General features: G+C 36.2%; 1 long non-coding RNA gene across 4 annotated transcripts; it reads right to left on the bottom strand.

Moving 5' to 3' along the window:
• Positions 1-18303: 18303 nt before the first annotated feature.
• On the bottom strand, positions 18304-104859 carry LOC137209048 (uncharacterized). Of its 4 annotated transcripts, none has more exons than XR_010935878.1 (11): positions 104537-104859; positions 84172-84347; positions 71888-72056; positions 69611-71089; positions 62480-62561; positions 54714-54782; positions 26464-26530; positions 23517-23639; positions 21716-21780; positions 19533-19635; positions 18304-18654 (listed from the first exon to the last, which is right to left on the bottom strand). It is a non-coding gene; the product is annotated as an uncharacterized lncRNA (long non-coding RNA). The 4 variants fall into 4 exon arrangements; XR_010935877.1 differs by having other exon boundaries at positions 71888-73506; XR_010935879.1 differs by having other exon boundaries at positions 69611-69710; positions 71888-73513.
• Positions 104860-144179: the final 39320 nt, after the last annotated feature.

The raw sequence follows: 144179 nt of genomic DNA on the forward strand, positions 1-144179 counted from the left end.
GAGACTAAAAAAAGCTCAAGAAAGAAAAATGTGCTTTGTGTTTTTTCTTCTTATTTCACCCTTTTCCAGTTTTGATAGATCTTTAGTGTTAATGATTAGTTTTTTAAAGATGTTTCAAAATTGCTGTGCTTTTGAAGCCAGTTATTATGTTTTTCTTTTTTTATTTTCTTCCTTGCCCGGGAAATTTAGTACCAAAAGCAATGGAGTCTACTGCTTCCTTCCTTTTTTTCAGTTTATTTATAGCACAGTCTGTATTAATGAAATAATGCTATATTATTTTCCTGCTGATTGCTTACCGTTCATAGTTCAAAATTCCAGCCAAAGTCCTGAAGTGGTTTTGCCCTTATTTAAAATTTCCTGCTAAAGACATTCTATTACAGCTTTGCAAATAAGTACCTCTCTGCCTCAAGTCTCTATAAAGGTAATTTAGTAATTTAAATAAACACCCTTTGCCAATCTGTTTCCTCCCTTCAAGGAGACTGCGGAAGTAGTTTCCTTAATATTTCAGGTTTCTCTCCATTTTCCTTAAATGATCCTTTAGCCTTCAACCAAGATGTTAGTTTAGGTAGGTCATCTGTAACATGTCTCCAGGCAAACATGGAATGTTCTTGGTGGGACAAAATAAAAAAGGTTAAAAAATTTTGCTTAACAGCTAGTCAGTGAGCATTGTTTTGAAATTTGCTTACTGCTGGGGTAAGAAATTTAAATCAGTTCTTGAGACTATATGGTTATCATAATCAAAATCCAGAGCTATGGTTCCAGGTCTAGAGTCAAGAACTCCCCCCTCCCCCAATTCCACCTTCTCAGCCTGCCCCTCACAACAGTTAAAAAAACATTTCCCTTCAGCTCTTCCCATTTGCTTATCCTGCCTTCTCACCTAGCATTTTCGTAAGTCCCTCACATTTGTTACTGAGCTCATATTTAGAATTGGCTGACAGAAGCTAGCATTCAAATGTCAAATAAAGAGAAGGTACCCTTTATATTTATTTAAACAAACCTTCTAATTTGCCATGGTAATAACTAAGATGAACAGAATCACAGCTGAGTTCTGTTAACATGCAAACTGCCCCTTGTGCTAAGTGAGTTTTGTTGGTTTTAGTAATAGGTATCTGATTGGATTTTCATAAAGATTTTGAGTATTGTTTGCTCTTAGTTCCTTCTGAAATCCTGAAAACTACATTATACAGTTAATTTCTCTGATTTGATTTCAAGAAAGTTAAAAAAATTATATAAAAACAAATTTATAATTACTATATTGGCTGAATTTAGTGTGGTTCTCTGTATATATTGTGATTTTTTTAAAAAAAAGTGTGAAAATTAAAGCAATACAAGAGGTAGTCCATAGCTACAACTAGGAGATACAGAAATAATGATTTAAGTGAGAGTTAAATTTCTGAAGTGCTTCATTTTCCTCAATGTAAATAGTCTGTGTAAGCATGGTTTAAAGATGAAAATTCTTGATATAATCATTAGAATTCAAGAGAAAATTTTAAAAGTCAGGTGAACATAGTGCTTTTCATTTGAACTGCGATTAATTCTCAAAAACTTCATTTGATAAATTATGAAATAGAAATGAATGGCCCAGCTTAGGTTAGGTCCAGTCTGAACACTTTCCTAGGATTTTTGAACATAAACAATAGAAAGTATCTCTCAGCCTGTCTCTGAGGGAAAGGCTGTGACTGGGTTACTAGATCTTCCAGTTGTTTAGCAAAAGTCCAGAGTCAGAAAAGTCTGGAGACTATGGATTTTCTCTTGGGCAAGCTAACAGTCCCCCACACCCACCACTGGTTTTCTTGTAGTTTGGTTACAGGTACCAGTATATAACCCTCTTTACTAATCTAGTTTGACTTGGATTTGTCACTTCCAAGAAAAGGGTTCTAATAAAACAACCATAATGTGTATTTTTGTATACTTTGTAAAAAGAAAAAATATACATATGTATACATATATTGTTATTATTGTTATTCTTATTATATACTTCTGTATTTTCCTATTGAATTAGGTCCTCGGGGTACTCCGGTTATATGGTCACATAAATAAGAAACAAGTAAAGGAAACTATGGGTTTCGAAATAAAAAGATTTTTTCACATATATTAAAACTTGTGGAGAGCGTCTTTTTATATTCATCTTTTCTTTCCTGTGTACTTTTTCCTCTTTTGTAATTAAATGTTTCCAATGTCCTTCACACCAAGCCAAGCATAAGCACTCTAGTTACTATGGCCTGAAGACAACTCTTTTACAAAAAAGAGCCAAGAAAAGCAGAGTAGACAAAAGTTGAAAAAGATAGAAGTTATGAGAGGAAGCAGGTAAAAGACATATATCTTGTAAACAATTTTTTTCTTCTGAGTTGCCACAAGGTATAATCAGTCATATGCTGCTCATTTTGGGTTTCCTTTGCTACCTTCTCCAGCTCTGGCCAATCTGTGTATATATTTGTGTAAGTGAATCAAAGTACATTCAGTGGGTTTAGGGAAAAAGATGAAATATGATAGGAAATTGAGCTACCAACTGTACCAATTTAAAAGCCAGAGAAAATGCTCTGCAGTTATTTTGAGTCAACAGTGCTTCAACGCCTGATAACATTGACATTATTTTTATTGAGGACATCAGAGAAGGTAGGCACAGACTTGTCCTATGTTCTTAGATGATTTTAAGCCCTGTGATTTTGATCTTCTCCAGTCTCTGGCTACGCTTAACAGAATAACAGTGAAAGAAAATTACACCTTGAAATATTTTTGCTTTAATGATTTTATAATTAGACTGCAAGTTCTTTGAGATTAATGTGGATATAATTCCTCCTAATAAGAGTAGTTGTAGTACAAGTGGCAATAGTGGTCATAGCTATCATTGTGAATAATAGTAATAGCTAACATTTAATGAGCATTTGTTATATACCAAGTACCGTGCAAAGAGCTTTAGATAAGTTATTTCATTTAAACTCTATGAGATAAGGTATGTTTTATTCTCCTTATTTCACACATGAGGAAACTGAGACAGAGAGGTTGTTACTTACAGTCGTGATAGTTATACTTACAATGGCTGTAGTAGTTGTGGTGGCTTAAGATTTATTTAGTACTCTCTATTTGTCAAGAGCAGGTCATGTATTATCTTATTTAATCTTTAAAAAATACCATTAGTTAGGTATCATCATTTCATCTAATTCTACACGCTGGGGATTATGCTGCATTATTTATTTATTATTTATTTGTTAATTAGAAAACTAAAAATACTATATTAAATTCACTCAGTTATATTCAAAATTTAGAAATATTTAGAAATATTCAAGTGTAGTTTAAATATGTGTCTTTAAGCCAAGGAGTTGGGTACTACTATTGCCATTTTACATATAGAGAAACTGAGGCATAGTGATGATAAAAACATGCCCAAATTCATACATACTGCCTAGTAGCAAAGCTGGGATACAAACCCAGGTCTGCCTAGTATGGAATAAGCATACATCTGGATTGGTCTTGAGTAATCAAAGAGAATGTCTCATCTTTATGTTGGTTCTTTCTATTGCAAAACATCAGCCAAAAATATTTAAGAATAAAGGTCAAGGGCTCTCACTGTCTCCACAATTCCATATATCTGTAAACTTGTAAATCAAATGGATATCCAAAACCAAAATGAACAGTGGATGGCAGGCAGCCCCTGTGGCCAATCACTACGGAATCTTTAAACACAAATTCTCAGTAGCAAGATTATTGCCTGAATTATTGACTTGACTCTCCAGTTCCCCCTGTCTTGAAAAGTCGACAATTAACTAGATGTCTTGGCTCTTTGCCTAATTGGACAGTCATACTTCTAACACATGATATACATATTGTGACAGTTATTTCTTTACAAATATGTAATGCCACAAACAAAGACAGTTTGAGAATTTAAATAATAGTGTTTGGATGTAGTTTTAGTCATGCCTTACCACTTTGTTATACGACCCAATTGCCTGGCTAACATTTTCTCAGGCAGTTATTTCCTGTGCATTTCCTGAGGTTCCCACAACTAGCCATTTTGTAAGAGAATGGTAGTTAAAATAATAGAGCTTTTAAGGAATCTGAAGTTTAGTGATTAGGGTTGTGGCCAATGGGTGTACTTCCTGCTAACTGTGAGAATATAGAAGGTAGAATTCCTTCCTAATTATTGCAAAAACAAACATCCTTACAATTTTTTTCTTCTCTAGCAGATTGATAAGAAAAAGACTCAGCAGAACGTAGTGCCCCAGGAACAACTGAATGCCATTGTGCTTTAAGAGAAACAAAACAGGAAACCAACCAAGAAAACCAATCTTAATTTCCTCATACAAACTGAGAGACAGGAGAAACATGTTTAGATAGAAGTGATGCAATCAAAGGTTTACTATATCATAACAAAGAGGCCTGCATGTGATCAAACTTTTGAACATTCTCTTACAAGAGCTATTTGGAACCAGTATTATTTATTTTCCTGTAGATCTTGAATGGAAAAGCATAGATCTTTAGAAAAGAGCTGGTTCATAATGAAGAACAGTTTTGAGCACACCAAAGATAAAACAGCTCTCCATTTCAAATTAACAGAGCTTAAATTTGGGGCCTGGAAAGGGCAATGAGATTTTATCAAAATGAACACGGAAACTTTACAATGTTTTTATGTCTTTTGCCGTGCTTAGGACCACAACCTCTCCTTTCTCAGGGACCCCAACTTTCCTTACCTATAAAGAAATGCCATCTTTTTAAATGAAAATTGTATTCAATTCATTCAAGCTTATCATCATTATGGTGCCTTAATCGTTTCCCTGATTTATGTCTCCCTTTAGAATTAATTACTAATTACTTCCAATTAATTAGTAATTGATTTCTCCCTTTAGAAATAAATTGCTAATTACTTCTGCCACCCCTGTGCCAGATCCAGGGAACTTTGATGGTCTGTCCTTAAGTGTGCAGCAGGGACTGTGTAGCATTGCTGAGATAAGCCTCGGATATGCAAGATTTCTAAAGTTTAGATGATAATTTAAGAGGAATGAACATAAAGAAGATCAGCAACAAAATTAGTCTTATAAAATGTAAAAGCTTGCCCTTTAAGCACTTTAGGTAGAATTCTAGAGATGTGAAATCATACTGGTATAGTGGAGACTTTGCTTTCTGGCTGCCCAGCACCTGTGCATTTCTTTTTTCTGGTGACCGCTTATCCCCCCAGTTACCCCTTGAGGAGTAACCCTTTTTCTTCTCTCAGCACAGGTGGTTTGAGTAAGACTTACACTAGCTAAGAATCTGGGAGTGGAGCACATGATCCTGGCCTGTATCTTTCCAGTGATTGGCACAGTGCCTGGCAATGTTAGGAATTTGATATCATTCTGTTGATCTTAGGTAGAGTATAAGATGCATGTTCTGTTCTAGTAAAATTCTAGTAAAGAAAAAGAAAAATATATATATATACATATATATATAAAAGGAAAGCAATTCATAGCATAAGAATAGGTAAAGGAAGTGGACTCCTAGGCACTTTTATTTATGCCATCGTGAGTCCTGCTTATCTTACACTGAGGCTGTCAAGCAACTCGATATTTGGGTCTCCCTTCATATCAGTAAGGCTAATCTTTTCTCTGCTTACTTTGCTACCATAAGGCCATCCCCTAGCCCTGAAATATCTCTCACTTTTCCTATGCTAAGCAGCATTTGTGCCCGTCTTCTGTTAGCATCTGGTGTCAGAAGGCTCCATAATGCTTTCTTACAGGTCAGCGGTAGGGCACACGTTAGAAAATGCTCTCCAAATTATCAATTAATGAATGGAAATTTGGTCAAAGAAATGTTTCAGTGTTATTAGTCTTAACAAGCCAACAAAAGTCTTCAACTGTGAATCTTAAATTGACTTCTGGAAAGTAAGTTCACTGGATGTGGGAATCCTTTCTCTGTACAGTGTCTAGCTGGGAAAAATAATATGCAGATCAAGTTAATAATTTATCGAGTATTTTCTAGTACTACGCTATTGATTTTAGGACTTAAAAGTAATGTGGCTGCTGTTTTTACATTAATATTTTAATTGTTTAACACCAGAACAAATTAACCATAAAACAAGTCAACAAATAATAAAGTATATTGGTGGTATTTAATATTTATTCATGGGACTGATCACAGGAACTTAAAAAAATAATTGAACATTAGAGGAAAAATACCCTTCAATTTTTGTTTGTCTATTATAAACAACTTTTATAATAGATAAACAGCTTTTATCTATTATAAACAATCTTTAAATCTTTTATCTGTTATACATAGTTATTTATATATTATAGCCAATTAACTTATTGATTGTGACAGTTAAGAAATAATCCCAAAATGTGAATGTCATGTTTTTAAAGGAAATTGAATAAAGAAACAAGAGATACTCATATTTTATGTATTCTCACTGAAAGTAATACTTGCTCCAAGGTTAGAGCCACAGAGTGGCAGGAAATAGGTGATTAATTTTACCATTGCTGAAAATTCTCAAACTATTAAAGGTGAGTCAAAATGTCAGAAATCGAAATCACACTGTTAATATGGATGATCTAATTGTTCATACTCATTCAGTAGATAGCAACACAAATTACTTTGTTATTTGAGTTTCCATTTTACTCCAGTGAATTCAATTCTGATATTCTATCTGTCATAGAGGACTGGTCCCAAGTTCTCTTCTTTTCTTAAGTTTCCAGTACTTATGTTTCTTCTTCATTTCTATTTCATGTTGAATATTTCTCAGCAATTTCTTAACACTAAGTTATAAAAATAATTCTAGTTTTGATGTTTTTAGCACAAGGGCTCATCTATTCACAGGAACACCCCTCTTTACAGGAACAACCCTCTTTGCAGGAATATTCTGCCCAGGTTCTAGAAAAATCTACCTTGCTGATTAGAGAATAGCTTACTCCCTACTCTCACTAGATTAATACAGGTTAATAGAGAGAAGCTTCAGGTACAACAGTTAAACACATCAATAAAATTTACAGCCCATCAATTAATTTATAGTCCTTGAGCTTTAGGGAGTTTCTTTTCTATGGGTCTCCTACACTGTGGCTTCTGCATTCTCATGTTAAGTATTCATTTTTTTTGTTGTCATTCATTTTTACTGAATTATTCCAGGTCAGATCTGGCACACAACATTTTAAACCTTAGGACTAAAGAGTTCTCCTTTATCCTTCTGTTTTGTTGAGTAATCGAAAGTTGTACCTCTGAAGTTAAATGGAAATCAAAGCTTCCATTAAAGAAGCTCCTCTCTCCCATACTTGACAATCACAGACATTCAGAATTCCCTCCAATTATTTCAGTTCACAAGTGTAACTAGAAATACAGAATAGCCCTTCCCAATCCAAGGATGCCAGAGAGAAGACTGGCATTTTTTCTATAAGCTTACCTGGAGCTTTATAAGAACTAAATTCAAAACTCTGGCCAAGTATTTTTGTGGTTATTAGCACAAAATTAGCAGATAAATGAGTTATCAGTTGGCTTATGTCTTATATGTAGCAGACCTAGGAGGCACAGTTCGAGAGTCTGTTCAGGTGAAGCAAATAAAAAACCGGCCCTGCCTAAAATGTGAATAACCTAGTAAAATCGGTGACCTTGCAAATAATAATACATTAGGAAAACGTTTCTCCTCTCTAAAGGATGAAATAACTACGAGAATAAAACTCTTTCCTTAGGGTATGTGTGTGTGTGCACATGTGCATGATTACATGCACACACATAAGCACTCCCAAAAGCTATCTGCTTCACATTATTAGGATTAAAGAGGAGATTTCCAACAGAACCAAACTGGACTAGCCTTTTCCCAACTGCAGTGCTCTTTGACATTTGAAGTGCAAAAGGACATCTTGGGTGTCCTCCTGGAGGTCTACACTGTTCTGCCAAACTGAACAGCTTAGTCCTGGGGAAGTTTTCTATGGCAGGTAGTGAGCCTGAAGGAAGACCTGTTGTGGAGTTGGGTTTGCATTCCCTAAGGTGGTAACTCACAGAGAAGAGTTAGAGGAGGGATGGCTTTCCCAGAAACTCAAACCTGAGTTTGAGGGAACTCAGGGAGGCAAGTTCAAGAACATGGGATGCTCCTAAGAATACCTTTTATACCTTTATTAAAGAATATCTAACTTCATGTGTGTTTTTATAATAGACTTAGGGAAAAGTCATATTTACTTAGAGACTTTTCCTTAATTTTCTCCCTTCAACACTCTAAATCTCTTCAGTTTAAAAAAAAACCCATTAGGAAATGTTGATATATTTCAAAAATATTGTGAGTTAGGGCTGTGGGACTAAAGGAATGGAATCAGAAAGTGCAGGATGTCTTTGGGGGGAGAATCTATATTCTTATTTTAAAAATATAGATTTGCATTTCTCTGATGATCAGTGATGTTGAGGATCCTTTCCTGTGTTAGTTGGCAATCTGTATATCTTCTTTGGAAAAATGTCTATTTAGGTCTTCTGCCCATTTTTGGATTGGGTTGTTTGTTTTTTTGAAAATGAGCTGCATAAGCTGCTTGTATATTTTGGATATTAATCCTTTGTCAGTTGCTTCATTTGCAAATATTTTCTCCCATTCTGAGGGCTGTATTTTCATCTTGTTTATGGCTTCCTTTGCTGTGCAAAAGCTTTTAAGTTTCAATAGGTCCCATTTGTTTATTTTTTTCCCCCTTTCTCTAGGAGGTGGGTCAAAAAGGATCTTGCAGTGATTTATGTCATAGAGTGTTCTGCCTATGTTTTCCTCTAAGAGTTTTATAGTGTCTGCCCTTCAATTTAGGTCCATAATCCATTTTGAGTTTATTTCTGTGTATGGTGTTAAGGAGTGTTCTAATTTCATTCTTTTACATGTAGCTGTCCAGTTTTCCCAGCACTACTTATTGAAGTGCATGGGTTTATCTCTGGGCTTTCTATCTTGTTCAATTGATCTATATTTCTGTTTTTGTGACAATACCATACTGTTGATTACTGTAGCTTTGTAGTATAGTCTGAAGTCAGGGAGCCTGATTCCTCCAGCTCCGTTTTTCATTCTCAAGATTGCTTTGGCTATTCAGGGTCTTTTGTGTTTTCATACAAATTGTGAAATTTTTTGTTCTAGCTCTGTTAAAAATGCCATTGGTAGTTTGATAGGAATTGCATTGAATCTCTAGATTGCTTTGGGTAGTAGAGTCGTTTTCACAATGTTGATTTTTCCAGTCTAAGAACATGGTATATCTCTCCATCTGTTTGTATCATCTTTAATTTCTTTCATCAGTGTCTTATAATTTTCTGTATATAGGTCTTTTGTCTCCTTAGGTAGGTTTATTCCTAGGTATTTTATTATTTTTGTTGCAATGGTAAATGGGAGTGTTTCCTTAATTTCACTTTCAGATTTTTCATCATTAGTGTATAGGAATGCAAGAGATTTCTGTGCATTAATTTTGTATCCTGCTACTTTACCAGATTCATTGATTAGATCTAGTAGTTTCCTGGTAGCATCTTTAGGATTCTCTATGTATAGCATCATGTCATCTGCAAACAGTGACAGCTTTACTTCTTCTTTTCCTATTTGGTTTCCGTTTATTTCTTTTTCTTCTCTGATTGCTGTGGCTAAAACTTCCAAAACTATGTTGAATAATAGCAGCGAGAGTGGGCAACCTTGTCTTGTTCCTGATCTTAGTGGAAATGGTTTCAGAATTTCCCCATTGAGAATGATGTTCACTGTGGGTTTGTCATATATGGCCTTTATTATGTGGAGGTAAGTTCCCTCTATGCCTACTTTTTGGAGGGTTTTTATCATAAATCGATGTTGAATTTTGTCGAAAGCTTTTTAGGCATCTATTGAGATGATCATATGGTTGTTAATATGGTTTATCACATTGATTGATTTGCGTATATTGAAGAATCCTTGCATTCCTGGGATAAACCCCACTTGATCATGGTGTATGATCCTTTTAATGTGCTGTTGGATTCTGTTTGCTAGTATTTTGTTGAGGATTTCTGCATCTATGTTTATCAGTGATATTTGCCTGTAGTTTTCTTTTTTTGTGACCTCTTTTTCTGGTTTTGGTATCAGGGTGATGGTGGCCTCATAGAATGAGTTTGAGAGTCTTCCTCTCTCTGCTATATTTTAGAAGATTTTGAGAAGGATAGGTGTTAGCTCTTCTCTAAGTGTTTGATAGAATTCACCTGTTAAGCCATCTGGTCTGGGCTTCTGTTTGTTGGAAGATTTTTTTTTTTTTTTGCGGTATGTGGGCCTCTCACTGTTGTGGCCACTCCCGTTGTGGAGCACAGGCTCCAGATGCGCAGGCTCAATGGCCGTGGCTCACGGGCCCAGCTGCTCTGTGGCATGTGGGATCTACCCGGACCGGGGCACGAACCCGTGTCCCCTGCATTGGCAGGCGGACTGTCAACCACTGCGCCACCAGGGAAGCCCTGTTGGAAGATTTTTAATCACAGTTTCAATTTCAGTGCTTGTGATTGGTCTGTTTATATTTTCTATTTCTTCCTGGTTCAGTCTCAGAAGGTTGTGCTTTTCTAAGAATTTCTCCATTTCTTCCAGGTTGTCCATTTTATTGGCATATAGTTGCTTGTAGTAATCTCCCATGATCCTTTGTATTTCTGCAGTGTCAGTTGTTACTTCTCCTTTTTCATTTCTAATTCTATTGATTTGAGTCGTCTCCCTTTTTTTCTTGATGTGTCTGGCAAATGGTTTATCAATTTTGTTTATCTTCTCAGAGAACCAGCTTTTAGTTTTATTGATCTTTGCTATCATTTCCTTCATTTATTTTTCATTTTTTTCTGATCTGATCTCTATGATTTTTTTCCTTCTGCTAACTTTGGGGTTTTTTCTTCTTCTTTTTCTAATTGCTTTAGGTGTAAGGTTAGGATGCTTATTTGAGATGTTTCTTGAGGTAGGATTGTATTGCTCTAAACTTCCCTCTTAGAACTGCTTTTGCTGCATCCCATAGGTTTTGGGTCGTCGTGTTTTCATTGTCATTTGTTTCTAGGTATTTTTTGATTTCCTCTTTGATTTCTTCAGTGATCTCTTGGTTATTAAGTATTGTTTAGCCTCCATGTGTTTGTATTTTTTACAGATTTTTTCCTATAATTGATATCTAGTCTCATAGCATTGTGGTCGGAAAATATACTTGATACGATTTCAGTTTTCTTAAATTTACAAAGGCTTGTTTTGTGACCCAAGATATGATCTATCCTGGAGAATGTTCCATGAGCAGTTGAGAATAAAGTGTATTCTGTTGTTTTTGGATAGAATGTCCTATAAAAATTAAGTCCATCTTGTTTAATGTATCATTTAAAGCTTGTGTTTCCTTATTTATATTCATTTTGGATGATCTGTCCATTGGTAAAAGTGGGGTGTTAAAGTTCCCCACTATGATTGTGTTATTGTCGAGTTCCCCTTTTATGGCTGTTAACATTTGCTTTATGTGTTGAGGTGCTCCTATATTGAGTGCATAAATATTTACATTTGTTATATCTTCGTCTTGGATTGATCCCTTGATCATTATGTAGTGTCCTTCTTTGTCTTTTGTATATAGTCTTTATTTTAAAGTCTATTTTATCTGATATGAGAATTGCTACTATAGCTTTCTTTTGGTTTCCATTTTCATGGAATATCTTTTTCCATCCCCTCACTTTCAGTCTGTATGTGTCCCTAGGTTTGTAGACAGCATATAAACGTGTCTTGTTTTTGTATCCATTCAGCCAGTCTATGTCTTTTTGTTGGAGCACGTAATCTATTTACATTTAATGTAGTTATCGATATGTATGTTCCTATTACCATTTTCTTAATTGTTTTGGGTTTGTTATTTTAGGTCTTTTCCTTCTCTTGTGTTTCCTGCCTAGAGAAGTTCCTTTATCATGTGTTGTAAAGCTGGTTTGGTGGTGCTGAATTCTCTTTGCTTTTATTTGTCTGTAAAGGTTTTAATTTCTCCGTTGAATCTGAATGAGATCCTTGCTGGGTAGAGTAATCTTCGTTGTAGGTTTTTTCCCTTTCATCACTTTAAGTATGTCCTGCCACTCCCTTCTGGCTTGCAGAGTTTCTGCTGAAAGATCAGCTGTTAACCTTATATGGATTCCTTTGTACGTTATTTGTTGCTTTTCCCTTGCTGCTTTTAATATTTTTTCTTTGTATTTAATTTTGATAGTTTGATTAATATGTGTCTTGCTGTGTTTTTCCTTGGATTTATCCTGTATGGGACTCGCTGCGTTTCCTGGACTTGATTGACTGTTTCCTTTGCCGTATTAGGGAAGTTTTCAACTATAATTTCTTCAAATATTTACTGAGTCCCTTTCTTTTTCTCTTCTTCTTCTGGGACCCCTATAATTCGAACGTTGGTGCGTTTAATATTTAATGAGGTCTGTGAGAATGTCATCATTCTTTTCATTTTTTTTTCTTTATTCTGCTCTGCAGTAGTTATTTCCACTATTTTATCTTCCAGGTCACTTATCTGTTTTTCTGCCTCAGTTATTCTACTGTTGATTCCTTCTAGAGAACTTTTTATTTCATTTCTTGTGTTGTTCATCATTGTTTGTTTGCTCTTTAGTTCTTCTAGGTCCTTGTTAAATGTTTCTTGTATTTTCTCCATTCTATTTCCAAGATTTTAGATCATCTTTACTGTCATTACTCTGAATTCTTTTTCAGGTAGACTGCCTATATCCTCTTCATTTGTTTGGTCTGGTGGGTGTTTACCTTGCTCCTTCATCTGTTGCATATTTCTCTGTCTTCTCATTTTGCTTAACTTACCGTGTTTGGGCTCTCCTTTTCGCAGACTGCAGGTTCATAGTTCCCATTGTTTTTGGTGTCTGCCCCCAGTGGGTAAGATTGGTTCAGTGGGTTGTGTAGGCACCCTGATGCCTGTGTTCTTCTGGATGAGGCTGGTTCTTGTCTTTCTGGTGGGCAGGACCACGTCCTTTGGTGTGTTTTGGGGTGTCTGTGGCCTTATTATGATTTTAGGCAGCGTCTCTGCTAATGTGTGGTGTTGTGTTCCTGTCTTGCTAGTTGTTTGGCATCAGGTGTCTAGCACTGGAGCTTGCTGGTCTTTGAGTGGAGCTGGGTATTAGCGTTGAGATGAAGATCTGTGGGAGGGCTTTTGCCATTTGATATTACATGGGGCTGGGAGGTCTCTGGTGAACCAATTTCCTGAATTTGGCATTTCCACCTGAGAGGCTCAGGCCTGTCACTCGCTGGAGCACCAAGACCCTGTCAGCCACACAGCTCAGAAGAAAAGGGAGAAGAAAGAAAGAAAGAAAAAGAGTGAGAGAGAGATAGAGAGGGAGAGAGGGAGAAATGGAGGAAGGAAAGAAGGAAGAAAGAAATCAGAAAGAAAAAGTTATTAAAATAAAACAAATTATTAAAAATAAAATGGTAAAAAAAAAGAAAGAAAGAAAGAAGAGAGCACCGAAACCAAAAAACAAATCCACCAATGATAACAAGTGCTAAAAACTATACTAAAAAAATAAAATAAAAAAAACAGACAGAGGGGTAAGCGGGGGCAGGGGGAGGAGGGATAAACTGGGAGATTGGGATTGACAGATACACACTACTATATATAAAATAGATAACTATTAAGGACCTATTGTATAGCACAGGCAACTCTACTCCATACTCTGTAATGACCTATATGGGAAAAGAATCTAAAATGAGTGGATATATGTATGTGTATAACTGATTCACTTTGCTGTACACCTGAAACTAACACAATATTGTAAATCAACTATACTCCAATAAAATTTTTTTGAAAAAAAATAGAACCCTAGGATAGATGGCAAAAGCAAAGCTATACTGACAGAATCACACAAAGAAGTATACACATACACACAAGAAGAGAAAAAGGAAAAAAAAAAAATATATATATATAAAAGAGAATAACCAAATCAGTAAACAAATCTACCGATGATAATGAGCTCTAAGTACTAAAAACTAAGATAAACGTAAAACCAGAAACAAATTAATGCAGGAAGCAAACCCCAAGCCTACAGTTGCTCTCAAAGTCCACCACCTCAATTTTGGGATGATTCGTTGTCTATTCAGATATTCCACAGATGCAGGGTACATCAAGTTGATTGTGGCGATTTAATCCGCTTCTCCTGAGGCTGCTGGGAGAAATTTCCATTTCTCTTCTTTGTTCGCACAGCTCCTGGGGTTCACCTTTGGGTTTGGCCCTTCTTCTGCATGTAGGTCGCCTGAGGGTGTCTGTTCCCCACCCAGAAAACACAGGGATAAAGTAGTGGCTGATTAGGGGGCTCTGGCTCACCTCAGGCTGGAGGAAGGGGGAGGTACGGAGTGCGGGGAGAACCTGTGGCAGCAGAGGCCAGCGTGACATTGTAACTGCCTGAAGCGCACTGTGTGTTCTCCCGGGGAGGTTGTGCACAGGATCCTGGGAGGGGAGGTGTGGATAGTGACCTGTGCTTGCACACAGGCTTCTTGGTGGCTGCAGCAGCAGCCTTAGTGTTCCATGCCCATCTCTGGGGTCCGCGCTGATAGCTGCGGCTCGTGCCCATCTCTGGAGCTTGTTTAGGCGGTGCTCTGAATCCTTTCTCCTCGCACACCCTGAAACAGTGGTCTCTTGCCTCTTAGGCAGTTCCAGACTTTTTCCCGGACTCCCTCCCGGCTAGCTGTGGCGCACTAACCCCCTTCAGGCTGTGTTCACGCAGCCAAGCCCAGTCCTCTCCGTGGCATCTGACCTCTGAAGCCCGAGCCTCAGCTACCAGCCCCTGCCCGCCCCAGCAGGTGAGCAGTCAAGTCTCTCAGGCTGGTGAGTGCTGGTTGGCGCTGATCCTCTGTGTGGGAAGCTCTCCACTTTGCCCTCTGCACTCCTGTTGCTGGGCTCTCCTCCATGGCTCTGAAGCTTGCCCCGCCCCACCCCACCATCTCCACCTGTGAAGGGCCTTCCTGGTGTGGGGAAACTTTTCCTCCTTCACGGCTCCCTCCCACTGGTGCAGGTCCCGTCCTTATTCTTTCGTCTCTTTTTTTTTCTTTTTTCTTTTGCCCTACCCAGGTATATGGGGAGTTTCTTGCCTTTTGGGAAGTCTGAGGTCTTCTGCCAGCATTCAGTAGGTGTTCTGTAGGAGCTGTTCCACCTGTAGATGTATTTTTGATGTATGTGTGGGGAGGAAGATGATCTCCACATCTTGCTCCTCTGCCATTTTGTAGGTCCCTCTCTACTGGTAACTTTTTAAAGTGATATAAGTGCAATAAAACAAAGTTGACTCTGACTTCCTAACATACAACAAATTCTCAAAATAGAATTAATATTCAGTTTATTAAAAAGTGTATTTTATGAATTAGTGTACTGTTACCTCACTTCTGTGTCCCCATTGTTAAGTACTTCTTTGGAGTAAATTTTTGTTAATTTTTAAGAAAAAGCATATTTATATATGTCATAAAGTGTATTTTTTCTAGAATACAGTTAGCCAAACATTTTGTTTGTTAAATTTCAAAATTAACATTTGTCTTCTTTATACATGTGTGTATGTATATTTGCTTTCTAATTCTGTATAATGAATTTTAGACTCAAAGGATATTGAAATAAGAGTTCAAGTAAATGATATAGGCTCATAAAATATTTAGAGATAGTAATGATAACTTGAAAAGATATACCAAGTAAAAGGAAATAAACATACAATTATTAGAAAAGGGACATAAATAGTATCTGGCAATATGGATGAGACTGAAACTTTAGAACTTATCCAAATTAATAGCTTACTAGTCCTCCATATATTAGGGACACAGAGGAGACACCATAATGTAAGAAAGAACATGTATATCCCCTTAACCTAACTGACTTCTCAGTGGTGGTGGTACAGTGCCCAAGAACATTTTATAGTTTTATTCTGTGGTGTGTGTGTTAGTGGGAGGAAGAGGAAGGATAAAGATAAATGATGAATTCTTATTTGTTTTTCTTTCCTAATGCTAGTATAAGCTGAGAGTTGTGACATATATATGTCATTTACATGACTTATACAGACTTCTAGTGGAATGAATTAGGAGGTAAAAATTGATCACTTTGTGGGCAACTTGATGCCCCAGAAAATTTACCAAAGTTTTTTCTCCTGTAGCTTCCTAAGGTCACAATATAGGAATAATGTGTTTCTTTGTTCTGTTCTGAATATTCCTCAGAAATATCATGGAGGTATTCTATGAATGTAACCCTTTTTCAAGCTAACACAAACACACAGACAATAGTTGTATGATTTTTCCTTTATTGTGGTGCATTTCAACCTATAACTTGGAGATATTATAAGTGGGCAATGCATTCTTTACCTTTATAACTTTGTAAGCATTCTTTTTTAAATTTATTTTTAAATTTTTTGGCTGTGTTGGGTCTTTTTTGCTGTGCGTGGGCTTTCTCTAGTTGCAGGGAGTGGGGGCTACTCTTCGTTGCAGTTCACGGGCTTCTCATTGCAGTGGCTTCTCATTGCGGAGCACGGGCTCTAGACTCATGGGCTTCAGTAGTTGTGGCTCGCAGGCTCTAGAGTGCAGGCTCAGTAATTGTGGTGCACAGGCTTAGTTGCTCCGTGGCATGTGGGATCTTTCCAGACCAGGGCTCGAACCCGTGTCCCCTGCATTGGTAGATGGATTCTTAACCATTGAACCACCAGAGAAGTCCCTGGTGGTGCAATACAATACAAATTATAGACAGATGGTTTATTAACACGTGTAGATTTTGCTGTTGGCTGTGACCAACTAGTTTATAACAGAAAAATCCTCCTGTTGAGAACTAGACATCTGGGTAAAGTATTAAAATAAAAACAAAAACATGAGAGAACACTTACCAAAGCAATGTGGATTTGAGAGAACAAGGATGTAGAAAGAGAGCAAAGCAATAAATTATTTTATTCTTTTCCATTTTGCAAGCATTAATAATACAAAGTTATAGAAAGAGTACTTGTTTAGCTCCCAGGTATTAAATGATGAATGATGGGAATTTGTGGCAACTGTGACTTTCACCTGGCTTTTTCATTTTTTCTTAGAAAATTGTAATTCTCTAGTTACTTTCATGTGTGACATCCATTGGCTATTTTAGATTTTAGACACAAGTGGAGATTAGAATTCTTCACAGCAAATCATAATTAGTGTTATAACCAAATAACAAAGTGGAAAATACAAATATTTACTATGCATGATACAGGAATTATCTTTGCATGATTGTTAAAAGATTAGACTTGAGTCAGGTAAACAGGGATTTGAATCCTGGCTGGCCATCTACCTTCTAGCCATTTTACTTTTGGTAAATTAATTAATTATATAGTTTTTTGTGATGTTTAAAAGGTCCAATATGTATAAAATGCACAAATCAGTGATTGGCACACAGTAATGCTCAATTACTATTATCAATTATTATTATAAATAATATCAACTTAATTAGTAAAGTTGAATAAAAAATAATCATAATATACAATATTACACAAGACAGATTAGCAAAGACTTTCATAAATGATGATGCTGGCAAGGGTGTGATAAGATAGGTAGCCTTACATATGAAACATGGTTCTTCTAAAGAGCAACTTAGCAAAGAAAAATATTCTGTTCTTTGGTCTAATGATTATACTTGTAATCTATCCTAAAGGACTAAAACCAAAGGCAGCCAAGAATTTATAAAAAAAGAACACTCACAACATGATTTATACTAGAGAAAAACTGGAGGCAGATTAAATGTGTAACAAGAGAATGTTAAATAAAAGGTTGGGATTACACTAAAATGAGGTAGTACACAGACATTACAAGGACATTTGCGAAAATGCTTTCAGTGTGGCAGTACAAAGTTTATTCAATTGTACTCTCAGCCCGTGTGGCCTGGGTGGGTTTCAGCATGTACCCCAAATCTAAGTCTATCAGAGCAAAATGCTCACGTATCCTAGTAATAGTTTTGAAGATGTGCACCTGATTTAAGCAGGTCCAATTTGAGTTAAGTCTAGAGCTTTCGCTAGAAATGTTGAAACAAAAATTTTCTTTCACGAGTGCCTTAGAAAAAACGACTCTCTGGATACCGTGGTGAGAGGGTGTTAAATATGGAACTGATACTCGTGGATCTGGTACCATACATGAGGGGAGTTAGCATAAGGATAAAGCCAACTTCAGTAAACAAATCTGAGAGAAGTGCAGGTAAAGGAACCAGAGTCCAGATGAATCTCTGGTTTGTGCTAGAACCCACTTCTTCCTCTGGACTTTTCAGTTCTGTAGCCAACAATTTTCTGGATTTGCTTCAACCAGTTTAAGAGGGGTTTACTGACCCTTGAAACATAATAAATTCTGAATGATATATGTAAGCTATCATACTAAGTAGGGAACAAGCTTGAAACAATATTACAATATGCATTTCATTCTCAATTATGAAAAATGCATGTTCACAGAAAACACTGGAAAATGTGTAAAAATATCTCTACTTGTTGACCAACTATTATTTTTTATCTTTTTATGCATTTTTCAAGTTTTAATAATGAGCATGTATTACTTTCATTATTTAACATAAAATATTTATTTTTTTCCAAATTATATCTTGGGAGGCAAATTGAGCAAGTCATTTTGGATCAACTCAGTAAGAGGTGTTCTCCACACAAGGAGATGAAATGCTCTTCTTTTGAAATTGCATAAACTTACTCTTGTAATTTCTAGACATCTTGGGGAACACGTGAATTAATCTGGTGTCTCTTTCATGTACGCAGGGAAAACTGCAAGTACTCTCTCTTCAGCTGCTGTAGAATGAGATTGATAAATTATCTAGCATAATAAAGTGTTATTCAAGTTTTGTATCTTTTTGGAGAACAAGAGGATGAAGCTGTGTCCAGTTAAAAGTGAGACTTATTTCCTGTCCTTGGAAAAGATGGGGTTGTCCCTTGCTTGTGTAACTCAGCTTTAAAAATTAATTTTAGTTTAAATTTTCACATAGGTTTAGTAACAGGCACACATCAACTAACAATACTGATAATGCCACTATTCCCAACCGTTTTTACATTCAGTAATAGTTTCTTCATATAATAAAAAACAACAGGCTGAATTTCTAATTAATTCATGGTTATCAAACTCTGGCTGTTGTACTAAAAGTGAGCATGGGTAATAATGCTTCAAAATAAAATTATAATATAGTGTGTTGCCACAATCTCAAAACCCCACTGTCATAAATACACACTATTTACCTAGATGTTTCTGTGACCCTGGGAGTTACATTACTTCAATATTAGAAGACACTCGATAATTGCTCTCCCATAAAAACAATAAAGAGTTTTTTATAAAGAGTTTTTTATTGTACTTTGTAACTCATTGTTTTATAAAAACAATGAGTTACAAAGTACAATTATTCATTTTCCAACTCCATATTCTTAGGGATGTTACTTTTCAATTAGATTTTGAGGTGATACAATACAGCAATAATATTTAAAATATTTTTCTTCTGTAGCAGTATAATATATACATAGATAAGCAAATAATTCACCTCTGGTGACAATGAAAATGACTTTTGAAATGACTCTTCTGGGAGCTCATCTCTTTCCTTAAAGCTATCTGTTATATAGATGAAGAGTTCCGTCAGACAGACATCTTGTTTGATTAAAACTTGAATGGTATATGTACTTACATGGTATGAGTGAGACAGAAACGCCCTTTTTAATTGTGCACTCAGCCACAGCAGATGGAGCCGGTCAGCTTGCATGTACAAGTCCTTACTGTCAGCCCCATTCCTGGTCATGAACCAAAAGTTAATATTTGAAGTAGCTTTTCAATATTTGTATTCAAAGATGGTATTATGACTCATCAGCAACTAAACAAACATTCTGATATCCTTTAAGCCTTTTTCACACAGAGAAACTAAATCTAAAGGCAAAACCAAAAACCCTTTTTACAGGGTTAGATTTTCAGACAATACCAATGGTATTTTTTGTTAAATTCTTATTTATGTATGATAGGAATTCTTTTCATATTTATATATTTTCCCTTTGACCTTGAGATTTCATTTAAATATTGATAATTTTATGTTTTAAAATAAGCTTAAAGAAAGATCCTTAGTTGATTAGAAAAGCATATTGCCAGAGGGCAGTAAAGAAAAACTAAAAGCAGCCCACATAAGTAGTATAGCCCTTGTCTGCAGTGAGTGTGTGAAGAGTGATTTAAGTCCCCTTTCTCAGTGTGAGATAACAGGATGGAAAATGTGAAGGGCCTGGCAATATACTGCTTGGGCACACATCGAAGGGGGTCCTCGGCCTTCTAAAGTCTAGGTCAAGCTCCTAAACACGGAAACCACAGAGAGTTAATGATAATTGACATCATATGTTTCTTATCAAAGCTTCCTCAAGAAAAGCAGCTTAAGGGAAAATTCATAAATATGTGTCTTGACCACAGTCTACCAATCCCCTTCCGCATTGGAGCCTTCAGCTAATTTGTTGACTTAATTACCCAAGGCACAGGAAGGTTAAACAGAGTGATAATCTGATTTTCTCTGATTGCTGATCACTGCAGAAAGTGGCTCATAGGATGCAAAAATAAACCTAGAACCTTAGGCTATGTAAAATGGAGAGGTGAGGCAATTATCCAGATAATTCAGGCAAAGTTGACTGTTTACAGTAATCAAATTATCTAGATAAGTACTCAACTTACTCTCTGTCTACTGGAAGAGCAGCTTCACTCACTTCTTCTGGTCTGATTAACTGGGTTATTCCTTATATCTAAATTTAGTGTGAAGTATTTATGTATTTAGTGTGAAGTATTTATAGGCAAATTCACAAGGAAAAACCCATTTAATATCTTATAAAATTATCACCCCAATGATAGGGATAACAAAACATTTTCTCCAAATAAAGAATGAGTGCTTGTCTTCAAATAATTAGAAAACATGAGGTCACAGAAAGAAAATAACATGTGGGAAAAAATAGATTAACTGTGGTTGGGTCTAATATGAAGGCCTGTATGAAAAGTGAGGTAAGGAAAGTTGAAGCTATTATGGTAAATGGGAGGTAATCCCTCACCATGTCCGTTGGAAATCTATATTCTGATGATCTCTGATTGTCAAGAGACACCAAAAACTCTTTAAATAGAAGAAATATAATGAGTTAACTCTTTTTTTTCTTGCTTAAAAAGTAATACTTGCTCATTTTAGAAATTTAAGAAAAAACAGAAAATTATAAAGAAGAAAATCAAAATCACACTGCAGGGAACACCACTCAATGTTACTGTATATATTTTTCTGTACTCTGTAATAATATACGGTACTATTTGAGCCTCTGGATCAAACCAGGAATGATTTTTAATTACGAAAGTCAATAAAATATTGGAATTATACTAAATATTCTGTTTTGAAGCATGCATTTTTCATTGATATTTTGGGTGTCTTCCTTTGTCAATAAATATGTAGGTACAGCATCATTTTTAATCATTTTAGTCGTATAAGACTATTTTGCAAATAATTTTCCCAGTTTTTCATTGCCTTATAATATTTTAATTATATCTTTTCATCATAGAAACTTCCCAAATTTATGTAATCAAAGTTATGAACTTTTTCTCTATTGTATCTCCCTTTACTTTTTACTTAGGAAGTCTTTCATTACCAGAATCAGTTATGTATCTCCCTGTATTTCATTCCAGCCCATTTTATTGTTATTTTAGAATTTAAATCTTTAATCCATTTGGAAGGAAAATTTATCATCAAGAAAATAAAACTATAGTTAGTGTATTTTGATTATATCAGTTGTGATTTTTCTGTTCTGGTTCTTCAAAAGTGATGATTTGATACACATAAGATAGTCACCCCAAGGCACACAGGCCTACCTGAAGTGACAGTGAAACTTCTTTGGGATCTCAGAGAATAGCTCAAAGAATAAAGTCAGGAATGCCTAAAATAAAAATAGGATCATAAAAGAGTTCAGAAAGCAGACATCAAGTTCTGTGCAAATGAGTAAGAATCAAACAAGCATTCTTCGATTAATATGGTATGTTAGAAGATAATGGAGCAAGGCATCTTAAATTCTGAGATAAAATCATTTCAACCTAGATTCTTTACCCAGCCAAGCTAGCTTTCAATTGTGAGCTCAGAATAAAGACATTTTTTACATACAAGGAAGGACTCAACAATTTTACATTTCCTGGACATTTTCTTAGGAAGTTATATGAAATGTCTCAGCAAAGTGAGAGCAAAAAGTGGAATTCATTTGATGCAAAAGAATAACATTTCAACCCAGGAAAGCAAGATGGTAAGATCCAGTATAGCAACTGAGCAGCAGGGTGAGGGCAACCAGTTGAGTAGAGTCAAGAGAGGGAAAGTTTCAGAGGGAAAATTTTTAGGGAAAAAAAGTTATGTGAAAGGACTAATAGAGTAAATGATAGGACAGAGAATTGGAAGGAAAATATAGCTCATAAAAGAAAACACTGCAAGAAATTAAATAAAGAACATTAGAAATTTTAAGAACAAGAAATTGTTGTTTCAGCTGAGAAGTAAACTCAAATAAAGCATGAGTTTAAATAATTGATGAGTCATAAGAAAGTAAAGTTCATTTGACACTGATGTTGGGAACAATCTGCTTTAATTTGCTCAACAGTTGTGGCAATGGGCCTGTAAATATGAAAATGTAATTCTAGTACTTTACTTGACCCAATTTATATTATTTACATAGTCACAATAATGTAAATCCTACCATTGATCTCCAACTTTTGGAGCCAACTTATAGGAAAGACGTGTAGCAAGACTGTAATTTGTAATTGTCAGGCAGAATGAAACTATCCACAATTTGATAACGTATAAGTAAAAATGTAGTTGACAGAAAAATGGGAAATAAAGAGAGAAAAGGAGAGAAAATGGTGGGGGTGATAATATGTTCATTTTACAAAGTAGAAATAGAAGGATACTCTGAAAAATTAATGGAATAAGAATCAGAGATGTAAGTACATTAAAGATTATAAAGGTAACCAATAAAAGAACTAACAGTAAAATATTAAACACTGACATGAGTGAGTAGATGGGGGAATGGGATAGAGTAGGTGAATAAAATCTTCACCCTTCACATCGGAGAATTAATAAGTATGGTATAAATTAGATCAAATAGGAAATAGAAGTTCAAATATATATAGCTATGGAAGTAACAACCACAGGAACTAAAAACAGAAACAAATTGTGGGCTATGAACTGTAGAAGTGGCTACTGTTTTTCATTATAAACTTTTCTGCAGTGTTATCAAGGACTTGTAGTATTTGGATAAAATTCAGATCTAAAAATACGGAGCAAAAACGTTCTTGGAGAGTCTGAGAAACTTGTCTGTGCATTCTGAGAAGGTTTTTATTATCACAAGAAATGTATTATTAAAAACATGCAAAAATATTTCTGATTGAAAGATATAATCTGGTCATGCAAATAAAGGGTTAATGGGCCTTAATTACCAAGTTTGATAGAGGAGTCACAGTGCCATCTCATCTCTAGCAGGTAATTCTTCCGAATTTACCCAAGAATACAGTTGCCCAGAATTAAGACTATTTCCTAGCCTCTCTAACAGCTAGAGATGATCAGGTAACCGTATATGAATGTGAATGATGTGTGTAATATTCAGATTGAGCCTTTAGTTGGAAGGCATATGCTTACCACTTCCCCTTTCCTTCCTTCCAGCTGCCAGGAACATGGACTTATAATCAAACTACATAAAGGAGCAGCAAGATTGCAAAGGTAAAGTGACTCACTCGAGGTCATGAGCAGTAAACAGCAGAGCTGAAAGAAAAACAGAGGTATTCTAACACAAATTCTCCATGCAGTATATAAGTCTGAATATTCTATTGCATTCTCTATTCCCACAATAGTTTAGCATTCTAAAACATTAATTCACCAAATGTTAATTGGATTTCAGATGAATTAGGCCACTTATTAAAAACATTCCTTATTACTGGAGAGTAGTGTATAGACAGACATTCAGGTTATGTGGAACTATTTATTTATGAAAAGATCTTTAAAAAATACTTTCTAAAAGCAAATTATGTTTCCAGTTTTCTCAGATCAAACATTTCTGTTGTGATTTTTATTATAATTATGTTAAAACTAACACACACCCAAGACGATCTTGAAAGAAGAGCAAATTTGAAAGATTTACACCTCTGAATTTCAAAACTTACAACACTAAAGTAATCAAGATTGTGTGGAACTTGCAAAAGGACAGACAAATAAATCAATGAAATAGAGTTGAGAGAAATAAACCCAAACATGGTCAATTAATTTTCAAGTGTGTCACGACCATTCAGAGGGGAAAGAATAGTCTTTTCAACAAATGGTGCTAGAATAACTGGATATCCTCACACAAAAGAATTAAGTGGGATTCTTAGCTCATACCATATTAAAAAATTAACTCAAAATGGAATAAAGACCTAAATGTAAAAACTAAAACTATAAAACTCTTAGAAGAAAACATAGGAATAATCTTTAGAATACAGGATTAGGCAATGGTTTCTTGGCTGAGATAGCAAAAACACAAGCAACTAAAGGAAAAAAAATAAACTGGATAACACTCTCAAGAAAGTGAAAAGACAACCCACAGAATGGGAGAAAATATTTGCAAATCATATATCTGATAATGGTTTAGTATCTAGAATATATAAAGAACTTTTAACAACTCAACAGTAAAAAAAATAACCCAATTAAAACTGGGCAAAAATTTTGAATAGACATTTTTTCAAAGGAGATATACAAATGGTCAACTAGCACATAAAAAGATGCTTAATGTCATTAGTCATTAGAGAAATGCAGATCAAAACCTTAAGATACCATTTCATATCCACTAGGATGACTGTAATCAAAACAATAGACAAGTAAGCAAAGTTTTCGTGAGGATGTGGAAACATTGGAATCTTCATAGATTACTGGTTAAAATGTAAAATGGTACAGCCACTTTGGAAAACAGTCTAGCAGTTCCTCAAAAAGTAAAACAGAGAGTTACCATATGACCCATCAATTCCACTTTTAGGTATACACCTCTGAGAATTGACAACATATGTTTACACAAAAATTCATATATGAATGCTTATAAAAGCATTATTCAAAATAGCTAAAAAGTATCATCAACCCAAATGTCCATCAAGGGATGAGTCGATACACACAATGAAATCTAACCATACACTGGAATATTTTTTAGCCATAAAAAAAATGAGGTACTGACATATGCTACAACATGGATGAGCCATGAAAACATGCTAAGTGAGAGAAGCCAATCACAAAAGACCCCATATTGTATGATTCCATTTATATGAAATGTCCAGATTAGGCAAATTCATTGAGACAGAAAGTAGAAAAGAGGTCACCAGAAGCTGGTAGGGGAAGGGATAAATGGGGAGTGACAACTAATGGATATGGAGTTTTTTGTTGGGTGATGAAAATGTTATGGAATTAGATATTAGATAGTGGTAATAGCCATACAACTTTGTATATATATATATATGAAAAATCACTGACTTGTACACTTTGAAAAGGTGAATGTTATGGTATGTGAATTATATCTAAAAAACACAAACTAAATATGCACATATTAGGAAAGAATTGATATCTATTACTTTGGTGGTCATTTTATTCTTCTAATCATCTTGAAGAAATAATTACAGGGGATTCAGATAAATCAAAGATTTACACTTAACTTTATTCAATTTTATCTCATTTTATATTTTTCAGTGATTTTTTTTTCCTGTTACCATACACTTTACCCTTTTTTTCAAAACTATAGCGTTATTTTTTTCTTTTTAAACTGGAATATAATTTGAAAATAAAAGGTTCACGTTAGATTTAACTGCCAGTGATGTAGACCTCCTGGCACCATTAACAAAAGAGGAGGATTCTGACACCCAGGGAAGATGTTCTTATTTCCCCGGTTCACAAAAAGTCAAAAGCAAGCCCTATTATTAGAGCTAGTGAGACCAGATTCACCAATGATTAATCACCGAAGTAGAGGCAAAACTTCAGCCTGGACTGCACCTAGTGTGTGGGTCAGAGAGCTTTTCCAGAGCTTGTTAAGGGCTTCAGGCTTGTAATTTTCCCCTTCTACAATAAACTTTCCTCCAACATACAGTAAAAAAAAATGAAGTTTGGGTGATACTTCCTGTTGGAAGCAAGGTGGTTGCCAAATATCAGACCAGAGAAATGGCAAGAGGATTTGGTTTGATTCTTCAAGGACACACCGTTCTTCAAATTTCTCAAATGAGATAATGAAGGATACTATACTTATTATCCTTTTGATCTTTGCTCCCTTACAATTCTCTCCATCTTCCTTTCTCTTTGGAGGGAGGGAGGGACAGATTGAGAGAGAGAGAGAGAGAGAGAGAGAGAGAAGTAAAGTGGTATTGTAAGGTCATGGTTTAAAAATACCTTGCCTTTTCCCAAGGTCTTTAAAAATATCTGCAATCAACTAAGCAACCAATTACTGTACATCCCAAATGCATGTTTTCACAGCTATTTTTAGGGGCAAGATTCAGTCACTACACATCCTGTCCACTCAAAACAACAGACAGCCACGGAGGGCAGCTAATGAGTAGGTAGCCAAATGACAATGTCTCCTTACTTTGGACTTTGCTTCCAAGGCCCAAGTGGCTGCCTGGCCGTCTCCACTCTGGCGTCACACAGTCCCCCTGCAGTATGCAGACAATTTAAATTATTACAAGGCAATGTTACAAGTATGAACCCTGGCACAAAATAAAGTAATTACATTCAATTAGCATTCCCTAAAGTGATGGCCCAATCCTGAGGGCTTTAGATGTTGCCTTTTGTTGACTTACAGAAGCCAGGTAATGAGTGAAACTTCAAAGTGTAAGGGACTAAATTGCTGCTTAATTAGTGGAAACTAGATCAGAAAACATGGCAAAAGAGGAAAAAAAACATACTCACAATTTTCTTTTGTTGTGGGAACTCAGATAATATGCTCTACTTCCCAAATAACAAGTGAATACCTAAACGCAAAAATGTTCTTCTGAGTGAAAACCCACTGGAATGAAGTTGTTGTTAGAGGTGGGTTATTTTTTTTTGGGGGGGGGGGTGTTGGGGAAGAGGGAATTAATTTAATGTCACGTCTGCACCCTTAGTGATTTATCTTCTCTTCTTAATAAGAAAAAAACCTTTTTTTGTTTGAAGTTTAAAAAATAAATTTAAATAGAATTATATTACTTTAGGAAACAAATACTTCCTAAATCCCACTACCCCTCCCACTGATATCCTTTTGCAGAACAAACTAAGTTTGCTCCTCTGAAGAACAATCCTGGACTCAAACAGAGCCAGAAAAATTCTGAAAAATGAAGAAATATAGGGGAAACTAGGCCAGCTAATAACTAAAACATTATATGTTGTATTTATTTAAAGGTATCTTAATAGAAATTTTTAGATAAAATAAATTATATGAAACAAAATGGCATTGACTCTTTGTGGAGTAAAGATAGTTAGTCAATGAATGGATTGAGGAAAACAGTTAAATGGTATTTCACTCGTTATTCCAAAATACATCTCAGGTGGATTAAAGATTTAAACAAGAAAATAAAACTAGCAACTAGAAGAAAATATGGGTTTAAAAAAAATCTAGGAATCAGTCGTTCTAAGATTGACACCAAATCCAGACCATAGAAGAAAGTAGATGAATGTTTATCTATTACAATAGTAAAAATTACCTATCTTCAAATGTAAAAGTATGTATAATAAGAATTTTTAAAGATAAAGAAAAGACTAAGAGAACATATTTACCATAAATGTTACATACAGAGGGCTAATTTCTTTAATACTATAAACAACAACAACAAATTAATAAAAAATGACCAAAGCCTCAATAGAAAAAAAATGAGCAAAAGATGTAAACAGCAGGAAAAATAAAAGTTCTCAAACATTTGAAATGATTCTCAAACTCATTTATATTCAGACAAAGTGAAAGTTATATACCATTTTTTATTCATCATATTTGCAAATATCAAAAAGTTTAAAACATTTTGTGGGTGAGAGCAGAGGCATGCAGATAACTCACACACAATTAGTGGAACTGGTTGGATTGCTGTAGAAGGCAATTTTGCAATATTGTCAAAATGTAAAATGCATATACCTTTTGACTTCTAGGAATTTTCCCAAATATATATAGGACATGTGCAAAGATATTCATTGCAGTATTATTTATAACAACCATAGAAAAACAATGTAGATGTCTAACAATAGGAGAATGATTAAATAGACCATATGTAGTTGGTTAAAAAGAACTCTATGCTATATGTGTACTGAATTGGAACTACGTGGTATACAGTCACCCCTCCTATCCTCAGGGAATTGGTTCTAGGACGCCCCCCCACCCCTTTACAGATACCAAATCTGCAATGCTCAAGTCCCTTATATAAGATGGCGTATGGGAAACCCTGGGATCCGGAGAGCTGACTGCAATGTGAAGTAAGAAAAAGCATGATGCTTTTCATAGTATACTTAATAGGCTACGATTTATGTACACAGCAATAATATACACAAATACATATTCTTGTCTGTTTCTGGAAGAATATCTAGTAAAAGTAGTAGTCCTGGGAAAGAAGGGAGGACAGGAGAGGACCCTGCCACTATTTACATTTTTGATATTGTATTAAGTTTATGTATTTTATTTTCACATAGATACATTAATTATATGTACAAAGCAACATTTATTATTTAATATGCACAAATAATCTCATCATTAATTTCTCCTTTCCAATGTCTTGAGCCAGTTTTAATAATTGCAGTAATTTTATACAATACCTCCAAAATCTGTAGATATGAAATTCTGTGTAGTCTTTGAAAACTATAAGCAATGAATGAATTGCTGATTGGATGAGCCATTTATACCCTTTAATTAGAAGATAAGTGGGCTTCCCTGGTGGCGCAGTGGTTGAGAGTCTGCCTGCCCATGCAGGGGACGCGGGTTTGTGCCCCAGTCCGGGAAGATCCCACATGCCGCAGAGCGGCTGGGCCCGTGAGCCATGGCCGCTGAGCCTGTGCGTCTGGAGCCTGTGTTCTGCAACAGGAGAGGCCACACAGTGAGAGGCCCGTGTACCACAAAAAAAAAAAAAAAAAAAAAAAAAAAGAAAACTATTCAAAGAAATTGGTGAATTATTTATTGTAAGCATAACCTTTCTTCCAACCTGGCTTTCCAAACTTTATTCCATATTGAAGGGGCAAAAGAGAGCTAGAGAGAGACTTAAAGCCATTTCTTTTATAAAGTGGGCATTACTATAAAATCCAGAACACAATATATTTTACATGAATAATAGTTGAAAAACAATCTAAATATTCAGGTCATGACCTCCTTTTACTCATTTAAAAGTGGTTATGTTTCAACACCAGAGCCTTAAAAGAAATGATTAGTTTTGTGCCTTGAAAGAGGCACTATTAAACTCAATCTTCTCATGTGTATCATAAGTTAATATAAATAGTTTTCAGTAGTTTAATCTTCTACATGCTATCTTGATTTGTAAAATCACTTTTCTAGTTGATGATAAAATTATCCATTGTTATTTTAAATAAATATGATATGTATCTATTTAATTGAGCAGTTCATATTATATATAGCTACTTATTTCCTCAGCATGACAAGGGGGAGAAAAAACATTCCCCAGATGAGAGGGCTGTATCCCATTTTATTCTCCATCCACATTCTCTTCCTGAAACATTTGGGTAAATTGGGTAGTCAGGTGATGATAAAATATGTCAATTAAAGAGATTCCAAACCTCTCTCCTTCCCCAACTTTACCATTAGAAGAAGTACATTGAATTCAGATAATTGCTTCTTCTAGTATGTCTTATGATCTTTACTTGTTCCCTTACTCTTCTATCTAAAGTATTTTCTAATTACTTTTAAGAATTATAATACTCACATACCCTTTGATCAAGAAATCCCAGATTTAGGAATCTATCCTATCATAAGCAACAATGCAAGGAATTTGTGTATTAAAATCATTTGAACATTATTAATGAGTGGCAAAACTTGGAAACAACATATATGTCCAAGAATGGGGGGGAAATGGTGTTATATTTATATGATGAAATACTATGAAACTATTAAAAATATGTCAGATCTATATCTATAGACCCAGAGGTGTTTATAATGTATTGTTATAAAAATATGCATAGTAATTTCATTCTTATGAAAACAAACCTCAACCAAAGGCTATCCTGTGAAATATGTGTGAGGATACATTTATGTGACCAAGGGGAAAGGTGGAAGAGCCCACACCAAGACGCTGTCACCTGTCACTTGAGGTGGGGGAGCACTCAGTTAGGTTACCTTCAGCTTCAGGTCCTAGTGATGCCAATTCAAAATGATCTTGCGAGTGAGGAAAGAGATTGGAATAGAAATCTAGCCCTCAGGTGATTTCAGGGTCAGTGGCTTTCTGGCTCTGTTCTGTGATTTCCTTGGCTGCTTTCTCTTCGAAGCCTTTTTTTTTTTTTTTTTAACATCTTTATTGGAGTATAATTGCTTTACAATGGTGTGTTAGTTTCTGCTTTATAACAAACTGAATCAGCTATATATATACCTATATCCCCACATCTCCTCCCTCTTGCGTCTCCCTCCCACCCTCGCTATCCCACCCTCTAGGTGGTCACAAAGCACCGAGTTGATCTCCCTGTGCTGTACGGCTGCTTCTCACTAGCTATCTATTCTACATTTGGTAGTATATATAAGTCCTTTGAACACTACCTTTGTCCCCTTTCTGCGTCTTCGTACTGGCAAAATAGCTGTTGCAGTTCTTTGTTTCATATCCACATGCCTGGGGTGACTGTCTGATTTATCACCAAAACTGGGAAATTTTGGAGAGTGAAAGGAAATGCTATTAATACTCACTCCAGGACAACAGACATAAACCAGAGTGGTCCCAGGCCAACTGGGATCTATGGGCATACTTCACATGTCACAACACTCAGAAGAGAGAGATGGCATCTTCTGCTGGCTTTACCATGAAAGAGAATACCAATCTCCTAGAAGCCTTAAATAAAGTTCTCAAGATTTCCTGGCCTTGAATTGGGTAATGTTGCCATCTGTGTGACACAAATCCTGTGACTGTGGGGATGCCAAATGCTGATTGTGTTTTTGAACTTCTCAGTCATTGGATGGAGAGATAAATTACCTTAGACCAGTAGTTTTCAAATTGTGGGTGGGGGACCTCTTGGGGTCTCTAAGACCCATTTTTCATAAAATAAGTTATTTTTGTTAAAATATCATAGGTTTATTATTGCTATTTTTAAATGATCAATAAATATTTTTAAAATTTCTGCTTTAATTACTAATATAGTAAATATTGATGGATACAATCCAAGTAAACAAAAACTTTTTGGAAACCTCAATAGTTCTAAGAGTTGTCAAGGGGGTCCTGGGACCCAAAATTTGGAAACCCTACCTTAGGCCAGTTATGCAATTGGGCAGGTGGGCTGTATGATGGAACAATATATAACTAAATAAAATTGATTTTTCATCAGAAAGGCCTAAGAGAAAATGGAGACTGGATAAGCAGTCAACACCATTCACTGAAGGCACAAATGGAAGGTCCAGCTGGTTTATCACCATTTCTTTCTTACTAAATTGTCCCAAAGGAGCATGTGCTACTTTTGTAATTTCAGAAAATTGATTTAACTCAAATAATTGAAATTAATAATGCTGAGAGATTTTTAAACATCAGAGCAAGATTCATTTGAACTTAATCTTCAGCCATGACTGAGAGCTTTTCAGTAGCAATGGATGAAGCAAAAAAAAAATAAAATGTTAATTTGATGATTATATTGCCCCAAATAATCCTTATCCTAGATATTTTAATATAATCTGAGTAAAAACTACTATACCCTAATTCGTCCATAGTAAGGTAATATTTACTATAGGTTTAAAGTGAATTTTGTCTCCAAGTTTAAGTTTGGATACTCAGAAAATTTTATCTAGATTCTTTCATGAAAATAAAATAACAGTTTATTTCTAGAATTTTGTAATAGTGTTAGTTGAATATTTCTATTTACAATTAACAAAGATATTATTTTTATTACATTAAATCTCTGAGCCAGCCATATTATCCCGTTTACTGTTTCTAGAATATTCCATATATCTTGGCCCCCAGAAACCTTCCTATCTTATCCATTATCTTTGGACAAATCCCCAAAACAAAAGTTATTGGGACAAAGGATATTTGTATTTTTAAGGCTTCCAATATGAAATGAGAATGATTTTTGTCTTCAAAACCAGTGTCTCAGTCAATTTAACTAAATCTTAGCTTAAGAGGATGTACTTGATTTTTCACCATTAAGTTCTTATGAAAAAGTTTTTAATAGGTACATAACAGACTTGGAATTTCAAATTGTGAAATTTATTAGTATATTCAAGGGACAGTTCAGGGAGCCACTTTGCCTTATAGTCAAGAAATGTGAGGGACATTTCACAAATGTAAAAACCAGAGCTTTTCTACCCAGCTAGAAAGTAGTGGAGCTAGGATTCAAAAATCAAGTTCATCTGACACTAGAGTCTGACCTCCTAAAGTAAAATTCTATACTTCCTTGATCTTCTCCCCCAGCTAACAGTAGTATTAAGAGTAGTAGGAGTAGGGGTAGTAGTAGTAGTAGTATCATCATCATCATTCATTCAAAAGATTATTTAGTGTCTATTATGTGCCAGGTTCTCTGCAAGTTACTTGGAGGCTGCAGTGAATATAAAAAACAAATCCACTGACCTCACAGAGCTTGCAATCATTTAGAGAAGACAATTTTTCAGTTGGTGATTACACAGAGGGTACTGAGTGTTATATTGAGGGAATTACGGGGTGTTACATAACTGTGTGTTCTCTGCAACACCAGTACTTTATACTCACTTTATTGACCTCATTACATTGAAAAATGAATATTTGTGTATGTGCTAGTTTTCCTTCTTAGACTATAAACTCCTTGATATCTAGCAACTTACTTATTTTTGTGATCCTAGAACCTAACATATTCCAAGCACATAGTAGGTGCCCAATAAATGTTCTTTGGTTGATTTATTATAACTAGTCTCTAATTAAGTAAGCGGTTTTCAAATCCCTCTTCTATAACTCTCAATGATATTTTATTTTTCACATCTTTATTGGAGTATAAATGATTTACAATGTTGTGTTAGCTACTACTGTACAACAAAGTGAATCATCTATATATATACATATATCCCCATATCCCCTCCCTCTTGAGCCTCCCTCCTACCCTCCCTATCCCATCCCTATAGGTCGTTACAAAGCACTGAGCTGATCTCCCTGTGCTATGCAGCAGCTTCCCCACTAGCCATCCATTTTACATTTAGTAGTGTATATATGTCAGTGCTACTCTCTCACTTCATCCCAGCTTCCCCTACCCCGCACCGTGCCCTCAAGGCTGTTCTCTACGTCTTTATTCATGCCTTGCCACTAGGTTCATCAGTACTGCTTTTTAAAATTCCATATATATGCGTTAGCATACAGTATTTGTTTTTCTCTTTCTGACTTACTTCACTCCGTATGACAGATTCTAGGTCCATCCACCTCACTACAAATAATTCAATTTTGTTCCTTTTTAAGGGAATATTCCATTGTATATATGTGCCACTTCTTCTTTATCAACTTATCTGTTGATGGACATTTAGGTTGCTTCCATTTCCTAGCTATTGTAAATAGTGCTGCAATGAACATAGTGATACATGACTCTTTTTGAATTATGGTTTTCTCAGGGTATGTGCCCAGTATTGGGATTGCTGGGTCATATGGTAGTTCTATTTTTAGTTTTTTAAGGAACCTCCATACTGTTCTCCATGGTGGCTGAATCAATTTACATTCCCACCAATAGTGCAAGAGGGTTCCCTTTTCTCCACACCCTCTCCAGCATTTATTGTTTGTAGATTTTTGATGATGGCCATTCTGACCATGTGAGGTGATACCTCATTGTGGTTTTGATTTGCATTTCTCTAATGATTAGTGATGTTGAGCATCTTTTCATGTATTTGTTAGCCATCTGTATGTCTTCTTTGGAGAAATGTCTATTTAGGTCTTCTGCCTATTTTTTGATTGGGTTGCTTGTTTTTTTAATATTGAGCTACTTGAGCTGTTTATATATTTTGGAGATTAATTGTTTGTCCATTGATTCACTTGCAAATATTTTCTCCCATTCTGAGGGTTGTCTTTTCGTCTTGTTTGTAGTTTCCTTTGCTTTGCAAAAGCTTTTAAGTTTCATTAGGTCCCATTTGTTTATTTTTGTTTTTATTTCCATTACTCTAGGAGGTAGATCAAAAAAGATCTTGCTGTGATTTATGTCAAAGGGTGTTCTTCCTATATTTTCCTCTGAGAGTTTTATAGTGTCCTGTCTTATATTTAGGTCTGTAACCATTTTGAGACTATTTTTGTGTATGGTGTTAGAGAGTGTTCTAATTTCATTCTTTTACATGTAGCTGTCCAGTTTTCCCAGCACCACTTATGGAAGAGACTGTCTTTTATCCATTGTATATCCTTGCCTCCTTTGTCATAGATTAGTTGACCATAGGTGCGTGGGTTTATCTCTGGGCTTTCTATCCTGTTCCATTGATCTATATTTCTGTTTTTGTGCCAGTACCATATTGTCTTGATTACTGTAGCTTTGTAGTATAGTCTGAAGTCAGGGAGTCTGATTCCTCCAGCTCCGTTTTTCTTCCTCAAGACTGCTTTGGCTATTCATGGTCTTTTGTGTTTCCATACAAATTGTAAAATTTCTTGTTCTAGTTCTGTGAAAAATGCCATTGGTAACTTGATAGGGATTGAATTGAACCTGTAGATTGCTTTAGGTAGTATAGTCACTTACACAATATTGATTCTTCCAATCCAAGAACATGGTACATCTCTCCATCTGTTTATGTTATATTTTATTTCTTTCATCAGTGTTTTATAGTTTTCTGAGTACAGGTCTTTTACCTCCTTAGGTAGGTTTATTCCTAGGTATTTTAATCTTTTTGTAGTGATGGTAAATGGGATTGTTTCTTTAATTTCTCATTCTGATCTTTCGTTGTTAGTGTATAGGAATGCCAGAGATTTCTGTGCATTTATTTTGTATCCTGCAACCTTACCAAATTCACTGATTAGTTCTAGTAGTTTTCCGGTGGCATCTTTAGGATATTCTATGTATAGTATCATGTCATCTTCAAACAGTGACAGTTTTACTTCTTCTTTTCCAATTTGTATTCCTTTTATTTCTTTTTCTTCTCTGATTGCTGTGGCTAGGACTTCCAATATTATGTTGAATAATAGTGGTGAGAGTGGACATCCTTGTCTTGTTCCTGATCTTAGAGGAAATGCTTTCAGTTTGTCACCACTGAGAGTGATGTTTGCTGTGTGTTTGTCGTATATGGATTTTATTATGCTGAGGTAAGTTCCCTCTATTCCCACTTTCTGGAGAGTTTTGATCATAAATGGTGTTGAATTTTGTGAAAATCTTTTTCTGCATCTATTGAGATGATCATATAGTTTTTTTCCTTCAATTTGTTATTATGGTGTATCACATTGAATGATTTGCGTATATTGAAGAATCCCTGCATCCCTGGGATAAATCCCACTTGATCATGGTGTATGGTCCTTTCAATGTGCTGTTGAATTCTGTTTGCTTGTATTTTGTTGAGGATTTTTGCATTTATATTCATCAGTGATATGGGTCTATAATTTTCTTTTTTTGTGATGTCTTTGTCTGGTTTTGGTATCAGGGTGATGGTGGCCTTGTAGAATGAGTTGGGAGTGTTCCTTCCTCTGCAATTTTTTGGAAGAGTTTGAGAAGGATAGGTGTTAGCTCTTCTCTAAATGTTTGGTAGGATTTGCCTGTGAAGCCATCTGGTCCTGGACTTTTGTTTGTTGGAGGATTTTTAATTGCAGTTTCAATTACATTACCTGTGAATGCTCTGTTTATATTTTCTTAATCTTCTGGGTTCAATCTTGGAAGGTTGTACTTATCCAAGAATTTGTCCATTTCTTCCAGGTTGTCCATTTTATTGGCATATAGTTGCTTGTAGTAATCTATTATGATCTTTTGTATTTCTGTGGTGTCAGTTGTAATCTCTCCTTTTTCATTTCTAATTTTATTGATTTGAGTCCTCTCCCATTTTTTCTTCATGAGTCTGGCTAAAGGTTTATCAATTTTGTTCTCTCAAAGAACAAGCTTTTAGTTTTATTGATATTTGCTATTGTTTCCTTCATTTCTTTTTCATTTATTTCTAATATGATCTTTATGATTTCTTTCCTTCTACTAACTTTAGGTTTTCTTTGTTCTTCTTTCTCTAGTTGCTTTAGGTGTAAGGTTAGATTGTTTATTTGAGATTTTTTTCTTGTTTCTTGAGGTGAGCTTGAATTGCTCTATGAACTTCCCTCTTAGAACTGCTTTTGCTGCATCCCATAGGTTTTTGATTGTCCTGTTTTCATTGTCATTTGTTTCTAGGTATTTTTTTTATTTCCTCTTTGATTTCGTCAGTGATCTCTTGGTTATTTAGCAGTGCACTGTTTAGCCTCCATGTATTTGTGTTTTTTACTGTTTTTTTCCTGTATTTGATTTCTAATCTCATAACATTGTGGTTGGAAAAGATGCTTGATACAATTTCAATTTTCTTAAATTTTCCAAGGCTTGATTTGTGACCCAAGATGTGATCTATTCTGGACAACGTTCCATGCACTTGAGAAGAAAGTGTATTCTTCCTCTTTTGGGTGGAATGTCCTAAAAATATCAATTAAGTCTATCTGGTCTATTGTGTCATTTAAAGCTTGTGTTTCCTTACTTATTTTCTGTCTGGATGATCTGTCTATTGGTGTAAGTGGGGTTTAAAGTGCCCAACTGTTATTGTGTTATTGTCAGTTTCTCCTTTTATGGCTGTTAGCATTTGCCTTATGTACTGAGGTGCTCCTATGTTCGGTGCATAAATATTTATAATTGTTATGTTTTCTTCTTGGATTGATCCCTTGATCATTATGTAGTGTCCTTCCTTATATCTTGTAACTGTTTTTATTTTAAAGTCTATTTTATCTGATATGTATATTGCTACTCTAGCTTTCCTGTGATTTCCATTTGCATGGAATATCTTTTTCTGTCCTCTCACTTTCAGTCTGTATGTGTCTCTAGGTCTGACGTGGGTTTCTTGTAGACAGCATATATAAGTGTCCTGTTTTTGTTTCCATTCAGCCAGTCTCTGTCTTTTGGTTGGAGCATTTAATCCATTTACATTTAAGGTAGTTATCGGTGTGTATGTTCCTATTACCATTTTCTTAATTGCTTTGGGTTTGTTATTGTACGTCTTTTCCTTCTTTTGTGTTTCCTGCCTAGAGAAGTTCCTTTAGCATTTGTTGTAAAGCTGGTTTAGTGGTGTGAATTCTCATAGCTTTTGCTTGTCTGTAAAGCTTTTAATTTCTCCATTGAATCTGAATGAGATCCTTGCTGGGTAGAGTAGTCTTGGTTGTAAGGTTTTTCCCTTTCATCATTTTAAATATGTCCTGTCACTCTCTTCTGGCTTGCAAAGTTTCTGCTGAAAGATGAGCTGTTAACGTTATGGGGATTCCCTTGTATGTTATTTGTTGCTTTTCCCTTGCTGCTTTTAATAATTTTTGTTTGCATTTAATTTTTGATAGTTTTTTATATTTCTAGGTAAACTTTTTTGGGTTTTGTTTTTGAATTTTATTTATTTTTTTTATACAACAAGTTCTTACTACTTATCTATTTTATACGTATGAGCGTATATATGTCAATCCCAATCTCCCAATTCATCCCACCACTACCGCCGCCCCCTGCCACTTTGCCCCCTTGGTGTCCATACGTTTGTTCTTTACATCTGTGTCTATTTCTGCCCTGCAAACCGGTTCATCTGTACAAGTTTTGATAGTTTGATTAATACGTGTCTTGGCATGTTTGTCTTTGGGTTTATCCTGTATGGAACTCTCTGTGCTTCCTGGACTTAATTGACTATTTCCTTTTCCATGTTAGGGAAGTTTTCAACTATAATCTCTTCAAATATTTTCTCAGACCCTTTTTTTCTCTTCTTCTTCTGGGACCCCTATAATTGCACTGTGGTGAGTTTAATGTTGTCCAAGAGGTCTCTGATACTGTCCTCAATTCTTTTCATTCTTTTTTCTTTATTCTGTTCTGTGGTAGTTATTTCCACTATTTTATCTTCCATGTCACTTATCCGTTCTTCTGCCTCAGTTATTCTGCTATTGATTCCTTCTAGAATATTTTTAATTTCATTTATTGTGTTGTTCATCACTGTTTGTTTGCTCTTTAGTTCTTCCAGATCCTTGTTAAATGTTTCTTGTATTTTCTCCATTCTGTTTCTGAGATTTTGGATCATCTTTACTATCCTTACTCTGAATTCTTTTTCAGGTAGGTTGCCTATTTCATCTTCATTTATTTGGTCTTGTAGGTTTTTACCTTGCTCCTTTGTCTGTAACATATTTTTTTGTTGTTTCCTTTTTTTTTTTTTTTTCTTTTGATGGGTGGGGCTGTATTCCTGTCTTACTTGTTGCTTGGCTTGAGACATCCAGCACTGGAGTTTGCAGGCAGTTGAATAGAGCCTGGTCTTGGTGCCAAGATGAGGACTTCTGGGAGGCCTCACTCCGATTAATATACCCTGGGGTCTGAGGTTCTCTGTTAGTCCAGCAGTTTGGACTTGGAGCTCTCACCACAGGAGCTCCAACCCGACCTATGGCCTGGGAACCAAGATCCTGCAAGCCACGTGGTGAGGCAAAAAAAAAAAAAAAAAAAAAAAAGAAAAGAAAAAAGGAGCAGTACAGAAAATAAAGAATAAAAAACAAAATAAAATTAGAAAGATAAAAAATATATTAGAAAATATAAAAATATAATTGAAATAACCAGTTGCTGAGGGTTCCTCCTGTCCCCTTAGGTGTCCATGATCCCCCACCGGTGCTTAGTAGATGCCCTAGTTGTGCGGAGTTGCGAATTCCACATCCTCCTAGTCCACCATCTTGACTCCATCTTTCTGGTATATTATTTTAAAGTAAAAATGTTAATTACATGATTTATGCTAGTCAACCTAATTTCTTGGAATTAAAAATAATGCAGCTCATTTACTCCTTCATTCAACAAATATTTGTTCACTTATCATACACAAAAATATTGCACTTTGTGCTGCAGGAAGGACAGAAGTAAATTAGGCATTAAGCTCACATTCAGGGTTTTGATTCTAGTGAAAAAAGTAGGACAATGTCATAACAAAATATTGAAATGAACATTCAAGAACTGTGTGTGTGTGTGTTGCTACTGTTGCAAATTCTGCATTCATCCTTGGGTAAAATGACTTGGTTGGAAGGAATGGGAGAGTGACTCATTCTCTAAGAAGTGTGGCTATGCCTCCCTTTCAGTTCTTTCTAATGACCAGCAAGCTTTGCAGATGAATCACCAGAGTTTGGAAGGAACACTTTGTGTTAGATCTCTCAGGATGTGAAACATGTAAAGTTTGAAGATTTTATGTAGGTTGGTGTTTGAGCCCACTTGGATCCAAAAGTTCCGATGCAGAATGGCCTCAGACAAGGGTGGCTCTGTGGGTACCCATATGGACTAGGCATTAGAGCTCCGATCTTGGGAACCTGAGCAAGGATGATTCATATACAAGCTGGTAATCAGGGAATGAAATAACACTCAGAGCCACCCTCATTCAAAAGACCAGGCTAGCCTAGCCTGGGACCTGGCATGAAACAACAACAATAGGCAGAGGAAGGAAGCTCCCAGAAGCTCAGCAGTGGCCTTGTATACTAGCAAGTGACAGCAGGACAAACTGAGGGATGCCATTATTCTTCCAGGCAGGACCTCCAGAGGCTCAGAGCCCAGAAAATTTAATAAACTCTCACCCACTTACCCCATATGTACATCAAAGTCAGCTTAATATTAACCATAACTGTAAAACTTTCATGTTTGCCAACATTAAAATGCCTTTTTTCTGTATTTTCAGATGAACAAATAAAAAGTGAACTTATCTTGTTGATGCCTTTATTTTGCTGGTGATCTAAGCCTTTGCTTACTTACTCTATGTACAGGGTAAGCACTAGCTCTTCCCCTCTTGCAAAGGGAAGACTATGGACCTATTTTCTGTACTCATTTTGGATGATCTAGGTTGGCAAATAGGTAGCGTTAAGAATATGATTCTGGACTTCGTGTTAACCTAGACTGGTTTTGTATTTCTAGAACATAATTCTAATTTAATTTGAGAAATAAACAGTATGGTCTTATTCATACCCTGAGTGGTGTGAAACAATCCACATTTATTACAGCTAAAACGTAAGGGAGAAAGTGCCAAGAAGCATATGAGAGGTTTAAATAAATAATGGAAATTCAGAAAACAGAGGCAGTTTAACATTAGGAACCTAAAAGGATTTTTGGAGCAGTTTGTATACAGTCTCTAAGGGTGATGGAAGTGCAAGGATAACAGATGTAAAGAACAGCTTCTGACTCTAGGGTTGAGCGAGAGAACCCGAGGAAGGAACTAACTTGGAGGAGCTGTCCTCCACCCCAAGGCTGGGTCCAGGCTTCTCTGAAGAGAGTGTGGCTATGCCCACTGGACAGTGAAGTTCGTTAAGCGATGCAGGCAGGAGCTGTACTGAAGGAAACCACACACTGTGGGTACCAGAGAGACTTGTGGAGAAGCTGACAACTGGGATACTGATGAGGCTCATTGAGAAGGTGCTCATGGTTGTACTGGCAAAACTCTTTGGAAGGGTGTATGCTACTGAGCCCCCTCCTGCAATGGCATGGGAGCCCCCTGTCCACTAGCAAGGATGCTGCCTGCTGGCAAGGAAGCCATCTATTGGCAGCTGAGCTGCTGGAGTAAGAGATACAGCACTAAACAAAGAAGAGAAACCCTCTTCCCCTTGTAGTGTCTCCTCCCACCTCCACCCCAGCATCTTCTGACAAAGCATTGTACCATCTGGCAAAGGAGAAACATGTCACAGGGCAAAGAAGGGTGGATTTGGACCTACGAAGCAACAAATTGCTAACTGGCACAATGGCTGCATATGTATATATGTCTCAAAATGATTGAAGAATCACTTACGTTCTACTTATATTCAGGCTTTGAAGTATCAGAGTAAAAGTTATCTGAGGGGAACTGAAAATCTGTTTTTAATGATCTCATTAAGGCACTGGCTATTTATATCTATAGCTCCTTTTGTCCACTCAGGAGCACAATTTCAGATTTCTCCACAGAGGTTAGATAGTTATATTTTACTGGCTTGGGACAGTGGAGTGGGAACTGAACTTACTTCAGTTTTAATAATTATACACTTTTGGCCTAGACTGTGCCTTATAAGTTGCACCTACGAACCTGAATCTGCTGTCTACTTTCCCTGAATTCCTCATAGTATTTGGCCAAGGGTACTCTGGAATTTTTTTTTTAATTGAATTGGATCTAAAAAAAGAGTAAGTAATAAAATTACAGTCTTTGGAGTTAGACAGACCTGAGTTTAGATTCCAGATCTTTCACTTAAATTTTGCATGACCCTGAGTACATTATTTAATTTTTCTTAAGACACAATTTTTTCAGGTTTATAAAACCTATTTAATATGGTTGTTATGAGGATTGAATGACACTGCCTATAAAAAATTTAACATGGCACATAATAAGTCCTCAATAAATGGTAGCAATTATTAATAGAGTGCATTTCAAGTTTCATTGATTCTTAAAATGAATGAAAACATGACATATTTTTTGGTACAATCTCCAAGCTATGCTTCCATAAAATGAAAAAGCAAAAACACAAAAGGATGTCAAGAAGAGAACGGAATTCTTGACGAATGACTACTAAAACTAGGAAGTTCATTCCACAAAGGTAATAAAAACAAGGAATTTACAAAAGGAATAATCAAATCCCGTTTGCATTTCATCAGACTGTGTTATAGGCCAAATCTGTTTTACTGTCTCATTTATGTGACAGATGGTGTGACAACTTATTGAACTGATAAATTGTTTTCAGTTATTTAATCACAGCGCAATCATCGTACTGTATTTTTACTCTCCTAATTTGAAACAGATTCAACCCTTTGTCCAGATGGTTTCCTGTATATGCAGTGCCAGTCAGCAGGCTGGGCTGTACCCTTCAACTGTTTTCCATACCACACTCTTGGAGACGACAGCATGCTTATGTCACAAGCCACGTCTGTCATGGCAGGATTTGTGTTTCTCCTCAGGTTAATAGTATCTGATGGGGGCACCAGGTCTCCTTTCCTTAAAAGCAAGGATACCAGTTTAGGAAGAGGTGCTTCAAAGATCAAAACCAGGTCTGTGACAGTGACATGTGGGTTTGTGAATTGGGAATGGCAGTGTCAAATCTCTCCTAAAGCAAGGAAATAGCCCTTGCCCAGTAGAAAGGGAACATGGTGTATTGCTGGCTCCAATTAGAAGTTCTGCAAAGTAGCCATGTTCGCTGGAAGATTCTTATGAAGTACTGTAAAGAATGTTAGAAAAATAAACTAGGAAAGATGGGAAAGATATGAATTACAAGTAGATATGCAACTTCAAAGATGAGATCACAAAAGAATCGCCTTCTCTCAGCTTTCACTTTGAAGAGAGGTTTTTTTGCTCTGGAGAGGTTGGATATTTTTAATTTCTAACTGGGATAACAAGTAAGCAGGAACTAAGAACTGAAATTCAAACCTGGCAAGTTAATAATGATAATAATAATAGCTATGTTTACTTAAAGACCTTAATAATATTAATTATTATTTATAAATTTTAATAATAATAATAGTTACCAACATTTATTACTACTTACTATGTGCCAGATAGTTACATATATTAATCCCTTTAATCCTCACTAAAAACCATGCTAGAACTTTTCACTATTTAATTGTACATTAATATATTGAACAAACATTTACTTAGCACCTACCCTATTTCTGACACGTAGTATCGTTTCTTTCTCACAGCACTAAGAGGTAGGTACAATTGCCACCTTATGGATCTTCAGAGAGGTTAAGAAATTTATCAAGGCTACACAGCTAGCAGGTGGTAGAAGTTGTTTTCAAATTCATATCTGACTCATAATGGTCCCTTTATTCCTGGCTACCTCTAATCCTACATCCCCTAACCTTTTCTTTCTGCCACTTGTTAATAAGGAGGGCTTGGGAAAGCCCCTAACCTCTCTTAGCCTCAGTCTCCTTATTTGTGGCATCATCATCATCACCCATGTACCACATGGGGTTGTTGTGAAGTTACATGTGTGTAACTTCACAGCCACAGTGTGTTTCTGTTTATATTAGGAAACTTGATCCATTGACAGAATGTAATAATTTAAATAATAAAATTTAAATTATTATTTAATTTTAAACTTACATTCTCCATTTCCCTAATGCCTCTTTTTTTTTTTTTTTTCAAATAGCTCAAAACCTGACAGAAACATGCAGAGAAATATAAAGGATTACATTTAAAAAACCCAAAACTTAGTAGTTAAGAAACTGTTCTCTCTTATGTAAGCTTTCCATCCAACTCCAGGTCATCTGATTTTTCAGAGAATGCTTGTCCAGCTTGGGCCCTGACTTTTTTTCTTCTGTTGCCTTCCATCTAAGTAGTTTTCATAAAAGGAAAAGTTGAAATTAAAGACTAAACTGAAACATGTTCCTAATAGGAAGTTTTGCTTCCATGACAAAATGCATGGGAAATATAACCTCTACTAAAGAAATGCAGCAGAGCTTATGAATAGAAACGTTTTCAAATCAAATAGTTAAATATAAAAACAGCACCAAGAGTCCTGGCTTTGGATCTATTTGTTAGTTTTTCTCCTAAAGCACAAATTTTCCCTACCTGTGGTATTAGCAGACATTTTCCTATCTAAGAGCTGAGGAAAGGAAGGTACAGATAACCTAACAAGAACCACACTTAAGGAGTCTTGAACTGTATTAAAATCATTTCCTTTGTGACTGGGAAAATTCAAAATGGAAAGTTTTTTGTAATTTTAGATCTTCATCATGACTATGCTTACGGAAAAATCTATCTGGTAGACTAAAAGTAGAATGATGATAATCTTTCTGATAATTTCATGCCTGTCACTTGAACATATTTTACTGAAAGTCTGATGAAATCAGCTACAATTTTGGGGGGAAGCTGTAGTATCTCTAGTTTAGACTGTATAAGTTTAGACTTACATAACAGTGAAAGTGAATTTAAAAGTGGAGCAATAAACTATTGTTTTCTGCCATAACAATATTTACAAGAAAATGAAATTCAATGACCTCTTTTACTAAACTCTGCCAAATTATGTTGTTTTTGTGTTTACATCTATTCTTCATTTATTAAACAATGAATGTGCAATCACTACTTATGATTATACCCTATAATGCTTTCAGGAAAAAAAATAAGGCATGTATATACTCTACTGAAAGATTTAAAAAATAAAAATAAAGTGATAAAGTGATAAGTATAATGAAGAACAAAAAAAGTTAAAAAAATAACGTGAAACCAGCATTAAGATTAATACAGCATTTGCATGCCATGAGGTACTATGTGGTTGCTAAAGATGGGCTGCAGATTTAGTTCTGAGCTTTCTAGTGATCAAAGCAAGAAAGATACATAATCATTTATTCATTCAATAAAAAGCAATTAATCTTCTGGTATATGGTAGCTGCCCTTGAGGGCCCTAGGTATTATAATCTTCTAAAGAAAGGGGTACAAAATTAGGTATTCTTATATTAAAGCCCAACAATTTATTAAAGAGAAGCATATCTTGTCCTAATATTAAGAGCTGAAAGAAAGTCTTCTTGAGGATCCTTATAAAACAAGTCTAATTAATTTTGACAGTAATTTTTTACTATTCTGTGATGGCAAACAAGCAATTGTAATGACTCAATGAAGCAGTTGTTGTAAGGATGTTGTGTACAAAGTACAGAGAGAACCTGGGAGAAGGACACTTGAGTCAGCCTGAAGGAATCAAAGTCTTCATGGCTAGTTAGCACTTAGGTCATCTTGAAAACTGATGAATTGCATAGTAGAACTGCCTGGCATTCCAAGCAAAGAGAAAAAGTAAATGTGAATGCATATAGGCCAAGAGAGAAAGGAATATTCAGGAATTCTAAGTAGTTTTCATTTGCATTTGTACAAATTTTGAGCAACAGATAAAGATGAGTGGGTAAACAGGAAGTGAATTCATAAAGTGCCTTGAATATCATGCAAAATGAGTACTGCTTGATTTGTTACAAATGGAGAGCTATCGAAGAGTGACAAGTGATGATCAGATTTGTAAGTTAGAAAGGATAGAGGAAAACAAATACTGGAAAAGCTAGGAGAAGATTACAGGGTGGAGAGAAGGAAAGGGAGCTAATAACCAGGGTCAGTGGTGATTAGACAGAACTTTACCTTTGGCAGTTATAACAGGACAAGAAAGACAATAGATCTGGGAAATACTTAGAAGCTTGAATATTCATGCATTGATTTGATTGAGGTCAACTCATACTGGTGTAAACATGGAGCGGTTCTATCTTTCCAAAACTGCTTCTAACTATACACTCTCTTTTCCTCCTGTAAGACTCTTTTTACAATATCAGTATAATTTCATAATATTTTAGTCATTTTGGTCTCTTAAAATTTTTTCCTCTCATTCAACATTCTCCTCCTCCTTCAGCACTAGACTTGTAGGAAGGGGCTCTTGGTTGGTCCTTCTCATTTCCTCCCCCTCCACTCTTCCTCTGGTCATATCCTTCAAGCCTGGATCTATCAATGGCAGAGTGGGGGGAGGGGAGACATTGAATTGAGCAACACGTAGCTACTGGCAGGTACCCTGTCCCCTTTCTTGGCCATTCCTTCTGAGGGTAAAGCAGTCTGTAGATAGACTTCCAAGTATTGGCACATTTGGTTTTTCTGGAGGATGTTACAAGGCCGTCCCTCCTAGTTCTCTGACTTGGGAGATCTGGCTGTTGATTAGCCAGTTCCTTTCTTCCTCAGAGCTCCACTTTCCTCCTAGATTCCTACTAGGAGGTCTGTTTATCCCACAGCATTTTCCTGCTGAGGACCCCTTAACCACTGAATGCCCATGGCTCTTGGTGGGGTGGTGGTGGAGCCAGAAGTATGACTTAGGCCTCAATCTCCAGTCTAAACCAGGGAAATTTAGATTTGTGCATCCTTGTGTGAGAACAGACTGCCTCCTGGTGCGCTCCCTGTCTCAGCTGCCCTGTTCTCTCTTGACCCCTTCTTCACACCCCAGCAACAGCAGGTGCTCTACAGTTTGATGGCTCAGCTAAGCATTCTTCATCAGTTCCCAACTCAGTGTGATGTGGAGAGGGGAGATTTTGACAGACACCTCTGATCTTGTAAGAGAGGAACAGAAAGGTTGAATGTTACCTTTTATAGGGTGAAGTGAGAAGCAGATGTGAGGATTAAAATTCTCTAAACTCTGCCTCTCCCCAGAAAATGACATCTGCTTTTCTTCTTCCAGTTCCTACCTGTGCCTCTAGCTGATAAAGACCATCAAAGTAGTTACTCTCAAACCTGGGGGAAAACTGAGGGTCTCAACTAAGGAAAATAGATGATGTCCTCACTGAAATGCCTTGCTTTATTGATTACCTCCAGGCACAGAAAAAGATTTCAATCATTATCTCACATCATTTTTGTTACAGAACTTTCGGGAAAATTGAATGTGAATGGTAAAGAGCCATTTAAAATATCTCCAAAATTGTTGCCTTGGGAATCTGAAGTAATGGTAACATCATCTACCAGCATAAATTACACAAAAAGATGAGGATGAGGATAGATGACGCTGTCTTCCATTTTAGAGATTTTTAGTTTGAGGTACTTTGGGAGAACCAGGTGGAGATGTTCATTGAATATTTGGATCCATACATCTGTGTCTCCAAAGAGGGAAACTTGGACTTTAGCTATAGATTTGAGAGTCACTAACTGAGTTGAAGCCATGGATATCAATTTCAGAAATATTAATACAATATTTTCCTAAGCTAGAACAAAAATTCAGTTTTCTCCCAAATTTTAAAATTTGCATAGAATTGTAGAATTTCATTAGGGAGATACCTCAGATGACATTTATTTGGCCTTGCTGATTTTTTTTTTTTAAGTAGAGAGTACTTATTATACTACTATATTTAAGTATTAACATGAGATTTTAATTCTCTGAAGATGCTCTAAACAAGGCAATTGCATATTATGTGTAAAACACCTCATACAGGTGCATTTCTGTGGTCGTGAAGATCCTGTAATGTTTGTACTTTGTGATCAAGGGAGCAATTTTACCCTTTGATCCTAGTATTATTCTTTATGGTTTGGGAACTTGGCAATTAAGACCACAGATTATTTTCTTGGTATCCATCACTTTGATAAATCTTAAACAGCTACATGAGTCTTTTAAAGGAAATAATCTAATAAATATACCTTAGTAACCATTTCAGACTATATTTATGCCCTGAAATCTAAAGCCTTCATTAAGCTTTCTCAAAAGTTCTTGTAGAGAGTTAGAACATAGCTTCAAATGATACTTTCCAAATTTTATGAGATTGTTGCTGGGAAAGAGTCACAGATTTTTTTGGTCCTTTTGTTGAATGAGATTAAATTTCACCAGCTCTTAGAAACAGAATGCTGCATTCTTATTGAATTTAAATTTTTCCATATTATTTCTTTAAAACTCCCTGGGCAATTTAACTAGGTTGTTATAAGAAGCACGCCCAAGTTAAATGGAATCAAAATTTCCCCAATTCTATTATCTCAGTTTATATGAAGATATTTCTCACCTACTTAAAGCAATTGCTTCACTAATAAAAATTAATTTTCTATACCACTTTAAGACAAGAAGCTTTTGGTTCAAATTTATAATTTTTAACAAGTGATACATGCTTTATATAGTGCTGGATTTTAGAAAGTGTGAATGCCTCTACAATCAATTTTATATAACTGGTCAGACCAGCTGGTTATATACAAATTATTGAACAATCTACAGGTTTTAGAGAGGACCAAACTGAGCTGATGGTTCCCAGTGTAATTGTCAGCTACGTAGCTGTTGGAGTGCCGAGCCATCACTTTAGTTACAACGTGATTGAGTTTGTGGCACTATGTAGATAAAGGTTATATTTATAAAAATGGCCTGATAACCACCTATCAGTGCCAAAGGAAGAGATCACCACTATCCAGGAATTTAAAATTTGATAGATACTGTAGGACAAGGGATATTAGCACAGATCCCAGAACTTTATGGGAACCATTATGTTGAGGAGGACTTTAAAGTAAATCAAATTTGGGGCAAATTATTCAAGGTTATACAGTTCCATGCTTTTGGCTTTTGATCAAAGCATATAAAGAATTCAATCTTTATAACCCATATCCTACTTAGTATCTCACTGTAGTCTTAGGTTTCAACAAGAAGTTGCACTTCTGCTGTGTTCTTCTGTACAACGATATGTATTTTGTTCCTTAGACATGTTGGAAATGCACTGAGCGTTAGGTAGGCATGTATAGATTGGTTTTTACATGTATTCCCACAGATAGGGTCTCTACTACATTAAAAATAGCTAGACCATGTTTCCTTAGATATTATATTTCCTTTCTGAATGCTAAAACTTCCATTTGAACTTTTTTAGTTGCTAGGTTTTCTTCTGATTTTCATAAATTAACGACACTGTCCTCCAGAAGAAAAAAAAAATGCATCTAAGTGTCTTCAGAAACCACCAGTTAAAATAAAGAAATCTAGTTTTTCAAAATATCTCCCTGTTTTTCTTTCTTTTTATATTCTCTCTCTGTTCCCCTACCTAGGATTCTCTTCTAGAAAGTTTTCATCATGTGATCAACAATGACCCTGTGTATTTAGAGTCTAATTATTATTCTTATTTATTACTACTGACAAGTCATACTGTGGATAAACACAGAAATAATAAAAATAAACTGCATAAACCTAAAACCATAATTTTTCAAGATAGAGAATTATTGTGACATACATGTGTGTTTGTGAGTATATGATGTACAGATTTTTTTTTTTTTGCGGTACGTGGGCCTCTCACTGTTGTGGCCTCGCCCGTGTGGAGCACAGGCTCCGGACGCGCAGGCTCAGCGGCCATGGCTCACGGGCCTAGCTGCTCCACGGCATGTGGGATCTTCCCGGACTGGGGCACGAACCCGTGTCCTCTGCATCAGCAGGCGGACTCTCAACCACTGTGCCACCAGGGAAGCCTGATGTACAGACATTTTTATCATCTTTTGTTAGTCCCCATGAATCAAATGGAGAAAATTTTATACACATCAGAAAGCCTTTAATCCAATTAGGAAAATAGAATATATTCACTTTTGAAAGTTCTGATGTTTTGTGATACATTGAAAAAAGAGATGCTAGAATCATACTGTCCAGTACAGTAGTGACTATATATAGCACTTGGAATGTGGTTAGTGCAAATTGAGATGTAGTATAAGTAAAAAATACATGCTGGGTTTCTTAGCATGGAAACACTTAGCATGGAAAACCAGAATGTAACATGTTAATGCTTTGGTGTTGATTACATGTTGAAATGGTAATATTTTGGACATACTGAGTTAAATAAAATAATTATCAAATTAATTACACCTGTTTCTTCTTACTTTTGTAATCTAGGTACTAGAAAATTTTAAATTACATATATGGCTCAAATTATATTTGCATTGGATTGCACTCTGTAAGAGAACTCGTTTTGCACAAAAAAGCCTGAGCTAATTTAAGACACTTTGATATCAAAAATGATCATGTATTCTGAATTACAAAGTGTTTGCAGGAGGATGGTATTCTGGCAGAATTGTGTGTAAGTACATGTTAGTGTTTTTATAAATGTAGTGGATGTTGTGTTGATATGTAAAACAAAGGGGTTGGTATTCCTATATTCCCATTAAGTTGTCCTCCTTCATTAATTAAGGTAGCATCTGGGACTGACTATTCTTAACCTCAGGGAAGTGATGACCCAGTAGAATCCAGAGAACAAAAGTAAATATTTATTTCTAAGTTTTGAAAGCCTGGAGCTTGGGGCATAAACAGAAGATTTAGGGGGATACCCTAAGTACTCTGCGTGATTTTTTTCTTATCTCTAAAACTAAATAAATTTTTCCTAACTGGGGGAGGGTGGGGAGAAAGAGAGAGGGGAAGAAGATGCAAGAGTTTACGTAGCATCATATCCGTAAGAAAAGGCCTATGCCCTGCATTTCATATAGACCACCAACCTGGAAGTGGCCATGGGGAAATAAAAGAATTCACACACTGGGGCCCTGAGTCTTACGCAAACAAGGTAGCAAGATCCCAGAGTTCTGACTTTAACCCAGCACAGCACTGGGGCTGTAGGATAAAAATGATTAGATGGTTTCTTTGGGAACATGGCCTTATTTAGCTTCATTATATTTCCAGAAGCCCCAAAAAGTCAGGAGAGAGAGCACCTGCATGTTTCCCATGCCCTCAAGAGGAGCAGAGAAATAACCAAAAGTGAGTTGATTAAGGAAAAGTTTATGGACATGGGAGAGAGATGTCAAAGTATAATAGCAACTAGTGTAGACAGAGAACCAAGCACAGCCTGAGATCGTGTATATGGAGAAACTAAAGCCAGATTCTCTTCTGATTCTAAGAGCTGATTGCTATTTCAAGAGTTCCTGGAATATGCATGCAAACTGGGGAGAAAAAGAAAGAAGAAAAATTCTGAAATAAAAATTGGGTTGGTTGAGAAATACAAAGGAAGTTTAACTCTTGCATACTTGAATGTAATCTCATGAGCTTCATATCTTCTACATGATCATGAACCACTTTAAAATTCTGGATGATTAGAAAACATTTTTATTTAGTTTGTTTTATGAACAGGTATCTTACTAGTGAAAAAAAAAGAGTTATAAATATCACTTTGGTTTGTCTCCAGTGGCCAATCCTGTGTCTAAAGGCCAATCCTAGGAAGACTTTTTGTAGCCTCTCTCTCTTTCTTTTTAAACCACTGCTTCTCCATTTGTACCAGAATCTGCTTTCTTTGAGCATTTTCAATGTCCGAAGCTGTTTTTTTCTTCTATATCTTTAATTTTTTGTTATTCAAATAAACAGAAAAGTTGAAACACTAGTACAGTGAATACTGTGTTCATATCACATAGATTTAACAATTAACCATCTACTGTATTTGTTTTATATCTTTCTATTAATACACACATTTCTTCTGAAATGTTTAAAAATACATTTTAGACAATGTATACTTTCACCCTTAAATTCTTCAAAATGAGGAAATTGTGTTACATAAGTACAATACTAATAACACACCTATGAAAATTAACAAAAATCCCTTGTTATCATCTAATCTTTAGACCATATTCAAATTTCCCCACTTATGCCAAGGATGTGTTTTCTAGTTCTTTTTTTTTTCTAAAGAAGAATTCCTTCTAGGTTCATACATTGTATGTGCTGCTACATCTTTTTAGTTTCTTTTAGAAAGCAGTTCCTTCCACATACCCACTTTTTTTAATGGCATTTTTTTTGAAAAGCCCAGACCAGTTTCCTCATAAAATGTTCCACATTCTGAATTTGTTTAATTACTTCCTCATTGTGTAGTTTAATACGTTCCCCTATCTCTTGTATTTCCTCTAAATTGAAATTTATGTCTACAGGCCTTATTAGGTTCTGGGTAAACATTTTTGTCAAGACTACATTGCAGTGACATTGTGTATGTCACGTTGCATCACATCAGGACTGACATATGTCAGGTTCTACCACCATTTGATCTCTTGGTTAAGGTAGTTACTCTCCACTATGCAAACACATTTTCCCATCTGCAATAAGTCATTTGTGGTGTTACTTTAGACTTTTTCTAACTCCATCCATCCTTCCTTCCTTCCTTCACCGCTTTGGTTCTTAACCAATTGCTTGCCTCAAGGAAGTTATTGCATCTCCCTGAAGCTTCCTTTCTTCCCATCCATTAATTAAGAACAAACATGAGATTGTAATGATTCAGTGAAATAAAGTGTGTGAAACAGTTTGTAAATTGCAAAGTGCTTTGCAATTGTAAGATGTCTTTATTCCTATAAAAAAATAGTTTCAGATGATGCTCTGAGCAGCCTAAGGGGAAGCAGTGGTGATCTGCTACGTGCTCAAAAACCAGCTCTCCAAACAGAAAAGCCCTGCTTTTTAAATTTTGCCAATTTCTGCGGTGTTAATACTCTTACTCTGGCCAATTTCAAACTATCAGCTTGATGCCAACCAGACTGTAAAATTCCATAAAATTTAACAATCAACTCTTTTGAGCTTGAACAGGCCAGTTTCAGCACAAAACTGAGGGGATGACTGCAGAGGAGGGTTGCCAGTTTAGCAAATAAAAATACACCTGATATTTGAGACATACCTATACTAAACAATTATTTGTTGTGGATCTGAGTTCAAATTTAACCAAGTGTTCTGTATTCCCTCTGGTAACCCTATGTAGAGGGCATGTTTCCATGTGTGTGTATGTGTGTGTGTCAGAGTGTAAGTGAGGAACCTAAAAAGACAGATATTAACCTTCTTCCCCCAACAACTCAGCCACAGAGTCTCTGCAATTATTTGGTTAATTTACATTTTTTTCCTTTCCTTCTTCTCTTTATTTCCTTTGCTTTGTTCAGAGAAATGCTACACCAGAATTTTCCTAATTTATACTTTGTCTTTTTTTTTTATTAGGGTATAGTTGCTTTACAATGTTGTATTAGTTTCTGCTGCACAGCAAAGTGAATCAGCTATATGTATACATATATCCCCTCTTTTTTGGATTTCCTTTATACTCTTGTCTTAATGCTAAGGCTTCAGGATAAAAAGGAGATTTTGAGAAGAAGAATTGAGAAGTTTGAGTAATAAAATGAACAATTTTTTAAAATTCTGAGTTATTTAAAGAGGCTTTCTATCTTGACCAAACTCAATTCTAACACTTTTCAAAACATATGTAAGTAAACAAATATCAATCATTATTTAAAAGGCTAGAAATTAGAATTTTCTTTAGAGAGTATCTAAGAAAATAGTTAATAAAAACTTTGTTAGTTTATAATAACTCCCTTATGAATAGGCTTGATTGGCAGTATTTAGGTGAAGCAGTTCCTTTTAAAAGTATGTACGTGCAAAATAAGCTGAAGAACTGAGTTTGTCTCCAATTTTGCCATAATGAGGTAGGACACACTCTGCCCAGATAGTTATATTAAATATTATGTATCAAAGATATTTATCTTTCCAGTAAAAAGAATAGGAAGAGGACTTCCCTGGTGGCACAGTGGTTAAGAATCCGCCTGCCAATGAAGGAGACACGGGTTTGAGCCCTGGTCCAGGAAGATCCCACATGTGGTGGAGCAACTAAGCCAGTGCACCATAACTACTGAGCCTGCGCTCTAGAGCCCATGAGCCACAAATACTGAAGCCCACATGCCACAACTACTGGGCCTGCGCTCTAGAGCCCACGAGCCACAACTGAAGCCCACGTGCCTAGAGCCCGTGCTCCACAACAAGAGAAGCCACCACAATGAGAAGCCCACGCACCACAACAAAGAGTAGCCCCCACTCGCCACAATTAGAGAAAGCATGAGTGCGGCAGCAAAGACCCAACGCAGCCATAAAAAGAAAAGAAGAGGCAGAAACACACTTCGGTTGTCATTGTGGTATGCTCAGTGTCACATGAAAAAGTATGCTCTTTCCCCATCAGAAGAAAACCTGCATTTGACTATATGGTTTTGTAAGGCATACAAATTTGTTTGCTAAGGCTACCATTACAAAATACCACACACTGGGTAGTTTAAACAAGAGAAATTTATTTATTCATAGTTCCGGAAGGTAGAAATCCAAGATCAAAGTGTGGGCAGGTTTGGTTTCTTCTGAGGCCTCACTCCTTTGCTTGCAGATGGCTCCCTTCTGACTGTGTCCTCACATGGCCATTCCTCTGTGCACTCCCCTCTTGTGTTTGTGCCATAAACTCTTCTTATGAGGATACCAGTCAGACTGGATTAGGGCCCACGCTAATGGCCTCATTTTAACTTAATCCCTTCTTTAAAGGCCCCATCTCCGAATACAGTCACATTCTGAGGTACTGGGGCTTAGGACTTCAACATATGGATTTTGGGGGGCCACAATTCAGCCCATAACAGCATACCTCTCTATCGTTAGTTTAAGAACATTAGAGTTGTAATATATATTTCTAATTTTTTCTCACCAGGAAAATAGTCAACAATTCAACAATTCTAGTCAGCCTCCAAATCCAGATCATGCACTCTTTTGTCAAAGCCCTCCAAACTCTGCCTATCTTGCTCAAAATACAAAGTCTTTCCTACGTCCTACAAGACTGTACTCAGTCTGCTCTCCTCAACCTCCTGCCTCTCTCTGAATCTACTTCCCATACCCTATCACCTGGTCTCTCTACTTCAGTGCCCTCAGCCTCTGTGACAGACCTCTCAGCTAAGGGCTTACACACTTACCCTCCATGTGAAATGACCTTTCCCCTATCTCCTCCTTTCTTTCAATTATTCTTCCTTTAAATATTATCTTCTCATGAGAAGATCTCTGCCTGACCTTCTAATATATAGTCCCCCATTCTGACTTTCCTTGTTTAATTTTCTTCTGTCACATTTATCAACATACTTAATATTTTATTTACTGATCTTGTTTATTATCTGTCTTCCCACAAGTACACATACTATGTTTTTGTCTGCTTTATTGACCATTATATTCCCTTCATTTTAGAACACTGCCTGGCAAATTGCAAATGCTTAATAAGCACTATGAATAAAATGAATGAATGAATGTTGATGTTCAGTTTGCATTTATCTTCTTTCAAACTCTCTTGTTCTTACTATGGGGAGAGGAATACAAGCAGTATATTTCAGGCCTTGGAGGCAGAGAGAATTAGGCAGAAACTGAATAAACCACTTACCAATGCTTGGTTTTGGTCAAGAGTCTTATCCATCTGAGCCTCAGGCTACTCAGTGATGAAATAAATTACCTTTTTAAAGGAAAGGTGAGATTAAATCAGTAAAATGATTAGCAGAGTGATATTGTGATTCTAAATTCAAATCTGAACTCAGAGAATGTTACACTTGATTAATCAGGTCTGTTCTGGAAAGGATGGGGGTGGAGCTGTCATAAATGCTAGACGATGTCCAGAGCCAAATACAGGCATTCCTCATTTTATTGTGCTTCACTTTATTGTGCTTCACAGATATTGCGTTATTTACAAATTGAAGGTTTGTGGCAGTCCTACGTGGAGCAAGTCTATTGGCTCCATTTTTCCAACAGTATTTGTTCACTTCGTGTCTCTGTGTCACATTTTGGTAATTCTCGCAATATTTCAAACTTTTTCATTATTATTATATTTGTTATGGTGATCTGTTGTCAGTGATCTTTGATGTTACCATTGTAATTGTTTGGGGATAATTGTTTTATTGTGATATTCACTTTATTGCAGTAGTCTGAAACCAAACCTGTAATATCTCCAAGGGGTGCCTGTAATCTGTCTTTATGATCAGAAGGTCATACCATGTTTGTTTATTAGCTTGTTTCTCCTTTCATTGCATAGAGATCAGCTTTGAAACCAATTAAAGAAAATGATCACAACTTATGATCACAACTATGAGCTTTTTTTGGTTTCAAAGCTAAAAAACAAACTTAAAAATGAAGAAGGATTCTTTACTATCATTAATATCTTTTTTTGTCACATATATTTAATTTTATAATTTTATTTTCCATTTTTGCCCTGCCCTTTCAAATTTCTTAGAGAATTATATGAGTTGGAAGGGATCTTTAAATTATTTTGTCTATATCGTCAATTCTTACAAGTGAGGGAGGTAAAACCCATATTAAGACTTGCCCAAAGACACACATAGCTATTGAAGACCAGGAACAGATCTAAGATGCAGAAGAAAACTAACACTGCCTGCCACATGAGGTTGGGAACATAAGAGTTTTTCACTGAGGAAACTGAGGCCTGGCTGAAGTTATATGAAATGGTCACAAGGTCACTTAACTGGAAAGTATCTCCTACCTGCAAGTCCAGTTCTTTCCCTTATACTATATTCTGAGTCTTCTCTCTTTTTACTAATGAAGGATTACAATCCTGGACTTTGGTCTCCCACTGAGAGGTGCCTTCTTGCTTAATGGGGTCTCCTGGTCACAGTGAGTATGAACTAAATGGTGCTTTGTGAAGATTCCTCGTGATTTAAATTGACTTGCATTTGTGAGACCTCATTTGAATTTATAACCTAACGAAGTGCCACCATCTATTTTGAAAGAACACAACTCGTGCATGATCTGCCCTCTCCACTCACAGTGCCTACAAAATAATCATTCTTCTAAGGCTTTTATATTTCCTGAGACGAGTTTTCTTCCTCTTGCTTTTTCCTGAATGAGGAAGTGCTTATAATCTCACCTCTTAAATTACATTTTAAGGCCTCACAAACCATAGTAAAGGAAGGGACAGAGTCAGCACTAATTTCATAAACTATCTGTAAGGGAATTAATTACAACCTGACTTATTTTTCTTTCAGAAAGAAGTTGTAAAGGAATCCCATAAATTTTGAAAAAGGAATAAATTCTTTCTCAAAAGGGGTGAGAACTGTAGTAAAATGTTAAAATAGCACAAATTAAAGTTGACCGGCAAACCAAGCCAACCTGTAAAATCAAACCAAGCCAAAGGGTAGTAAATATCACTCTGAAGAAAAATCAGTGTCTTTCCAGCAATAAAACTGATTAAAATATTACATTTAAATGTATACTGTGAAAGACATTCTGAGCCAAAATACACAAAAATTGTACATGTTGATTTTAAGTTGAGTTTAATACGTTTTCTCACACTTAACTCTCAAAAGGGAAAAGATACTAATTTTTTTTTCTGAAAAGCTGATACGTGCTGGAAAAATAGTTAAATCAAGATGTTACCTCAAAAGTAGGGTCACCTTACTTGTCACCATATGAAATGGAAAATAGTTATTTCTTTATATGTGTAATTAAATATAGAAATAGTGTAGTATAAATGTATGTAAGTATATAAAGTGTCATTTCTAAACTTTCCACATAAGGCTTCTCTGTATCATAGTTTTCTCTCACCCTAATAAAATGTTATCTCTCATCTCTTTGCACATGATCACTGAGTAGTTAGGAAAACAAATTAAATTTCACTTTATCCAAAGCAAATTATCGTTTTTGTATGTCCATTGCCAACAACTGTACCATGCTTATAGCAGATTCACTCAAATATCAATTGACTATCTTTAGAAAATTGAATATCTTTAGAAAATTGAATCTGCAAAAGGGATATTTATAATGTGTTCCTAAGTCAAATGATTGATTTAAGATCAGTTGCTTGTCATTATTTAGGGCAATCTCCCCTCCATTTTTTAAATAGTTAAGATTCAATTAAAGCTTCATGAAACTTTACTGATCTAATCTTCACTATAATGTAGACCTAAGGAGCATTCTTTGGAATCGTAAACTGGAAGATGAGCCTTACATGCCGCTAATTACAACATTACTTGATTTCTTTGCATCTCAGTTTCCCCATCTGTAAACTGGGGACAATATATGTACTTATAAGGATGTTGAAAAATTATTATTAGTTAATGCATGTGAAGCATTTGGAACAGTAATGGAAAATAGAAAAAATGCTAATCAATGTTTATTGTAATAATGGTTATAAATGTTATTTTTATATACTAATGATTTGGATAAGTGTAATATCTTTGGTATTTAAAATTCTTATTTACTTATCTTTTTTACTGGAGTATAATTGCTTTACAATGTTGTGTTAGTTTCTGCTGTACAAAGAAGTGAATCAGCTATATGTATACATATATCCCCTCCCTCTTGGACCTCCCTCACACACCCACCATCCCACCCATCTCGGTCATCACAGAGCACTGAGCTGAGCTCCCGGTGCTGCACCACAGGTTCCCACTAGCTAGCTATTTTACACATGGTAGTGTATTTATGTCAAACCTAATCTACCAATTCATCCCGCCCTCCCCTTCCCACTCTGTGTCCACAGGTTCATTCTGTACATCTGCATCTCTAGTCCTGCCCTGCAAAAGTGTATCTTTGGACCTCAGTTATCTCATTAAAAAAACTGGTGGTTGGGCTAGGTTGTCATTAATGACCTTTCCAACTCTAAAAGCTAGTAATTCTATATCTCTAAAACAAGGTATATAAGGTCTGAAAGATCTATTACATAAATTCTATTCAAATATCTCACAGTGTTCTCCCCATTATTACAAATAATACATGATAGAAGTGATTTAAAATAGTGGAAAGTGCACGAGAGAATTTAAAGAAAGATGTACTTGGCTTCAACTCAACTCTGACAGTAGCTTGATTTGTCATTTTGTCAAGTTACGTATTTATGGCCTGTGATTCTGTATTACAGGTGCACTGTAAGAAGTGAAGTGCCAGTCTATTATTTTATGCCAAACAAAACATGAATGATATAATGATTTTAACAACTTTAACAGATTTTTTTTTTGTGTGTGTGTGTGTGGTACGCGGGCCTCTCATTGTTGTGGCCTCTCCCGTTGCGGAGCACAGGCTCAGCGGCCATGGCTCACGGGCCTAGCTGCTCCGCAGCATGTGGGATCCTCCTGGACCGGGGCACAAACCCGTATCCCCTGCATCAGCAGGCGGACTCTCAACCACTGCGCCACCAGGGAAGCCCTTCAACTTTCACAGAGTTTTCAAAAAGTTTCAAGAATCTTTGTATTCTACAAACTTGTAGATACTCTAGCACACTGGGGGCCATGGTCAGCACTTAAAATGTTACCAATCAAGCTTAAAATACAATATTTAATGCAGATTATCAACTTTACCACATTCCCTCCAGAAAAACCTCTAATTTCCTTCAAAGTTAATACAGGAAGGGAAAAAGAGATGTCCTAGAGAATCTTTCAACACTTGGTAGACAAAAATACAAGACACAAATTATGTAACCTTCAGCAAGTTCTTTGGCTAAGTTTATAACATTTGGAAACCTCTAATTTGCATGTGCTTTCTTTGGATTTTTAAGCCTGTCCAATTTTGTCTGGATTTAGAACATCATCACTGGAGGTCAAACAAATCTTTTGGAATTTTGGCAAGTTCCACCAATCCACTCTGATGAGTTGGAGCTACACTTTCACACCTATCTTCAGTTTTTAAACAAAATGCCTTAGTGAAAATTGTAGGGATTTATGATGAGTTAAAGGTCTTCTTTGCTTCATTTGATCCAAGATTTGAAAACACTAAGTGATGTGGTTAGCCGTGAGTGTGGTTTGGCATCCATAAAAGTATTTTATACCCTTAAGTAGGCAAAATCTCTGACTATGGCATGATAGAACTATCAGTGAAATATATTGTGGCAACATTATTACGTTTGAAGTGTTTATTAGTGTTATATTTAATTTACGTATTTGTGTCCTGCGATGGCTTAAATAAACATACATATTTTATTTCCTTTGAGAGTATAAGGAGTTGTGCACTAAACATTTACTGATAATTAGTTCATTAATAAAAAATAAAGTTTTTTTGTAAACTGTTGGACAAATTGATGAAAGTAAGAAACTGTTTTTCTCTGAAAATAAAACTACATTCACTTGTGTTTAGATATACAGAAAGACAATCTGGGTATTCCATTCCCTGTTAAACCTGTTTTCTTGTACTACTCATTTTATTGACAACAATTGAATACTTAGAGAAGTGAAGACCTATGCTCTTTATTGATTAATTAGTCCATCATAACTTTTTGTAACCTCAATCATATTAATTTATCCAGCTAAACATACCTTTTTTAATAGCTAAAAGTATTTCTAAAGTAGATGTTATAAGAATATTTTTTCCAGATCTGTGCATTGTTACTTTGAAATCTAAAAATACTTTAGATGTATTGTCAATAGTATTCATAGGAACTTATAGTACTTGGTGTCTATTTTAATGGACCAGTACAAAATAAGTCTAATTTATACAAAAGTACCTCTAGCTTGGAAGTGACAAAAGAATATTTTATAAATGTGTTCCACATATAACTTTAAAAATAAAACCAGATCATCTCAATAAGTCCTATCCATTTTTACTGTGACTTTTCTCATTCAAATGCTTTTGTGAGGCTTCCTATTTATCTGTGAGACTGCAGTGAACTGTGAGCGTATCCCAGAGCCCTTGGGTAGTTCATCGTACTCTTGATCCCCATGCTTCTATCTCTCTGAACAAAACTAACCTGTCCAGGTGACATTCCCTTAGGTACCCATTCTGCTGAACTAGTTAGAGGTGACATGTTACACTCATAAAGAATAAATGCATTTTTACAGATTTCTAAAGTTAATGCCTGCCTTTAGGAAGTGGGCATAAATTTCAGAATCTTTTCATATCGTTTAGAAAGAGTTTCAAGCAGATAAGCTAGTTTATTATTTTTAGAATCATACTCTATTATGCAGCTACTTGCCATCTAATGTGCATTGATCTACTTTGGAGAGAACTGAGATAAATACAGTGTAGAGGTTAGGATGGTTTTCCAGGACGACTTGGGCTACTCCACTCAACTAATGGATGTCTGAATAACAGGAGACACCCATCACATGAACTTTGGACTTGGCCCATGTTTATACAGGGGTTTCTCTGTTTCAGAGAGGGAAAGAATGATGTATATATGGCTGGTGCTTTAAAGAAACACTGGGCTGTCTAGCCAGTTGTTTAGTGAGGTGGGCTGTTGAATCAGTGGGGAAATTTCCAGGTATGGATTGGTCTATCCTTATGTAAGCAGTGAATCAACTTTCGGCCAGGCAGTGCTCAAATGACAAAGTTACTGGATGCCATCTCCTCCACAGAATTTGGTTTGTGCACGAAGTTAAAAAGATAGGTGCAGGAGTTACTAATTTCAATCTTTATGAGATTTTGAGAGAAGAAAGATACACTTTTTAAAAGAAAAGCTGAGGCTTCCCTGGTGGCGCAGTGGTTGGGAGTCTGCCTGCCGATGCAGGGGACATGGGTTTGTGCCCCGGTCCGGGAAGATCCCACATGCCGCAGAGCGGCTGGGCCCGTGAGCCATGGCCGCTGGGCCTGCACGTCCGGAGCCTGTGCTTCGCAACGGGAGAGGCCACAACAGTGAGGGGCCCGCATACCGCAAAAAAAAAAAAAAAAAAAAAAGAAAAGCTGAACTTGAAAAGAGTGGGACATTAGGAACCTAACAAGCCCTGCAAAATAGCACAGACTTAGTAAAGAACTCACATTCTGTTTTAGGTTCCACAGCTGTGATGATCCAAATTTACCTGTGAATATTCAGCATCCCACTTTCTGTTTAATTCTCTTCCTTCTACCTCAGAGCATCTTTTCCCTTTTCTTCCCTTTATTTTTAAGGCCACTGTTCTAAAACAGCTGTATGTTCTCTTAAAATAGTTCTGATCTTAGCAGATTGATTGTTGAGATAAGTTAACTGTTGTCCAGATACAGATAATCAAAATCTGTAGGAATGACCCTGGATCCTGGGACATGAGTCTCTGGTTTAAATACATTAGGTTCTCCTTAGAAAGGACAGGGATGGATTTCCCATTTCTAAAGAGTTTCTAACTTTATATTAAAGATTTATAAACTACACTGGCAAATACACAAAATTCAACGCTCTCCATTTTCCATCGTCATTTTATATAATCCCATATCACGTTACTTATCACATCAACCTTTCACCCTTGTCAAATGGATCTTTTCGTTTTCTCCTAATAAATCACCTCCTAAATTTCTCCTCACTCTCCTTTGTCCTAGCCCAGACTTTCTTCAATTAAAGCCTTGCCCAAAGACCATAAAGCCTTTCTTGACAATCTCTGCTCTCAAAAAGCCTTTCCATTTCAAAACGTCTCTGTTCCTGTGGTTCAGCCCTTGTAATTCAGTCTCGCCAATGGAATCATTTGTAATAATATAACAGTGCCTAATTGTGTACTTTTTATATTGAAGACACTGTTTGGGTGCTAAACAACACATTTTATTTAATCCTCCCAGAAATCAAATGAGGCAGACATTTTTTTAGAAAAGGAGGGGCAGAGACTGGGACCCTCCCCAGCAATCAAAGGCATGCTTATGATGTTGACCACCATATTCCCCTGTGAAGACCCCCATGCGCTATGAGTATTTTATCTTTCATAGTACCCAGTTGTGTATGTATGTTTATTAACACTAAATAGAGACTGACAATGTCAAAATTAAATAGCAATTATATTTGGATATACATAGTCTCATATTATCTCACAATGACCTTGAAATCTGGAAGGAAATAAGAAAGAGTGACCACGAGATTGTACAGAAATTCTGTACATCATCACATTTACGTGATATCTGAGAGTTCCAGAAGAGCCAAATCAGTTAATATTTGGAGGTCCAGGCATTCCTACTTTAGCTTATATTGCAGATACAACTTTTGCGTTCATTTTTAACTCTTCCTTTCACCTTTGACAAGAATCCAGAAAGGTGCAGGATGGGAGACAAAAACAGAAATGATGAGAAGATAATTATATGCTCAACCACACTGAACAATTGCTCCAAGACCTGATATAGTGAGAAGGATGCCATGAATCATGAGGTAAAAGACAGCTTCAGAGTTAAGTGGCTAACCACAGAAAACTGCATGTAAACCAATTAGCCCTTGAGAGACACAGAGAGTCCACAAATGCACAGCATGCATTTTTTTAAACTACTTACCTGGGAACAGGAGATAGTAATTGCAAAAATGAGATCATGAAAGTGCTTGCCCTGTGACCATATCAGGAGATGCTGGCGAAGGCTATGCCAAGAATAAAAAATAAAAATAAAAAAGTGAGTGATTACATACTCCAGATGAATCTCCAATTTACTGCCTAGCCTAAAAATAATTTTCTTGCCCAATTTAAGTCCAACGGTATTTTCAGTGCTACAATAGTATAAAAACAAAGCAAAACAAAACAGTATTTCTTGCTTTCTTTCATGCTTTCCTCTCTTCCTCCCAACTCATACTCACTCATACCAATAACAGGAGAGAACATGTATATAGCATAGGTGTGGGCTGTGTGTCTAAGAAGGCTTTCTGTGAATCTGTTCTATATAAACATTTTTCAGGTAGACGACCAAAGACTTTTGTGAAATGCAAGGGATCCAAACCTTTGACTTTTCTTTATATTTCATATGCAGCATCAAGTTTATTAGAAAACTAGTGAATAGTGAAGTACTGATTCATTAATAAGAAAAATAACACGACTTACTATAAGCCTAGCTGTCATAGGATTTCCGTCCCTGACTCCATCTTTACAAACGCAATATCATTTTAAAAATTACTTGATTTATATTTCCCTTTTCTTTAAAAAATATTTTTAAATACCCTTGAATCACATTTTCTAAAGCTTTTTACTTTTTTCTTTGACAAAAGTTTGCACTTGCAATAGGCATTTATATGTCATTACCAAATACTGTTCCAAAAGGAAATCCCAACATGGCAGAAAGCTATTAATACTAGCTATTAATAGTATTAAAATATTTAATACTATTTAATATTAATAGTATTAAAGCTATTAATATCTATACATTGTGAAGTTTAAAAATGAGGATTACTTTAGGCAAAGGAAGAATGTGTCTATGAATTCGCCCCAATACACACACTATTGTTGGGGCCTTTGTATGTTGATTGAAACTCAACAAAACTTGCCGTTTAGTATTTATCCATGATAATGAGTTTTCTTTAACACTCAATACCATTGAGCACAGCAAGTGCTTATTGATAGCTGGTTATTTTTGAGATTAAATATATATTCCAACTGGTTCATAAACTATATTTGTACTTTTAACTCCACTTTGACTTAGACACCATAGTCATATGATTTGCAAATAACGTTGCATGGGAAAATTCTTTAGATACAATTTGCCACAAGAGAAAATGGCAAAAACCTTTTAAAAATATTATACATACATTTTTGTGTAGAAAGATCAAATTATATTTTAGTTCACCTATGAAAGATTTAAAATATGTTTGGATATTCTTAGGTTTTGTTGTTTTGTTGCTAATTTTGGAACCATACCATTGGAGAGGTTTTTAAGGCAATTAATTTCTTTAGGGAAGAAGTAAAAATAACTAGGTTTTCAAAAAATGTCTAATACAGAAGTTCACCACCTTATAAGTAGATTATTTTGATAAAGTTCATTTATAAGTCAATAGTTTGAAAGTTGGTGCACATGCTTACGGAGATAGCAAAGCTGAAAAAGTTTACTCAGTTTGGCACATTAGAATGGAAAAATAGTGGAAAAGAACATTCTTAAAATACCATTTTAGTATTTATTTCCTAATTCTTGAACTCCTTCATTATTCCATGTAGTAGTGCCTCAATAACTATTTTAAATTTTATGACAAGAAGATTGTTAAATAAAAAATCTGAAAAATAATATCTGCACAGTGATGACATTTGTGGGAGGAAAGGTAAGTCTAAACAAAACCATATATTTATCTATATGCGTAAATACACGTGTGACAGAATAACATCTTGAAATATTAATCTCTTGGTTTCTCTATATTTCTCTTTCTCTTACTTGAACCCCAAGGGCATTCTCAGCCCATAAGGAAACAGAAGCATATGTTCAAAGAAACTGCTGCCTAAGACAGAAGGATTTGGGCTTGTGCTCCAAGAGACGATTTTTCTGCTCACACGTCTATTTAAAGTGCATCCAGAGAGAAAGGAATAGGAAGACCAGAGTCCTCCATTGAGAAGGAGGAAACCTCTCAATAGGACCAAGGAGTAGAGTAGAAGGGACTGGGGCTGCACTTCTGCTAGTGCCAGGATAGATCCCTTCCATCCATCCCTTGGAACTGTTTGTAATCCCCCAAGCACAGGGTCTGAGAATTGAACAACACGTGTGGAGATGACCAGAAAAGAAGTGTCCAGAGTCAGTTAGGAATTTCTAAAGATTTGCACAATAGGAAAATACAGGGAAAAGACCTAACATGAAATACACCAAAGGGGATAATCTTTATATCTAGGGCAGTTTGTAGAACTAGCGGAGGAGGGAATCAAGGAGAATATTTGCATCATCTCAGGTTTAAAGGTTTTACAACAAGAAACTATTCTTTTAGTGTTTTGTGTAATTCAGATAATTCTAAATCATTGAGAAATTGGAATAAAATATTTTAAAAAGTATTTTCTTGACAGCTGGTTATTTTTTAAAACAGGAAGTTTAGAAAGTTATGAACTAAATGTTTGTATTCCTCTCAACTCATATGTTGAAATTCTAACCCCCAAAGTGATGGTATAGGAGGTGGGCCTTTGGAAGGTGATTAAGTCATGAGGGTAGAACCCTCATGAATAGGATTAGTGCCCTTATAGAAGAGACACCAGAGAGCTCTATCTTTTCTGCTGCCACTGAGGACATTGTAAGAGGACAAGTATTCTATGAACTAGGAAACTAGCTCTCACCAGACACTGAATCTGCCAGCACCTTGATCTCCGACTGTGAGAAAAAAAAATTCGGTTGTTCAGAAGCCACCAGTATATGGTAGTTTGTTATAGCAGACTGTACAGACTAAAACAGGAAGCATATAAGATTTTTACTGAGATTCTAAATGGCTCCTCTGCGTATTGCCAAGAGAATTATAAGTTGTGTTAGTCACCTGTAATTCATGCCAAAATAAATTAATCTCCTTTCCTATGATACAGTCACATCTCTAATCATTTATGATAATATATTTATCAGACATAATTTAGGTTGATTTGAGAGAGATGGAAAAATGTCAAAATTGGAAGAGAAAGGGAAGCAAGAAGGTGACTAAAAAAGATATGTGCATATACCACTTGCTATTTATTTAGCATTTTCTGCATGCCAGCTACTAATGCTAGCCTTTTACATGAATTATATAATTAATTCTTCAAAATAACTTTATTAGATAGGTGTTATTATTAGTCCATTTTACAAATGACACAATTGAAGGACAAAAATCTAAGCAACTTGTCCAAGGTCACAGAGTTGGTAAGGAGGGAAGAAGAGAAGTAAACCTAGAAAGTCTAGCTCTAGAGCTATACTTATAGCCATGACATCATATTTCCTTCAGTTTATATAGTAAAAATTTTCATAGAAGAAATTAACTGAAGCCAGATATGGAAAAACAGAAGAAAGTGGAATGTATAAAAGAAAAGATACAGGAGAGAATCTATTTTAGATCAAACTATTCCTTAAATTACCACTAGGTGGCAGTCATGGCTCAGGACAACTTAATTATTGTCAGGAGCAAGAGGGTTAAATAATAGGGCTTGGGGTGGTTATAAACTAGAGAAACTGTATAACCTCATTCAAATGTATGAGATGTTTATAAGTCATCTATGACTCTTAAAGGGACCTCTCTTACTTTGGCTTAAGACAAGTGTGGAATATTATCTATGAACATTTTAATTCTTTCTGTGAACCTCAAAATTTGTTTCTGAAATTACTAATATTATCTTGATAAGGAAATAATCCTGTTCCCAGTATCATGCATGTGTATATATAAATATATAAGTTGATAAAAAGACTCCATCCTTCTACCCCAGGGTCATTATCAAAAAGATGATAATGCAACTCAAGATGAAAGTAAAATGGTAATTATTAGAAATAATTGTGGCATTGGACTATAATCAAGTGATATTTAGCTAGGGAATCTAGAATTACTGAGCCCCATAACCACTCTGACCCCATGAAGTTCCTGAGAAATACTCACAAGAGGGAAACACAAATGATAGACAAGTCCCACCCCTTTGTTACGGATTAAGTACCTGATAATTACCCCCAATTTGGAACTTGCTGGAAGACTGGACATTAACAAATGATTTGGGATCAAGAACTCAGTGGAGCTTCTGTCTTTTTTAGTTCCCTTACCACCAACTGATTTCCAAAATGAAATAAAAGGGTTTATTTAAAAGTCTAAATTCTTCCTGGCCTGTAGGAGCAGATGAGAGCTCCGGATAGCTGGCCTGCATTAAAGGGCCAGCTCTGGGGTCACTTTTTCCTGTGGAGGCAGGAAAACAGCAGACAATGTAGTAGCAAAGTCCAAGAGAGAGAGCCACACCCAAGTGTTGGAACTTTTAGCACAGAGTGATCTTGAAATGTGCAAATGTGATGAATCACTGTTCTAGAAGCTGTTGCCATCAAAATAACATCTCCACATTTTTGCAGGCAGTCAGTATCAAGTGAGGAGAGGACTAAGAATTATGTCCCTCTCCATCACCACACATACAAAGATAACAATATGCATTTTATTGTTTTTAGGCCTATGCTACTCAATACAAGAGCCATAGTCATCAGCAGATATTAAGAACTTGAAAATGTGAATGAGGAACTGGCAAGACTGAGACACTGAATTTTTTATTTAATTTTATTTTAGTTAATTTCCATTTCCATTTAAAACCTGGAGTAGTGTATATGTATAAAATAGATAACTAATGAGCACCTACTGTATAGCACAGGGAACTCTATTCATTGCTCTAAGGTGACCTAAATGGGAAGGAAATCCAAAAAGGAGGGGATATATATATATATGTACAGCTGATTCACTTTGCTGTACAGCAGGAACTAACACAACATTGTAAAGCAAGTAAACTCCAATAAAATTTAAAAAAATAAAAAAAAGTGAAACCTGGAGTAGTGTAAAATATTTTTCTGTAGGAAAATACTGTTTCACTTTAATAGTAGTATTGCATAAGATATTGCTATATTATAGTGAGTATGATAGCATATCCTTTCTAGTACTACAAATATATCATCAATCAAATCAATGTCAGTGGATTGATTCAATTCAGATGATTTTTGTAATGTACTTACATGAATTTTTTATTCAGGCAATGTGAGTTACAGTGCTACCTATGTAAGATGTAATTGATAATTAAATTGAAATATGATTTTAATAATAATGTACTTAAATTATTTTTTGCATTAAGTATGGGCAAATTTTCAGATTTAAACTAAATGCGTACATTTGATGCAGAGCCAGTTTAAAAAGAAAGTAGTATTTTGATGGGAAGAGTAAAGAAAGAAGCTAGAAGAATGTATGTCAAAATTTAATAATGACAGGCAATTATATTACATTGGACAGATGAAAACAAAAAAGCTGCTTGCTTGCTATGTAAAATTTTTTTAACAATAAAATGGACAATATTAAAAGATATTTTTAGCAAATGCATAGTAAATTTGATAATTGAATGAACAAATTTTAAATGATTTTTTAACAGGATCTAAGCTTTTAACCTTGACAAGCTATAAAATAGCTTGGATTCTTGCACACACACAAAAATCAGTTTTAGATCGATGGTAAAAAAAAAAAATCATCATTTCAGTGATGGTAATTTTGTTAGATAATTATGAAAAAAAGACTGAAAAGGTATTTTACAAAAAGTTAAAAATTTCAATTAAATCATCAAACAATTACCAGTAGAACACAAACTTTCTGAAAATATTAAAGATCAATTGATAAAAAAATTTGAAAAATCAAAATCTTTTGCTTAGGTTTAGAGATACTATATGAGATACTTCTCAATTAATATCATAGTTACAATATGTCTAAAAGGACTTTTAAATTTACAAAGAAATAAAATATAAAAATTTAAATTACCTACATGGCTCTCAGTATACTTCTACTGAGCAGCGCTCATCTAAGCTATATTCAGAATAACTTGGGGAGTTGGACTGAGCTCTTAAGAATTTTGGAGTCTCATTTTGATCTAACATCTTTACAATGTTTGATTCCAGAGTACAATCTCAGAATGAAAGACAATGTGGTATATATTCCCCTCTTAACAGAATATTTTCCTGGTTTATCACACCCATTAAGCATAATTTCTTTGACAATCACTTGGGCATACAGTATCCACATTAATTCCCCTCAGATCTGTGACTGCCCTTCCCTGTCCTTCCCCTCTGCACCCTCTACACTGTTTCCTTATGATCTTCTACATGAAACCTTAATCCCCACATCCCCCTTCTCTAGAGTTCTTATCTTTTTTCTGTCCAAGTCCCTAAAAAAACCACTACTGCCCTCTTTTCCTTCCCTTTCTCCATTGCACACACATCTGCTGATGCTAATTGGCTTCCTCTAAGGTCTCTTAGAAGGAATCAGACATTCTAATCAGCAGAGAGGTTATCATTTAGTCCATCTGGTTCTGAAAACTTTAAGAAGTTACTATCTACTTAATGAAAGACATGTCTCCTCACCTTTGTATAAACTTACAAAGAGGAAAGAAAACCCTGTGGGTTCATGCTTCCCTTGCTTCCAATTTGTGGCTCAGAAAAAAATCAGAATTACTATGGAACATGAGTCAAAAAGCTAAACCAAATGGACATATTTATCAGGCAAGGACTGATTTAGAAAGTGTTTTTGAAGATTACCATGCAGAGAAGGACAAAGTTTAAAGTTAAAAACATGATCTGCAAAACTGAAATGTTATAACAAATTAAGTTTGAAATTGTTTTAATTGGTGTGTACATGTGGAAACAATAGAAAACCACCAACTAGAAAATACATCTATTCAATTTTGAATGCACTCAGGCATTTTATGCATTATTTTATATTAGAATTCCAGGCAAGATAATATTATAGCTCTTTAGTAACAGCAAATTTATCCTATAATTAGTGTCTCTCTTTCTTTTCCATAGGCCTAGCAGAAATAAGAAATAACTTTGCAGTGGCTTTCATGTAAATATTCATGTTTATATTATGCTATTTAGGGTAATCACTCCATTTTCTGATTTTTTTAAAATCAGAAAATGCAGAATTCTAAGGTTACCAGTATGTTAAATGTATCTATTTTGCCTGTTCTTTAGGCTGATTACTTAATGCTGTAAGACACCTACCTCTCTGAATAGTGTGTCTCAGTTTTCTTTTCTTCACACAGGGATAATAGTAGTTGTCTACCTCATGGTGTTGTTTTGAGGATGAAATGAGATAATGTGCCTGACACAGAGACATGAAAATACTGTTATTAGTATCATCATCTTCATTGTACTTATCTAATCACTTTCAACATACTTGCATCCTGTTTCATCAAATATTTCTTAGAACATTTTCCTGCATATTGTTGCATTACATCATAAGTACATCTAACCTTTGCCACTTGAACGCTACATTCCCTGGTAAAAAGAAAAAGAAATAACTTTATTGATCCATTAGTACCATTTTTATAATGTGTTACTGAATATGATAGCAAAGTTTGAGGGTATATCTTTTTTATACAATATACCCCTATTTGAGGAGTAAAAATTGGTTACTGGGCTAACTGAAAGGTCGTTTTTTATTTGTTTTTACTTTTTCTTAGAGTGAGATATGCTTTACAGGCAACTTAAGGAATTTCCAAAGACAATTTTTATGAACGCAGTATTTGCTAATTTCAGAACCTAACTCTGACAATATAGGGGATTTGACTAGATTGGTAAAATCTGCCTCTTGGCAATTTCGCTTAATTAGCTGTGAGTCTCAGCTTAGAATCATTAAGTCTCTTCCTCTCTTGCACAGAAGTGAGAGAGAAGCCTGGGACTTGTGTATGCCTTTAGTGCCAAATAGCTCTGTACAGATTCAAAAAGCACTGGCAAGTACTGAGGATTTTTGAATAAGAAGTGTAATTGAAATAATATTTTTTAAGACACTAAACTAATTTTTAAAAACTGTCCCCCAAGTTTTGTTGCCTCATAACTCTCAATCCAGACAATCAGTTGCTTTCATTGCATCAGTGGGTACAATAGAGAATAAAGTCAATGTTCAATTTGGAATTTCAAGTTCAAATGGGTTTTTTTGGTTTGATTTTAAGGACTTTATTTTGTTTTTGGTTAAGAGCAAGGCAATATCGACCAAGTTAGGTTTTTGTGAAAAAAAAAAAAGATTTCTATATCCTAAATCTTCCTTTTTGTATCAAGGATGAAACTTGGGATTCAAGGCATAGAGCTTTGCCCTCCAATTCTATGAAGAAATATATAATAGAGGGTGCTTCCTTTAGGAGAGAAAATGGAAATAGAAAGCACTTCCACCTCCAAGATTAGTAAATGAGGGGCAGTGAAAACCAGGCAATTTAGGTGAGGATGAGCTTGCTGCCCAAGGATCCTTGGGTGGGGAATGGGGAGGGAAAAAGGCAGTATGATAGAAACGCTGATCTGGATTCCAGACTGAGTGAGGGGAAATCAAAAAAGATCCAAGCTTCTCTGCTTCTCTCTGCTTCGTGCAACGTGGTGCTAGAAAGCTGGGTCTGTACAGGCAGGTGGAGGGTCTAGATGTGCAGCCTCGGAGCAGCAAGCCTCTCTATAGGCTACGTGTGATATGAAACAGGTCCTGATCCAGCATTTCTGTGAGAAGGAAGAAGTAGGTGTCTGAGAATTAAAAGCATAACTAAATAAGCATAACAACCAAAGGGTCACCATGGTTCAGGGTAAAGATACCACTGCAAAGTCAACAGCCCCAAGGAAACGTTACTGACCCTTTTGAGTCGGGCCCCAACAAGGGTCCTCCTGCCCAGTGTGTTTTGTGCCAAAAGAACAAGACTGAGTTAGGCTCAGAAGCAAAGGAAAGTTTTATTCTTTGATCAAAGAATGGAGAGGCGGGAGCTTACTTTCTAGAGTGCAGCCTCTCCCCGATGCGCCCCTGGCTGGGCTGCTTTATAGGGTTCTTGTCAGCCGGAGGGGCAGCGTCCTTTGCCAACGAGGCACAGGTGTGTGGCTCACGGTGCTCGTGCAGCATCTCTGCGCACGGCCCGCCGCCGCCATCTTGCGGTGCCGTGCGGTGCCGTGCGTGGCGCTTCTCCACTCGCCAAAGTGGGGTGCAGCAGTTCTGTGACCGGCACTCTAACCTGACGTGTTAGGTTCAAGGCTTCTACGCGCACGCCGCTGCACACAGTCTAGTTTCACAGACAAGTGAAACTAGACGCAGCTAAAAAGAAGAGGTTAGACCTTATCTTATCACCTAGATTCCGTCTTATTTTTCCCGAGGACCCCAGTGGGCTTTGCAGCTGACAGAAATGCCGCTAAGTCTCAGAGAATCAACGCTGCCAGAAAAAAACGTCGAAGTTCAGCGCCCAACTAGCACAAGACAAAGAGTTTGTTAAGCTTCATGGGACCAGTCCCTCTGCCTATCCAGAGGGCACAGACCTTGAGGACCGTGGTCTGCAGGTACTTCAGCAGTGAATGCAGCAAGGACAGAGACCAATGCCGAGATCGTCTGTTATTTCCCAGTCAGTCAGCAGGGCTAGCAGAGGATGACGTGTGGATCAAAGTTCCCTTTCCCTTGTCCTCATGAGACTACGTGTCCTCAGATGCTCTCCGAAGAACATGAAAGAGGTAAGAAATCCAAAATGATTATTTACCTTTAAAAGATTAACCTGAGAAACTTTTAAACCACAAGAGACAAAGTTACCATTCATCATTTTGTTTAGGGTATTTTTAAAAAATGTTTATTTATTTATTTAGGCTGTGTTGGGTCTTTGTTTCTGTGCGAGGGCTTTCTCTAGTTGCAGGGGCCACTCTTCATCGCGGTGTGCGGGCCTCTCTTGTTGCGGAGCACAGGCTCCAGACGCGCAGGCTCAGTAGTTGTGGCTCACGGGCCTAGTTGCTCCGCGGCATGTGGGATTCTCCCAGACCAGGGCCCGAACCCGTGTCCCCTGCATTGGCAGGCGGATTCTCAACCACTGCGCCACCAGGGAAGCCCCAGGGTATTTTTTTTTTTTTTTTTTAATGAGAGAAATAGAGGATCAAGGGCAAGATGAGGTCAATCATAGAACATAAAGTATGATTTTTGCGTATCCAAGCTGTAGTGTGTGAATTTTAACCTGTCCTGTAGGAGCATCCAAGTGCTGTTCAATCCTCCCTTTTCCTACTTACTATGCAAACCCTACACTTTCTACACAGCGTAGAATGGAGTCTTTTCGCTAGCTAACTAACTCTGTTGTTAGTAAAGATTAGAATATGTTAGAAATTCAGCACATGAGTCAAATAGAATCAAAATGTTACTTTGAATGTAGAGTAGGAAATCTTTACATATGAATCAGATAAGAGTGAAAAAGAAAAGCTATTCTCAGGAAAACCACCATTTGGGGATGGTGGTTAGATGGCATGGTTATTTAGGCTACCATCCCACAGGTATCTAATGAATAAGGCTAACCCTTTGGCTTGTTACAATAACAGCTTGGCAGTTGGACATCCCCTGCCCCCCAGTGTTCCTGCTGGAGAAGATAATTGACAGTGCCACACACTGAGATCATTTATATCCCCCAGGATGTTCTCTTGAAATTTATTTTTAGTTATTTGATGGCACATTTCTCCTGATCCACAATATTTTGCTTTTTTGCCGCTACATCCACATCTAACCAAACCACAAGATGAAGTTTCAATAAATCATTTCATATTCTTGCCCCTTAACATCTTTTCTACTTTAAAAAAAAAATCCCCACTTGTTTGCTGTTCAGATGTGCCTTTTATTTTAAGAAGCTAAAGAGGCAAATCATTTTTAATTGCCCTACAAATATTTACATCCTATACATCCTGTGATTACAGCAATTACACTTATCAGTTTTCCACCACCTGCTAAAGTAACCACAACATTGTCATGAGGAAATCATGATGAAGAAGAAAAAAATGCTGCAGCACACTTTGAATATAGTGGAAGAAGAAATGCCGTACCTCACTAACTTGAACTGCAAAATTATTTTCCACCCTCAGGAGCAATTGGTCTTTTCCCACCACTGATGGGCCACCACTGTTGCAGGATTTAACTGTTACCTCGGAAATACCAAAAAGATTGTTCTATTACAATCCTGTGTCCTGTAAATACTTGAGTTATGCCTGTAATTGCCCTAAAATGCATGCCTGCTGTGCTTGCTTTTGTCCAAGAGCAGTTTAGAAGGTCAGACTGAGAGCTTTAATAGCCTTGATTACTGGCTGTTACTTGGTTATGGAGTGACTGGCAGAAGAAGCAAGAGTTAATATTTGTATCTTATTTACCAAAGAAATGCTTCTGGAACTCTTTCATGGGATGATGATGTAATTCATTTTGATTCAGATATATATTTAGAGCATTAAGTTGTTCTTGTTGTTCTTGTGTTTATGAAATTTGTAGCAAGTGCAGAACTTCTTGCTTGCAAATAGGCCTTTGTAGTAATTCTAGTAATTTGATGAATCTGTATAAATTCTGCGCCTCAGAGGCCTCTTGGCTCTTTCCCTGGACTCTTGCTCTTGGAATAGGTTCGATTTAGAATCTGAAAATAGCAACACCAGTGCCAGGCTGGTTGGGGAGTATTGTGTGGTTCTGCCAAAGTACATGATGAGCTTTTCCGGAAGGCTCTGGGCCATTTCTGAAATTCGCTGAGAAAGAAGCACACTTGTGTTACATCTGCATGGAACAACAGTGACATCCAGTGCTAATACGGTTGATGCGAAGAGCCCAAAATAGTAACATCACATCATTTCTTGGTAAATGAACAAATATGATGACAAGGGAAATGTGGTTAAGATGAGTGTCTTCACTAATAGCTGCTAACAACAGGGTCAAATGGTATTCAAGGTTAGAGAAAACATTTATGTAGCACGTACTAGCAGAAAGCAGTGTACAGTCTTATGTTTCATTTCCAGCCTCACTTCTGAGAAATACTGACAGGACATGGGGCCCTCAGCACCCTCTCAGCTTATCTCTTGGGACCCTGTCTTTAGTTTTGCCTCTGAGATAGTGGCAGTGCCCTTGAACTCTCAGCGCTCTCTTAGTTTATCTCTCAGGACTCATGTATTATGGAGATAGTGATGCCATTCTACCACTTGATCATCAGTGCCTGGGGATCAGCATTCATTGATTTGCAAGTAATCTTTCCTCAGATGTAAGATGGTTAGAGACACCACCAAAGATATAGAAAAGCCCAAAGAGTTTGTAAATTTATTGGGGTTATTTAAGATTTTATTGCAGGCTGTCTTCTCTCCAGATAAAGATTCACTTCTTGGTGCTCTTTCTGTCATGACCAGCAAGCAATGAGAAGGCCATATGCCAGTCTGTCTAGTGCTTCACGCCATGTAGGTGCTTATTGTATTGCCCTGTGTTGGAGAAGAACTACTTTCTGATGCTACAATAAAAAACTTTCTCTATTTATTTGACTTTAGTAATAAATATTCCCTCAATAACTATCCCCTAATCAATCTAGAATGTATTGAATACCTAATACAAGCAGGCGCAGTGCTAAGCCCTATTCACACATTATCTTTAATGTTCACATTATCCACATAAAGAAGCTTTTGTCTCCATTTTACAGATAAGGAAAATGAAGCTTAGAGGGGCTCAATAATTTACCCAAGTTCCTGAAACTTGTAAGTGGGAATTGCAGGATTTGAACCCAGGCTTTCTGATACCACTGCACCCTTTGTGCAAATGTAGAGTCCTCAGCCTCATGGGTAGCATTTCAAGAACCCTTAAAGGCCATATAGCTGGACCATCCTATTGGTAAGAGCCTGTGATGGTTAATTTTATGTGCCAACTTGACTGGGCTTTGAGATCTCCAGAAAGTTGGTTAAACAGTATTTCTAGGTGTGTCTGTGAGGATGTTCTGGGAAGAGATTAATGTTTGAATTAGTAGACTGAGTAAAGCAGATTGCCTTTCCCAATGTGGATGGACATCAATCAGTTGAGGGCCTAGCTAGAACAAAATGGCAGAGGAAGGTTGAATTCACTTTCTGCCTGATTTACCGTGTATATTCATATTTACACTTGAGTCTGCCCATTGAATTTTTTTTTTTTTTTTGGTGGTACGCGGGCCTCTCACTGCTGTGGCCTCTCCCGTTGCGGAGCACAGGCTCCAGACGCGCAGGCTCAGCAGCCATGGCTCATGGGCCCAGGCGCTCCGTGGCATGTGGGATCTTCCCGGACCGGGACATGAACTTGTGTCCCCTGCATCGGCAGGCGGACTCTCAACCACTGTGCCACCAGGGAAGCCCTGCCCATTGAATTTTTACTTAGAAGAATGCTCTCCTCACAAAACCATATATGCAGAAGTTGTAACTGACAGTTACTCTTGGAGTTCAGCTTGTGGAAGATGATAAAAGTTCATTTCAGTGGTTCAGATCTTAAAATCTTAGATAGTGAATAAATCATTGTGCCCCCAAAAATCTGTCTATGCTGGTGAAGACTCAAATAATGCTTCTTTAATTGACAGCTGCATGAGGCTGTAGAAAGTTTACAAAAAAATTTAGAGGAGAAAGTGTTACATTTTGTATTGCTGTCATTTTTGTTTCAGTGTATACTCAAGGTCAAATTTTGAAGGGTGGTAAAGATGGAGAGTTAAAAAATGGAATATATTTAATTTGATGTTGATATGTTGGGGGCAGATAAGGGCCAGGAATTTTGCAAACAGAAGTTTCTTGTTACCAACAATTGAAAAACTCTTCTCCGTCATCACCTCAGAACAGAAGCAGGGTATGCTCTTTATCCAGAATGATAGGTTTAGTCATCATTTTTGAGTGTGTGCCAGCTTTGTTACTCTTGAATTCCTGGAGCAAAATGGCATATGTGGAGAAAATATAGTGTTACAGCCTCTTATTCTTAAAGCCCCTTTCAGGTAAAGCACATCTCCAATTAATTTCCTAGGTTTATTTCATACTTTACCAGTAGGATTATATACGTTTGTTATCCCCGTAGTGGAAATATTCAAGCTGTCTTTACTGGGCCTTGGCCTACCTTTAACTCCAGTTGATGTACCTTCCTCAAAGACAATAACTGATTCGCAGATTGAACGTCCCTTTTTCCTAAATCCCCATTCTAGCAGTGCTTTGGCTCTGGTTTTCTTTTCTAGCACACATTTTAAACATGTATCAAAGAGAAGTTTCTTTGAAAATAAAATGAGTAAATGCACTGACTCTGGAGTATTTATCTGGCTTCAAATCTTGGCTCTGTTACTGGCAAGTTGTGTGACGTTGGGTACCTAACTTACTTGGCCTCTCCTTTTTTATCTGTAAAATTGGGATAAAAACAGTACCTTCCCTGTAGGATTATTAAGATTATATAAATTCATAATTGTGAAGTGCTTACAAAAATGCCTGGCCCTTAGTGAATATTATAAAGTGTTTGCTAAATAAATAAAATAAGGAAATCTTAAGGCGTTCCTTTCACCTCTCAATGTTTTTAGAGTGTGTTTGTGTCTTTTTCTGCCCAACCATTCAGATTGCATTGCTTTGGTTTCTTTGCAATTTATTTCAAATGACATTTTAAAATTTGTAATTTCCCCCTCTTATCTTGGTTCAGATATTTAAGATTATTTTGCTAGGACTGTCCTTCATTGAGACTGAATAATAAAATAAGTCATAATGTTAATAATTGCTAACACTATTTGAGTACTTAATTATAAACCGGAAATGATACTAAGAACTTTACCTAAAATCTCCTTTAATCCTCACAAAAATCCTATAAAGTAAGTATAGCTATTATCCTCATATTAAATAAGAGATGTGAGAGATTAAGCCCCTTTCCCAAGGTCATACAAGTAGTGGCAAAGCCAGGTTAGCAACTGGATTTATCTAAAGCTTTTTATCACCACCCTTTTCACTCTGTTTAATGCACAGGTAGATCAAAAACACTTAGTTTACCTTTTGACTAGTCATCCTCTAGAAAGATGCTACTGCTATTGATGATGACAATAATATTAACAAAACAACAGCAACAAAAATAGCAGCTCTTTACTGAGAGCCTAGAATTGTCAGGTACTTGTTCTCATTAGGCCTTTAAAACTAATTAAACAAGGAGACCGTTAGACTGAGGAGGCTCTAATACTATGACTGCCTACATAAGCAAACCAGACTCTAAGCCTGTAAATGCCTCGCGGTTACAAAAGCAAAACTCTAAGGATAACCAATCACGAAAAGCCAACTAGGCTTTAAACTCTAGCCAACCAAATAGTGTCCCTTCTTTGCTTCTACACTTTCTCTATATAGGTGTCTCTGCAGGCTTTTTGTACTCAGAGCACTCCTAGCCATTTCCTGTTTAGTGCTGCCTAATTCTAGTCAATAAATGCCCAAATGAACTCCTGAAATTTTTAATATGCCTCAGCTTATCTTTTAACAAGTGTTGAAATGACTTTCGAGGTCCAAGATGGAGCCACTTTTGTCTGGAATGCCACATCGGCAAACCAAAACTTATGTAACTTTCATGCTCCTGTAAATGTTCCACTTGACTTGAAACATAGTATATCATTGTTACCTAACTGGGTTCTTTTTGCCTGATGGGCAGCAAGCCACATTTGCAGTAGAGAGGGTTTATACTGTAAAGAGAGGGTTTATTTACAAGGCAGCCGGGCAAAGAGAAGGGGGAACAGGACTCGGAGTCCCACCTCCCAGGGAAGCACGGGGCTTGGGGTATTTATGGGATAAAGAATAAAGAAGCAGGGCAGTCAGGGGTATGGGGGGTGTGGGGAAAGGTGACTAGAAAAAGGTGCAATAATAATCATTCTGCACAGGTGTAACTAAGCTACAGGGCTCTGCACATTAAAAACTGGAGGCCTTTAGCAGGATCTGAGGGTGGGGTTTTTGACCTTCTGACATCAGGAGGCCACCAACTGCACGCTAGCACATGCCCAGTTGGAGGGTCAGTGGTCCTATCCAGTCTTAACCAGCTCAACTCAAACTAGACACAGCTGACGCCAAGTTCCTGGAAAACAACTCCGGCAAACATCTTATTGTTTAGGCTGCATGCTGCTAAAATGACCTTGATTAGTGAAGGCAGGTGCAATAGATCTGACTAATGATCACCCAGGGTTTTATCCAGTTAGCCAATCCCCAAAGCCAATCCACTCCTGGGCCTTTTCACCCCAAACAAGGTTGACTAGTTGTGCCAGCCAATCAGATATTTTCTGTTTGTCTTTTCATGGTCTTTATCCTATAAAAGTGTTTTGTTCTGCCCCCCACCCCATTTGCAGTTCTCTGGACTCTTGAGAATGGACAGTGCCCACTTCATGAAGTATTAAATAAAGTTTGCTTTTATCACCTAAATTGTCTTCTTTAATCATTCTTTTTTAACAGTTTTTGGCAATGAAGGATGAGATCCAGAGCTGACTGCTAGCAGCCTATGGGGCCATGACACATGGATGCGGCACCCACTGAACCCTTTGAATTCACCGTTCCTCTCAGCAGTACCGTGGGCTGTGGGTAAGTCACTTTCAGATTTGAGCTCTGCTCCCTTGCGTGCAGCTCTCTGATGCAAACAAACTTTATTTTAAAACAAAATTTTAAATAAATATATGTTATTCATGTATATTATTCCCAGAAAGATTCTGAGGTCCCAGAAAGGTTCTGGGATAGTTATATGGGAGTCTGCAGCAGGTGGCAGCCATTAAGGGACTCAAAAAGAAGGAATTCCAATATCCACAATGGGTGGCAGCCATTCGGGGTCTCACAAAGCCTCAGGGCAAGTCTAAAGCATAAACCTCTGGGGGACTTGGAGAAATAAATTAAGACAAGAAATTTGGACTGTTTTGATCATAAAAATCCAAACCTAAATCTAAGTAGGCACCAGTATGACTATTAAAAGCCATCAGGGCTTCCATTGCTGTAAAGAAATCTCATGAAAGCTATAATAAATCTATTGCTAATGGAAATCTTCAAAGCCAAAACCGCAAAAATGGTGGGCACAGATATTTAAAAGCTGTTAGAGTGCTCACCACCTAACTCTAAGACTCCTAGGCTATGATGAAGTGGTAACAGAACCGGTTAGATTGACACTAGGTCACCAGCCAACCTAAAAAACAATTTCCATGTAGTGAGGTACACTGTAAAACACCACACACTCCCCAGCCCAGCAACACTTCCTCTTATGTATTAATTTAGCTTTGAGAGAACCAATGCTTAGCTAAAGAAATGGAAACTTTAAGTTTCAAAGAATTAAGCACACTGTCCTCTGGCACATCTACCTATTTTATATCTAAGAACCGTGGTCATGGAAGCTGTGGATATCTACAAAAATGGCAAAATCTTATTAAAACAAACTAAAATTACAATTGCCATTATGGGGAATGTTCCAATTAGACAAGGTTGTTCATTTAAGAAGTGCACTTGAAAGCAAGGGTTCCCAAATCAACAGAACGGGATACCTCTTTTAACTGTCATGTGGAAGCCCCTATAAGTCTTCAAAATAGTTTCATTGAAAGATTCATTGCAAAACACTAATGAAAAATTAAAGACATAGTGGTACCTAAAATCAAAAGACTATGTAAGAGTGACTTGACTCCTACTTCTCCCCTTTATCCTTCTTTACCTGAGTATTCAGTGTCTGCTAACTTTCTATCTGAATTGCTTTTCTACACTGAAAAGACTACAAGACTGTAAACAAAAGTCTGGCGAGTTAGTGGCCTTACAGCTGCATCACCTCCAAAGCCAGAAACCTAAAATACCTAGGCCTCTTCTTTGCATCCTCCTAGGAGTTCGTCGTCAAAACACTGGCCCAGAAATTGGTGTCTCATTTGCAATCAACTATGACATTGGAAAAAAGATTATCCCCAAAGGTTTGGTTAAATCTTTTCACACCAGCTCAAACACCCTCAAATCTATCCTGGAAGGATGCCTGGGTCCCCTTCCCAGGTTGACAGGACTCTGAGGGATTCTCTGATAAGCTGCTACCAGTTATTCCTTTAAATAGCCAAGGCAAAACTAAAATTAAAATTAATGGGAAACATTGCCAAATTCTGGTAGATATAGAGGCTCCATTCTCTAGTTTAAACCCCACTCACTGGGGAGCCTGCAGATGGGATCCTGGGAAAATTGGCAAAAGCCAGCAAAGGGTGAGAAATCTTACCAGAGTTAGCTGTGCCAGATCTCTGTAGTGCCTGTTTGAGAGAGGAGGGTAAAATTTCATGCTGTCCCTTCCTTTCCAGATCCAGACTCTTGTGAATTTGCTTGTCAATCTTTTCTCTCCCCGGGACAGGGATAGAAAAGATTTCCATCTTGTTTGTCTTGTTTTGTGTCCTGAGAACCGCTTTCTCCCTGACTGGGCCATGCAGGTTGTCCGTTCTAGTATGTGCAGGCAGCTCATTCTTCAGGGTAGGGGCCCCAAAATATGGCCAAACAGAAATGGAGTTTGCTGTCCATTTGCAGCTAAGGTCTTACCAACTTTTGCCAGCTCTCAGAGGAATTGTCTTGTTGTTCTTTCTTTTGGCTATCTTTGGGAGTGGCTCTGGATCTTGGGAGGATAGCATCCTTTGTACCCTCTTTGGGAACATTTCTTTCATCCACAGGGTCACTCAATACCACCAGGAATGTATACGTTTTTTTTTCTGGCTTAAACCTGACAAGGTATTTGAAAGGATTTTTTTTTAAAGTATCTCTATGGCCAGAATTTGGCCAAATTGGAAGCCGATATTCAGAGTCTGATATAAATATTTTATAGGCCTTCTCCCCTAAGCTAACATGAAACAGTGTACACAGACGGAAAGAAAAATATCCCAAAGACAAACAGCTTTAAATCTAGAGCGTAGGAATCTTTTCATTTCTATCTTAGTTGAAGATATTCTCCCTGATATAAAGAAGCAAATTAAAGGTAATGTAGTTGGATGAGTGGATTAGCCCTTTCATATCATTCAGGTTGCAACCTAATTCTTTAAGGAATTAAAAACAACTGTTCTATAAATTGAGGCAGAGTTTGTTATATAGATCCATCTGTCTTCAAGCCATGTCATGTTACCTCATCTGGGATTCCTTGGTCCCATAACATTTTGAAAAAATAAATTTTTCTATTGAACATATGTTAATGTACATATGTTTATACGTCTGGATTGGAGGAATCTAGTGGATAATCTCCTAAGTGGAGTGGTATGTCAAAAGAATGGTAAGTCTCACTACAAGAGTTGTGACATTATTATGCTTTTTCCCCTTATGAGTATAAAAATCAAGAAGACAAAAAGTCCTAAATGTAAGACATGAAACCATAAAACTCCTAGAAGGAAACACAGACAGTACACTCTTTGACATCGGTCTTAGCAATATTTTTTGGGTTTGTCTCCTCAGGCAAAGGAAACAAAAGCAAAAATAAGCAAATGGGACTACATCACACTAAAAAGTTTTTGCACAGCAAAGGAAACTATCAAAAAACAAAAAAACAGCCTGCTGAATGGGAGAAGATATTTGCAAATGATATATCCAATAAGCCATTAATATCCAAAATATACAAAGAACTCACACAACTCAACATCAAAAAAACAAGCAACCCAACTAAAAAAAAATTAGGCAGAGGACCTGAATAGACATTTTTCCAAAGACATATAGATAGCCAATAGGCACATGAAAATATGCTCAACATAACTAATCATCAGGGAAATGTAAATCAAAACCACAATGAGATACCACTTCACACATGTCAGAATGGCCATCATCAAAAAGACAAGAAATAAGTGTTGGTGAGGATGTGGAAGAAAGGTAACCCTTGTGCACTGTTGGTGGTGTTGTATTGTTAAATTGGTACAACAATTATGGAAAACAGTACAGAGGTTCCTCAAAAAGTTAGAAATAGAACTACCATATGATCTAGCAATTTCACTTCCAGGTATTTACCCAAAGAAAACAAAAGCAATAATGTGGGAAGACGTATTCACCCATATGTTTATGCAGCATCATTTACAATAGCCAAGATATGGAAGCAACCTAAGTGTTCATCAATAGATGAATGGATGAAGAAGATGTGACATATACATACAATGGGATATTACTCAGCTGTACCAAAAAAAAAAAAAAAGGGAAGGCTTGCCATTTGCAACAACATGGATAGAGCTAGAGGGTATTATTCTAAGTGAAGTAAGTCAGACAGAGAAAGGCAAACACTGAATGACCTCACTTATATGAGAAAAAACAAAACAAAACAAAATTAAAATAGACTGATAGATACATAGAACAAATCAGTGTTTGCCAGAGGGGAGGGGGTTGGGGGGTGAAATAGGTGAAGGGAATTAAGAGGTACAGACCTCCAGTTTTACAAAAAATAAGTCACCAGAATGAACTATATAGCCAAAGGAGTATGGTCAATAATAGTGTAATAACTTTGTATGGAGACATGCTTACTAGACTTACTGTGGTGATCATTTCATAATGTATGCAAATGTCAAATCATTATGTAGTATACCTGAAACTAACATAATATTGTACATCAGCTATATTTCAATTTAAAAAATAATAAAAAAAGAAAAATCCATAATTTTGTTAAATCCAAAAAATAATAAATAAAACCCATTGAATCATTAAAAAAAAAAAAGACAAAAAGTCAAACTGCAGGAGGCCTCTTTGCTCTTACAGTAAGTGGTTTGGTGGGAGATGTAAAAGACTATAGATCTAGTTTATTGTTTTCTTAAAGCATTAATATTCATCCTTTACTGCCAGCAATGCTTGTGAAGCTCTGTCACTCTCATTTAAAAATGCTTTTGAGGAGGGCTCCACACTGTCTGCTCTGAAATGGGACCTTGCTATTCTTATTTGTAAACTGTCAGCATGAGGCAGGAACTAACCATCAGTAAGATTTGCTTTTACAAAAATATGAAGTGATTGGAAAACCCCAAACGTCTATACGTCCAGCTTTTTAAATTCTTTATAGTTCTATTTTTCTTGTGCCTTTTGAAAAGAGCATAGCATGGGGTTTTTCATTCATTGTTTTGTTGACTTTTAATTCTCAGTTGAGTTATTCAACTGCTGCATTTGCAGAATCATATCATGAATGTATAGGCTACAAGAGAATCAAATAGCATTACAAAAAGCACCCCTCACGCAAAAGTTTCCATGACATTCAAAATGAGTGCCTTCTGGATTTTTTCCCCATTTCAATACACAGGAGAGCCAGAAGATGGAATCAACATTATATTAAACAAGGACTGAATAAAAAAATCTGTCTTGCTAATTATTTGGTACCTCCATTTCATGTGTGGTCTCCTCAGTATTTACAAATGCAGGATAACTTTTCCAGTCACTTATGCTGCAATCTCCTAAAAGTGTTCATTTGGAGACTTTGTGCAGAGTGGGGAGGAAACACTGAGCAATGAGTTTTAGAAATGAAAAAACTGGACAGCTCAATCTTGGTAATCATAGGGCACCACTGAATCTCGGGTACACCAGGGCTTATCTTGACTAATTTCAAATGTCTATTAGGCCAGGTGTGTGTTGTTTGTGGGAAGGATGCATTTCAGGAAGTACAGCCTTTGAATTGGCTCTGTACAATCTGCTGAGACACTTTCTTTATCAGACAGTCTTCTGCAAAGTTTATTTAATTGAAACATTTCTCATGTACAGAGAGGGAAAAACTGGGGAGCACAGAGAAAGGCACTTACCATTCTTTCCAAATTGGAATCACATACCAACAACCCCCTGGTAAATGACCAACATTCAATGGAATTTTAGTCTGCCATGGGAATCACTATTTTCCAGAATAAAGGATGCACAATTACCTGTTGTCCATGAAGCCTTTACCATTTCCCATCATCCTCCATGTTCTTTTTTCTCACGATATGGTACATATTCTTCTTGCAGATCAGCTGTCAGATGGTCTAAAATTACTGGTTTCCTAGTGTATTTACCAGCGTGAGTTCTTAGAGAGCAGGAATTCTTTTCTCTAATGCAATACCTAGCAAATGTAGATATTCAAGAAGTATTTGTTTAATAAATAAATGAATAAATGAATACAAATAAATAGAAACAATGCTTCATTTACTTTTTCAATGCACCACTTGCATAGATAGGAGCTAAAAATCATAAAAAGTAATAATAAATAGACGTACTATTCTTTAGGAAGAAGTTAAAGTACTCAAATTGAGAAAGAAAGACTAGTCCCTTGCCAAATTTTTAAAAAGGAAACAGAAATGTCTTAGAAATCTTTGGAGGCTTTTGTTTATAGAGGCAGAGAAAGGGTATGGTATTTCATAGTCGAAAACAAAGTGATTAATATATTGTAACTTTGCAAAATTATCTACATTAAATTCATTTTATATATATTTTCTGGTTGATTTTGATAAACTGTTTGTAGTAGAGTTGGAGCTGGGAAGAAATATAAAACTCAGCTCCTTTCTTTAAGATTAAGATTTAGTGTATATAGACATTTATAATTTGTAGATATACTTTGATAAATCTTATAAGATCGATGAATTCTATAAATCATAGAAAGGTTTTCTTGGGTCAGTCTCCCAAGTAATAGAAATAAAAGAAAAAATAAACAAATGAGGCCTAATCAAACTTATTAAGCTTTTGCACAGCAAAGGAAACCATAAACAAAACAAAAAGACCACCTACGGACTAGAAGAAAATATTTGCAAATGATGCAACTGACAAGGGCTTAATTTCCACAATACACAAACAGCTCATACAACTCAATAACAAAAAAAACAAACAACACAATCAAAAAATAGGCAGAAGACCTAAATAGACATTTCTCCAAAGAAGACATAACAGATGACCAATAGGCACATGGAAAGATGCTGAACATCATTAATTATTAAAGAAATGCAAATCAAGACTACAATGAGCTATCACCTCACACTGGTCACAATGGCCATCATCAAAAAGTCTACAAGTAATAAATGCTGGAGAGGGTGTGGGGAAAAGGGAACCCTCCTACACTGTTGGAGGGAATGTAAATTGGTACAGCCACTATGGAGAATAGTATGGAGGTTTCTTAAAAAACTAAAAATAAAGTTGCCATATGATCCAGCAGTTCCACTCCTGGACACATATCCAGAGAAATCTCTAATTTGAAAATGTACATGCACCCCAATGTTCATAGCAGCATTAATTACAAAAGGCAAGAAATGGTAGTAACCTAAATGTCCATCAACAGATGAATGGATAAAGAAGATTTGGTACATATACACAATGGAATACTACTCAGTCATAAAAAGAATGAAATAACGCCATTTGCAGCAATACAGATAGACCGAGAAATTATCACATCGAGTGAATAAGTCAGAAAGAGAAAGACAAATACCATACATCATTTATATGTGGAATCCAAAATAAGATACAAATGAATTTATTTACAAAACAGAAACAGACTCACAGACATATAAAACAAACATAGTTACCAAAGGGAAAGGGGGGAAGAATAAATTAGGAGTTTGGGATTAACAGATACACATTACTATATATAAAATAGATAAAAAACGAGGTCCTACTGTATAGCACAGGGAACTATATTCAATATCCTGTAATAAGCCATAATGGAAAAGAAATGAAAAAGAATATATGTGCATGTGAATATATATATATATATATGAATATATGTATGAGAATCACTTTGCTGTACACCAGAAACTAATACAACATTGTAAATTAACTATACTTCAATAAAACATTTTTTTTTAAAAAGGTCGATGACTTCTGAGGGAACCATGAAGTCTTCACAAAGGGAGAGCATAGCATACCGGCTAAGAGCTTGGACTCTGTAAAAAGATTTCCTGCTAACTCTGCCCTTATAGCTTAGTGTCCTTGGGAAAGTTATGAATCTCTCTGTTCATAAATGTTCTCATCTTTAAAATGGGGATTTGGTAGTAATAGTGCCTACCTCAGAGGATTTTAGTGAGAATTAGGTAATTTGGTGTACTTAAAATGCTTAAAATGATATCTGGAGTATAGTAAGTAAGATTAATGACTCTTCTGAACAGAGTAGATAATGTTTGCCTGGAGCAGAGGAAAAGGAAAGGCAGACCAAGAGGCATAGCGTTTGCACGGTTTGGAAATTTAAAGCATGGGATGTGTGAGGAGTTGTACAATTTAAGGGAATTGGACCATGTGGTTCACATCCGGCTTGAGGCTGTGGCTGTAATAGAAAGGCAGGCAGCTCTCAGATCAAGTCTTAGCCTATGAGCCCATTACTATGGAATTTTTCTCATGAAGTAACCACACCCAGAACATTAGCAAACTTTTATTATAATAAATGCTCCTACTTGACTCAGTAATCTTTTTATTTTAAACTATAGCAGATTTTAAACTATTTCATCTACTTTGGCTCTTAGTGCCCTTATTCGGTTGTATTTCCTTTTATTAATTGTTTTAAAACTATATTTAAAATCTTTTAAATAAGGTAAGGTACAGGAAAGGTAAAAGAGAGGAGTTGGGATAGTCGCATTTCAGGGAGGTGATGTATCTTCTTCTGGTTAGTTCAGAAGGACACCTTTAACCCTTCTAGATTCTCGTGGTTCTTTTTGACCAAAAACCATATTTCTGAAAAATACCAATAGTCCCTGTGTAGAATCAGATGATATTTCTCTTGAAAAGCACAACTAACCCATTTCTTGATGGGACCTCAGGAATTTCTTTGGAACAATTGTGGTTTGGTGTTTCTCAGGCCTGCCTAGGAAGAAGCCTGTTTAAAACAAACAAAAAAACAAACAAACATGATCTCCAGCACCATCAGCCTCCCATTTAGTTAATAGCAGGAACTGTGACCATGCTGGATGGAAGCCCATTCATATGTTTAATTTCAAAGCAGTGTTTCCCCACCCTCAAACAGCAGATTATTTTCTCTGGTTGGGGGAAATGAGAAAGAATGACAATATGAGAAAATTTTCACAAAGCTATCTTTTTTTCAATTTAAAGGATAATAATTTACTCTGAAATTATATTTCCTTTTTCGTGGTTGAAATCTCATCTCTTTAAAGAATTTATGGTGATGAAAGACGACAGTAATTAAAAATGTTCTTATGTCCCCAAATAAGATGCTGATGTCCTTATAATGTCCCCTGTCATTTAAAATATTTTACTATTTGGTAAATTCCAAAAGTCTGGGAACTCCTAGAGAAGAACTAAACAGTCCTAAACCAATTATGAGATTTCTTTGAGGAAGGCCTAATAAAGGAGCAACTACCAGAATTCTTTCTTCTATGTGCTTTCTTCTAGAAGAAGTCAAATTAAACTGAGCCATTGATAATAATGTTCTTAGAATTCACTGTACATATCTAATACATAAAGCAAAGACACAACCTCTTTTTCTTTTAAAAATAATCTATATATCCCTGCTTTTGCACCTTTGCTTGAAGTATTTACTGTTAGAAATGCCATCCTCCCATCTTTGCCTGCTGAAACCCACATCCTATGCCTAGCTCAAATATCTTTTTTTCCCCATGAAAAAGTCCCTGATTATTTCCTCTTCCAAAATCTTGGTATGTTTAACATAAACCTTCTTTATATTTACTTCCTTCTTTTAAGGACATGCATGACACTCTTGTGAAGCAGTAGGTAGTTGTACTGGTTTCCTAGGGCTGTCATAACAAAGGACCAAAAACTGGGTGCATTAAGACAACAGAAAATTATTGTCTCACAGGTCTTGAGGCTAGAAGTCTGAAATTAAGGTGCCAAGAGGACCATGCTTTCTCTTAAAGTTCTAGGGAAGGAACTGTTCAAGCCTCTCTCCTAGCTTCTGGTAGCCTCAGGCATTGTTTATTTTGTAGGCATCACTCCAATACTCGATCATCACATGGCATCCTCCCTCTATGTCTTCATATACTCTTCCCTCTGCATGTCTCCCTATGTCGAAGTTTTCCCATTTTATAAAGACATAAGTCATATTGGATTAGATCCCACCCCAATGACATCACTTCAACTTGATTACCTCTGTACAGACCTGATTTCCAAATAAGGTCACGTTCTGATGTGCTAGGGGTTAGGACTTTAACATATCTTTTTTTTTGCGGGGGGATGCAATTCAACCCACAACAGTAGTCCAGAATGATTAGTTCATGAGGATCCTAGGAGATACTGAGAGATGAGGTTGAAGAGATAAACTATGAACACACCATATAGGCGCACTTTCTACCAAGCCAGGAGTTTAGATTTGATCTAATTTGAAAGGACTGGAAGATGTTTAGGAGAGGAATGGGTGATATCATATTTAGGTTCTAGGAAATATATCTATTATCTTCATGTCTTTGTATTACTAGCTCAAGATTTAAGAGTCCTACAGGATTTGAAGGTTTAAGTGCTATCTCCTTGCTACTTAAGGCAGGTAGAGGGAAGACCTAGCCCTTTGACAGCTGGAGGCAAATACTTTTACCAAGACTTCTCTTAATGGTGGGTTTTCCCAAAAGAAAAAGTGGGCTGCATTTAGAAAGAAAAGCTGGATACCAAAAAAAAAAAAAAAAAAAAATTCCTTAACTCAAAATGATTAAAATAGAATTTAATACTAATTCTCATAAAATTTAATCAATTTTGCAAGAATATAGGTGACAACACAACAAGATATGTGTGTTCCAGTTATTTACTGTTGCTAACAAAGTACTTGCAGCAAACCTTAGTGACTGTGACCTAATAAGAGGTCCTGACATAGAACTCTTAAAACCCATATAATTTCCAGAGTAATGGGAGAAATAGAAGTGTCTTACACAGAGATCCTGAATCCCTTGGAATTTCCTGGGTAATAGGAACATTTTTTGTTCTAATGAGGCAAATCTTGGGGGCTCCTGGATGAGGACTGGTCACCAGAAAGACCATGCTGATTAGAAGCTTGGCACTTTCAGCCCCACTCCCCATCTTCCAGGGAACGGTGAGGGCCTAGAGATTTAGTTAATAATCAAATATGCCTTCATAAAAACCCCTAAGTTACGGTGTTTGGAGACCTTCTGGGTTGGTAAACACATCCACCTGCCTGAAAGGTGGCACACCCCAATTCCAGGGGACAGAAGCTTCTGCGCTCAGTACCTTTTCAGACCTCACCCTGTGTACTTCTTCATGTGGCTATTCATGTATATCCTTTAATAACATCCTTTATAATAAACTGGTAAACATAAGTGTTTCCCTAAGTCCTGTGAGCCTTTATAGCAAATTATTGTCACCGAACCAAGTTCATTTTGCCCAATGCACAGTAAGCCAAAACACTGAGATTCTGAGGTTTGCAGCAAAGAGAGGGCTTATTTGCAAGGCAGCCAAGCAAGGAAACAGGAAAACAAAACTCAGACCCACCTCCCTGAAGGCAAGGAGCTCAGGGTATTTATGGGGTAAAACTGAGGCATGGGGAACATGGGGAAAGGTGATTAGAAAAAGGTACTGTAATCATCATTCTGTGCAGGTATAACTAAGCTACAGGCCTCTGTGCACTCAAAAATGAAGGAACTTAGCATGATCTGAGGGTGGAATTTTCAGCCCTCTGATGTCAAAAGGTCATCAAGCAGACATTGGCCCATTGCCAGTTGAAGTGTTGCTGGTCCTATCCCGTCTTAACCAGCTCAGCTCAAACTAGGCACAGCTGACCCCAAGTTTCTGGCCAACAACTCAGGTAAATATCTTATGGTTTAGGCTACAGGCAACTTGGAGGATATGAAAGTCTTTTGTAGCAACAATTAAAAAGACCTTGATTAGTGAAGCCAGGTGAAATGGATTTGACAATCATTACCCACTGTTTTATTATTGGATCTGAGGAGGGAATTGTGGAAACCCCTGATTTAAAGCTGGTGAGTCAGAAGCTCAGGAGGCCCAGAACTTGTCATTGGCATTTAAAGTGGGGGTTAGTCTTGTGCCCTTAACCTGTGGGACCCATATTAACTCCAGATAGCTAGTGTCAGAATTGAACTGAATTGTTGGACATCCAGCTGGTGTCCAGAGAGTTGGAGAACTGGTTGCTGTGGTAAAAAGGAAACACACACATTTGGTGTCAGAAACGTTGTGAGTAGAGGAACAGTTTTCCTTTAGCAGCTTAAGACAACCACCTTTTTATTTTATCTCACAATTTGGGGTCAGAAATTTGGACAGGGCTCAGTTGGGTGATTCTTCTGCTCCATATGCTATCAAGTAAGGTTACTTGGTGTTATTGATCTGGTAACCAGACTGGCCATATTTTAGTGACTTGACAGGAATGAATAAAAGGTTAGAATAAGCTGGGACTGTCAACTGGAGTGTGTACCAGTGGTCTCTGTCTCTCCAGCACAGTGGTTTCAAAGTAGTCAGATTTCTTATATAGCACCTCAGGGCTCCCAGAGAAAGAATTTCAAGAAGCTTGAGGAGGTTGCAAGACTTCTTGATATCTAGCCTCAGATGCCCAGGATGTAACATTCTATTGGTGTCAAGCAAGTTACTAAGGGCATCCTGGATTCAAGGGGAAGAGAATTAGACTCCACCTCTCAATGAAAGGCATAGTAAAGTACGTATAGACATCTTTAATCTATCACAGTGAAAGTTAATATTAGGATAGCTGCTACTAAAAGTCCTGCAATAGTTTGGCAGATGTTGATAAAGTTTGTAATTTTATTTCCTTTATTCCCAAGCAAGTAAACATTTAAAGGCTAATCAAGTACTTATACTACTTAATTATAGTATCATGCACTGATGATAGGTATAAATAAAGCTATACCTGTATACTGGAAAACATTAATCACAGCTCAAGATTTTAGCAATTTTGAGTTGGTAGCACTTACTTAGTTAAGCTGTCTTTTTAATGTTTCGAAAATATCTTATGTTAATATATTTCCCAATATAATATAAACTAATAGTATGAGAATCATCAATAGAATGCTATCCATTTAGACAAGTAATTAAAATGTTAGATGTGCACAGACATATTTCAATCAGTATTTCAATATGTTTCTATTTGGACATAAAGCACAGTTTGAAAAAAACAACTTTGGAGGTGTTGCCATAATTAGTTAGAGACCATTGGGAATATTTTAAAACCCAACCCTTGGATACTCTGCTATTTTCTTAGTTTAACATAGTTCCATAAAACACAAATAGCAGTTTTATTGTTGGTCTTCTGTTGTTTTACAAGCTTAATGTTGGCAGCCAGGGTCATGATGCAGTCAGCATTTTCAGACTGACATGCATGAAAACATTAGATCCAAGAAGAGAGACTCAGCTTCACTGATACACTGTAGTGTTTTGTTTCGGGAAATGCCATGCTGGTGGTTATAAAGGATGAAGTCATATATTTCTACCAACCACATCCTACCATTATGGTAATTCTAATTGTAGTGAGCTGTGGAATCAATGGAAGAGAAAAAAATAACTTCCTTCCAATAAAATAAGAAACAAACAAAATAAAACTTTAAATGTTTGTCAGCCTTTTGTTTAATAACACAACATTACACAAAAAGGTACATTATGGTTCTGCAAGAACAAAGGAATGGTAGAAATGTACCAGTTTTTAATTGAAGATATCTGAATATATACAAAGCTATTAGTAGTAGTATTATTAACATCATCACTTTGTATCGTTATTGTCGCAATGGCTCTCTAGTTGTGGCTAAGCAACCTCCACAATTAGTTAAGTCAGCAGTTCATCATGCTGCCTTTCACTAACTACCATTAACTATTTCTCTGCCAATATATACTCTTATGCTATGGACAGCCTATTCTGTTTTTTTTTTCTTACCATTAAATCCACAACATTAGAATTAAAAGGTAAAATTGGGACCACTCTGAAATTCATTCCCACCTGTGGAATCAAGATTTTTCCCAATTCTAGGTTCAATAAGAAAATAAGTACTTGCCTTATCATAGTATGAGTTTACATATTGGTCCATTTCACAATATCAAGTCCACAAACACAGAGAAGGGATCTTTTCCTTTCTCCTCAGGTCCATGATTTAAAAGTGTCAGATTTATTCATTTAGTACTTTGTTTCCAGTTACCCAGTATACGTAAGGCCTTATGCTATTATGGGGGTTCAAAAGATGAGCGAAGGGCTTCCCTGGTGGCACAGTGGTTGAGAATCCGCCTGCCGATGCAGGGGATATGGGTTCGTGCCCCGGTCCAGGAAGATCCCACATGCCGTGAAGCAGCTGGGCCCGTGAGCCATGGCCGCTGAGCCTGCGCGTCGGGAGCCTGTGCTCCTCAACGGGAGAGGCCACAACAGTGAGAGGCCAGCGTAAAAACATGAGTGAAAAATGTCTGTGACACATGGGTTTATAGTAAAGTCAAAAAGGAAAATATATACATACAAATATTGTAAGTGGTGATTTTATTCTTTGAATTTGCTCAAATGAGACCTTAATAGATTTTTCTTCATAAGGTTTAAGAAGAATCATTTGACCTATTCTTTCAAACGTTTATTATCTTGTAAAATAAATGTAAATTTTGGTTCATCATATTGGGATTACTGTACATTCTCAATTTCAGGTCACTAGATTTAGCCATAGACTCCAATAGATTAATGTTCTTTTTACTTTAACGTTATATTTTATCTCCATCAAGGATAAAGATAGTTGCAGTGCAAGTTATAATACACCTATAATAAGAAGGTATATTTTATCCATATTGAGTTTTTAACTTTGTATTGTGCTAGGATTAAATACATAAACTATTATAAATTAGGAGAACCTACATGATTGGGGCTTGCAGTGGTTAGATAGTGATATATGTGAAAAACTACTGTCCAGAGATGTTTAGCGGTATTATGAGTAAGTTATTAGTGCCACAATGGGAGGAATCTATTTTCGGCTCTGACTCCTTTCCACAAAAGAGAGCAAATGTAACCCTCCCCTTTGCTACAGCATATGACGGACTCCAAAACATGGCAAAGATTACAGTCACATAAAAGAGCCGGGATGTAAAGAGAGAGTCATAGGGCAGAACAGCAGACAGAAACCTTTCTTTTGGTACCAAGTAAAACAGCTACCAGCATTTTGTTCAAGATACTGGAGAAAAGCAAAACCTTACAGAATCATTTGCTAAAATGGAACATAAAGTAAATTTTGAGAAATGTTATTTACAGGGAGAGAATAATCTTCGCATGGTCATAGAGGTCCTGATACAGGGAAGCTACAGGTTAAACACAGATTCCCCTGGAATAGAACTACAATTAGAAACCATTTTCTTAGTCATACTTTTCATGATGTCTCTACTGTGGAGAAAAATAAAAGTTGTCTTCAGGCCCTAGGGTAAATACACACACACATACCTGTATTTTATGTAATAAAATTCAAGGGATAAATGGACTGCATATCCCAGGAAACTTTCCTTTGGCCCCAGGGTCACATGTTGGGAGGGTTTGGTGAGGTAGTGGAGCTTGACAGTCATGAAAATGGTGGAGATACTTTGATTTCTGTGATGTGACTCCTTTCAAGAGAACCCAGCAAACCTTTAGCAGAGTGAATTCTCAAGATCCTTCTGTCCAACTGATGTCTTTTATGGAAATCGGAACAGCAGAAATAAGGCAGCAGATGCAGAAGCAGAAATGGGAAATTATAATGGAGAAAAACATAAGAATTTAGAGAAAATTTGGGGAACGCTTTGAATTTAAGGGTAGGAGACCCAAACATGCATAAATGTCTCATTCCAGAGTTATAGTTCCATCATGCTCAACAAATCCCTAAGTGTCTATGTAATATCTGAATTAAAGCACCTCTACCAGACTAGCTGAGTTCGACCAATTAGAATAAACATTCTAGTACCCAGGGTAAGTCAAACCAGCTAAATAATAACCTTTCCAGTTTCCTCTTTTAAAAATACCTGATTCTGCTACATTTTACATTTCATTTTAAGTTGCGAGACACCTACATGCATGCCTAAATTGGCAAAAACCTTAATTATGTAGAGACTTAACATTTATTCAAAACATAGGGGTATTATATCTTGCAATATTTTGGTTGTATTTCCTTGCAGAGCTGACCTCAGTTTTTCAGTCTTTTCTTCTTACTTTTGCACCTTAACCTTTCTTACAGAACCTGTCCACCCAGCCTTCTTTTATTCTTCTGTGCAGGGGAACACAGCAAAAATAGCAAGACAGTGTATGGGTAAATTAAAGAATTATTTCAATAAACATGTGTTCATAGTCAACTAATGGCAGACACAAAGTGTGTCCAAATAAATCAGGGATATTCTTTAGAGTGCCAAGGAGATTGAACAATACCCATCTTCAACTGCTTTGAGTCTTCAACACCTACTGTTGCCTATTATATACAGAAGGTACTTAATACGTGTGCAGGCATTGATTTGTGTTGGATTATATGGGACACTCCCTAATTTTTTCTATAAAGATGATTCATTAGAGGTTTGAGTAAGTGTGATTTAACGTAAAGATAAACATATAAGACTTTTATGCCAATTTTTCTGAAAACTAAAGAGTACAAGCTCCATTCCTTCTGCCAGAGCCCATGTTCCTTCCCTTAAGGCAAACAAGATATGTGCTGAGGACTTGGTTTTGCAAGGGCCTGCTTCTCTGAACATAAGAAACATTCTTAAAAATAGAAAACATGGGAATTTTTTTTTCCCATTAGCTGAAACTAATGTGGTTTGTAGAAACTGCATGTTATATATATGTCCAGTTGTATATTGTTTATACGAAGTTTTGTTTGGGGAATATTTCATATGTAAAAAATATTGAAATAGTTGGTATCAGATATTTACCTCAAAGAATAAAAACTCTGGTGTTTCATGAAAAATGCAATAATTTCTACAAATTTACCTCTATCTGAATTGGTTAAAAGTGCCTCCATAACTGACAAAGGGACCAATCAGATGACAAGCATATTGAAGCAGACACAGCTGAGCCTCTAATCACATGGGACCCCCAAAGCGCTTAGTGTATGGTAACCAGTTAAGGCAATAGTTGTTGTGGTATTATACAAACAACAAAATGTGAATTACCTGTGGTTAGTAACTAATAATAAAATGATTTTCTACCCATGGCAGAGATGTTTTTGAGTGAAAAAATCCTGACAATGACAGAAAAGTTGAAACAGGTGATGTGAAAGACAAAAGAGAAATTTTAGAAAAATGTAACTGCCTTATGATTTTCACCTACTTCCAGAGATACTTGTGTCAATATATGCACTGAATTTTGGCTCAGCAAAATTGGTAAGAAATTGAGCGTGTGCATAGAGTTATATCTGGCATTGTGCTGCAGAGGCTGTGACCCATGCAGAATATAATGTGGTCTAGAATTCGTAGAATACTACTTGATGCTCCATAGTTGGGCAAGACAGTGGCCCTGTCTGGATGTTTCATGCCAGAGGCCTTGCTACTTACTAATACAGCAATGTTAGGTGCCATAATACCATTGTATTTTGTGCTTGCTTTCTGTGAGAATTGAAGGTATAAGACAGACCTGTGCTATCCAGTATAGTAGCCACTAGCCACGTGTGGCTATCGAGCACTTGAAATGTGCCTAATCCGAATTGAGATATGCTGTAAGTGTAACATACATACCAGATTTTGAAGATTTAGTATGAAACAAATAATGTAAAATATCTCATTGATAATTTTTATTACATGTTGAAATGATAATATTTTTATTATATTGAGTTAAATAAAATATACTATTAAGATTAATTTCATCTGTTTCTTTTTACCTTTAGAAAATCTAAAATTGGATATGTTGCTCACATTTGTGGCACATATATTTCAATTGGACAAAGCTACTGCAGACGGATGGTTGTGGTAGAATATTGAGAAAAATAAGATGTGAGGATAGCATTAATAGTTTTGGGTGTCACATTTTATATTTTTAAGGTTTAAGGATTTTGAAGACATTAGTAAGTATAGTTAACAAGAAAAGTATAATATAATTGAAAGAATGCCAGTAGAGTCTAAATTCTATGTTATTGATTTATTAATTATGGCTGGCAAAGTATTGAACTATTATGCAGGCTTTTCTGTTAGATCAAGGAGAATAAAAATTTTTAGGAAGAATAAATTACAAACTAAGTTAAGTGAATTAAAAAGTGTATAATTAGGTATACAATCAATTGATGTGATGGAAGAAGTCAAGATTTTCATCTGTTCCAATTTTGAGACATTTGAGCCTTTTAAAAACATGCAATCATGATATAAATGATACATATCAATTGTTAATTCATATAAAATTATGATATACTTCAAATAAGGCATCTTCTCATTGAAATTACTCCTATAATTTAAAGCTATATAGTGTATGTGGTAGGAAAAAAATACACGATATTCTTCTTCCCAAAGATGTTCTTGTACTAATCCCCAGATTCTGTGAATATTTTACTTTAAATGGCAAAGGAAACTTTGCAGATGTAATCAAATGAAAGATCTTGAGATGGCAAGATTATCCCAGATTATCCAGGTGGGCACAATGTGTTTTTACAGGAGGAAGGCTGAGGGGTCAAAGTCAGAGAGCACAGATATGGCAACAGATGCAAAAAGTGAACTAATGTACTTTGAAGATGGGAAAGGGACCCCAAGTCAAAGAATGCATGCAATCTCTAGAAGCTGGAAAAGGCAAGGAAATGGGTTCTTTTCTAGTCTCCAGAAAGAATGCAGCTCTGCTGATACCTTGATTTTGGCTTGTATGACTCATTTGGATGTCTCACCTCCATAACTGTAAGAATATTAATTTGTGTTGTTTTAAGCCACTACATTTGTGGTAATTTGTTACAGAAGCAACAGGGGACTAATATAGTAAATGACTGTTGCTACCCTTTTTGAAAATTCTAGTAGTTATTTGACATATTTTATATTTCTTTCTCAAATTGGGGATAAGATATACCCTGTCTGCTTCACAAGGTTCATGAGAATATTTTATGAGATGAAACACATGGAATGCTTTAAAAAATATAATACACTACATAAATACGTATTATTATTGTTTCAAACACAGTATTGATTTATCACTAATTTGGAAGGTGATCCCAGGAAATGTGCAGGGAGTAGGAAGTGAGACAGACAAGGAAAGGTAGCTAATACAGAGTCAGATTTGTTATATAACAATTTACTACTGTGAGCTTGATGCTTCTGGGTAAATCTGAGAGCCAGTGTAGAGCAGAGGTCTCCGAGAGATTACTTCTGTGTAGTGAGGAAACTGAGGTATTTGTATGTCAACACCATGGTTCAGGGTTGCTTCCTGTTACCATTAGTTCTCTGGAACTTCTGGCCTACTCTTGGGAGAGGTGACAAGGACTCTTTCCTTGACAAACTTTAGTCAGGTTCCTCTGGGCTTGTTCTTGGTCTGCTGAGCCCAGTTTTGGCAAGAACCCTACTAAGCCAGTCCAGTGAGATAGACTAGATATTCCAACCTTTGATATCTAATCAAGTTCATCTTCCCCCACCCTTGATACCTAAGTTCCTCTCAGTAACTTTCTATCCACTGACCCCTTTATCCTGCCCATTGGCTATAAATCTCCAGCTGTCCCTATCGTATCTGGAGTTGAGTTCAGTCTCTCTCCCCTAACTGCAGTAGTCTTGACTCCTATTACAATAGACTTGAATAAAGTTTTCTTTGTCTATATAACTCCATCAGGTGCATTTTTCTTTGACACAGGCATAACCATCTCAGGCTACCAGAAAAAGCCCTCAAACAAAGAAATGCAGGTGTTGGCAATTAGAAGTTGGGCCACAGTGCATTGAATTGCTAAGGGCAAGGGGATATGGGCAAGGAACTGACACACCATCCTCCTTCTCAGAGACTTAATGGTTTTAAAGATAATCATTATCCTTTTAATATTAACAATGTCTCTAAACTTCAGTTTTCTCTTCTGTTAAGCAAGGATAATAATGTCTACCTTGTAAGATTGGTGAGAAGATTAAATTAAACAAGCATATGAATTCCAAACATCTAAAAGTTTTCTAGAATGCTTTTTGGTCTTTAATATAGTTTGAACTTTGATTTCAATTTTGAGCTAAAACAGAGGATTGAAGAGTCAAATGAAGCTCACATCAGTCAGAGATTTTACCAGTATTAAGTTTTACTAATAATTTGAAGGAAACCTATAGCCCAAGGTGAATGGCCTTCTGCCTGCCTCCCTGAGCTCATCTCTAACCTGTCTCTTCTTTGCTCCAATCATTGAGCCAGTTCAGCCTTCTTTCGTTTCTTAGAACTGCCAGCAGGCCCTTCAGGGTCTTTACACTACCTTCTCTTCAGAAGACTCTGGGTTTTTTGCTTCTCTGCTTAGCTGCATCCTTCTTGTCACTCAGATCTTAGCTTCTTGTCACCACTTCAGAGAGGTCTCCTAACCACCTACTTTAAAGCAGCCACCAGTAATTCACTATCACAACATCTTAGCTTCTTTTCGTAGTACTTATTACTATCATATTTTTCTTGTTTAGTTTTTCGTTGAGTTGTGATTGTTTGTATCAGCTACCCCATCTCCACCAAAATATAAACTCCATTAGAGCGGGCATTCTGTCTGTTTCCACTAAACACCTCTGGCACCTAAAGTGTCTGGAACATAGTGAAAATGCAATAAATATCTGTCAGATGAATGAATAGTGTGATAACCTTTCTCCTAAAAGTTGTTAAAACATTGTAATCTGAATTTGCTATATTTATCTTACACGGGTTATATAATTTGAGCTATTAAAAATACTACAGCATATTTTAGCATATAAGATATCATTACATATTTTCATTTACTTAATCATACTTAATCCTGGCCATATTGCTCCCCGAGTAATGAGGAAACGATAACTTAGAGCTAGACCAGTAGTAATAAGAGGTCTAGAAATGAAAGACGAATAGATATCAGACATGTTGAAAAATCAATTTTAAAGGGCCTTTTACAGATTTGTTGTGGAAAGAATCTCCATATTCTCATTTAATCTATATGCAGTTCACAATGAATACTGTAAAATTTAGGTAACTAATGAGAAAAATATAGTTTAAATATTTGCTTCTAAGATTCTCCACAGTCCCTTGGGTTGAATGGGGATATGCAGCAAGTTACAAGCATACTTTGGGGAAATTTTTGAGAAGATAGGCATATATATAGACTCTAAATTATTGAGCACTTCATGCTGTTTCCTCATGATTACTTTTTAATATAGTAAGGTGGCATAGCATAATGGTTAAGAACCCAGGATGTAATTCCAAACTACCTGGATTTGAATTCAGGTTCTGCCACTCACTAGTTGTGTGGCCTTAAGTACGTTACACATCCTCTCTGTGCTTCAGTTTCTCCATCTGTAAGATGAACTAAAATAATATTTTCCTCATAGGTTGATGTGAGGATTAAAGGAGATAATGAAGGTGTTATGGACTAAATGTTTGCATGCCCCCAAAATTTGTATGTTGAAACCGTAACCCTCAACCTGATGGTGTTTGAAGATGGGGGCTTTAGGAAGTAACTAGAGTTAGATTAGGTCATGAGGATGGAGTCCTCACAATGGGATTAGTGGCTTCTAAGAAGAAGAGCTCTCTCTCTCTCCGCCTGTGTGCACCTAGGAAAGGCTATGTGAGAACATAGCATGAATTTGGCCATTTACAAGCTGGGAAGAGAGCTCTCATCAGGAACAGAATCTACTAGCACCTTAGTCTTGGACTTCCCAACTTCCAGAACTATGAGACATAAATTTCTGTTGTTTAAGCCACCCAGTCTGTAGTATTTTGTAATGGCAGCCCAAGCTAACTAAGACAACAAGTAAAGCTTAAGAACAGTGTCCAGTATATACTAAGCACTCGATAAATATCATTAATTATAATCATAGGTAAACATACCTATGAATGAAACATACTAAGATGAAACATGGTAAAGAAATAACTTTTTCAGTTAAACTGGTGAGAAAGGAGTTAAAACAGCTCGCCTGTGACCTATTCCTCTCCTGATAACCATGGTAATATTCCTGAAGTAAGAAAGAAGGCAGGTGACCAGTCTTATCTTCTTGGAAACATGGTACTTGGATCTCTGGGCAAATATACTGATGATACATGCTGAGAGGAATATCCTTATATTTGGAATGCTTTTAACAGTATGTTCCTGGTTTGGGATTGCTCATGCTATGAATCATGGCTCCTGAGAAAAAATCATGTAATCTTTATGCTCCCAATAAATGAGCAGTCCATGTACCACTCAGAAACCTCATATATTATTCTAAGCCAAAGAGCTTGTGTCTGATGCAAGATAAAAGACATGTGTAGCCACATGTGTGGACACACAGGTGTCCCAGACTTTTTCCCACTTCTGTGCCTCACAATTACATGTTTTATAAGTAATTGGATTTCTTTTTCAAGTGTGATGGTGAGCCATACCACAGTAGGACAATGATATGATCAGATGTGCATTTTAAAGATCACCCAGGCTGCTATGTGGAGAATGGATCACTGATGGTGTCAGTTGAAGCTGGGTTTGGCTGCATATAATAGAAAACCCCAAAATAGAAGCTTAAATGATAGTTTTTTGTTTTGTTTTGTTTTTTCTCACTAACACAATGTCCAGAGGTAGGCAGTTTGAATAGCTGTAGCTATCTTTGCAATTCCTTTCTTTGGTTTTTTTCTTCATGGTCAGTATTAGCCCCAGGTTATCAGGTCTTTGTTCAATCTAAGTGTTGAAAAACGATGAGTTGTGCCTTATTAAGCAGCTTTTTCAGAAATCTCACCTAAAAACGTCTACTTACAACTCACTGGCCAATACTTTGTAGGTGGCCAACACTACTTGCAAGGAGGACTGTTTTTGACTTTTGAGCTGGACACATTGCTGCTTCCATTGAAATTGTGGTTAGCTACTCATTTCTCTAAGTTCTATTTACTTACCTGTAAAATAATAATAATAAGAAGAACAATACTAATAATGATAAATAGTTACTTAATTATGGTGAGCCTAAAGGTTTAAATGAGATGATACAAGTACAGTGGGTAGCACAATGCATGGAATGTAGCTAAGTTCAATAAATGCTATTTATTAGAATGTAAGCTCCATGAAGGTAGGACTCAAGTCTGCTTCATGCAAGTGTTTAATAAATATTTGTTGGATGTTGAATAAATAAATGCAGGAGGTAAACTCTCATGGAGTTTAGAGGGTATGACTGTGGTTGCACCACAGTTGGTAGAGTGTATATGTTTGTGTTAAAAATAAATACATGAGGGGAAAAAAGCACCAACAGAGTGCTTTACAAACATGTAATTAACTGAGCCCAGATTAGGCTCTCATTGCATTCTCTGGATTTTTGGAAGAAAATTCATTGCTGGTAATGTTGTCCCTGGAGTATTGCCAAGATGCAAAAATATCAATTTGTTTCAAATGATGTTCTGTAATGCAAAAGAAGAAAGAATGTAACTTAAAATTCAAGGGTTCTCAGTTAGTGGAAAAAAAAAAAAAAAGCCAAACACCTCTGTACAATTTTAGATTTGTTTCACTTTGGGCAATAATTTACGATCAACTGAGAAAAAAAGCAAAACAAAATAAAAAACTGACCATTGTCTGTCTTATTAACCTGAATTACATTCCCAAGAGGTAGGTTGTTTTTCATAAGAAATATATCAATAGCTCCTTAATTATCAAACTATTTTTATGAGGTCTTAGTTAGTTTTTTTTTCTGCCTTGAGGGGACTGCTGACCAGTCCCTAGAGGGGACTGCTGACCAGTTACTAGCTTATTTTTATATAAGTCTAAATTTCAAGCTCTATTTGTTTCCAGTCTCCCTTTTTTTCTGTTTCATGCCATTACACATTCATCTTACAGAAGCAAAAATGATAGTCACTGACCAATTCTGAAAAAATTAACTTTCTAAAGCCCAATTAATAGATAAGGTTTTTTGAAGCAGAGGAACAAAGGTATAAGCATTCCTATCTTTGTGGTAGAAGTCATAAAGGAAGTCAAGGAACTTATGAGGAAGTTCTTGAAGGTCATGCAAATGCACTTAGATTCTATTTTTTGACCATGGGGAACTGTTGAAGGATTTTGAGCAGAGATAAAATGCATTCCAATTTTTAGGCTAGAAGTACAACTCTGCCTGTAGGAGGAGAAAGGATGATGGATTGAGGTAATCATGTGATAATAGAAACAGAGTTAACTAAGAAGGATATTGACATGGTCAAGAATGGTGCATTTCTGACTTAGGGCACCATTATTGGTAGATGCTTGTGAGTGAATCTGTTTAAATTATATTTTGATATATATTATATATAATTTAGTCAACCGTCCTGAACAGAAATTAGATAATGCAGAAGTGAGGAAGAGGAGGAAATTAGGGAGAGCTCTAATTTTCTACAGGGAAAAATTAGATGTGTCATTAACCTGAATAATGAAGATAGGAATAAATTTGAGGAGAAAGATACATAAATTCCGGATATAGGAAATATCCACTGGTGTCCAGTAAGAAGTTGAATACAGTGTTTTAAAATCCAGAGAGAGGCTTGAGCTGTAGGTATAACAGCCATGGGAGCAGAATATTATGTAAAGTAAGTTGAGAAGAGTACAGAAGAACCAACTTTGTGGAACAGTGGAGCATGAACAAGAGTTGCCAGTTTACAGGGGAAAGGGATTCCCTGGCAGAGCGAATGGCCTGTGTAAATATGTAGGTGCGTAGAACAGTAAGATAAACGTAGGAACTAGAAGCAGTTTCATACCAAAATATTGTGTGTGAGACTTAAAGAGGCAAGCTGTGTCCAGATTTTAAAAAGGGAAATCTGGTATGTTAGGTATTCCAAAGAGCTTGGACTTTATCTTGCAATTAATGGGAAACCACTGAAAGGTTTTTTAACAGGGAGTGATCTGGTACCATCAGGCAATTATGAAGGATGGAATGTGGGGAGTCTGGCTGGAAAGAGGGAGACTAATTAGGAAGCTCTTGCAATCACTTGGTGAGAGATAATAAGAGTGTTTACTAAGATAGCAGCAGTGGAAAAGGATGTGAGGACAAAGAGTGGAGATATATTTAGAATTAGTTGGATGTGAGGGCAGAAGGAAAGTGAGTGGTCAAGGATGATGCCCAGTGTTTTTATTTGGGGGAATTGGATGAATAAATAGTAACATTATCAACTGTGAAAGATAATGGAAAAAGAAAAGGAAAAATAGGCTGAGAAGATACAGCCAAATAATTAGGAAGAAATTTGAAAAGGAAGTAGTATGGGGAACATCAAGATGGTAGAGAGTTTCAAGAAGTGGTCAGTAGTGCTAAATGCTTTTAGTGGTCAAGTAATTTAAGAACTAAAAATTTTCCCTCTGATTTAATGACCAGGAGAAGAGTTTCTGGGTGAAAGCAGCTTCAGTGGGGTGGTACGGACAGAAACCAGACTGCTGTGGGGGGAGGACAAAGGGAGGAAGTGGTAATACTCTAGATACCTTCTTCAAGAAGCTTAGAAAATAATAAAAGAGAGACAGAGTCAAATAAGAAAGTGAGACTATAAAATAAATCCAGTTTTTAAAATTTTCTTGACTGGGTGATAGGTTCTATACATATGCTACATATATTATATATAGGTGCTATATATATATGTGCTAATATTTTTCTGAAGACTAAATTAAATCACTTAATGTACAATGGGAACAATTTAAGTAATAAAAAGTGGGACATAAGGTAATAATATTAAATAGCATCACTTATTACAGAGTGAATAATTTAAAATGATAAAATGTGGATCATAAAAACAATAATATTAAATATATCACTAGCAAACATTAATTATATTATTGTCTTACTTTTTAAAATGTTTCAAACAGGTAATATATTTCAAAAAATTTTTCAAAAATAAAATCCTGCTTAAGAAGAGGAAGTCCTCCCCAACTGCTTATATATTCCATATGTTATTTATTTTTTAGCAATAGGATAATTATTTCCAGACTCCTATTTAACCTCTGAAGCCCTCTGGAATGTTTACTTTACTTGGACTTTGTCTTATTGTTGTGGTGCTAAGTATTTCTTTTAGTGGGATTTTGGATACCTAGGATTAACAGTCATAAAATAGCAGAGTTCTCTCATCAAGCAAACCAAATCCCCAACAACTTCACGGCTTAATGAAGCAAAAATGTTTCCTTCTTGTTTAAAAACAGAATATCAGCTATGTTGGAATAATGTTCTTCAGGTTTATATTCTAAACCATCTCCCAGAAGCTTTACTTATTCATTAGTTCACCCATTACACAATTCTTATTTTGCATCTATGTATACTATGTGTTCAGATGCTAAAGGATACACCAAAACAACATATATAAAAACTCCTTACCTTTACAGCTTCCAGAATTTCTTAATCACAAATTGGACCTCTAACTTTAGGTCCTGCATAGATGCCCTCTATACCCCTGGGCAGGTGCCCTACACATGCTGCTCGTTGTGAACACACTCCTCTCAGACTTTGACATCTCACACTCAGCATGATTCCCTCTCTTATGTGAATACTGTCAAGAAAAAAAAATCGTTTACATGACTCAAATAGAGGTTAAAGGCTTGATTCAGCTGGTGCACATCCAAAAGCACCTGAGGAGCATCAAAGTAACTCCCCTAACTGCTGCAGGACTGGAGTTTTATAGGGTGAGGAGAGGAGAGGTGTACGTGTACTTGTGATCCGGCTGAAGTAGAAGTTTTCTTCATCTTTAACTGCTGCAAAACCTTTAGTGGAAAAGATTGGAGATTGTTCTGATTTTCATGCTTCTTGCTGGAGATCATGGATTCAATTACTTCCTGGCAACTGTCAGAACAGTTCTTTCAAAAGATAGTTTTGCAATTTCTGCAGTTTTTTTTTTTTTTTTAAGGTTTAGAAGTGGGGGAAGTAGTAAAAATAATGTGGGAGGGGTGGAGAAAGAGAGGAGGAAAACAGCTAGTGAGGCAAGGGCTGAAACAAGAGAATCTGGGGTCTGTTGTGATCCTTTTACCGTAACAAGAGGATCACCTTGGTCAGCTCTAACTCCTCATGCAGGGCAGCTTCTGTATGGATATTCCCTACCCTCTGACTGAGCTCCAGTAACCCTGTCCTGAGCCAGCTTTCTTCATCCTCGCAGTCACAGATGCCTAACTTGCTCTGCCCAAGTTCAGCATAGGCATTAGGAGAAAACTGTTCCAGAAGGGAAGGGGAGGGGAGGGGAGGGGAGGGGGAGGGCAGCGAAAAAAGGAAGAAGGTAGGAAGAGGAAGCTTAATTACTTTTATTAAACTCTCACATCACTGTTATGTCACTCCCCTTTATAAAACTTCAACAGTGCCCTTGAACTTTCAGAATATAATTTAAGGTCAATAATTTATATAGTCAGAAAAATCCAGATTTCTAGTTCACTCTTTGCCACTTAGTACATTTATGCCCTTGAGGAAGATACTTTATATACTTCATCTCTCCAACCTCATCATCAGTTACATATATATCTTGTAATAGTAAAACATTTTTGGCTGAAAATTAGTAGAAATATAAATCTAATTGGTTTACAAAGAAAAGGCAAAATTAGTGGCTCATAGAACTTGAACACGGGAAAAGAAAGCTAGTGTCAGGAAGATAGGATCCAAGGACTGGATCCTTCTCAGAGCTTTGTCTTATTTCTTCTCCTTTTGTGTGGTGGTTTCCTTCTCTCTGACTGTAGTTAGGCTTTTTTCCCCTGTGAAAGAGATTAGGGCATGGACATCCCTGAACTTGCAACCGACCTATCTACCAACATCAGAGAGAAAATGTTCTTTCACCTGTCAGATGCAGCCAGGAAAACAACTAACGATGAATGTAGATTTTGGGCTAGTTTGGACCACTTACCCATTTCCAAGTCAATCTCTGTGGCCAGGAGTATGGGGCATATGTCTATATTATTTACTTACTCTTGTGGCCAGGATAAGTTGTCAGGTACAGAACCTTGCTGGGAAAACCAAGACAAAGGTATCTACCCACCTTGTATAATTTCTATAAGGATTAAATGTGATAATAAAAATGCAGCCATTGTATTTAAAAATGGGACTTAATAGAGAGCAATCATAAAGCAACTCTATTCCTTTTCCCATTGCCCCTAAAGTTCCTCTTGGACTAGTTTTTCTGTTTTCTCTGTACTTGGATTAAATTTAGGTACGTTGTACAATTTTTCTCACTGATTTTAATCATAAGAAAAATCTCACTTTAGTTAAAATGCGCATTATAGTATAATGTAGTACGTAACTTCAAACTTAATCAAGCCTAAAATTCTATTCACCATAGATAGATGGACGGTTTGTTTTCTCTTTCTCAGATTTATTCTTCTCACCCACTAGCTGTCGGTCTTAGACTATTCAGGCTTTTATAACAAAAATACCATAGGTTGGGTGGCTTAAAGCAGAAATATTTATTTCTCACAGTTCTAAAGGCTGAGAGGTTCAAGATCAAGGCTCTGGCAAATTCAGTGTTTGGTGAGATCCAGCTCCCTGGTTCATAGATGGATGTCTTCTTGCTGTGTCCTTGTGTAGCAGAAGGGATGAGAGAGTATTTTGGGGTCTTTTTTATAAGTCCCCTTTCATGGGGACTCGAACCTCATGATCTAATCACCTGCAAAGGCCCCACCTGCTAATACCATCACATTGGGGGTTAGGATTTCAACATACAAATTTGGGGTGGGCACAAACATTCAGTGTCCATGATTTCTAATCTCTGAATTTTACCCAAACGAAAAGGGGACCAGGGTAAAATAGGGCAGAGTGGCTGGCACTGCTGTAATATGGTTGGTCCCATTACTGAGCATAGTGCAATAGAATCTTACAGGCTCACAAGATTTCAAAACTTTATCATAAGTGATTTTGCACATTCCTCAGACATTTCTCTGCAAGGAACTTCCAACTGCAATTCTATTGATTCTGAGAATGCCTTTTGGGGTAGTTATTTTTAAGTTCCCTCTCATTCTTCAGGCTTTCCTAGCCAAACTTCTAATGAATCGCTTGACCCTTCCCAAAGGTCCTGTGGCCTTCTTGAATGCGTTCCCTTTTAAGATAGTCTAGGTTACCTCTTTCTCATTTGGCCTCAATTTATTCTATAGCAAGATCAAGCGGTAGAACTTAACTTTAAGAACATCATACACATGACTTTCAATACAAGTATAAAGTGAACATATGTGGAAAAATGTACTTAATAAATTAGTAGGAACCAGTAGAATGATAAAGCCGCTTCAGAATATTTGAGAAACTGAATATTTATAGATACTGAAGAAAAATGTCAGACAAGATTTGGTAGGTTAGATACAAAACTAGTTAATGACACTGCAATCTCTGGGGTTGTTTCTTCTAGTAGACAGAAATGATATGTATATACTGAACAAAACTCTGCAGGTAAATATATAATTTCACAGATTCTGGATCTTAATGACAAAAGAACACTCTCGAAATTACTAAATAATCCCGAGGTGAGCCCTTTGTACAATGTGTCAGCACAGCATGGAAAGGACTTGCAGTCCTTCTTTTGCATTGTTTCCAAGTTTTGTATAATTTGTCCAAAATGTGTGTTCATCCTGTTGTCATTAATGGAAATGCAGTTTCCCCCACTGCAGCCCCTACATTTCTCTTTGTTCTGTTTTTTCCAGAAATCTAGTCAATCTTTGTGCACTAACCTCCAGGGGGCACATATTCTAAATGATATTGGGTTGGCCAAAAAATTCATTCGGGTTTTTCCACATCTTACTGAAAAACCCAAGCCAACTTTTGGGCCAACCCAATATTTTAGGTCCTTCTCAAATGGCCTAAGGTGGAAAAAAGCACTGCTTTATCTCCCAAGGGAGAATGGAATGCCTAAGGAGACTGTTATAGCACAGGCTTCAAAAGGATGCTCCCAGGCTTCCGTGGTGGCACAGTGGTTGAGAGTCCGCCTGCTGATGCAGGGGACATGGGTTCATGCCCCGGTCCGGGAAGATCCCACATGCTGCGGAGCAGCTGGGCCCGTGAGCCATGGCCACTGAGCCTGCGCGTCCTGAGCCTGTGCTCTGCAACGGGAGAGGCCACAACAGTGAGAGGCCCACATACCGCAAAGATAAAGAAAGAGAGGAAGAGAGGAAGAGAGAGAGAGAGAGAGAAGTTCCCATAGCCTCAGTCTATGGAACAGGCTGGGTTGGGTATCATGACTGGGAGCAGAAGAGCTTTCACCCTCGCTTACTTTGCCCTGAAAACACTTCGCTCTAGGTTGTGGGAGTACTTGCTATCTATTCTATTGGTCTTATCCCTTAGTACTCTGGCTAAACTTCTAGCATTTAACGTTCTCTTATGTGTGAAGTGCTCAGTACAGAGACCCAGTGACCCTGAGGGTGAGTGCCTCCTTAAATTCTGTACCCTGACAGCCTCTTTGGTCTCACCCTAGTCCCAGACCTTCTCAGTAAAGTACCTGGTATTTAATAAGTGCTACATAAATTATCATAGTCTGAATTTTATTACTGTTACTATTGTTGTTACTGCCAAGAGAATAAAAAGTTTACATTTTTTTTAACTGGGCACACATGACCATTTACAATATTTTCTGAGATTTCCTTTTCAGACTCACCTTCAGTGATTTTTTTTTTCTACCAGTCCTCTTTCCCATGCGCCAGCCACACCAGAGTACTTATTAACATAGACATAATTGTTAAGAGCATGCAGTTTGTGGTCAGACAGAATTGAATCTGAATCCAACTACACAAATTACCCTTGGGACCATGGACAAATTACTTAACCCCTGGACGTTTCAGTTTTCTTATATCTAAAATGAGGATAGTAGAAAATGTCCTCAAAGGCTGTTAGAAGATTGAAAGAGATAATGTACATGAAAGGCTTGGTGTATAGTACATGCTTCATAAAGGATGGCTATACTTTCTATGACTAAATTCTTGGCGTTTTTGGTATCTTTCTTGATCTTATATATGTTACTACTTCTGATTCAAATGATTTACTCACCTTCTCCATTCTTAAGAGTTTTACTTGTCTTATAAACACATCTCAGATATGGCCTCATTTGACTTTCCTTTGTTCTAAAAGAACTTTTTACCTACACTATTATGGACATTGTTTCATATATCATAAGTTATTCTTAAATTGGAAACCTTATTAAGAGAGGAAATGATTTCCTTATTTTTTGCATTGTCAGAAGGCAATACACAGGCATTTTATAAAGTTTACAGAAGAAAAAAGGCAGAATATGTATAAAATATAAATTATATAAAAGCTATTTATTTCTAAATCTCTAAATCTTAAGCTATTCATATCTATCTATTTATCTACCTATCTATCTATAGTGCCCCCATCCCACCCCCACTCACTTTTAACTCTCATAGAACTTTGTTCTTATGTGTCTTCTGGAACTACATAGTCTGTCTTTTATTAATACATTTTATATACTTATCTGCCTTTATGTTGTTATAAAACAATTAGCATACTAAGGAACCCAACTGACTAATATGTTTTCCTTCTCAATTGATAAATGAACCTAATATAAAGTGTAGGGATGAGATTTAAGGCCCCTGTAAATAAGCCACATATTCTTTGTTATGCCTTTCACAACTTATATCTTTCATCATTTTAATTTCTTTCATTTTCATTGATCATTTGTAGCTTATGACACAATTATTGAGGAATCAAGATTCAATTTCTAGTCCGTGTTCTGGTTGTATGATTTTGGGCAATTTGCTCTCTGTGTCTCAGGTTCTCGTCTATACAAATAAGAGAACTTTAGTCCGGTTAACCCAGTGCTTCCCAGACTTATTTGACCATGCTACCAGTTATCTTCAAAAATGCATATTAACACTCCATAGAACTTGCTTCTGGAGAATACACTTTGCCAAAGAGTAGTCTAAAACATCAAACTAATGATTTAAGTCACAAGAAGCAAAAGTAAGAAATAAAACTGTTGAAATGACACACAAGTGGCTGTTTCTAGACAATACGTTTGTACTCTAAAATTATCTGAAGAGAACTCATTAAAAATCTTATAAGAATTAAATGAAGTTGCTATCTGAAAGATAAATATATAAAACTCCATAATTTAACTTTTGCTTTTTTTTTTGCGGTATGCGGACCTCTCACTGTTGTGGCCTCTCCTGTTGCGGAGCACAGGCTCCAGACACGCAGGCTCAGCGGCCTAGCCGCTCCGCGGCATGTGGGATCTTCCCGGACCGGGGCACGAACCCGTGTCCCCTGCATCGACAGGCGGACTCTCAACCACTGCACCACCAGGGAAGCCCTAACTTTTGCTTTTAACTATTTAGAAAGTATGATTGAAATATGCCATTTATAATAGTACCACAGATATAAATATTTGGAAATAGCCATAAGAAAAAAATGTGTGGGAAGGTCAATGTGAGGAAATTGTGCTGAGAGTCACTTTAGAAGATATGATTAGATAGAGAGAAAATATGATCCTGATGGAAAGATTGATATTATATCAAGTCATTACAAATTTATGGATTTAATGTCATTTCCATTAGGCTTCAAATGGTTTTCTTAGGAGAAACATTGATGAAAAATGTCATTATTACCACTTAGTAAATCCTTTTTATATGCCAGGTACCTAAATTTAAACATTTTACATAAATTAACATACTTAACCATAATTATAACCCCTTGAGGTAGTACTATTATTATGACCGTCTTAAAATTAAGAAAGCTGAGGCATAGAAATTATGCAATTTGTTCCAGATTACATAATTAATAAATGGGGCTGCCAATATTCAAACCCAAGCAGACTGATTTTACTTGTTGAACTTCACCTACAGAAACAAACTGGGAAAAAAAAAATCTACAATTTTCTTAAAAGAGTACAAGGAGATACTTGCTTTATCAGTCAGATATATAAATATACCAGAAAGCATCAATAAATAGATTTATATCACATACCACACATATGAAATCCAGGTGGAATGAGAATTAAATGGAAAAAAATAAAACAAACATACAAAAGTACAATTATTGCCACCCCTAGTTCAGGTAAGTCTCTCTACTTCTAAATGCAATTAATAGATTAATACAACAGATATTAACAGAGTGTCTCTTATTTGCCAGGCAACTGCTAAGGCATTATGTGTCTGAAAATGAGCAACAGAGAACCATTCTCTTCTGAAAAGACATAAACCTTAACCCAAATGGATGTTAATTCAATATTAATTTTAATGACTATATAATTATAATTCAGTTACTCTGGCAGGTGTTGACCAAAATACCTGACAGACTGTATCCTCAAGGAAGTGATATTGGAACTGAGTTGTAAAAGTGTGAAGGGCATGCATACCTTTGGAGGGGTTGATAGGAAGATGTGAAGGGAGAAAATGTAAGAATAGGGGACAGCATCTGTAAAGACCGTGGATGGACTGAACCAGGCCTGTTGAAAGCTATGCGGCAAGACTAATAGGCCACAGCATATAATGAGGAGGGTGAGGTAAATTGTGTCTGGAGTGAATTTCTGAGTTTATAAAAATATAAGATTTCAAGTATATAAAAATGTAAAAAATTCTGCATGTTAAAATCACTTATACTAAAGTACAAATAACAAATATTTGTCAAAAAAGTCTTATTTATAAAAAGTATGTGTAAATTATCTAAGATATGTACCCAACTCTACATATAAATGGACAAATAAAAGGAAATGAGCAGACACCTGGACAAAGAGAAAATATGCAAATCTAATGAGCATGGAAGATATTTAATCTCACTTTTATTGAATGGATTAATATAACAAATTTACAAAGATTTAGTAAGGAAAACATTAATGGTGCAGGTAAAAGTGAGCTGGAATAAGTACTCTGCTAGTGAGATGGAACCTCTTTTTAGAAAGTATTTTGGTAGTATATATCAAAGTCCTTAAATATTGTGAATATTATTTGACCCTGTGATTCTATTTCATTTATCAATCGATCCATCTATCCACCCAAATCTAACTGGGCAGCTACTCTGTGTAGACACTAAGGAGAAAAACTCCATTACAGGAAGGAATGGAATAATAGGTAGGATAATGAGAAGAGGCATTTCAACAAATACATTATTTATCACAAGTTGACACCCAAGTGTTCTCATGCAATTTACATAGAGCTATTGTAAATAAAGTAGAACTAATGAATACACACACACACACTCAAGGTGGAATTGGGAAAATTTTCTAGTTTATCATTCAACTGACTTTTAGGCAGTATCTACTGGTTAAAAAAATACTAGAAAAACAAATCAATGTTCAGTTTCATCTTATCATGGGCTCTTTTGAGAACAGAATTAAACGCTTTACTTTTTATTTTCTTTGAAAAGTAATTTGTATGTGAAGGCAGAGTTTAAACTTGTTACTGACAAAAGAAGCTTCCCATTGTCTGGAATCAATTATATACTTAAATAGATGGAATGACATTCATGGTAGGCAATTTGTTTCACATTCCTTCTCAGTAAAGAATAAGTTTTAGTCATCTGGATTTACAGGGTAAGACAATAGAGAAAGGATCAATCTCTTTCTAAAATACTTCTATGTAGAACTGTACAGATTTAAAAAGAATATATGTTCTCTTTTGAGAGCTCTGAGGGACTATTTGACTTCTCGTAATTTATCTAAATCAACAGCACTTCACTTGACAATTTGGAATTAGGGTAAGTCTATGAAATGATTTCAGTATAAGAAAAAGTATGTACATGGTTTGTCTGTTAAAATGTGTCTCATGCCTGAGCTTCCATTTCAACTGGAGCTGCCACCATAGTCCAGATGCATATCATTCACATTTAAGATTATTGTAAAAACTTAACTGCTCTTTCTCTAGTCAATCCGCCTTACGTACTGCCACCAGATTAATTTTGCTGAAACGTATCACTTTTATTATGTCACTCTCCTGCTCAAATGTTCTCTATCATCTGCAGGATAAAATTCAAATTATTTTGAAAGACATTCATAATTTCCTCCCATCCAGCCTCAACCTACCTTCCTTAACTTGTCTCCCACTATTCATCAGCATAAATCTCTAATCTTTATGCTATCTCATGTCCCACATGAATTCTGATTTTGTGCCTTTATTGTAGTTCCATTTTTTGTGGTGTATTATCTCCCATTGCTGCTGTAACAAATTACCACAAAATTAATGGTTCAATACAATACAGATTCATTATTTTATAATTCTAGAAATTAGAAGTTGACATGGGTCTCACTGGGCTAAAATTAAAGTATTGGCAGGATTACCTTATAGATGCTCTAGAGGAAAATCTGTTTTCAGTTTCTAAAGACTGGTCTCATTTTTTACCCACTGATCCCTTCCATCTTCAAAGCCAATGATGTCTGGTTGAATCTTACTCCCATCACATCACTCTGACTGACTCTTCTGATTCCTTCTTCCTCATTTTGGGACCCTTGTGATTACAATGGGCCTGCCCAGATAATCCAAGATAATCTCCCTATTTTTAAGATCAGTCGATTAGCAAACTTAATTTTATCTGTTACATTAATTCCCCTTTGCCATGTAAGGTAATATATTCACAGATTCTGGGGGTTAGGGAGTGAATATCTGTGTGGAGCCATTTCTGCCTGCCACAGATGGTCTGGTCATTTTTCTCTTCCTCTGTAAACTATAGTTATTCAGTTATTCTTCAATGCCCAGTTCATCTCTTCCATGAAGCTTTCTCAGATTACAGTTAACCACAGCAATTTCTCCCTCCTCTCAACTCTTATAAAGAGTACCACACTTATACACTGACAAGACAAGTTCCTGTTTGGGTCTTGTGTTTAAAGGGTCCACCCTGGTCCTCATTTGACCTTGGCCTTCCTCAAAAGCCAGGAGTACACAGGGCAGAGGATCCTCCATTTTTCTTCCTATCCTGGACCATGACCAATGACATGGGTGAACCAGCCCATAACATTCTTTATACTAAAACAGTTAATTCTGGTGTACACGCTGTGTAAACTTTTTTTTTTTTTTTTTTTTTGGTGGGGGCCACATAGCTTGTGAGATCTTAGTTCCTCAACCAGGGATTGAACCTGGGCCCATGGCAGTGAAAGCATCGAGTCCTAACCACTTGTCTGCCAGGGAAGTCCGCATGCTGTGTAAACTTAATGACTGTATTTTTCAGTTGGCTTTTGTTTTCTAACATCTTGAGATCTCAGTTTTCTCATCTCTATAGAAAAGTAGTTATCCTGGGTTTGACATATAGGGATTCAGTACGTTCTGTGGATAAAAAAGTTTTTATAGAAGTGTTGGATAACTGACCTTCCTAGAGTGAACCTTCCATATTATTAAAGTTGCTGGATGTGCATGTGTCCAATCCTAAAGGTGTTTATCATAAGTAGATAATAGAGATGTGAGTAAAGATTTTCATACGAAGAAGCTCATTGTAGCATCATCTCCCAAATCAGAAACAATCTAAATAGGAGATAAATTTTAGTAGATCGATATGATAGAATAATATGCAGCTATTAAAAGGCATATTGTTAAAGATTATTTAATAATCCAGGAAATGTTTATATATATATTATTCAAAGAAAAATGATACAAAAAGAATATTAAAAAAGAATTACATATATATGTATAAATTTCAAATAAAAAAGTTTATGTTAGTATGTTAAAACAGTAAAAAGGGTCATGCCCAAGTGTGGGATTATAAGTAGTTTTTAAATATTTCTTCTTTACATCTTTTCTTGTTTTCCAAATTTCTTCTAATTTAAAAATATTTTTTAGCATCTGATAAATTATTTTAATTTATAACATATATAAGTAAACTACAGAATATTTACTCTTTTTCCTTCATAACAAAATTGTTTCCTTCATAACAAAATTGTTCTAGAATAAGTAATTGTTCTACAATTGTTCTAGAATAAGTAAGTTTAATTAACATTTACTGGACATTTACTAGGCCCCAGACACCATGCTGGGGACCAAAGGTAAGACATAGTTCATGCCGTGAAGGATCTCATCCTCAGTAAGACAATTAGACAAATGTATTAGTTTGCTAGGGCTGCCATAACAAAATACCACAGACTGGATGGCTTAAACAAGAGAAATTAATTTTCTCACAGTTATAGAGGCTAGAAGTCCAAGATCAAGGTGTTTGGCAGGGATAATTTCATTCTGAGGTCTTGCTTCTTGGCTTGCTCATGGCTGCCTTTCTGCTGTGTCCTCACATGGTCTTTGGTCTTTTCTCTATGTGTGCACATGCCTGTCAGTATATCTCTTGTATGTCCAAATCTCCACTTCTTATAAGGACACAGGTCAGATCAGATTAGGGTCCACCCTAACAACCTCATTTTAACTTAAATACTTCTTCAAAGGCCCTATTTCCAAATATAATCACATTCCGAGGTACTGGGTCTTAGGGCTGCAACATGCAAATTTGGGGGAAGGGATGAAATTCAGCCCACAACAAGTTAACAGCTAACCTCAATATTTACTTATTATGGCAACATTGATGCTATGTACAGGTATACTACTCTTTCAGAGGAGGGAGAAATAATTCTTTTTTAGGAGGTGGTCAGTGGAGGTTTCATAGAGAAGGTGACATCTGAGAAGAATTTTGAAAGATGAATGAGATTTTGCCAGTTCCATATTGATAGAAACAGGTACTGTAACTGTAATTGATTCATATAGCATAATGCATGTGAAAAATTTAATTCTTACAAAAGATCAGAAAGCATAATTCTACTTTATGTCCTGTGGATTTCATTTCTTTTGGTCAGGAACCCACTGTCCTTGGGTAAAAATGAGTGAAAGAATCCATCTATCTTGACAATGCTGATAATGTCTTTGTGTTTTCTGGATAAAGACTAATATCTGAGTGATTAAGCTGAAACAAGAAAATAAAAACTTCTTGGGTGAAGTAGCTCCTTCTACAACTTGTGCAGCCAGGTATGGGGTAGTTTTTGAGGTTCACAAAACTCATAAAGCAGGGATGTGGTGGAGTCAAGGAACCTGTATTTCTAAAAAGCTTCCAACAGCATTCTGATGGTATCCAAGTTTAGAACAAAAGTCAAAGTATTGCTGGACCTCTCATCAGGCAGTAGCATGATTGAGGGCCAAACCTCCCCATGATGATTACCCTGGCCCTGAAAAATATTCGTTATCTGCATGTCTCTTGAACCTCAAATACAGTTTAGTATCTTGCTTTGTTTAAATATTGTTACTTCACGTGTAGATGATTTCTTGACTAGACTGTAAGCCTCTCAAAGGTGAGAACCAAACCTTTAAGTTTTTCCACATTCTCTAGAGTTCCTTCCCCTGTGCTGTACACAGTAGGTCTCAGCGGGTACGTAGAGAAGGAACACATGCACGAGTAAGATTGCCTTCTTGCCCTCACATGCAGATCTGCACCTTGCACTAGAGAACTGTCTCAGACAAAGGCAGTATTCTTTACAAAGACATAAGACATCCTCAGTGTCCATCAAAGCATCTGGAATTATCCTATTTCCTTAGATGTTTTTCAGAGCTTTATCGCTGATTGATAACATCTTTTACTGCCCTGACTAGACTGTCTTATACACTTAACAGGCCAAGTTCTCACATGTTTCTGTGCTTCATGTTCAGAGTTATACTACTCCTTTTATCTATTACAGTAAGTTATACCTGTCCATTATCACACTCAAGGGAGTATTGTTCCTGACAGACGTTGTCTTAACACCATATATCTTTATTATGAGAAAAAAAATTTGAACATTGATCAAAGTTAGGCCGCACATGTATGAAGGGTTCCTGGAACACAAGTGTTTTCCTCACAGAATAGTTGAAAACAGATGAACAAGAGGTCTGATTGGTCATCCCATAAAATTTCTGTCTAATGAATACTTTTTCACCTCAACTGAGAAACAGTTACACTTTTGAAATTTTAAAAGACAGCAAAGATATCTATCTATCTATATATCTGTGTCTATCTATAGATATATATGTATTAGTTTATTCATCATATATTTATATTAAATCTCACAAAGCAGGAATTCACTAGCATATTTTATCCCAATTTATCCTGAAACCTGGCTTAATGCACTTCTGTATGAGTAGGTTCATTGACAGGTCAAACAAATGACCTTCACTTTTTTGTATAATTTCTAATAAGGGAGATCTTGGGAAGGTACACATTACTCTGATTAGTAGCTCTACAGATATCTGGAAAAAACACCCAAGAGATTTTAAATGAAATAGTAATTTCAAAATATCAAATTGATTATATTAGCACTGCTTGCAATCTTACCACATTTCTCCAATCTCAGTCTCTCATTCTCTTTCTCTTCTCTTTCCTCTCTTTATCTTTCCCTTTCTCTCTTTCAACTAGAGAATATTTAAATATTTTCATCTTCCTTCAAATGTCCAACAACCCTTCATTATGCTCTTTCTCAGTTGGTGACTTTACTTCTTCCACTGAAACACCCTGTTAACCTGCATCTGTACCCACATACTCTGCCTTTCTTCCTGTTACTATGGATCAACTATCCATGTTTTGATATAAGGTTGGACCTTCTACCTGGGCAGAAAATCCCAGCCCTTCCCTCCTTCTCAAGTATATTAGTATTAGCCCCTATTTCTTTGCATCACCAGTTTTCCTGCCTCTACTGGATCATAACCATCAATCCACAGATCTTGAATACTTTCTCCCATCTTAGAAAAGCAAAAACTCTTCCCTCGATCTAACCTTCTACTCCAATTACTGCCCACATCTCTCCTTTCTCTAACAGCAAACCTCCTCAAGTTAGTTGCCCGTACTCACTCTCTCTCTCTAATAGCTCTCCCACCATTCTCACAAGAAAATACTCCAGTCAAGCTTTTAATCTCCACCACCCCACTGAAACAACTCTTGTCAGCACCACTATTGAACTCCATGTTGCCTATGTGAAGAGTCAGTTTTCATTACTCATCTGACTTCATCTATTAGCAGCTGATGAATTCCTTCCTGGTGATTAAATTTCTTCACTTGGCTTCCAGAATGCCAGTCTTTGCTGGTTTCTATCCTATTTCACAGATGTTCCTTCTCTGTCTCTTTTCTAGGCTCTTATTTTTATTTCTCTGACCTCTAAAGTTGAATTTCCCCAGGGCTAGTTCCTGGACTACTCTTCTTCTCTAGATACACTCCTGTCTGTAGTAAACTCATGAGTTTCACAGCTTTAAACACCACCAATAGATTGGAAACGCCCAAATTTATATATTCAGCCTACACCTATTTCTTGAACTCCAGACTCTAATTTTCAACCTAGTAGCCCCAGTAATCCCTTTAAAATGCAAATCAGCTAATGACATTTTTTTTCTCGTTTTATCCATGGCCTTTCCTGTCACTAAGAATAAAAGCCAAAGACCCCTCAATGGCTTATAAGGCCTTACCTGAGCTGATCTTCCCATTGCCCCTGCTCCTTGTTTCTTCATGCTCTCCCTATGGTAGCTCACTCAACTCCAGCCATGCTGGTCTTCCTCACGTTCTTTAACTTGGCCAGTGCATTTAAGCCTTAGGGCATTTGAATTTAGGGCTCCTCCAGATATCTCTGACTCACTCTCCAGCTCTTTAAGGTCTTTAGTCAAATGTTGCCTTCTGAGAAAGTCCTCCCTAATGACCCTCTTCATCATATGCCTCACTTCACGTTTAGTTTTTCTTTACAGCACTTATCGCTATCTAACATGCTATATATTTTAATCCTGTATTTATTGTATATCTCCCTTCACTAGAAAATAAGGTCCGTGAAGCGGGGAGGGATAAATTGGGAGATTGGGATTGACATATACACACCACTATAAATAAAATAGATAACTAATAAGGACCTACTGTATAGTATAGGGAACTCTACTCAATACTCTAATAACCAATATGGGAAAAGACTTTAAAAAAGAGTGGATATATGTACATGTATAACTGATTCACTTTGCTGTACACCTGAAAGTAACACAACACTGTAAATCAACTATACTCCAATAAAAATTAAAAGAAAAAAAGAAAAGAAGGTCCATGAGGGCAGGAATTTTTGTCTATTTTGTTGTCTGCTGCTGTATCCCCAGCACAGGGCACTTGGCAAATACTATGTGTTCAATATACTGGTGTTTCCCAAAGTGTAGTGCCCAGACCAGCAGTCTCAGATTAACCTGGGAACCTTTTAAAAGCATGTTAGAAATGCCAATTCTTGGGTCCTACCATATTCCAACTGAATCTGAAAGTTTGGGGACATGGTCCAACAATCTGTATTTTTATAAGCCCTCCAGGTAATTCTTATTTCTGCTAATGTTTGAGAGTGACTATGATGAATATTTATTGAATGAGAAAAGAAATAAGGAAAACTTCTATTCCTATTACCCTTTTAACAAATACAGCAATGAAAACTTTGGGGTTAAAATGTCATATAAATAAATGAGTAAAATCACTTTGTAGAATTTGTTTTTCTGATATGAGTCATAATAAACCTAATAAGAAAAAGTTCTAGTTTATCATTTAGAAAATGAAAAACCCATACATTATCCTGAGCCATGAATCCAAATCTATTGAAAAGTGGTAAACTTAGGTAGTCATAACTAAATCTGTAAAGTTAATTTATGGTTTTAATTCAGTTTTAGTTGAAACTTTGTTAAAAATTAGTTCCAAGAGCTTTGTCCAATGATTTAAAAATTTAACAAAGCTGTATCAATCAACTTACTTCCCCTGGTCTTTCTTTATTCTTGGACTTTCAACTCTAATTTTCTTAGGTTAAACAACTCTGTATATCTATGTCTGCTACGTCCAATCACATCACATGTAAACATCTATTCCACATTAGAAGCCTGGGATACACTCTCTGCCTTTAATGAGATGAAGCAGAGAATATATTTCAGTTTGTCAAATCCCACATACTCTGTGATTATGAACCAAGCTGATAACTTTCTCCTTTGCTGCCTGGACATGAAGTTGCTATGACCCTTCTTAGGGGAACAAGTGTCCCTGTTAGCCCAGGACAATCCCAGTTTATACTTGATATCCTGATTTAATTATTAATAGTATCCTTTATTGCCAAAGTGTCCTGGTTTGATGATAAATTATATGTTCACCCTACTTATTTTATATATAATTATATATTATGTATATATACATATACATATACATTGGCAGGCGGATTCTTAACCACTGTGCCACCAGATAAGTCCCATGACATATTTTTTTAATGGGAAAATACATGTTAGTTGAGAGGAATGTTCTATTTGTAAAACAATATATCGGATACTTCAACAGTTGTTGATATTTCAACAGTTATTTCAATTTTATGATCAATTGAGTAGTTCATCCAGAATCACTCTATGTAACATAGATGTTTGTTTACTTGATTCATTATCATAATTTGCTCAACTCTAAATCGCCTATATAATCAGCCTGTTTCTGGCAGTCTCTTTGTTATAGTTGTGCCGGCATCCCCTCCGACTGCTATACCCAGAACAACTGCATGGAGTTCTGCGTGTATAACAAAAATGGCTGGTGTAAACACATTGACCTTGGCATGACACTCCACGTAGGTGGTTTGTATACATAATCATGGCCACAGCCTGCTTGGCTTGTTCAAGGTCATATAATGAGTGTATGTTTAGTTACCACTTAGAGTCCTTCAGTTTCTAGTCTGGATTTGACCTTAAAATAGGCAATCCGAACACTTATTTTGCTTTCAATAAATGCTGTAAAAGTAGTCTCAGTTTTATAGAGCACATTATTTTGTAGGATGGGGGGGAGCAGTTGCATTAGCCAGTCTCTTTAATAAGTTGCTTTACAACAAGGGATGCACATATTTCTAAGAGCTGTTTTATTCTGGGCTGGAACATACGTCAGGTCCAACATGATAACACATCTTCACCATCTTCACGAAGTGTCAGTTTTACACTATCATTTGTTGGAGGATATATTAAGACAAAAGAAATACATTATAGAATGGCATACAAAATCCATATAAGGTTTTAAAAATATGAGCCTTCAAAAAATTAAGTCTTGAAAGTCTGGTTTCAGGATAAACAGTCAGATACTTCAGGAACAGAAGTTTCTTCTATTCTGGGTTCTAATTATGGGTATTTTGGTGAAAAAATTTGAGACTGGCAAATCTCAATGTCAGAGATTTTTCCATCTTTTTTAGCAAGTTAGATATTTTTGAATGCTACATTTGCTCTATGAGAAAAAAAGGGAGCCCTAACTAAAAACTGCTCCATGTCTGCATTGGAACAAATCTCAATGATCTCTAATCTATTAAAAATAGATATATTCAGTAATTTACAAAAATATGTAACTTTATTACCAGCTATACTGTTTGGCTGTTTACTATTTAAAAAGGAAAAACCAAGCAAACAGAAAACTCTTGTCGCACAATTCCTTTTTTGAATTTCCACCAAACTCTGAAATATCTTTATGGTACTTCTTTTCTAACTAGTGCTGTATATTTATTTAGTTTTTCTTAGGGAGGGACTGTGTCAGATATGTATATAAAAAATTTTGAACAGTTAATGCTCAGTAAGCTTTTAAGAATGGCTATATTGTGAAATAGAAACTTGAGTCCTGATTGTGTTACAGATTTAATTATTTAAAGGCCCCTGATTGCTTCACTGTGGCATAGATTCAGTGTTCAGAGGGTAAACAATATATTTCACCGTCATTTTTCAAAACGCAGAGGTGATTTTTTTCCCTGAGTCTATAATCCCAACAGATATAGGTTTTTGAAGGATTAAATACACCTCTTCTCTAGTATATATTTTTAATAAGGTGAACTTAAGACATGCTCATTTTTGTTTCCAGAGTATAACAACTGGAACATAATATTCCTCTCTCCAGTCTTCTCCCCCTCCCCAAATTCACCAAAGCATTAGATAAAATTGGTAGCACTAAAACTGAGGATATCTAAAAACAGCAACCTGTAACCTTGGGGATTTTGAGTGATATAAATACAATGGCTGAGAACATTTTTAGCCACAGCATTTTTGCCTTTTATACTTAGACACTTGCAAGTCTGTTAAGTTGTTGTCCTTGTGGCCCATATTAAAATGCTTATGTTTGGGAACTACACAATTCATATCCCATGACTTTTTTTTTCCTAAATGAATCCATATTTGTAACCAACTTGTAGTGTCTGGTTCAATTCCCAGCCAAACAAGCAAACACACTTTCTAAGGAGTGATAGCAATTCTATACCTATTTGTTTACAAATTGTCTGACAATGAGTCAGAAGCCTACAATTTTTTTTTTTTTTTTGGTATACAAACCTTCTTAGATCAATTTAGCAATCTGGAATAATTTCCTGTCTCTCCATCTTTACAATCTAAGAAAAATATCTCCAATGCTTTCAGTATTTCTGTCTGATACAGAAGTGATAGCGTGTATTTCACAGAGAAAATAATGCCTTCTCTATTCCATTAAATTGTACTGACTTATCACAAAAACCTGGTTTCTGGTTACATCATCACTCAATATTGCCTGTGCCTGAGGAAACATGGCTACTCTAATTAGCAGTAAATCAAAGTTCTTTCTCTGATGAAACAGGACTGTGAAATAAATTGTGATGGGTGAGCTGCATCGCAGCGTCAGTAATTGGGAGGATTGGCTGACAAGTCTATTATGACTGCCCCAGAGGAAACCACACCCACTTAAGGAGAGGCTGGGGGATTGACATTTTCTGTGGTTTTACTGTTGATCTCTGTTTCCTCATACAAAGTTCACTATAATTGACAATCAGACTGTTACTACACAGGATGCTTTAATCTAAATATTTGAAGGTGCTTTCTTTTTTGTAATCTAATGAAGTAGGATTTTTAAAATCGAATCAACAGAAACATAATATCATAGTTACAAACAACAACCAAAAACATTAAAATAAATAGGAAAAGACTATGCTCCAGTGGAGAAAATGAGATGCTGATGCACATTAGTCTATTAAACACGCACATACAGCCAGCAAAAAATGTACAATAATTAGTATGAGTTACCAGTCCTGTCTAGCTATAGTTACCAAATTCATGAGTTAGACAGTTCTCCAATGAATTTTGCTTGTGTAGATAGCCCCCAAATTACAAAACATGTTTAAAAATGCTCTTTTGCATAGCTCAGTTTAAACTGGTTAATTATAAATCTAAAATTTTAAATTATAAATAAAAGTAATAATGCTCCAAGAGTAGTATCAATATAGGAATGAACAATCTTTAGTAATTAAGAAGTGACTTGCAAGAAATTAGAGAGCACATGTTTTTTGTCTCATTGAGCTAAGTGACCACATTGAGAATGAATTTATACACATCTGAGGAATAAATCTTTACTTCTTTCCCTTTAACCTCATTATCAAACTCTAAGCACTTCCTACTATGGCCTAAAACCACTCATCAATGGTTTTCAAGGTACATGTAAATGTAACTTGAAGTAATTAACAATAGTTTTTGTTGAGGGCCCTAAAACAACTGAATCACTATTGCAGGAGTTGGGGAGGCATCAGTATTCTTTTCCTGCTTTATTGAGATATAATTAACATTGATATACATCACTACACAATAATGTAATATATCATTATACAATGATATAACTGTACATTTAAGGTACACCACGTGATGACTTGAGATATATCTATCTATATGTGTGTGTGTATATATATATATATGTATATAAATGATTACCACAATAAGGTTAGTTAACACATCTATCACCTCACATAATTACCATATTTGTATGGGTGGTAAGAACATTTAAGATCTACTCTCTTAGCAAATTTCAAGTCTGTGATACAGTATTGTTAACTATAGCAAGCATGCTATACGTTGCATCCCCAGAACTTATTCATCTTACAATTGCAAGTTTGTACCCTTTGACCAACATCTCTCCATTTCCCCACCCCTCAACTCTGACATAAAGGAAACAAAATCGCTATCTTGAAGAGATATCTGCACCTTATATTCATTGCAGCACTATTTATAATAGCCAAGACAGGGAAACAACCTAAGTGTCTGGATGAATGAATAAAGAAAATGAGATAGATATATAAATAAATAATATATATATGTAATGGAATATTATTCAGACATAAAAAAGAAGAAAATCCTGCCATCTGCAACACCATGGTTGGATCTTGAGGGCACTATGCTAAGTGAAATAAGACGGAGAAAGGCAAATACTGTATGATCTCACTTATATGTAGAATCTAAAAAAGGCATCAGTATTTTTAAAGTGCCCCAGAGACCACCGGCCTCCATTGCTCTGCCTACACCTTTTCTCTCCCATCCTACTACTCTCCCATGCATTCTCTAAGCTCATGCCACACTCTCTCTTCCTCAAAATCAGTTATTCTTGCCTTAGAGAATTTGCACTTGCTGTCTTCTCTACCTGGAATTCTTTTCCCCCAGATCTTTATATGGCTGTGTTCTTGATATTCAGGGTTCAGCTCAAATGTTAGCACTTCAAAAAGAACTCTCCCAACCTCCCCCGTCCATATCACACTCTATCACATTGTCCTGTTTTATTTTCTTCATAGCCTTGTTTTAAAAATTATTTTATGTATTTGTATGCTTGCTTGATATCTCTCTCAACCATATTGCAAGAACTTGTATTTCTTCACTATTATCCTAGCCCCTCAAGCAACGTCTAGCAGCACATTGTAGACACATAATAAAGTCACTCATTTTAACAACTATTTATTAAGCATTTGCTATGTTCCAGGCACTGTTCTAGGCAATGAGGCTAAATAAGCCAATGAAAAAAAACCCACATAAAATATATGAACAAAAAATAAGTACATTACTATAGCACCCAGTGGACAGATGTTAGATGAACTCAGTTCTTACAAGAGATTTTCCTTTTTAGTATCATTGAATTTTAATAACTACAAGCAAACAATCCACAGAGATGAATTCAGAATTTATAGGATTGCAGCCTAGCCTACTGGATGGAATACAAGGCCTGATACCAGAGAACCTGAGTCGTAATACTGGCTCTACCAATACTCAGTAGCTATGAGTTATTAGACAAGGCATGTACTGTGTAGTTATTAGGAGCACTTCAGAGGTAGCTGCTTCCAAAGATGGGCACTTAGAATTTACTCATCCTGTTACTTAGTTTTCTCATGTATAAGATGTGAGTAATGGTAAGTCACTGCTTCATTAAATTGGACTGAGGGTCAAATAAGGCAAAGAATGGAAATTAAATAAAACTAAAAATGTACAGAATGTATTTTAATTAATAATAGCTGTGGTTGCATTAATTCTCCTTCGGTTCCTCCTCAGCTTTGAAGTTTTTCATCTGTAAAACAATGAAGGTAAACTAGCATTTCTGCCATCTTTTCCAGAGCTCATATTTTCAAAATATTCTAGGCTTATCAGCCTTGCTGATTACACAAGGATCCCTAACAATGAACACTTTCTGCATTTTTTAACAAATATATATTCCATAAAAATGTAATGACTTACAAGTTTTCTTAGCTTTTCTATTTTCAGATCCTAGAAAGGATTAAAATGAATAATGGTGTGATAATACTCTGTGATATGCTACCCACAGTTTTGAGGTTTGTTTTTGCCTTGTTTTACCTTATCAAACTGCTGCTTTCCTAGATACCATGGATTTTTGTTTTGTTTTGTTATAGTTTTGCTCTAAGCATATGCAGCTTTCAAGTCTATTTTTCAGAAACCGTATTTTTTTTTTTTTTTTGACAGGATAAGTTCAGCTCAATGGAATTTGTTAGCCCACCCTTCATTACACTGCTTCTGACTTTGAATAATGGAGGAAATAGCTTTGGGTGGGTAGCCAGCCAGTCTGACTAGTCCATTGGGCACAGGCGCCCTGGTCACGGGGATCACTAATGCCTAATGCCTCTCTAATTATAGACATGTCTCATTGCTGGCTACTTAACGGCCTCACCGCAGGGAGTGACTCCACTTCCTAACTGGAAGCCTACCTTCATTAGCGTAAACTGTACATCATAACCTTCTAGTTTTACAATAACCCAAGGGCCCCTTCCTCCCAGAAATGTGGCAACGTGACAGTCTTAGTATTTGAACATGGAGACAGATGATAAGAATTTATGACTTCTAACTTTAAGATTCAAAAGGTAAAACTCAATATGATATGGGTTTAAAAGAAGCTGTCTGTGCCAATATTGGGGAATATATAGGGATTTTGTTCTACTCAGTTTGTTCTTCAGTGTCCCTTCCTTCCTAAGTGAAGCAAGGTCTATAGTAAGACTCTCAGTGATTAAATCTGAATAAGAATGGAGACTTTGAGAAACAAATGGGCCTGTAAAGCAATTGAATACTGAGTCAGGATTTAATACACCTAGAAGTAAATGAATTATCACTTAACTTGCATTAGACTTTGGAGTCCTCATTTATGCCTTACCTACTTTCATCATCATCATCATTATTATCATCAGCATCAGATTTGCTGCCTTTTATAGAAAACTCGTCATATGTTGGGCCCTATACTAAGCACTTTAGATAGTATCTTTGCATATATTCTCCTAAACACTTCAAGGTAGGTTGTCTCCATTTATACAGGAAAAAACCTAAGACTCTGAAAAGTTTAGTAAGTTGCCAGGGTCACAGAAACTATGGCCAGGGTGAGATCTGAACACTTCGCTTTACCTGATTCTAAACTTTCAATCCACTCTGCCTCCTTCAGGCTTTGTTGCCTGATGAGGATGTAGTGTCTAGACATTCAAGAGGGCAATGATCCTGCCTCTGTACTTTCAAAGACAGTCGGTCTTAAACTTCTATTAAAATAATAATATAACAATAATAACAATAACCAATTTTACTGAACACTTATTATGGGCCATGCACGTAGTACTCTCATTCAATCTTGAAAGAACCCTTATATCTTTATTTCTAGGTGAAGATACTGAGGCCTGGAGAAGTTGCATGCATGGCACAGTCACATCTAAGTGCTGGGGCTCACTTTCATTGTACTGCCTCTTAGAGTAGCACTTAATCACATACATTATATTTAGATGTATATTAAATTGTCTTCCTGATCACACAGTGAGATTCTTAAGAGGAGGGATTGCAGCTCAGCATAGCTTCCCTACTGATTAGGACTGTGCTTGCTACATGATAAGGATTCAATAGATATTTGCTGAGTGATGAACAGTTTTAGTTACACTTAGCTTGTTCAGTTAAATAGCTCTCACATAATGGGGAAAACCATGAGAATGTCTGGAGGAGAACATGACAAAATTAATGCTTTGTACATTTTTCTAGTTACACTAAAACATTACTTAGCGTTAAATCTTCCACTTCTGATCCATGTTGACCATAACGTTTTGAGAAACATAATACTGGAAACAGAGGTAGCAAACGAGGAATAAATCATAATTTTATGACAGAGCAACAAAGAAGTTGAAAGACCATTGCCTATTCAAAACAGGACAATCCTAATGTCTAGTACTATGAAAAGAAGGCCAATATTTTCTGTATATTTTCCTCACTTTTCCAAGAGGTTCATAGTCTGCTATAAATGAGTACTAAAAGAATGAAAAATTACAGAGTTGCCTGACAGCATCTATTCTGACTAAAGTTAATTTTGGCTCACTCAGAATAATAACCTATTTTGTAAATCTCAAAGCTGAAAGGGAATTTAGAAACCCCTTAGGAAACATTCTCATTTAACTGATTATGCAAATAAAGTGTAGAGACATTACATTTGCACAGATAACTAGACCTAGAATTCAGAATCAGTTTTGGAAGCCTACCTGCATCTTGCCCACTGCAAAAGTAAAACTATCAATTTTTTTTGTAGAATTCATAATTTCATTATATTTTCAAACATATTAGTTTTATACAAGGTAGTATACTTATACTACCTCAGTGTCCTCACACTGGTCCAGGCCACCGTCATCCCTGGGAAGGGATTAACTGCAGGAGCTCCTGACACGTTCCCTTGCTTCTAATCTTACCAGAGTGTCTTTTCAAATGTAATTTAGATTATGTTAGTCCTCTGCCTCAGAACTTTGTAATGGCTTCTCTTTGACCTCAGAGTAAAAGCCAAGTAAAAGTCTTTTCAAAGGCTAACAAGGCCTAAAACATCTCACTGCCTATGGCTTCCTGACCTCCTCATCTCCTCTTCCTCTGACCCATTTCAATCCATCTATTCTGCCCCGTGCTACCTACTTGTCTGGATGCTTGTCTGGATGCCAAGCCCCTGACTGGAGTACTCACCCCACATAAACTGCTTGCTAATTATCTACGCCTCCGTCAAGTTTTTGCTCAGATTTTACCACCTCAAGGAAGCCTGCCATGACCACTTTTATTTTAATATTGTAATCTGTTTCCCTGCTTCTATCCCCTGCTCTCAGTCTCAGTTATTCTGCCCTATTTTTAAATTTTTCCATATTGCTATCACCATCTATCTTACCATTTTATTAATTAATGAATCAGTTAATTAATGAATTTGATAGTCACGTTATCTCCACTGGAATACAAGCCCCTCAATAGCAAGGATTTCCTTTTTTTATATTCCCCACTGCGGTATCCTATGCATCTTAAGCAGTACTTAACACATTGTACTACAGTACTCCTTGTATATTACTTAGATGACTTTGATAAAATATAGTTGTATATATTTTAATAGCCATAGATATAAAGTAACAAATTTACTACTTAATGTAATGATATGAACACATAAATTTATCATATAGGAATAAATGCACTAATTTTCAAAATTAAATGACATTTCTGGGACTTGCTAAACATAACAGAAAACAGTAACAGATATGAACATATTCACCAAGCTTTTAATATTTGTTTTGCCCAAGCGTTGAGAGATTTTCCCATTATTCTTTTCTTTAAGATTTTTTTGGATGTGGACCATTTTTCAAGTGTTTATTGAGTTTGTTACAATATTGCTTCTGTTTTATGTTTTTGGGTGTTTATTTTTACCCCGAGGGATGTGGGATCTTAGCTCCCTGACCAGGGATTGAACCTACACCCCCTGCATTGGAAGGTGAAGTCTTAACCACTGGGCCACTAGGGAAGTCCCTCCCGTTACTCTTTAGCTATTGATTTCCAATTTGTTCATTGTGGTTGAATAACATGCTTTGTATGATTTCAGTTTTTTTAAAAATGTTAAGGTTTGTTTTATGACCCAGGATACAGCCTATCTTCATATATATCTTGTGGGTGCTTGAAAAGTATAGTCAGCCCTCCTTATCCATGGGGGTTCCACATCCACGTATTCAACTAACTTTAGATAGAAAATATTAAAAATAAATAAAACTCCAGAAATTTCCAAAAAGCACAACTTGAATTTGTCTCTTGTCAGCAACTATTTACATGGAATTTATTTTGTATTTACAACTATCTACGTAGCATTTACATTTTATTTACAACCATTTACATAGTATTTACACTGTATTAGGCATTTTAAGTAATCTAGAGATGATTTAAAGTAGACAGGAGGATATGTAGGTTACATGCAAATACTATACCATTTTATATAAGGAAATTGAGCATCCTTGGATTTTGGTATCTATGGGTGGTCCTGAAATCAATACCCCTCAGATACTGAGGGACGACTGACTGTGCATTTTGCTGATCTAGAGTGGATTGTTCTATAAGTGTTGATAAGACCCTGTTCGTTGATGGTGGTGTTGAGTACTTCTGTATCCTTGCTGATCTCTGTCTAGTTGTTCTATCAGTTGTTTGAAGAAGGATGTTGATTTGTGGATTTGTCTATTTCTCCTTTCCGTTCTATCAGTTTTTGCCTCACATATAGTAGCTCTGATGTTTTGTGCAAATGCACTTAGGATTGCTATGTATGATTGATGAATAGACCCTTTATCATTATGTAATGTCCCTCACTATTTCTGGTATTTTTTTTTAATCTGATACCTACTTTACCTGCTATTAATCTAGTCACTCTTGCTTTTTTAAAATTAATATTTGCATGATATATCTTTTTCTATTATCTTTCTTTCTACTTGCCTATATCATTACATTTGATGTGAGTTTTCTGTAGACAACAGATAGGTGATATTTTCAATACACTCTGCAACCTCTGCAACTGTCTTTTGATTGTATTTACATCATTTACATTTAATGTAAGTATTGATTTGTTAGGTTTTAAATCTGCTATTATTTCTTTTATTTTCTGTTCTATTTTTCATTTCTTTGTTTTCATGCCTTCTTATTGGTGAATTAAACAACTTTTTTTTAGAATTCCATTTTGATTTATCTAGCATTTTAGGTATTACATTGTTATACATATCTTATCATGGTCTATTGGTATCAATATTTTATCAATTTAAGTAAAATGTAGAAACCTTACCTTTCTTTACCCTCCCCTATTTATAATTATTTTAAGTATTTCCTTTATATACATTGAGAACCACATCAAACAGCATTATAATTTTTGCTTCAACCATCAAACATCATTTAAAAAATTCAAGAGGAGAGGAAATGCATTTTAACTTTTTCTGTTTTTCTTTCTACCTTCCTGATGTCCTAAGATTTTTAAAAATTTTTCTTTTGTCTAGAGAACAGATATTAGTCATTCTTTTAGGTGACAAATTCTCTTATCTTTGCTTCATGTGAAAAAGTCTTGATTTTCCCTTCATTCTTTTTTTTTTAATTTTATTTATTTTTTGGCTGCATTGGGTCTTCGTTGCTGTGCGCAGGCTTTCTCTAGTTGTGGCGAGCCAGGGCTACTCTTCGTTGTGGTGCATGGGCTTCTCATTGCAGTGGCTTCTCTTGTTGCGGATCATGGGCTCTAGGCATGCGAGCTTTGGTAGTTGCAGCATGTGGGCTCAGTAGTTGTGGCACACAGGCCCTAGGGCACACAGGTTTCAATAGTTGTGGCACATGGGCTCAGTAGTTGCAGTGCGCAGGCTCTAGGGCACGCAGGCTTCAGTAGTTGTGGAGCGCGGGTTCAGTAGTTGTGGTATATGGGCTTAGTTGCCCCACAGCATATGGGATCTTCCTGGACCAGGAATTGAACCCATGTCCCCTGAATTGGCAGGCGGATTCTTAACCACCGTGCCACCAGGGAAGACCCGATTTTTTCTTCATTCTTAAAGGGTATTTTCACTGGATATAGATTTCAGTGTTAAAAGTTGGATTTTTTAGCACTTAAAAAATGCTGTGCCACTTCTTTCTGGTATCCATGGTTTCTGATGAAAAATCAAATTATTTTCCCCTATAGATAATGTATCATTTCTCTTTCCCTGCTTTCAGGATTTTTATGTTGTCTTTTGTGTTGACAAGTTTGACTATGATGGCCTTAGTGTAGATTTCTTTGATTTATTCTGCTTAGGATTCATTCAGATTTTTGAATTCGTTTTTTATGTCTTTGTCAAATTTAAGAAATTGTCAACCATTATTTCTTCGAATATCTTTTCATCTCTTCTCTTTTATTTTTCTCCTTCCTGGAGTCTGATGACATAAATGTTAGATCTTTTGTTGTGGTCCCACAGTTCCCTAAGTCTCTTTTCTTTCTTTGTTGTTCTATTTTGTCTATATTGTTAAGAATGGGTAATTTCTGTTGTTTTATCTTTAAGTTCCCTGATTCATCTAAACTCTGCATTCTACTTTTGAGGTCATTCCTTGAGAGCTTTTAAAAAAATCTTAGTTATTATATTTTTCCATTTTTGAAATTTTCATTTGGCTCTTTTTATATCTTCTGTTTTTTCTAAGACTTTTTATTTCTTGGTAAAATTTGTTTCAAGCATGTTTGTATTGCTCATTGAAACATTTTTATTATGGCTGCAAAAATCCTTCTTAGATAATTCTAACATCTGTACCATTTTGTTGTTGTCTGTTGATTGTCTTTTCTCATTCATGTTAGAATTTTTCTGGTTCTTGGTGTGAAGAGTGATTTTCAGTTGAAACCTGGGCATTCGTGGTGTTATTTTATGAGACTCAAGGTCTTATTTTAATGTTTTGTTTTAGCAGGCCTCCTTTGACACCACTCTGGTAAAGGGAAGAGTAGACAACACCTCTTATTGCCAATTGGGGTAGAAGTCCAAGTTCCTAGCTCAGCCTCTATTTATACCTTCCAGGGGATTTCCTTGTTGCTACTGGATGGCAGTGGAACTTCTGGCTTCCCAGTAAACCTCTGCTGATATCTCTGAGGAGAGTCAAGGCTGCCATGTGCCATCCACTGACACTATGTGGTAAAGATGGCCCTGCTACTGCTAGAAATGGTAAAAGTTCTGACTCTCCATTAGACCTCCTCTGATACCATCCTGGCAGGAGAGGGAGGACACATTTTGTTACTACAAGGGAGGAGTGGAAGTCCAGGCTCCCCATGTGGCCTCCATTGACACCTTGGATGTTTGAGCTTATTACTGTCACAAGGGGATGAAAATTCTGGGTCTGTATTGGATTTTCTCTGACACCACCCCAGCAGAGAGGTTGGAGCATCTCATTGTAGCCGAGAAAGGGAGCAGTCTAAACTCCTACTTGGCCTTGGCTTTTGGGTGTAGCCCCTGTTTCTTCTGTGGTGTTTGGCTGAAATAGAGCAGTTATTTGTCTAAAAATTTTCTGTCTTGCTAGGCTACCCCATCCTGATCCTTTGTCTCAGATCATTTGACTTTTGAAGGGGCTTTTTGGTGTACTCATTTGCATTTCCAGGGTGTCATTTTCTTTGGCACCCTGTCCAGAAAGTACAAAACAAAAAGAAAACTTAGGAAATTTAATGCTGTGTTGTTCTGTAGGTCACTGAGTTTCCTAGCTGGCTGGCCTTTTTCTCTCCACCTTTCAGAGTCTTCTTATGTTTGTTTTACATATAATGTTCAGGGTTTTTAGCTGTACTTAACAGAAGGAATAGAGAAAAGTACTTTTATCCCATTTTTCTTGACACAGATGTCCCTTAAAATTCATTTTTCTGGTGGTTCAACCTTGATTTTTTTTTAACATCTTTATTGGAGTATAATTGCTTTACAATGTTGTGTTAGTTTCTGCTGTATAACTAAGTGAATCAGCTATATGTATACATATATCCCCATATCCCCTCCCTCTTGCACCTCCCTCCTTCCCTCCCTATCCCATCCCTCTAGGTGGTCACAAAGCACCAAGCTGATCTCCCTGTGCTATGCAGCTATGCTTCCCATTAGCTATCTATTTTACATTTGTCAACATTGATTTTTAAAAAATGATACCATAACTTTCATATGTTAGATTTTAATAAGTGATATGATGCTTATAGAACCGAATTTTGAAAATTTCTGTTAAAGTTGCTCACATACTACAGCAGTATATTTTAAAAGAGATACAAAGTAACTAGAGAGGAAATTACTACTAAGATTTTTTTTTCAGATATTACAAATACTTATCTGGGATATATCTGTATATCAGGAAAGAAGAACATTAAATTAAATTAATTCTCATGGAAACAAGAAAATCCCAGAATAAATGACTATATTTAAATACTGAATGAAGGTCAGCCTGTACATTTTATGAATATATATATATATATATATTTTTTTTTTTTTTTTGCGATATGCGGGCCTCTCACTGTTGTGGCCTCTCCCGTTGCGGAGCACAGGCTCCGGACGCTCAGGCTCAGCGGCCATGGCTCACGGGCCCAGCCGCTCCGCGGCATGTGGGATCCTCTCGGACAGGGGCACGAACCCGCGTCCCCTGCATCGGCAGGTGGACTCTCTACCACTGCACCACCAGCGAAGACCTATGAATATTTTTGATGAAAGTAGATAATGATGATGGCAAATGCCAACCAAAAATTTGCCTTTAGGTTAATTACTCTTAAAGCATACTGAATTAAAAGTAAATGATAAGACAAGCTTTGGCTTTTTGACTAATTTTAAAGCACTTAAAGTTTCTATTTTATGGTACAGTAATAATGGAGGTTTATATTGTTAGGGTGATATAAATTTTACCATAACGATGAAGAAAGATACTAAAAAAATACTGTGGAACATCAGTAAATTAGATTGCTGTTGTTGATGATGTCATTGTTCTAAAAAGCTCCTAAAGTCCTTTATTTCTTATTTTTCAACTCCATGTTGGTAATTCAAGATTACTTTTTCTAGCATATAGATAAAGATAAATAGCATTTGGTATACAGTACTGACAATGATTGATTTTTATGTTTCATTTCAAATGTTGGTTTCTCAATGCAGCTTATTTTAGATTTTTTTAAAAAATGAAAAAACATCTAAGACATGAAAAACTGTCAATTTCCACCAATTTACATTTATTTTAACACAACAACAATAAATAACAGATTTTAAATTAGTGTATTTAATTTTGACTGGCATTAAGACATTAAGTTCTGGCACATTAGGCAATGATTGAGGAGCCTGGATCAGAGTGTTTAGAGAGTAGAGTTTCTGAGTTCAGGCTCTGGAGTCAGAATGGCCTAACTTCAAGTCTGACTCTGTTACTTGCTAGTTGGTGAACTTGGGAAGTCACTTAGACCCTCTAACCCAGAGGTCCCTAAACTTTCTAGCACCAGGGACCAGTTTTGTGGAAGACAATTTTTCCACAGACCAGGGAAGGGGAATGGTTTGGGGATGATTCAAGCACATTACATTTATTGTGCACTTTATTTCTATTATTATTACATTGTAATATATAATGAAATAATTATACAATTCACAGAATCAGTGGGAGCCCTGAGCTTGCTTTCCCTTGACACTCACTGATAGGGTTTTGATATGAGTCTGCAAGCAATTGATTTATTGTGGTCTCAGTGCAGTCAAACCTCTCTGCTAATGATAATCTGTATTTGCAGCCACTTCCCAGTTCTAGCATCATTGCCTCAGCTCCACCTCAGATCACCAGGCATTAGATTCTCCTAAGGAGCATACAACCTAGATCCCTCGCATGCGCAATTCATAGTAGGTTTCACGCTCCTATGAGAATCTAATGCCAGTGCTGATCTGACAGGAGGCGAGCTCAGGCAGTAATGTGAGTGATGGGGAGCGGCTGTAAATACAGATGAAGCTTTGCTCGCTTGCCTGCTGCTCACCTCCTGCTGTGCGGCCTGGTTCCTAACAGGCCATGGACTGGTACCGGTCTGTGGCCTGGGGTTTGGGGACCCCTGCTCTAACCTTAGCTTTCTTATTAGTAAATTAGGATAATAATATGAAATTGTTAAAACTTGATATCACGGTCTCCAGATATCTACTGAATTAAAAAAGGAGAGTGAATGCTGGAGAATTTGAGTGCCTAGTTCTAGGTGATATTGGATATCATGGACCATTGATGAAAGTAAGTCCTAAGAATCATTTCTTTTCTAGCTCTAAGGACCTGGAACATTTTGCTTTTGCAGAGTTTGTCCTCTCTTCATGATGTGCTCTAAATACCAACTGGCTCCAAATCATCTGTTCCAACTAATATGTCTAAAGCCTAAAATCACCAGCTGTATCATTCCTTTGAATTTATGTCTTGAAGAACTCTTAACAAAGAACTTAATTTTTTTAAAAACCTGCATGAAATACTTTTATTGCCACAATAAGACTTGAAAATTGCATATAGTGAAGAGTGATAAAGATGAAGGCAATTTCTGCAAAATCAGTGCATAGGAGAAAAAAAGGGAAAGAAAGAAAACACAGCAAATGTCCCTGTGTCAGAGACCTGGAAATAAAACACAGGGTGATAAATCTATAATTATCAGCATCAATTTTGAGAATACTAAGGATAGTGTGTGGGCTATAATTATTTAGGAAATTTTACCTAAATATTTTGTTCCATATATATATTTATATATATATCAGGGCTCCAGTATAGTTAGGTCTTAAGCCAGTAGTTCTGAAAGAATGTGCTGTATACTAAACTGCCTAAAAGTATTTCAGAGTAATTATTACAAAGTTTGACTCTAGATTGTAGAATCTATAATTCAGAACTTTTAAAATTCGGCTCTTTCAAATTTGTTTTTTTTTTATTTTAAGATTTATAGCACTATGTCTGGAACCAAGTGGAAGAAAAATAATGATTAGGGGAAAAGGATGGTGGTATTGTGTTTTAAATTACTATCTATCCTCAACTATAGCCAATTTTATTATTTTATGCCTTTTATTTCTTTTCATAGACACTCAGGATTAAAAGGTACATTGAGATCATCTATTAATTTCCTAAGGAAAAAATAATGAATGTGCACGACTTGTTTGCTGTAGGATGGTCATCACAAATTATTTATAAAAAAAGAAAAACTCATAATTTAAATGTCCATCTATGGGGGAATGGTTATATGTGATAAAGGCACAAGGATGGGATAATACTTAGCCAATATAAATCATTTTTCACAACAACATTTAATGACATGAAAAATATGCAGGATACACTGATAAACTAAAACAAAACAAAGCAAAACAAAAGTTGATACCTAAAGTTATCTCTCACATCCTAGTCCAGGCAGAGATGGGGTGGTCTTTCTTGGAGCTTAATCAGACTCAGTGATTTTCTTCCAAAATATAAGCAATTTATACCTACTTATCTGGATTCTAAGCATGTGAAACTAGAATATCAGCACTCAAGGCAAGTGTCCAATTCTGTCTCTTATAAAGGGGAGGGGCTGAGAGAAATAGCATGAATTAAAAAACTATTTGAAAGTTATGTGGACAGTCCTCTGCATTCAATACTCTACATGCTATTCTTAGTTAAAATCAGACCCACCATAAAGAAATGAATATGCAATTAGACTATATTTCGATTTCATTGAGTTTTTTTTTAATTTTATGGTATGTTCTTGAAACAATAAGAAATAGTCATATATTTTACTTTTAAACTCTATATTAAAGGGCTTTTGATAATAAGCCTTTACCAGAAATTCTATATATACTTCTGTCCCCATGTGTTTCCTCAAGGTGTTTTCTTACCCTCAAGACCTAACTCAAATACCTTCTCTGCTAAAAAATAGTCCTCATTCCCCACAGTCAAAATTAGTCTTGTCTTCTTTTGTGCATTTTGATTACTTTTTCTTATAGCAATTATCATATGTCATCTTGCTTGTCTACTGTTACACCAATTTCACCCCAAGAATTAGTGCTTAAAACAATAATTTATTAGTGTTTTTTGTGTTTCTGTGGGTTGATTAGGATCTTTCGCACAGCTATTGCTTGGAGTCTCTCATGTGGTTGCTGTCCGATGGCAGGTGAGGCTGGAGTCATCTGAAGGCTTGACTAAGCTTGATAGATAATGAGGCTTTTTAACTCACATGTCTGATGACTAAGCTGAGATGAGAGGAACAGATGAGGGCTGGCTGGGCATTTCTGTTTCTCCATGTATTTGCTCCATGCAGCTTGCTTGGGCTTCCTCACAGCAGGATAGTCCCAGGATAACTGGATTTCTTACTTGGAGACTGGCTTCCTCCAGACTAGTGTTTCAAGAGTCATAGGCTGGGGCTTCCCTGGTGGCGCAGTGGTTGAGAGTCCGCCTACAGATGCATGGGACACGGGTTCGTGCCCCGGTCCGGGAAGATCCCACATGCCGCGGAGCGGCTAGGCCTGTGAGCCATGGCCGCTGAGCCTACGCGTCCAGAGCCTGTGTGCCACAACGGGAGAGGCCACAACAGTGGGAGGCCTGCGTATCGGAAAGTCATAGGCTGAAGCTGAAAGGTTTCTTATGGCTCCTCCTTGGGAGTACTAGAACTTGACTTCTACCATATGCTATAGGCCAAGGAAGTCACTAAGGCCAGCCCAGTTTCAAAGAGAAGGGAATTAGATTCCATTTCAGTACAAGGAGCAGTATGCTCCTACAGGGAGGGAAGGCACTGATGGCGGCCATCTTTGGAAACTGCCTACCACAGTTAGAATAGAGCAGAATGTCACTGCTGAAAAGGATTTAAAAGATCATGTGACTCAACTTTCTCATTTTAATGAAGAGAAAAAGAATAAATAGAAAGATGAAATAATTATATATAATGTATTCATTAAGTATGATATACATAATATAGACTTGCCTCTCTTCCCTTCATGAACTAAGCCCCCATCAGTGTGGCAGGATTGTTCACAGCATGTCTCATGGTTTGTTCACAGCCTAGCAAAAGACTGTAAATTACATACACAAATACCTTCTAAAATAATTAGTGTATGTTGTAAAAAATAAGTTTAGCTGTCCTGCATCTCATTTTAAGGAACAAGAAAAAAGCCCAGGTTTCCTATTTTGGCGGCATTTTGCCCTGGAACATGTACACTTTTGACCTGACTTAGCTGTTGTCCTGTGTTGTAAAATCAACCCAGGAATATGTTTTTTAAAAATAGAATATATCTAGTTTTGTTATTTGACTTTGGAACAGTGAAAATTATCTACATCTGTAAGACAAAATTAAATCAAAATGAAAATAAAAAACATTCCTAAAAATGAAAAGCAAAATGAAATAAATAAACCTGTGTTCAGTTGATGGCATAATTGCATAAATGGGAATTATTTCAGATTACTTTAAAGCATGGTAATTTGACCATACATTTTTAGTAGGATATACCCTAAGAAAAAAATAACTTTAAAAGAAAACAAAAAAACTTAAAACTGTTTTCAATAATTATATCATTAGTAATAATTTTGTATTATTATTCTAATATAATTTTGTAAGTGTAGTAGGATAAAACAATAAATGATTATGTTAATATCATTAAGAATTAAGAGTTTTCATAATAAAAAGGGTATAAATATAAAATTAGAGAAGTTAACCAAAAATTCTGTATTAATAAATTTGTATTTGAAATTATTTGTATAAACTCAAGATATATATTCTTATAAATGTGCATTTCTTTGTACTGTTCAGTAAAACATCCTAGAAACAATAAACAATGGCTATTCAGTAGCCATGAGCACCATTAGTGCTCAGATTCTGATCTCTAAATACCATTTCCTACTAAGTCAAACTAAGAGTCCCTGGAAAAATGGTTGATTTCAGGACTGGGACAGGAAATGTACAGGATAAGCCTGGAATATTTTGTGATAACAGAAAGCAAGGAAAACTATCAAAGAATATTGAGAGCAACATCATGTCAAAAGGAATCAGGAGACATCATGAAGTGTATCTCAGTAGCAAAAATTGGGACAAATTGAGAATCGGTAAGACTAACAACTGAAAAATTAACAAAATGACTGAATAATCAATAATAATAACATTTGGTCAATTAATCCATCCAGTATAATTTAAACAATCCTATGAGTTCATAATTATACTTCAAAAAAACACACACCAATTTTGGACATCTTTGGAACATACTTGAGGACTAATTTATTATTCTGAAAACTGATTAAAAAGCAGGGGGGAAGGGAGAGGGTAAACACTTAACTTATATTTTCTGTATAAATGTTAGATCAAATGCAATAAAATAGTAGATGTGGAAAAATTTTCTCCTTATAAAATTATCTCAGTTAATAAAAGAAAGAATGATAAAATTACCATATCATTTTGTAAACCTTTAAATAAATTAATAGGCAAAGGCAATGATGATCAGTGACAGCTAACAAAAAAAGTGATAAAATTGAACATTATGATCCTCCCAGTAAAATACACAAAACACTTAGAAGTAGTCCTGTCAAGAAGTTAAAATTCAATCAGTTCAATCTTCCAAATTTAATTACAGTTAACAAGAAATGCAGGAGACAGAGGAGCATGCTAAATGACATCAAAGTTGTTAATACACTGTAATCTGTACTGTAAGAAACTCTACAGAAGTACTTCACAAACTTTAACATATGTATAAGCTGCCCAAAGACCTTGTTAAAATACAAATTCTGATTTAGTAATTTGGGGTGGGCTTGAGATTCTTACTTATAATAAGCTTTCAGGAGTTGTCAGTGCTGCTGATCCATGGACCACACTTTGAGTAGCAAGGCTCAATAAGGTAAATTTAATTTCTTTAAAAAAATTTGAAAGGAAATAAAAAAGAGAAGTGACCTATAAATTAAAAGTGACTCAGAGACATAATAATCAAATGCAGTGTGTACACCTTTGTCTAGATACATTGAACCAATAAATGTAAAAAATTGTGAAAAATTATAATGATGTTTAATAATATTAAGGAATTATTGTTCATTTTTTAAGGTGTGATACTGGTACTATCTGGTTATGGTTTTGTTTAAGTTCTTATCCTTTTTAGATATATACAAAATTTATGACACGATTAATATGGTGATTGGAACTGTGTTCAGGATCATCCAGTGTGTATTTAGGGGGGTTGGTAGTGGAGAAGAATGAGGGATTATAAGTTCATCATTTTATTTTTTCTACTTTTTTATGTTTGAAATTTTCTATAAGAAAAATATTATTTTTAAAACTGTCTCTGAAAAATTACTGGGTAAAAATTCCAACTTTTTTTAGTATCTCCTTAAATTCTTCATCAATTTTTTTTTTTTAATGTATATGTGAGTAGATCATTTTTCTTAGCAGATCTGTAGCTTTCACTACATTTTAAAGGATGATTGGATGGACAGGAATACTACTGATGCCTAAATTCAAGAAATGATCTCCTTTGAAAATAGCAAATTGAAGAAAACCATAAAGATAATAATTTTATTAAAATATATTTCTTGCTATTCCATAAACGTCTTGAAACAGATTACCTGGTGGATAGTGTAATATCTTAATAGAAGAGCACCCTCTGCTGTCTTGAAAAGAAATGTCACCACAAATGAGGTGGTCATGGAAACTGGAATAATATTGTCCTCATCATCATCATAATGATAATAATGACTTTAATAATAATAAAATGAAATCAAGGTATGACAGTGGAGTCATCTTTTAAAACCACTATCATGAATATTAAGGAGAAAATATAAATGTTCTTTATGCTTATTTCTTTATAGCTCATGTGATTTTTTTTCTTTAACATCATTATTGGGGTATAATTGCTTTACAGTGGTGTGTCAGTTTCTGCTTTATAACAAAGTGAATCAATTATACATATTCATATGTTCCCATATCTCTTCCCTCTTGCATCTCCCTCACTCCCACCCTCCCTATCCCACCCCTCCAGACGGTCACAAAGCACCGAGCTGATCTCCCTGTGCTATGCAGCTGCTTCCCACTAGCTATCTACCTTACGTTTGGTAGTGTATATATGTCCATGCCTCTCTCTCGCTTTGTCACAGCTCACCCTTCCCCCTCCCCATATCCTCAAGTCCGTTCTCTAGTAGGTCTGTGGCTTTATTCCTGTCTTACCCCTAGGTTCTTCATGGTATTTTTTTTTCTTAAATTCCATATATGTGTGTTAGCATACGGTATTTGTCTTTCTCTTTCTGACTTACTTCACTCTGTATGACAGATTCTAGGTCTATCCACCTCACTACAAATAGCTTAATTTCGTTTCTTTTTATGGCTGAGTAATATTTCGTTGTATATATGTGCCACATCTTCTTTATCCATTCATCCGAAGATGGGCACTTAGGTTGTTTCCATCTCCGGGCTATAGTAAATAGAGCTGCAATGAATATTTTGGTACATGACTCTTTTTGAATTATGGTTTTCTCAGGGTATATGCCCAGTAGTGGGATTGCTGGGTCATATGGTAGTTCTATTTGTAGTTTTTGAAGGAACCTCCATACTATTCTCCATAGTGGCTGTACCAATTCACATTCCCACCAGCAGTGCAAGAGTGTTCCCTTTTCTCCACACCCTCTCCAGCATTTATTGTTTCTAGATTTTTTGATGATGGCCATTCTGACTGGTGTGAGATGATATCTCATTGTAGTTTTGATTTGCATTTCTCTAATGATTCATGATGTTGAGCATTCTTTCATGTGTTTGTTGGCAGTCTGTATATCTTCTTTGGAGAAATGTCTATTTAGATCTTCTGCCCATTTTTGGATTGGGTTGTTTGTTTTTTTGTTATTGAGCTGCATGAGCTGCTTGTAAATTTTGGAAATTAATCCTTTGTCAGTTTCTTCATTTGCAAATATTTTCTCCCATTCTGAGGGTTGTCTTTTAGTCTTGTTTATGGTTTCCTTTGCTGTGCAAAAGCTTTGAAGTTTCATTAGGTCCCATTTGTTTATTTTTGTTTTTATTTCCATTTCTCTAGGAGGTGGGTCAAAAAGGATCTTGCTGTGATTTATGTCATAAAGTGTTCTGCCTATGTTTTCCTCTAAGAGTTTGATAGTTTCTGGCCTTACATTTAGGTCTTTAATCCATTTTGAGCTTATTTTTGTGTATGGCGTTAGGGAGTGATCTAATCTCATACTTTTACATGTACCTGTCCAGTTTTTCCAGCACCACTTATTGAAGAGGCTGTCCTTTCTCCACTGTACATTCCTGCCTCCTTTATCAAGATAAGGTGACCATATGTGCATGGGTTTATCTCTGGGCTTTATCCTGTTCCATTGATCTATCTTTCTTTTTTTGTGCCAGTGCCATACTGTCTAGAATACTGTAGCTTTGTAGTATAGTCTGAAGTCAGGGAGCCTGATTCCTTCAGTTCCTTTTTTCATTCTCAGGATTGCTTTGGCTATTCGGGGTCTTTTGTGTTTCCATACAAATTGTGAATTTTTTTGTTCTAGTTCTGTGAAAAATGTCAGTGGTAGTTTGATAGGGATTGCATTGAATCTGTAGATTGCCTTGGGTAGTAGAGTCATTTTCACAATGTTGATTCTTCCAATCCAAGAACATGGTATATCTCTCCATCTATTTGTATCATCTTTAATTTCTTTCATCAGTGTCTTATAATTTTCTGCATACAGCTTTTGTCTCCTTAGGTAGGTTTATTCCTAGATATTTTATTCTTTTCGTTGCAGTGGTAAATGGGAGTGTTTTCTTAATTTCACTTTCAGATTTTTCATCATTAGTGTATAGGAATGCCAGAGATTTCTGTGCATTAATTTTGTATCCTGCTACTTTACCAAATTCATTGATTAGCTCTAGTAGTTTTCTGGTAGCATCTTTAGGATTCTCTATGTATAGTATCATGTCATCTGCAAACAGTGACAGCTTTACTTCTTCTTTTCTGATTTGGATTCCTTTTATTTCCTTTTCTTCTCTGATTGCTGTGGCTAAGACTTCCAAAACTATGTTGAGTAAGAGTGGTGAGAGTGGGCAACCTTGTCTTGTTCCTGATCTTAGTGGAAATGCTTTCAGTTTTTCACCATTGAGGATGATGTTGGCTGTGGGTTTGTCATACATGGCCTTTATTATGTTGAGGAAAGTTCCCTCTGTGCCTACTTTCTGCAGGGTTTTTTATCATAAATGGTTGTTGAATTTTGTTAAAAGCTTTCTCTGCATCTATTGAGATGATCATATGGTTTTTCTCCTTCAGTTTGTTAATATGGTTTATCACATTGATTGATTTGCGTATATTGAAGAATCCTTGCATTCCTGGAATAAACCCCACTTGATCATGGTGTATGATCCTTTTAATGTGCTGTTGGATTCTGTTTGCTAGTATTTTATTTAGGATTTTTGCATCTATGTTCATCAGTGATATTGGCCTGTAGTTTTCTTTCTTTGTGACATTCTTGTCTGGTTTTGGTATCAAGGTGATGGTGGCCTCGTAGAGTGAATTTGGGAGTGTTCCTCCCTCTGCTATATTGTGGAAGAGTTTGAGAAGGATAGGTGTTAGTGCTTCTGTAAATGTTTGATAGAATTCGCCTGTGAAGCCATCTGGTCCTGGGCTTTTGTTGGCAGATTTTTAATCACAGTTTCAATTTCAGTGCTTGTGATTGGTCTGTTCATATTTTCTGTTTCTTCCTGATTCAGTCTCGGCAGGTTGTGCATTTCTAAGAATTTGACCATTTCTTCCAGGTTGTCCATTTTACTGGCATAGAGTTGCTTGTAGTAATCTCTCATGATCTTTTGTATTTATGCAGTGTCAGTTGTTACTTCTCCTTTTTCATTTCTAATTCTATTGATTTGAGTCTTCTCCCTTTTTTTCTTGATGAGTCTGGCTAATGGTTTATCTATATTGTTTATCTTCTCAAAGAACCAGCTTTTAGTTTTATTGATCTTTGCTATCGTTTCCTTCATTTCTTTTTCATTTATTTCTGATCTGATCTTTATCTCTTTCCTTCTGCTAACTTTGGGGTTTTCTTGTTCTTCTTTCTCTAATTGCTTTAGGTGCAAGGTTAGGTTGTTTATTTGAGATGTTTCCTGTTTCTTAAGGTGGGCTTGTATTGCTATAAACTTCCCTCTTAGAACTGCTTTTGCT

Source organism: Pseudorca crassidens, chromosome 16 (genome assembly GCF_039906515.1).
Source record: "Pseudorca crassidens isolate mPseCra1 chromosome 16, mPseCra1.hap1, whole genome shotgun sequence".
Taxonomy (NCBI): domain Eukaryota; kingdom Metazoa; phylum Chordata; class Mammalia; order Artiodactyla; family Delphinidae; genus Pseudorca; species Pseudorca crassidens.